At 41.0% G+C, this 144179-nt stretch overlaps 8 protein-coding genes across 18 annotated transcripts; 1 reads left to right on the forward strand and 7 right to left on the reverse strand.

Annotated features, from left to right (window-relative positions):
- Positions 1–394: 394 nt before the first annotated feature.
- Positions 395–7327, reverse strand: ifngr2 (interferon gamma receptor 2). Its single transcript, XM_034562143.1, has 7 exons — positions 7140–7327; positions 6440–6554; positions 5954–6123; positions 4368–4513; positions 2102–2243; positions 1317–1462; positions 395–1054 (listed from the first exon to the last, which is right to left on the reverse strand). The coding sequence occupies exons 1-7, from the start codon at positions 7183–7185 to the stop codon at positions 947–949; spliced, it is 873 nt and encodes a 290-aa protein (XP_034418034.1). The 5' UTR covers positions 7186–7327; the 3' UTR covers positions 395–946.
- Positions 7328–10423: 3096 nt separating this feature from the next.
- LOC117750122 (interferon alpha/beta receptor 1b-like) lies at positions 10424–24635 on the reverse strand. 5 transcript variants are annotated; one of them, XM_034561089.1, is made up of 8 exons: positions 24466–24635; positions 20841–20961; positions 19578–19768; positions 16685–16845; positions 14553–14706; positions 13807–13955; positions 13308–13483; positions 10424–13186 (listed from the first exon to the last, which is right to left on the reverse strand). In XM_034561089.1, exons 2-8 carry the CDS (start codon positions 20924–20926, stop codon positions 12958–12960), a joined length of 1146 nt encoding a protein of 381 aa, XP_034416980.1. In that variant the 5' UTR covers positions 20927–20961; positions 24466–24635; the 3' UTR covers positions 10424–12957. The 5 variants fall into 5 exon arrangements, with proteins under 5 accessions (XP_034416980.1, XP_034416978.1, XP_034416977.1 ...); XM_034561087.1 differs by lacking the exon at positions 24466–24635 and adding an exon at positions 24252–24454; XM_034561086.1 differs by lacking the exon at positions 24466–24635 and adding an exon at positions 24234–24454.
- Positions 24636–26265: 1630 nt separating this feature from the next.
- On the reverse strand, positions 26266–38098 carry LOC117750018 (interleukin-10 receptor subunit beta-like). Its single transcript, XM_034560854.1, is given in 8 exon segments — positions 26266–26688; positions 26690–26787; positions 27028–27173; positions 29491–29641; positions 33421–33575; positions 34147–34325; positions 37315–37438; positions 37899–38098. Coding segments are annotated over 8 exon segments (1056 nt in total). The 5' UTR covers positions 37954–38098; the 3' UTR covers positions 26266–26540.
- On the forward strand, positions 38080–53125 carry ubxn4 (UBX domain protein 4). Of its 4 annotated transcripts, none has more exons than XM_034560845.1 (13): positions 41054–41297; positions 42005–42107; positions 42980–43008; positions 44378–44496; positions 44887–45022; positions 46457–46574; positions 47047–47101; positions 47914–48078; positions 49297–49424; positions 50541–50643; positions 51120–51251; positions 51662–51876; positions 52407–53125. In XM_034560845.1, the coding sequence occupies exons 1-13, from the start codon at positions 41216–41218 to the stop codon at positions 52543–52545; spliced, it is 1524 nt and encodes a 507-aa protein (XP_034416736.1). In that variant the 5' UTR covers positions 41054–41215; the 3' UTR covers positions 52546–53125. The 4 variants fall into 4 exon arrangements, with proteins under 4 accessions (XP_034416739.1, XP_034416736.1, XP_034416737.1 ...); XM_034560846.1 differs by having other exon boundaries at positions 51665–51876; XM_034560848.1 differs by lacking the exons at positions 41054–41297; positions 42980–43008 and adding an exon at positions 38080–38196.
- Positions 53126–53889: 764 nt separating this feature from the next.
- LOC117750017 (interferon alpha/beta receptor 2-like) lies at positions 53890–63487 on the reverse strand. Its single transcript, XM_034560853.1, has 7 exons — positions 63330–63487; positions 62828–62963; positions 61713–61888; positions 61386–61537; positions 57328–57490; positions 55720–55841; positions 53890–54781 (listed from the first exon to the last, which is right to left on the reverse strand). Exons 1-7 carry the CDS (start codon positions 63376–63378, stop codon positions 54440–54442), a joined length of 1140 nt encoding a protein of 379 aa, XP_034416744.1. The 5' UTR covers positions 63379–63487; the 3' UTR covers positions 53890–54439.
- Positions 63488–63755: 268 nt separating this feature from the next.
- LOC117750015 lies at positions 63756–79718 on the reverse strand. 4 transcript variants are annotated; one of them, XM_034560852.1, is made up of 8 exons: positions 79547–79718; positions 78898–79021; positions 75844–75973; positions 75240–75415; positions 74306–74454; positions 73503–73662; positions 72686–72798; positions 63756–66475 (listed from the first exon to the last, which is right to left on the reverse strand). In XM_034560852.1, exons 2-8 carry the CDS (start codon positions 78944–78946, stop codon positions 65810–65812), a joined length of 1443 nt encoding a protein of 480 aa, XP_034416743.1. In that variant the 5' UTR covers positions 78947–79021; positions 79547–79718; the 3' UTR covers positions 63756–65809. The 4 variants fall into 4 exon arrangements, with proteins under 4 accessions (XP_034416743.1, XP_034416741.1, XP_034416742.1 ...); XM_034560850.1 differs by having other exon boundaries at positions 78898–79018; positions 79384–79718; XM_034560851.1 differs by having other exon boundaries at positions 79384–79718.
- Positions 79719–82618: 2900 nt separating this feature from the next.
- LOC117750013 (interferon alpha/beta receptor 1a-like) lies at positions 82619–95342 on the reverse strand. The gene is made up of 8 exons (XM_034560844.1): positions 94938–95342; positions 94259–94373; positions 93937–94069; positions 87830–87993; positions 86618–86781; positions 85160–85316; positions 84793–84929; positions 82619–83797 (listed from the first exon to the last, which is right to left on the reverse strand). Exons 2-8 carry the CDS (start codon positions 94308–94310, stop codon positions 83006–83008), a joined length of 1599 nt encoding a protein of 532 aa, XP_034416735.1. The 5' UTR covers positions 94311–94373; positions 94938–95342; the 3' UTR covers positions 82619–83005.
- An 8718-nt stretch (positions 95343–104060) lies between these two features.
- On the reverse strand, positions 104061–104825 carry LOC117750958 (uncharacterized protein C21orf62-like). The gene has a single exon (XM_034562433.1). It carries the CDS (start codon positions 104823–104825, stop codon positions 104061–104063), a length of 765 nt encoding a protein of 254 aa, XP_034418324.1.
- Between the last annotated feature and the right edge of the window lie 39354 nt (positions 104826–144179).

The following is a 144179-nucleotide window of genomic DNA, read 5'->3' on the forward strand; positions in this document are numbered from 1 at the left end:
TCGTCATAACTTATTCAGGACTGACTGAAAATGAATTCCCCGTTCCCAGTAGTGAGCTCCCAGGATGCTCCATAGATGACAGCGCGTGCCTCGGTCTTCCCTCTGAACCTCGTGCTGTTCTTGCAGGATGCTTCAGATCACAAGTTTGAAGACGTGTAAAGAAATATGCAGCCAACATTTTCCTCAATATCACAAAGCTTTGCTTTATTAAAAGGATGAGTTGGATTGTATATAATATAAATCCAAACTTGGTTAATGCTATGAGCAATATAATCTGAATCATTGTCTCTAATGCTAAAAGGTTACCGTATTTAAAAGTGCATAGAAATGTAAGTAATGTGCTTTAGCTAAAGTAGCACATCAAATCATGACGGATCTTTTTGGGACTCAACAGAACTCAAAGAAAGGGCCTGAGACAAAAACGATGGACAAGTAGACGGACATGTGGCACTGATCCTGATTGCTGTCTGCATGTGGGTTCAACTATTCAAAATAAGCCGATTGATGTCGACATCTAGTGCTCTTTCTTCTGCCGCTTTTCAAAGTTTCACACAAATTCTTCTCTTGCAATCTAGAAGTATTTCACAGATGGATGCGCATTTAAATGGGGCATGAATAAAAAAATCTAGGTATTTTGCTCAAATTGGCAATAATTTCTGTGAATCTGAAAATCCTTCTTGACTTTGGACCTCAGTGTAATTTTCTGTATTACACCCCATGAGAGTGGGGATCACAAACAGTGTGGAGCTTATGTTTATATGTGTGTATATTGAGTGGCTCTCCTTTTTCTCTCCCTCATCCCTGCAATTAAGTTTACGCCACCTAAATCCATCTCAGTGGAACATCTGGAGACGCAGACCAGATATAAATACATAGGGGTCAGGACAGGAGGTTGCAGAGCGGGTCTCCCAATCCTCACGTCTGGTCCGGTGGACGGCGGCTGCTTTCATTCTCGGAGCTCCTCTGGGGAAATGGAAGAAATAACATGGCAGTGCTCCTCTGTGTGGCTGCAGCTGGAGATGGGGAGGAGACTCTTAGGAAATGGCTCAAAGAACTAGAGGAGAGAAAAAAACAGGCAACACTATTCTTAGAAAACTGTTAGCTTGAGGATATTGTAGGTAGTATGCACACTGAATAACCAAATGGAAGATAGTTTTAGTTAGTTTTCCAGCATAAGTTGACATAATAGTCGAGCTGCTACTACGTTGAATTTGCTTTTTGGAAGTGAACAACTGTGATAAGCCTGCTTTATGTGGTAAACTGGCTGGATCGAAGGGGCCTGTGTGGTGAATGTGCTTATGGGCGGCGGTGCTCACGTCTTCTGGGATGTGGTATGAGGACAGCCACTGTTTGATTGTCCCACGCTGGAAGATGAGGAAGTATGCTAGCACAGGTATCAGAACAAGCAGGACGACGACAAGCACGACAGCTACTATAATCCCTGATTGTTTAGAGTCTTTACCTGGGAACACACACACACACACACACACACTTTAAAATGTGTAAACAGCTCTTTCAAAGTATAGTATACCTGCATTCTGTACACATGACATCTATTGCTTCTAAAAGGGGTTTTCCTGAGGACAGCGATGTCATATGTGTACAGATTGTAAAGCCCTCTGAGGATAATTTGTGATTTTAGGGTCCCCAATTAAATGTAATGAACACAATGTGGAGAAAGTGAGTGTTTGAAACATACCAAACGGAAGAAGGAGCTGCTGAAGTGGTTTCTATGGGTGTTTAGTTGTTTTTGATTAAAGGCTAAGCACATCCCAACAGCATCTGCAGAGATTGTTTAAACTCTTCCTTCCTTGTGTGTTCAAGGAAGCTTTTATATTAAATTATTAAAGAGTCCACTGCCAAACACCACCTACTACATTGTAAGAAATCCCCAAGTCAAATCATCCATATCATTATGTGCATGTATACTATCAAAACTATCAAAAAAAAGGTACAGCATCATGGCAGACTCTATTACAATGCAACCAGGTAAAGAATGTTTACTGTGTCTCAACCATGAAACTGAACAACTGAAACCATTAGCTGTTAGGAGGACAGCCAATCAGAGTAGCAAAACAAAACAACTACAAACATGTCTTACTGGACTTGGGGATGACCTCACACTGAGTGCAGGTGGCCAGTCCGACGGGCACATCAAAGTAGACGTACTGCACCTCTGTACAGTAGCGCTGTCCCTCCAGCAGCTCACGGATGGTCACTGAGGCCATAACGTCCTTATACTTCTGTTGAAGAGTGGCATAACAATAATAACACATATTACATATCTAAGGACAATATAACATATTCATTGAACAAATACTATTTGACACTCATGACCAGTAACATAGGGTGGATTGTGATGATTATCTCATGAAAACAGTCACGTTAAACCCTTAATCATTATATAATTGAAAAGTGGCAGCAGACAGTAAAATGTGGATTAGATTTGGTTTAGATTCATCTAAACTGTTACGGTGGTGTGCTTCTGGTACGAAGTGTGTTCCAAAGATGGTAAATGGACCTGAACTTGTAGAGATCTTTTCTAGTCTTCTGACCACTCAAAGCTCTTTAACACTACATGACATCATTCATACCCATTCATACACTGATGGGAGGGGCTAAGGTTCCACCTGCACATCAGGAGTAACTAGCTCCTCCCATCAGTGTGTGAATGTTAGTTACTCCTGATGTGCAGGTGTAACCTTAGCTCCTCCCATCAGTGTGTGAATGTTAGTTACTCCTGATGTGCAAGTGTAACCTTAGCCCCTCCCATCAGTGTGTGAATGTTAAGGTTCCACCTACACATCAGGATTAACTAACATTCACACACCGTAGGAACAATACAGGAGCAAAGCCACACTGAGCCACAGTCACCAAAAGAGATCTGATAAGAAATGTATAAATGGATTACAAGTGCATATTCCAGAGCTCGGAATTCTTGTAGAAACAACACGGTCTGGAACTAAAGATTTCTATAGATACCTTCAAGTTCAACACTACAGGAGGGACTGGAATGATGAAAATACTCTTATCAATATCCAAATACACAACATGTTTAGATTATCTAGATCATTTCCGAAATATACTATGAATGATACGGAAGAGGTGCAAATGTTTCACGCAACAAGCAAAACAGCGGTCACACGGAAGTGGCTGAAATCAGAGCAACCCAACATTGACGAAAAGACCGAAAAATATATCAAATGTATATTATGGAAAGGGAGTCATTTTCGCTCAAAGCCAAAATATATATTGTTTGAGGACCCTCAAACATATCAGGTCAGGCATTAGCTGAGAGAATAAATAAGTGAGAATAAAGTGTTTTTTGCAAAAGCTAAAAGGTGAAAGCTTCCCATGTTCAAACATTAATAATCACAGGTTATGTCAAGGAAAGCTCTGGAAGAGCCACACAGTAAAACACTTAGCAAACCATCTGCAATTAGTTGTTCTGCTTGATTGTGCACAATACTATGTGAATCGACTTGCAGTAATAATAATATTGTGTAAAATGATGAATGTCAAATGAATGTTATTCCAAAATGATAAATTAAAGAAGAACAGGAAATGTTGGCTATTAGAAAAGCCAGGAGGCATCCTGAATCTCTAACAGGGATCTTGCACACAACCGCCAGAGGGAAATGTTGAAAGCAGTGTTGGCAGCAATCAGTGCACGTTGGGACACGATGAAGTAAAAACAATCCCAACTTTAAGAAGTGTGCTAGCTCCGCCCAAAGATAGGTTCATTGGAAAATGTAGTTTTCAACCATATTTAGCCTTCTAGACACACAACGCTGGCATTGTTGACAGCTTCCTGCCAATCCTACCCATCAGTCGATACAGCTGTTGACATTAATGTGTATTATTTAGGTCGTCAGACAGCATCACAATGATTAAGTAGGGCTACCTAGTAAACAGGTAGCAACCATGAGTCATTCTCAAAACGACAGTAATAACTATCTCTTTGGTTGAGAACTACATGACTGCATGAGTTTAGAGAACACAGTACACGTGTAGCTGGTCATGGAGAACAGGAGGGCACTGAGACGGAGGTTTAACCCACTGAGATCAACAGTTGTGTTGTTTGCTGACCAACATGACAGGAAGAAGTGATTTAGCCATTTGTTTAGTGTGCAAGAGAGCAGCATTTCCACAGATGTAGGTAATTAACTAATTTAGGACTGGGCCATGTTCAAAGTGGTGCTCCTCCAAAAGGCTGACCACGGTGGTGTCACACGCAATCACTACATGATAGAAACTGTAGAGGACTGGGACCTGGCTTTGTTGTTACCCAGTCTTGAATCACCTACAGAACACATGCAACAGAAAGCAGCATGCGTATCTTGCTAAACTGACGTGGTTCCTCTCACCTGCCGGGGTTCTCCCTCCTTGCCATAATAAACCCTGTGTTTGGCGTGGTCTCCATGTTCCAGAGCCATACTGTGGTTCCTGCTCAAATGTACAGTCAGGGAACCCGGCCCTGCAGTCAGACTGAAGTCTGGGGTACAAGAGTCACCTGGACGAGCAGAACAGATATGAGTGTTGACAATCATGCACAGCACAGAGCTACACCATCTGTTCTCAGTTAATACTGTGGGTGTGAGATCTCCTATTTCAGACCTCATATAAACAACAAATCAATCTAGCACATCGATTTTAATAAAGTTATGAACGCTTACTATGGGTTTCTTAAGCTTTTGACACCTCACACCATGTGGTTCACACAAAGGTTAGGTTGGTTGACACCTTGACTGAGAACACTAATGTCTCCAACCAGGAAATGAGTGGTACAGTAAACAAGGAACATAATATAGACACAATTAAAACAGAGAACAACAGAGACAGCAGCTGCATTCCATATTCATGATCTATAACAAATAGGCATCATTTGTATTGCTCCAGACCCTATGTTTCACATCGCCCTTCGTTGGGTGTCTGCCAAAGCAATGAATGACATGGTTGGTTCTGATCCTAGGATATCTGTATATGCGACCAGAAGGGAGGGTCTGGGGGAAAAAGTTCTGTTTTCTAAGGAAATACTTTTAAAAAATGGCATCGGTATAAACTAATCCCAGGAAGGCTTATTGTTGTTGATAGATCCAAGGTACTCCTCTCCTCCATCCCATAGAGTGGGTTGTGGCTACTTATAAGCTGATCCTGACATTCTCTCCATGTCTCCGGATTACACTGTGGCTCAGCGACTGGCTCAGTGGTGAGCAGGGTCGTCCTTCAAATCAGAGGATCGGCGGTTCGCTCCACTAGTCCATGTTGATGTGTCCTTGGGCAAGACACCCCAACATTGCTCCCTTAGCTGGTGTACCACACCAGTATGCATCTGTCTGAACACGTGTAATGGATTTTAGACATGATTTCCCTCAACCCTAATCTGACCCACCACACGGTTTGTTACACAGAAGCATCTGTGAAGCTTCATTGGAAACTGTTTGGAAAAGGGATTGGATGAACCATCTGTCACATGTAATGGTAAAAGGACCTGTACTGGTATAGATCTTTTCTAGTCTTCCGACCACTCAAAGCACTTTAACACTACATGACATCATTCACATATTCATAAACTGATGGGAGGAGCTGAGGTTACACCTGCACATCAGCAGTAACTAACATTCACACACATTCACACACCGTAGGCACAGTTAATTAACTAATTTAGGACTGGGCCGTGTTCAAAGTGGTGCTCCTCCAAAAGGCTGACCACGGTGGTATCACACGCAATTGCTACATGACAGAAACTGTCTAATAGAGGACCATTCAGATCACTCACAACACACGGTGGTAATATGACAGTCCTAATGTGTGTTTTGGCTTTGTGCTACATTTAGGATATTATGAGAGGCAATACCACAGCATCAATCCCAGCATGCATTTAGAGCTTCTGGTACGAAGAATGCACCAGCTACACACTGCCCGGTTGCCATGGCGAGTCATGGGTTCTTACCATGCCTGCTACAGGCTTCGACTGGTGTTGAGGTCAGCCCACGTCGCTCCGCTTGCACACGTAGCATAACACAGCCGAGATCGCCCTCCGCTTTGGTAGAAATAACATTACAGCAATTCAAAGATATATGGACACAGGCTGGTACATCAGTCCACACAGCACTGTCAAAGCTGAGGACAAGGAACAGAAGAGGTACCATCAGTCCAGAATCATGTCAATACACTTTATTTACTACTTGTAACACATTTCAAACATGCAAATTGAACATAGTGTGATTTAAAAATACTGTTTGTGAAGCCAATATACATACACAGATATATATACATACATACATAAAATAAAATGAAACTACGACAGAAGAATCGGATAATTTAAGATTTGCCTGACGTGTCCAGACAAGACAGGAACTGAAGAACCTTTCAGATTCTTCTAATGCAAGTTGCAGACTGACGCACTGCAAGAGACACCACAACCATCAGACCTCACCTGCTGTACTGAACGGTGTAGGTGACCTCTTCCTGCTCGGTGGCAGCAGGCCATGTCAGCAGCCAGTTGTCAACATGGATGTTCTGTGGCGGTGCTGGTGGTATCTCAGACAGTACTGTGACAGATGGGACAGGACATGGACAGAGCAGTGGATGAGAAGATGATATTTGACAATACACAACTATATTTATGTTTCCTCCCATGGTTGATTGGGTCAATATGCTCGTCATAGAATAAATACTTGGATGCTGGGGAATTTTCATGAATCAATTTATGGTGGGAATGTCTTTTTTTCTCTAAATTCAGGCAATTCAGACAATTTGACATACATTGAATGTGTAAATCTGTTGCGTCAGCACACATGTGGTCATGACTTACTCCTCTGAAAGGACGCGTTCACAATAGTACAATACTGAGAGTTCACATGTTACTGAAAGCAAGTGAGCGTCACCACAATGCGGCTCTATGAATGGATTACAGCATTAATGCTAGCTCCAGTTATACATGAAGGAAGCTGTTCCTCTCTCTGCGCAGCTCCGTCCGGACTAACAGACAACTGCTCTGTTGAGGTCCAACAGTGGAACCCGAGAGGGCGTTAACTTGGGTTAGCACATGCGCACACAGAGGCCGCTGCCCCACATCTAGAACAAAGTTGTGTTTGTGTTGTTACCAACTGTTTACGTTAATTAATTCACGTTACCGTGACCGTGGACGGCGATTAGAGTACACAGGACAATGAACAGCATCGTGACGGCGTCATTTCACAGGGTGCGACGAGTCCCCGAACACACTTGTCTTCAAAGCCGCCACACTGCGTGTTCAACACGAGCCGGACACTTCCTCAAAGTCTGGGACGACACTCTGGGAAATGGTTTCTCCAGACGCGGAAGCACCGTTCCCGGAACGCCCCTTAAAGGAAACGTTACCAATATTACGTGTGAAATAAAATGATTTACATCCATTGGTGGTCACACCACTGAAGCCTAATTACTAATGCATTGTGATTTCATCACTTCAATGCTTCACCTGGTAAATGAGGGGCGTATGCTTTGTCTGTATTATCAAGTCCAGATATTCAAAGTGACTCATATTTTTAAATAAATGTAGAGCAGCAGTTAGTCCAACAGCGGAGCGGCAGATTCAAACACACAAGCAAAGCTTTTCTTGTTCAAAACCCCAGAAATGGTCTTATAGTAGGACATATTATTTGTATTTAGCTGGTAATATATAACTAATATCTAACTACTATAAGTAATATCAGTAGAGAGAAATAATTCTTATTTTTTTCCATTTACATGATTGTAAACATGATTACATGATTGTGATATTTAGCTATATTTATGATGATACTGACTATATCATTTATACCTTTGGGGAGGTTAGTTTTTTAATATACAAATTTGTTTTTTCAATGACATTTTCAATCTAATACCTAGTCAACCATTCATATATTGCCACAATTGTAGTATGGCCAAGTTTTATTGGCCATGAAAAAAAAGACATTCAATAGTTTCTGGTTCTTTAAAACAAAAACAAGTGTGAACTTTAAATCCATCTTATTTTACAGCATTTCTGATGCTGGATAATATATATTCACAATTTTCAACTATAAGTGTATGACTTATTGTAATATTGTAAATGTAGTATTTTATGTGTATACTGACAGTGAATTGTCTAAGTAAAACACTTAATACCAGCTGGTCTTTTCGGGCGCGATGCGTCCATCTTGATTGTTTTTTACGTACCCCTAATTTGCGCACCTTGGTGACGTCATCACAACAATACTGTTACCTCAACAGGAAGTAGTCAAGATACTACATCCCCCTTCTTTTGGAACAAAACATGGCTATAGCTGCCAAATGGAATAGTAAACATTATCCACATAAACATTTCAGAAGAAACTGTATAGAGGCAGTTCTGTATGCCAAATCTGCATGAACACTATTATACTGAAGGAGAAATGAAAACCATTATCAGTTATTAACAGCTTGTTGCTACAGAGCATTTCAACTATTTCAAACGTAACATTTTTATTTTCATGAACATATTCTTGAGTTATCACAAGTCCGATATGTCTCTAGGCTTCACTATGCGGCCTGATCTAGTGGTAGTACAGTCTGGTGTTTTTGGGACCTGTATGACCTGCAGGGTCCTGCTGGACTGTTTGAGACTCAGAGTCCTCAGGCTCCATCTGGTGGTTGTTTGGTGGAGGTACCTGGTCTGCACCACAACAATACTGTTACCTCAACAGGAAGTAGTCAAGATACTACAGTAAATATGTATTTGTAATTGTTACATTATCATCCCTTATTCTAATACATGTGTTTCTTGTATAATCATGTATCACCACTTATAACCACATATAACCACGTATCACCACCTATAGTGGCTTATAACCACGTATCACCACTTATAACCAATTATAACCATGTATCACCACTTATAACCACGTATTCAATTCAATTCAGTTTATTTTGTATAGCCCAATATCACAAATTACAAATTTGCCTCAGAGGGCTTTAAAATCTGTACACATACGACATCCCTGTCCCAGGACCTCACATCAAATCAGGAAAAACTCCCCAAAAATAACCTTTCACAGGGAAAAAAGGGAAGAAACCTTCAGGAGAGCAACAGAGGAGGATCCCTCTCCCCGGATGGACAGAAGCAATAGATGTCATGTGTACAGAATGAACAGTTACAGAGTTACATAAACACATTCAATGAATATGACAAGTATGAATGGAACTCCAATCCATGAAACAGAAGGAGGTAGAGAGGAGGGGGGGCGGGGCATCAGCAGGGCCAACGCGGGAGGCCGGCTCACCAGGCATCAGACACCTCCAGGTCCAATGGACCCTATGAGACGTGAAGTCACAACGACTCCAGGGAGGAAGCAGAGTTAATAAGGTGCAATGGAGAGATGTAAATTCATCCATAAGGAGAGAGAGAAGATGAGATAGGTGCTCAGTGTATCCTAAAACATCCCCCAGCAGCCTATAAGCCTATAGCAGCATATCAAGGGGTTGGACCAGGGAAAACCTGATTCAGCCCTAACTATAAGCTCTATTAAAGAGGAAAGTCTTAAGTCTGTTCCTCACAGGCCTTAGTCATATCTGTTATTAATATGAACGTTAAAATCTCCATTTAAAATGGTTTTATCATATCTGGGGATAAGAAGAGCACACAACTCAATTCAGGAAGAATTAAGGATATCTGTTTTTGTGGCCTATACATTGTTAAAATGAGTACTGCCTGAGAACAAGGGCAACATATTTAAAAGATGAGAACTTGCACAGGTCCACCATTATGCAGGTGAAATATTTGTAGTGTGGTGGAAAGGCCTCAATAAGAGTGGCATTGCTATTTGCATCTAGCCGTGTTATAGTTAAGAGCATAACATCTCTAGCGACTGAATGAAAGATATTTGCTTAATGTGACCTTGTTCTGTGGAAGTTGGGATGGATACCATCTCTGCTAAAAAAAAAAGTCTCTTCCCCAAAAAAAAACAGAATCTGCTGTATGACATTAACAATTGTAGCACCTGGTAGGCAATAGGCAACTGCAGATTCTGCATAATAGACATGCCTATTCTGGATGGATACGAAGCTGTCGTGTTTTTCAAATGCAAGTCATTAATGCGGTGAGCAGCAAAAAAATAAATCCATCCATTCATCTCCACGAGGACCTGGACACATTTGATATAGTATCTTCATGACTATCTGTATAACAAGATAGCACTTGAGGGAAGTAAAGATGTGTAAAATTGGCATTCATTGAGTTGCCACCTGAAATACTGTTGAAGTAGAGGATTAGCCTTCTTTTTTTTTTTTAAGATTGCTTGCTAGTGTAAATGAAAGTGCAGAGCAGTGGTGAGACCAAGATAACAGGAAATACATCTAAAGACCTGACTTCAATAACACAGCTCTGACTATGTGTGTGTGTGTGTTTGTGCGTTAGAGAACTCACAAGCAGGAAAGTCGCCCATTTTAACACCAACGTTTGGTATTGGGGATGATTTATTCACGATTGTGCATGAACATGGGTGCTGTAGATGCAATAGTTGGTGGATGAGAGACCAGACAAGTACACCGACACCACCACTCAAGTCACCAGTACATTGCTTAACAGCATACTTCTATTACATTTTAAGTTACAACAGACAGTGATAGGCAAGATGTTGAGGCAATGATTGGACACAGGCGTCAAAGTGAAACTGGATCAAGCTTCAAATCAAATAAAAGTTGAGCCGTTTTCTACAAGCTCAGATAGACCTGGAAGGTTTCCCATTTCATTGATGTTAGATAAGGTCATATAACACCATGTCTTGAATTCGTATTAGTTTTGACGACATTTTTCCCCACCACATTCTACCTTTTTCTTCCTTTGAACACTTGCCGCCTCAGAATGTCCCCCATACATCCTCCTTGCATTGCAGATTCAAGAAAAAGGCCATTTGTAGATAAAAGCAGATGAAAGTTTAACAAACTGTACAAGTACACAGAACAGACCCTATTCGTGCTGTATATGTATTCACTAAATATGTTTGGCTGGCTTCTGACTGGCTTAAAACCCTAAATACAATTTAGAGAATGGTGCTATACATAGAGGTATATATAGGACATGTGATGTATGCATTTAACCCATCCTAACTATCAGGAACAGTGACCAGGGAGCAACTTTGGGTTCAGTGAACACTTCAACATACAGACCGTAGGAGCCGGGAATCAAACCGCCAACATTGTGGTTAAAGGCCGACCCGCTCCATCTTGGTTGATGGATAAAATGTGACAACTTAGATGTGAACATGACGGGAAACCCTGAACTATCAATGTGTTTGCCCCTGCTTCATGGACCCGGCCTCCTGGGCCCTGCCTCCTGCGTCCTGGGCCCTGCCTCCTGCTGATGTCCCTCCTCTCTACCTCCTTTGTTTACATTGTGGTTATCTGGACTGTGGTCCATGCCTCCTGAAGGTTACTTTAGTTTTTTGGGCTATACAAAATAAACTGAATTGAATAGATGCAAGTTCCTTTGCAACTAAGTTGCTCCCTAAAAACAAAGAAACAAACATGGAAGCCGGACAGAGGTGGAAATATTATAACTAATATCAAATGTGAAGAAAATCTATTTGACACTATTTACATGTCATTGGAAAAAAACAAAAAATTATATGGTACCAAGATTCTATAAGAATCATAAATGGCACAATAATAATGTATTTGAATACAAGCTTCTATCAGAAAAACCCACAACATATGCACAGAAAAAACTAAACCGTATTATATTATACCGTATTCATATCAGTTGTACGTGGGTTTAAAAATCAGATTTGATTTCTTTGCTGATTAGATTACAAATTTACTCAATGAAACACAACACTTATTGTAAATATAAGTATTTAACAGGATGGGCAAAAAGTAGGACAAGCTGTTTCTTGACAACAGCGATACTTGTTTTGGTCAAATTAGCATATTTAATGCAAAGTTCCTGTTCTTCTGATCAATACAGAGACATTTCTAAAAATGTTTAACAGAACAACTTAATATCACAATGTCAGTAGGTCTAACCCTCAACTGGCATTCACCAGCACCGCCAGCAGTGCTGGTGAATTGTATCTCTGTATTCTACAAGTGTTTCTAATATTGTGTTGACCAGATATATTTCAACAAGGGTAGGCTAAATATCAAAAGGCAGCGATGTCACTGTGAGAATGTTTCCCCTCCAGTTAATAGACTCAAAATCAGTGTAACCAATTCCACTGGAACCGCTACAAGGACCTGTAGAGTGCTCACTGTGACCGTTAACATGGTCTGGCCTCTCCTGTGCTGCCAGTCTGCTGCACGGAGCAGACACGTCTCGCCTAGAATTAAAGTGCCGACTAAGTCCCCAGGGCTCAATATAAGGATTGCCCAGTGGCCGGGGTCAAGAGAAATGCCACATTGGGCTAGTAAATATAGTAACTTTAAAAGAATTTAACACAATGGGCCTCATTCACAATCGGGCATTTACTCTATTCGGCATTATCTGCTTACAGTATGTTTATTTAATGCTACCTATTTAGCACTTTTAAGCTCATTATACCAATAGAACAGTAAAAGAGATAAAATAACATGATTAATGCAGACTGCTACACAGATACACTCCCAGCATGAAGGTTAAGACAGTGGCTGCCGGAGACGAGGTGAAAGAAATGCACAACACATCAAAATCTGCACGGAACAGTACTTCCTGGTTGGTGCCAAAAAGAAGGGCACATCATCTGTAAAGACAAATATGTCAAAAGTGAAGACATTGGAAACATGGGTCGACATCCCAGCAGATCAGTGTTCTTCTTTGTGTGTGTCTGTCACACATTATATTATGTTGTTAAGTCCCTTTTCCACACTTTGCTTTTTTACGATGCTTTCCTCTCCTTGTTTCCCAGCGACGGCTTGAGAAAAGGCACACTGCACATTTGACCACAGACTCCTTAATATCACCTTTTCTTCATGCTCTTCTCAACAAAATGTCTTGTGCCTTCAGACACACATGTCTACAATGCCCTCGTCGGCATTCACAAGTTGAGTCTCGAGCCCTGGAGCCATGTCCTGCATCTTCACCTGCTCCAAGTCAAAGGGTCCCTGCCCAGAGACTTTGGCCCCCGTGGAGGAATGGCTGCTGTTGGGCTGCCGCAGGCTTGAGCTGCCCCCCGTGGAGTACACTCCTGAGTCTCCACTGCCACTGCTGTCCTGACGACTGTGTCTGCCACTGGAGAAGGTACATTTATTCATTCACTTATATCTTATTTTATATTTCTTAATTAATGCACTACTGCTTTGTGAACATGAATGTAAAACATGAGCTGTTGTAGCATTGGCCATTAACCGACCTGCTGTCAGGCTCCAGGCCTGATGGGGGTGCCGGCAGGGCCTCAGGGGGAGGGATGTGGATTTTCAGGACCGGGGACTCCGGACACACAGTGACCTTATCACACGACAGCTCGGAGTCGGAATCCGGAGTGAGGAGGCGAGGAAAGTCAGACCCAGTTAAGTCACAAAGATACTGCTGGGAGGAGCAAAGAGAGATTGACATGAGATCTCGCTCTGGTAAATGTAAATAAATATATCAATTCTAAAACGCTGAAATGCAAAACATTTGCTTTCAAATGTGGATAGTCAGCAGCTATATCTATAGACTAGATATGTTTTTTCACCATCATTGTTATTATTTTATATACATTAAAAACAAATATAATATATATATATATATATATATATATATATATAAATAAAAAATAAAACCCTCTTTTTAAATATCAAAAGGGTCAACAACCTAGAGTTGCCTGCTATCTGCATACAGCCAAAGCTGTAATGACTGAAGCTGCCTACCTGGAAGGGCAGCTGGACGGCCGGGAACAACGTTGCCTTAATAGTCTTATAGCACCAAAAGAAGCTGTAGATTGAGACCAGCATGACCAGGAAGCAGATCACCAGAGAGAGCACGAAGTACCCGAAGATTTGCCACCACGGAGTGGCACCTATCAAAGTGACACACGTACATAGATTATATCGTATTTGAGTATAGTTGCATCTGTTATCACGTACATACACTCAAGCTTGTAAATACAAACAAGGAGAAATAAATTCTCTCCCTCTCTGGAATTATTAATTGACCATTAATTCATCTACTTTACTATGATAAAGTTGTGGAATCTGACTATGTAATAAACGGTAGCCTCCATCACATCTTAAATAGATTTGTTCAGCTTTAATCTGAGAGGGACAAAACACAACTGAAGACGTGAATTTACACTGTGAAATACAGTAAACCATCAATATACACTTTGATACCGACTGAATGAATGAGGGAATAAAGCAACGTGTTTGTCTCTGTAAGAAAACTCAGGTTTGAAGAAAACCAGCCAGCGTAACGTAACCAAAGCAAAGGCTCTTGTGACATCCCTAATTTGGACAGCAGTAATTTGTGGGATGACACAATATGACCCACCCACAGTTGAGAAATTAGAATAATGAGTTAATACCCTGCCTTTGTAAGTGTGGACGTTACTACTCGGTACAGATCACGGTACTGCAGCCCACCAATGTATAGAATATTCCCAGCAACAGGCCGTTACCTTCGGTCTGCATGCAGTGGGGTGAGGTGAAGCTGCTCTTCTTGTTGTAGAAGTCATCGTGTGACTGGACGCTCACACAGTACCAAGTCCAGGCCTTCAGCTTTGGCAAAGTCACTATGTTGGCTCTGCTACGCAACGTCTGAGTTCCTATGGCCTGATGGACAGATGGGAGAGGTGAGAACTTCATTTCCTGTATTTGTGAATTAGCACACTAGTCAAACCCAACATTTGGATCCAAGATGGGATGTCTGTGGACAGATGTCATTCAACCCCATCATTATCATATATTACTGATTCATGTCTATTCAGATGTCCATTAGTCACTTTATAGCTGTGGTGCATTAGCGTGACCACAAATGTCTGGGGGGACAGACTTTTTAAATTGATGGAAGCTTGCTGAGATTAATGCCATGTACTTTGAGCCACATTATCTACGGAGCAAGGCTTATTTTAGAGACCATCAAAAGCCTGTGAGCAATGCAGACGAGGCAAGATGCACTGAGAGTATGTCAACAGGATGTTGGTTTGCTCCTTGATCCTCATTAAAATGTGGATGTCTGTAAAGCCCAGTGCTAGCAGGTCTGCATGTGTGCATGCGGATCAGGAATGCCTCTCCGCTCACTTGGTGCGCTCGGATCACGTGCATGCGCCTTTTATGAGTGGGAAATAAGTTTGCGGCAAACGTGTGTACATACTGATGCACAGTAACGCTGGAGTGACGTAAGCTGCCCCGCGCCACTTGCACATATCTCGAGCTGGGACATCGGCAAGCTTGCTACATTTCCTCCAAGCGGTCTTAGAAGACTAAATGAGGAACTCCGTTAAATTCCACAATCATATGAACACAGGCAAAATAGCCGTCACAAATCTGTTAACTACAATTCACTATTGACCCATTTGCTTGTGTTTTCTTAACTAGACTGTGTTTTGTGTGTACATCGGCTCATGTGTTTGACCAATCATCATACACATACAACTCATGGTTCCTCATGTGCTGGGAGAGTACAGAGTACAGAATAGGATCAAACCACTGATCCTCCAATTAGAGGACTGGTTTTGGGTACCCAACTCTACTTAGTGGTACAGCAGTAGTCCTCTGATTCACAGAGCAAGGCCCTCGGTAAACTGTCAATGGATGAATAAATACAAAGTCACAGAGGAAAATAGAGTTTAATTCTGCGTGGACCTATTCATTTGCTTTCACTGCCAACGATGCTGTCTGACCTGTATGCTTGATATGTGTAGAGAAATTAGCCAAGAACAAAAGATTTCATGTTGAAAGACTCTTCCAGAACAAGCACACAGCATTTGCTGAAAAGTTTGCTGCGAAGAAGAGCGATTTCTCATCTGCTGCAGCAAACTGAGCAAATAAATCTACTTTCACAAAGTCTCCAAACTCGACTGCTGCTGCTGCTCGTGAGACAATGAGGAGTCCGTTAGTGAAAACTCATCAGTCCTCATGAGCATTTCCTCTAAAGCTCCGGCCTCGTGTGGATGCTCAGTGTAAGCGTAGCAAATCGGAATCGTAGTGGTGTGGACATGGCCTATTTATTTCAGAGTTATTTTATTTAACTCTAGATTAATTTTAGATGTACTCTAGTAACATGTGTCTTCCTCGTCAAACACATATTTACTGGCTATATATATATATATATATATATATATATATATATATATATATATATATATATACACATACACATACACTGAGCATCCACACGATATATATTCACCTGTCTTGTAGCAGACAGGAAACACCTCTGCTAAATGTACACCACAAGTCAAAACCAACAAAACAACACTCTGCTGAACATGCAGAACTGAAACACAGAAACCAGGTGCTCTGCTAGGCCGATTGTGGGTGTACCACTTAATTAAATGGCTGTTGCAGTCTCAGACGTTTAACCAGGTGTGTTGAGGGACTGAAGAGAAAGGGAAAATTGTGGGTATTTTCTCCAGGTGTAACTATGAGAGTATCAATTGATATTAAAGAGCTCTGCTATTTAAAAGAAGAAAAAAAGGCTGCTCAAACACACAAGGAGAATTGTGATTCAAATTATTCATGTAGTATAATGGTTACAAAACAATATAGTATGCATGGGCCTAGTAAATTCCAGAGATGCATTTCCTACCTGTGTGTCTATGGAGCGTTCCCAGTAAAGGATGTGGTAATAAAGATCAGGATAATTTTCCCTCATGGAGTTGTTGGTGCTGGTCAGAGGATCAGAGATGACAACTTCCAGGTCACTTCCAGCAGGCAAAAGGGCCACTTTGCTTGGAGGACCCAAAGCAGCTAGCAGGAGCAGAGAGATGAATGGATAGATTAGGGGGCTTTCATTTGTAAACATTTTAATAGTAAAATAACAAGATTTACATTAAGTGTATTAATCAATAACAAAACATATGAAGACCTCAACTGGACAGTGAGAAGTTGTGCTGCACATTATTTTACTATTTTGGGACATTTTATAGACTAAATGATTTATCAAGAAAACAACTTACACACATTGATGAGCAAAACCATAATTAGTTGCGACTCTAGTCAAAAAGGCTCCTTAGTATTGTTTCAGCCAGTCAGATAAGGGTTGTTAAGGTCCACCAGTCCCATGTTTATACATGTTTTTAAAATGAATACATAACATATTCTGCTCAACACTGACAGCATTTCTGAGGTAGTCATCAGACCCGTATTGAGTGGGAGAGTGCTTAAAAGCAAAGGTTTGGACCCTATCGGGGGAAGAACCCTAACCATTGCCCTCTGAGGTAGTAGCAGCCTGGGCAACTCAAGGATATGCCATGTGTTCACAGGGGTCTGGGAACAAGGATGTCTTAGTAGAATAGAGTCGTTGTGCTTTCTCGCCTCACAGGGTCCATTGCACCTGGCTGTGTCTGAAGCCTCTCCTGGGCCCTGCCTCCTGCCGATGCCCCTCCTCTCTACCTCCTTCTGCTTACATGGATCGTGGTTATGTGGATCGTGGCCCATGCCTACTACTTATCATTCATTATTTGTCATATTCATTGAATGTGTTGTAACTCTGTTCATCTGTACACATATGACATATATTATTTCTGTCCATCTGGGGGGAGGGATCCTCCTCTGTAGCTCTCCTGAAGGTTTCTTCCCCTCCCCGATGTGAGGTCCTGGGACAGGGATGTCGTATGTGTACAGATTCTAAAGCCCTCTGAGGAGAATTTGTAATTTTGGGCAGTACAAAATAAACTACACACATGCACGCACACGCACGCGCACGTTGTTTTGCGTGGTGCCATGTGTACACGTTGTGCTGCTGTGCAAAATCCAGACAAGAAAAAGAGTTCCTGGTTTCACGTTTGTGATTGGCTCAGTTGTTTGACAGACATGACACCAGTGATGTATTTGTCATGCTTTTAGGTTGTAGAAAGTCCTCCTCACAAACATGTTATTTTGTATGAAAGGGTTTGTCAAAAAGTTGTGTTTTGTACATAAAGAACAAACTGCTGGACGACGGTTCGACCAGACTGACAATTAAAGGGCAGAAAGAGAAAAATATCCCTATTAGCAACGAGAATAGAAGGAATCACCAGTCAATGGTAAAATTAATTGGAAGCTTAGCATCAAACAGTGCGGATTTAAATAGGAATAAGTTCCCGTTTCAAGTGCACAAAAATGCCTGTAAACAGATGGATTATTAACAGGTGTGTTAATATGAACAGCGATTCTTAAAACATCACAATAGAAATAAATAAACTGAAGTGAAATAGAAAGTTAGTGTAGGGTAGTATTGAAACACTTAAGGAGCTCGGGTAATTTATGCAAATTCAAAAATTAAGGGTATTTGGGAGGAAGAAGTTGCAACAGTAATTCCCCCCTGGCATGTAAGACGGTGGGGACTTTAACTAAACAAGTTTTATTCAAGTAATTCTTCTACTTTTGGGGTCAAAACTATTACAAATGTAAATAATATATTCATTGTCTCTTTAAAATAGTCATCAACCAGGTGACCCCAAACTTTTGACCTGCGGTGTACATTTGGAATCAATTTTGGGAATCTTTAGCAGTGGGCTGTGAGCAGTGTGAGGTGAGATGCACCGCTTTGTGAGTCACATGTACACACGTATGCCGCATGACAGTTTTACGTTGCCACATAGAGACACACACAAAACATGTAGTTGGTGTCTTCAGCGTGAGTAAAAACATATGAAGCATGCAATTTGTCACAACTGTAATTTCCAAATAACAACCCTAAAACATTTGGAACAACTAACTGAATCAGACACCTATTATATTATATGATCTATAACTCACAGTAATCACAGTAACTGGCTCTTCTGCCAACAGCTCGAAGTTAAACAGTGTTAATGGACTTAATTATGATGTGCTAAAGTTATAGTCAGTAAAAGTGAGTATAGGGCAAAGTTTAAATAAATGCTGTGTTTAAATGTAGGTTTTAGTCAAACTTGAATAAATCCAGTTTGAGGAGATGTTTTAACAGCAACATGAATATATATTATAAAGACAATTTGAGCTGTTTAACTTCATAACACTAGCTCTAACCAGTTTATAATAATTGTGTGTTTTTATACAAAGAACCACTATGGATGTCAATAACCAATTAAAAAGGATAACATTTTGATTTTTTGACCGTTAATTTTATTAAATTTTCTTTCTCAAAAGGTGGTCAAATTAAATCTTGCTGTCAGAAAATTGAAATGACGGGTCAGACTTTAGTTTAACCTGCTCCTCATGTTGGAGATGTTATATGCTACTCACATGATTGTAACTGAACTCCAAGCTGTGGTTTTGATGGTTCAGAGCTGCATTTCTTTTCCTAACATTGCTCTCAGCTCTATCCATAACTCTTTGTGGTTGCACACTCTTTTGTGCAGCTGACTGTCAAATTGTTTTGGATGGTTTCGGGTGACCCAGCTGAGATCACATCGCTCGTCTTTCCTGCAGAGCTTAAGTACCTGCCTGAACATTCAGAGGAACTTATTCCCTCTGATCCCAGTCTCCTGCACTCGACTCCACTACTCCTTCTCTCTTACCATCTTTATCAGGGCAGAATTCCTTCTTCACCCAGCCGGAGACATGTCCGTTCACGTTGGCTTCTACACGAAGTACGTAGATGCCCAGGTAGTACAGATTGAACTGTGTAAGGTCACATGACCTACTCGACGTATTCTGACACGCAGTACTCCATATCGGACTCTTTTTTTTAGACCTCAGCTGGTACTTCCTGGGAGAAAGAGAAACAACAAGTGTAAGGCAATTATCATTGTAACTGAACATACTGATACAAAAACAGAATGAAATATAAGTTAGTTTAAGAAATCTGAAACTGTTGGTAAAAGACTGGTCTACATATTTGAAACTCTGCACAAGTAAAAAGACATCTCATCTGTCAATATCCACACACTGCAGTTTGTACATTATATTGTTATGCTCAATACCCTTAGCATGAGATGCTGCTGGCTATAATCTACATTTGGTCTCATTTTGTCAAGTTGTTTCCTGTCGTTGGTTTGAATTCCATTTAGACCTCATCGCACCTCTCACGAGGGACAGCTGAGACACTCAATACATTAACTCCAAAGAGGTCTCTGTGAGGCTCATTGCAAAGAAAACCAAACTGTAAGATGCATAAATGTAACATACATGGGTTTATTGTGCTGGGAGCATTACAGTGTTTAGAGATGAGACTAGGGCTGCAACTAACGATTATTTTAATAATCGATTAAATCGATGAATCGGATAAAACATTTTTTTTTTAAAGCATTCATTTCCAACCCTTTATTCAACAGACCTATGCCAGAAAATGCACAGGTAAACAGGTACCGTAAATTCCGGACTATAGGCCGCACCTGCTAATTTTTAAAAGAAAAAAGAAATTGTACATAAATAAGACGCACTTGTCTATAAACCGCAGGAAAAGGGGGCGTGGCTTGTCTCCGTAAAAACAGTTATAATTTCCTTGTGGCTCGTCTCTGTAGAACCATTAGTTCTTGCACAACGTTACGGGTCTCTCCGATGGTCTTTGCTCTACCGGCTTTTTTTTTTTCTCCGCTCCTCTCCTCTCCGCTCCCAACTCAACTTTTTTTTTTTATATACTCAAACATCTCCGCGTCTTATTGGGTGGCATAATAATCGCGCGACACAACGAATCAATAATGCAATTCGTTGCCAACTATTTTAATAATGGATTTTAATCGATTTTATCGATTCATGGTTGCAGCCCTAGATGAGACTGACATTTTTACACACTTTTATTTGCAGGCTGAAAGTTTTAAGTGTTGAATGGCCACACTTACGACACATATTGTGTGGTGAAGTTGACAGCCGATGAACTCTGGTCCCAATCCCAGCTCAGTTGGTAATTGGTGTTCAAGGTGATCATGGTCAAATTCTCTGGTGGTTTCAGCTCTGCTCCGACTGAAACAAACAAGTGGAGAACACACATGAGGACACAGTCTATATTATTACAACAAAATACAATAAATCTGATTTTAATAATTAACAACATTTATTATGGCTATAAATAACAATTCCTTATCAATGAATCTGCTGATTATTATGACTCAAATGTACTCAATCTATTATCATATATGAAAAAAGAAAAGCATAAGATTCTCAGTATTTCAAAGTATCAAATGTTGCTCAAACACTAGAAAATAGCCCAAAATAAGTGTTGGGCTTTGTTGTTTGTTGCGTTGGGGTAATACACATCAGGTGATCAAATGATCAAATGTGTTTTCTGCAGCAGGACATTGCTCATGGTAACGTTACAGAGCAGTGTGGCTCATTGGGGAGTTTTGGATTGTTTTTTTTGGACAACAATGGAGCTTTATGGCACGGAGGAAGATTCATCAGGCTTTGATACACACTGCACTTGTTATTAGGATCAATTTATTGACCCCAGCTGACAATAAAGAAACAGTAGAATATGGCAACAGCAATTATATTTATATACTGACAAAATACAGGAATAAAGAGAGAGAACTCAATAGCAATAAGAAACAGATAAAGTAATGTAAATTAGAAAACCAAAAGGTGAACAAAATACAGGGGAAGAGTGCTATTTTTGCCTGGGGCTTGAAAAAAAAAAGAACCATGCTGGAAATCTCAGTCACATAACACTTTGACCTCAAAGAGGAACAAATCAAAGACAGAATCACTATGAAGAAGTGTGGCTCTTCAAGGCACCTGTGTTCAAGTTTCACCGTCTGTTCTGAAGGCAAGTTGTAAACTCAAGCAATTCAATAACATATGCAGATTCAAAAGCGGAAACACTGTAAATAAAACAAGATAAAAATAAATAGATGAAAGATGTTTCCTTCCCCGCATGCTGACCCTGAATAACAAAAACAGGAAATATTTGAGGGAGGAATAAAGAGTTTCGAGATGAGGGTGGATCCTCTTTGTGCTGCTTGTGTGCTAACCCAAGTCAATCGGTCATTGGGTGCTAACAGCTTGGGCTTTTGAAAGAACCACTAGTTCTGCTTTATACTTGTTGTGGACATCCCATAAACGTCGGAACATCTAACGCCCTGGTGTTTGGGTTCATAACATCACCTGTAGGCTCACACAGCTCGGGGAGTTTCACCGACTCCGTCTCGATAACTTCCAGCGCTACGAGAGCAGCAGCAGCCAGGCAGGCGGAGCATCTCAACGCTGATTGGCTTCCGCAAGTTGCGAACGTTTCGCCACTCGCGTTGGAAGTTTAAATATTTCAACTCTGGCGAAATGTATATCCCAATGCCGGGCGAATCTCGCAACCAAACGCGTCTGTGCATTGACTTTGCATGGGATCTACTTGCGCGAAAACTTCGCAACGCGTTTGGTGTGAACGCCCCATAATAAGGTCATGGCTCCCACATCCGTGCAGCAAGATGGACACATTCTGCTTTACCTGCACCTGCTAGGAAATGGCAGTAATGTATTTACTGATTTTAAAAAAGAGAGACCAAACTCAAAAGCTTGGCAGAAACTAATGTGTTGACCTCAGTGGCTGGTGAAGATCATAGATAAGCTAGTAGAGCAGTGAGTTATTATCAGGAAACACTCCATGATCTTTCATTGTTATTGTTATGCAGATGATAATTATATACTCAATTATATCTATCGATCAAACCAGAGGAGACCAACCAGCTCGCTAAACTTCAAGCATGTCTTAAAGACATAAAAACATGGATGACCTGCAACTTCCTGATGTTACTCAGAAAAAACTGACGTTATTTTACTGGGCCCTGAACACCTCAGAAATCAATTATCTGGTGATGTGAGTTCTGTAAAAAAGTGTGTTGTTCGCAGACATTGTAGTCGGGTGTAGCTCATCTTAAATGTTAGCTAACCTAGCCACTTTTTGAGTTTGCAAATGTATTAACGTGTAGCAGTTTACTAGCTTGAAAGACAACAGGCGAATACGCCGCAACCTAGCGTTAACTCTATCAAGGGAGGCTTTCATTTTTAATGTAGCTAGCTAACACCAATTAACTATACTGTACATGGGTAACGTTAGCTAACGTTAAGCGTTACCTAGCTTAGCAAGGCGTAACTAGTTACGGTTCATTCCTTCTTAGGATAACATCAACCACTAGCTAAAGCTATCACAACTACAGTCGATGGACAAACACAATTAACGTTAACGTAACACGAGTTACTTACAGAATAACGTTACAAACCAACGAACGTTGGCATTAAGAACTTACCAGCGTTGGTTTGGAGGTACCAAAAGAGAAGGCATAAGTAAAAAGCAGCGGACATGGCTGCTTGGTTATATTCCTCGAGATCCTGGCAGTTTTTCCACATGCATTCATAACTCGGGTTGCGGCCAAATAGTCAACAAATTACCTCCTAACGTCTAACCATAACCATTTGTTCTTAACCTCTGTGTAAAACGTCAAGGGAAGGACAATCCATGAGTAGTTAGGAAAAGACATCCGCAATGTTTAGAGAACCTAACCCCACGTTCACTAAGCTCGTAGATATGATGCGACGGCAGGCGGATGTTATTGACGTTGGTCTGCAGCGGTGAAACTACAATGTTCAGGAGATGGACTACAAAAAAGCGCATCTTAGATATTTTGTCCGTGTTCTTAAAGTGTTGCGTCATGCAGACGACATGAAATGCACTACTGAAGATCACCTGATCAGACATAAATGAATGTAACAATTACAAACAGACAGACCCACGAGGTTAAACGTGTGTACCTATATGCATTATCAGTGGCGGATTTAGCAAATTGGGGGCCCAAGGCGAAGGTATGTATGGGGCCCCCCCATCCGATCTTTAAAAGAGAACGAAAAAAGATTTTACCGACTGAATGGTGGATAGGCAGGTAAAGCTAATCTACAGGGAAGTAAAGGTTGGAGAGGAAAAACAAAACTTCCCCTTTAAACCCTGCATACACTTCTTTACTCCAAAATGAAGATGGAAAGCAGAGAACACACAAAGTGTAGCACTACACAAACTAATAGTCACGATGGAACCGAACAGAGAATAAAGTTTCAGATAACACCTGTCTTTGCCAAAATGCCAGGAAAACCAGCACTGTTTATTGTGTGTGTGTGTGTGTGTGTGTGTGTGTGTGTGTGTGTGTGTGTGTGTGTGTGTGTGTGTGTGTGTGTGTGAGAGAGTGAGTGAGTGAGTGAGTGAGAGAGAGAGATTGTTCTCCACGTCACAGGCTTCTGACACAGAGTCCTACTTGTTGACATTTTCTTACAGGTCTTCACACCAACATGATGCGCAGATGTAGGAGCTGTACCTGTAAAATGATAATGATAGTAATAATAAAAAACATTGTCACCAACTAACAATATGGTCTATGAACAAAATTAGCTTCTTTCTTCTATCGTGAAGTGAGAGGATAACAAAAAACAACAGCAGTCCATCATTGGGATTAAGAAATATGATTTTTTTCATTGTTAAATGATTACCTTCTCTCTTTTGTGTCTGTCCCTTCCTTTCTCTCCCTCGTGTTTCTCTTCCTCCGTATGCCTGTTTTTACTCTCTTCCTCTCCTCCTTTTTCTGCTTTTCTCCTGTTCTTCTTTATGACTGTGTTAGTGCTGAGTGTTCCATCTGCTTTGGTCTCTGTCCCTTACTCTCGTCCTCGTCCTGGGCGTTCCTGCCTGTATCCCCAGTAGCCGTAAAAAGTGTGTCATCTTTGGCAGCGTTTCTAAATATTTATCGGCGTCTTTTCTTTTTTTTCTTCTTTTAATTAAGCCGCTTGGATAACTTTGTTTCATTTGTGCTTTTATTCTTGTCTTCTGAATCGTCTCTGTGTAACTTCCAGTGCTCCTGTCACTGTGTTTATCTTTCACGCCGCGCACCGTTACGGACTAGTCCATTTCATGGTGAAAGTAGGGGGTGTAGGGCCACGACAGATAACCATGAACTGGACATTTTAACTACTACTTCAACGTTTCAACGTATTTCTTAAGAATATTAATACAATTGACCCTGCTTTTGAAGCGTTCATGATGATAAGGGGCTTTTTCTTTTCCTTTTTGAGGTTGGTTGGGGGCCCCCCTACTACGACCACTGGTAGGGGCCCCCAAGCAGCCGCCTACCTATGCCTCTATGTTAAGACCGCCTATTTGCATTATAAATGAAGGATTAAACTCAACAGAGGGGTGAGAGGCAAAAGATAGGGAGGGAAGAACATTCCTGTCTGTGTTTATGTTGAGAGAAAAAAGTTGCAGGCAGAACAATCAGAATCCAGTTTATATGGCAGGAAACTAAAATAATTGTAAACTGAGTTGGCTATTAAACTTAACTATACACTTTATAATCTTAGGTGTTTGGATTTGGCAAACTTTGAGATTGTATACTTAATGTATATAATGTAGGATAATAGGCTTGTTCAAGATGAACTGCGCCTCTCCTGGAAAGCAGACAAGAGCAGTACAGTTTTCAGCTGCCTACAAAGAATATACAGGAAGTCACAGAAACGGTTACTTTCTGTTAGTTCCAATCTGTAGGCTCATTGTAGTTTACAGACCACATGTGTACCAATATGCATTATAAATAAATGGACAGGACTATAATGAGTCAGTAATGTAGGATGAGTTTTGTTTGACTACAGAACAAGTTTAGAACAAATACAACAGTTTCAATTTGTGAATGGTTTACAAATAAAGTAAATACACATTATATATATGCAAATATATATATAACCACATTTCCCCCTGTGGGTGTATGTATGTATGTATGTATGTATGTATATATATATATATATATATATATATATATATATATATATATATATATGCACACACACATACATATATATATATTGTGGCATCACAAGGGGACAGGTAGTGGAGGGGCGCTACAAATTGCACCTGGAGAGAGCACCTGGGAAGGAGAGGAAACACAAGCGGAAGGTGAACCCACAAGCACCTGGAAGAGGACGACAAAGAAGAGGACCTCGTAGCTTGGATTCACCAGTGTTGAGTTTTGTTTGGTTAATTAACCACTTTCTCCTCCGGGATGTTTTGTGTTGTCTAACTGGACCTTTTTTGATACTTTGTTGTTTTTGGACGTTACCTTGCTGGTGGGATGGGAAATAAACCTTTACTTTTTGTTAAATACCCTCGGACGTGCCTGTGTCCAGCTCTCTTTTTGCACCGCCCCAGGCTAGCCTGTCGTAGCGACAGCCCGTGACACTACAATATATATATATATATATATATATAAAAAGTCCACATCCATATTTTGATCATTTAGAATCATACAGGGTTAATAGCGGCTTTTATAGCACAATGGCATGTGTAAATACTTCAGTCGTTAGCTCCAATGTGTCACACCACGCTCCTTCTGTAAAGTACAGTATGTGGTAATACTGAGATCAATATTACGACATTAGGAATCCATCCTATATCTACACCTCTCTGTGGCTCTGATGTATAATCACTTCACAGTAACTCTGCTCCGGGGAATTATATAATCTCTGACGTAAAGCAAGAACCAATTATTCCCTGTTTCACAGTGTCTTTAAAGTCATCCCTGCTAATAGTCTCTTAACAGTCCCAGCGGACTGCAGCCTGTAGATTGGCTCTTCTTCATTGCGCCTGTGCTTTTCAGTCTTTCCCTCCATCTCTCGGTGGTGTCAGGCTGTTTGCTGCAGGTTCTCCTTGCTGCCTCCAGTGGTTGGCCTGCCGTCTGCGATGATGCTGACCTGATGGTAGATCTCGTCAGGCGGATGAGAGTTACGCATGACTAGGTACATGGACGAGTTGGGGGGTGCCAGCAGGTACTAAGGGGCAGAAAGGAAGCGACTCAGTTTTGTGTTAAATACCTGGCTAAGAAAGTCAAATGAAGGGAAAACACTTCAAGAAACATACGGCATGAATACCAGTGGAAATTAGTATGCCAATTTTGCAATTTAACATGTTTTGTTGCTTGCCACATCCACCAAGACTTGACAGAGTTTGAAGGTGAATACAAACAACCTTTTTACACACACAATGCCATGCAGACACATAAATATACATACCTCTTTCAAGTGCAGAGGCAGTGTATCTTTTGGACAGAGAAATTGTGACATATGTTTCCGATACACCACTGCAACCACTACCAGAGCCACTGCCATTGCCACGGTGCAAAACGTCCCAACGGCTGCCACCCACGGAACCTCTTCTTCTGCAACACAGAGCAAGAAAAGCAGAAGTAATTAGTATTAGTTTCCACTTTTAATGTACTTGTTGTGCCATGGAGCATTTCAACACGTGCGATTTGGTGAATGTCTTGTCCAGTTATATTCAGAATATTTACATTGCAGTTGCTTACTTTTTTATTTAGGCATATGATACTAGCACCTAGGTGTCCGAAGCCAACAATACTATTTAGCACACATTAGATACTGTATGTGTATATGTAGCCTACGGTGGGCTATGTCTGTGCTCAGCTGCAGGGGAGAGATCTGTGGGAGTGGTTCAGGGAAACAATGTCAGGTCATATGGCACAGCTGTAACCTGTTGCTATATCTCCTTCATCCTTTTAAGCAGTAGCAGGCTGGAGCTCTGGTAGCCGGAGGGCAGAGAGAAAGGAACACCAGCCCGTGAGAGTCGGACTGTATTGTGGACGCTCGCTGAACATTAAAAGTGTGTTGTGTTGAAGAGCGCAGAGTATATTTTTCCTAAACTTTAAGTTGTTTTTTTTTGCCTCAACCTAACCAAACTACAGGTGAAAACTTTAAATAATAGTAAAAATCCTAAAATAGTGAGTTGATAAAGTGCAAGACAGACTTCTCATGGGACTTGAACCCAATTCTCCTAATTAAGAGCCCAGAGCTTGAGCCATTCATCCGCCATAAACTCCTCCTCATACCTTCACAGGGTCTGGTTCTCCCGCGCCTCCCTTCCCTTCAGAGTTGGTGGGCTGGTCTGAGCTGAGGAGGTTCTGGTGAACCTGCATGATATCTGATTTCACCAGAATCCGACCCGGTGGCACGGAGGTCGGACAAGCATTGAGAATAACTCATGTTCATTCTCACTGAACACAGCCGGAACGCATCAAAATGTAACTGAACTTAACCTTCGTTCTCCTCCTGTCCATTTAAACACGGTTTGGTTGTTTACAATGTAACGTATCAGAGATCGGCGACTAGAAAAGCATAAATGTTGATGTCCAGATCAAATATTTGAGTAAATATCAGCGGATAAAGATCGTCAGTAAAACTTTATTTCACACTGTGATAGTTAACGTTAAATTGTGTAGTTGATCTGCGGTTCACATGTGTGCCGAACAGCCAGGGGAGATCTCTTAGTTCATTTATCTTCAGTTTGACAACTCTATATGACACTGCAGGAGATGAAGCTGAACCTTATTGGAACTTTAGAAATCTCCTTTTTAACACACAATATGTCAACAACAAAACTTTTTCTGACTTAAACTATTACTAAAGATTTTGAACTCTTTCTTCAATTCCTCAACTACGACTAGCCACTTAGGTGTTCACTACACTATTTTTGCATTTTCCTTTTCCGACGCGCGCATGGTAGCTCTCTGTTACTCTGGTCAGACAGCCACGGAGCCGGAGAGGACTTGCGAACCAGTCGTGTCTTAAGAGGACAGAGAGAATCAAGAGATGAAGACAGAGTAGAGAGGAGAGTGTCTGTGGCAGAGTTAGGATGCATGAGTGAGAAGGAGTCAGTTGAAGGAAGGGCAGATAGAACAGAGGAGGCCAGAGAGGAGGGTGAGAGGGTGCGGATGTTGTGATGGACAGTCAGTTCCAGAGAGTGAGAGAGAGTAAGAGATAAAGAATTGGTCAGAGACAAAGTGGAGTTACAGTGAGGTTAGATGTAGAGCAGTTTCTGGTGAAAATGTAGTCGAGGCGGTTGCCGGCTTTGTAAGTAGGAGGGGAGGGACTGAGTGAGAGAGCAAAGGAAGACAGGAAGTGACTTCTCTGTCTGGATGTTCAAGTCACCCAGAAGGATGAGTGGGGGGTGTTTTGTGAGAAGTTCGACAGGAGGACGTCTAGTTCTTCCAAGAAATCAACCAAAGAATGTAATATTTACTGTCTTAGAGTTATGTCAGCATGCTAACATGCTGATGTTCAGCAGGTATAATGTGGACCGTAGTCATCCTCTTAGTTTAGCATGCTAACATTAATTAAGTATTAATTAGCGCCAAAGACAAAGTGAGGCTAATGGGAATGTCATGAGCAGGTATTTGGTCATAACCAAATAAAAAAAATTGGACCTGATGATGTGGCAAGAGGCAAAGACAGGTGTTTGTCTAGGAACCATTTACATCTGTCTTAAGTGTGCTACCAATCTATCCAGTAGATATATTTTTCTGTTCTGCCTCTGCATGGCTTAAAACGTGCTTACGTCAGTTTTATTGTAATCAAGTCCTTTCAAGTGGTGGTGTAAGTCACAGGTGAATTCAAAGATTTATAGCAGGCTGTGCTTTTACAAAGAAATAAATTGATAACCATCTAGCAAAAGGAACTTACCGGTTGTGGTGCTCTCACAAACAGCTGCACTGGGCTTGCTGAGGTTAGGTGTCCTCTCTGTGATGATTTGGACTTGGACGCAGTACTTGGTCAAGGGGTCCAGGTCATTAAGAACCACTCTGTTTTGCTGTATGTTGCTGTTGCTTCTGGCCTACAGGAATAACAGAGAAGTGGTCAATGGTGTGGTCTGGTCTGGTCTGCAGCAGCTACATGACACCACAGAAAGAGAAACAGAACTGGTCACAGATAATCAGGGTGCAATATTATCTTACGCCACACAATGGATGATTAGCTTCTGACTGGCTTTTGGTTTTAAATCTAGGACAGAAAACTGAATTTAACAAAATTAAAATCACAGTACGGTGACATGCAGGACATGGCAAACATAAAAATGAACTGAAGGAAAGACATTATTGTTACAGTATCATATTATGGCAAAATAAAAAATGTTATCCTGCAGTGACTGTCGAGATTTCAGCAAAAACTTGAGCGAGAAAAAAAATACTTCAATTAATTAACCTTTTAAATGCTTATGTACACCACAAATAAAATGATCGTTAGGGCAATAGTATTCAAAGACGGACTTTCAATTATATCATGCTAAACTGGGATGGTAATCACCTGCTGTACACAAGTGCATTTTATCAAAATGGTTACTCCACTAACCCCCACTTTTAAAATGTATACATTTTTTAATTAAAAAAGGTAAAAACAACACAAGAAATGCCACATAAAAGATAAGATAAGATAAGATAAGATAATCCTTTATTAGTCCCTCAGTGGGGAAATTACAGGATTACAGCAGCATTGCTCACAGTAATAAGTAAAACAAGTAGTATAATAACAGAATTAAGATAAAAGAGTAAAAAACAAGAAGCATATTATATATACAGACGGAGTAGAAATAGAATAAAGTGGATAAAGTGTATAAAATAAATAAAAAAATTAAAAAGTACTTAAACGTATTAGTATTGCACAACTGGGCAACTGGGCTGTACATTGTATCAACTAATGAATGAATAGTGTTCAGGAACAGGAAAGAAACATTCAGTGGCCTAATGGTCCTTAATCTGGTTTTTAAGATCATGAATGCTTATAAAATGAAATCTAAAGAGACTCTGTAGTTCACACCAAGATGATGGTGGATGTAGACAGTGCAGAATAGAGGAATGATATATATTTTGTCAACCAAATTTCAACTAATGCTGCACAATATTAAACTGAGGGTGCAATGCATGCTTTTGCATGCATTATGGGAAATATGACAGCTCTATAAGATCAGACCCCCACCACTGGGCTTTTCACTGGCTGAATTGGGCAGCCGCTAACTGAAGATGAGGTCCTTCTCTGGTGGTCAATACCATCAAAAGCTGTCAAAACCCAATTATCAAAATCTTCAATCACGCAAAAATCATATTCAATTCAATTCTGTATATTTTGTACAGCCCAATATATAAATATAATATAATAGAAATAATAGAAAGAAACCTTTCACGGGGAAAAAAGGGAAGAAACCTTCAGGAGACTCCAAAGTCAAACATAGGGGAATATTTGAAGCTGTCTCCCAAAATGTGATGAAATCAAAGCACTATTGTTGGGATTTAAATCTAGACATTTATTTAGCAGTGAACGTTGGCTTCACAGCAAGGTTATATTGACAGATATAGATGTTTTAGAAAAGATAGAAATACTGGAAGAGGACGTGGAATGGTTGTTTATATAAGTGTAAAAAAATTGTGATACTGGATTTAATCTAGAAAAACTGCTTAAAATGATGAAATGAAATGTTGAAATTGTATTTCAGTCAGCTAATTAAAGGGCCCACCACTATCCCCAGATCAATCAAGTCCTAAATCGATTTGATATTTTCTAACCGGGAAGAACGTATTGTGAAGACGTGCAATCTCATAACTATTATTGTCGGTTCACAATATGACTTTAGCAGCCAGGAAACTAACAAAGAAATGCTTTGCCAACTTCAAAAACGAGTAACTAAAGAACTACGGACTGCAAAAGCTTTACATTATATCACTATGATATCTCATGCAAAAGTAAACAATTTGTCAATTGGGAGAAGGCAGGGTACACCCTGGACTAGTGGTGCAACGGATCATAAAACTCACAGTTTGGAATTGTATCACGGAAATATACATCTCCATGGTCAGACATTTGTAATGCATCCAAATGCATTCAATTAACCCCAATTGAGCTGACCAGGAAGTGCATTGAAGGTAACAGCTTGGGTGTGAAGGTATTCACATACTCTGCGACAGGAAATACATTGGAACACATTTGGAATGGTTAAGTTTAGTCTGGTAAAGTTAGCGGAACAGCACATGTCACTAGGTCCTGTTTTCACAATGGGGAGATACAAAAAATGGGTATATATAAAAAATGTCATTTTACAGCAACCCAAACATATATATCATATATCTATATTGTAATTACGCTTTGTGAACAAGGTATTTTACAGTCTTTTTATATTATATTTCTTTACATTTACCAGTCAGTATATGGATGCACTCCTAGTTTACCGTCAGCTGATTCGATCACGGAGGTGCGAGTAATGGCTTGACCGCAGTCATCTATGCATGCTGGTACTCCTGATCTCTGATAAACATGATAAGTAAAGAGAAAACTGGTTTTCTCAAGACAACGAGATAATCAACTCGTTATCTTGTGACAGGTCAAATGATTGCTGGCATGGTGATTCTACGATTCTGTGGAACAACATCACAGTGCAAGTTATCACAAAGCAGGATGGTTGATGCACTTTCCAGTTTATCAAGATTATTATTTTCCCTGAGAGGAATCCCAGCGTGAAAAGATTGTTTGGAGGGAATGAGCACATTGTTTGAACACTTTGACACTCTCATAACAAAATTCTACTGGAGACACGAGGAACCACGAATCAAATTATCCACTGTGGAAAAATCCAAAGACCATGGAGGCCTAGCTGTCCCCACGTTTCAGATTCTACCACAGAGAAAATCATCTTCAGTATATATGGATGCAAGAATATCAACATTTGCATGATAATTGCACTTAATTGCTGGTGCTCAAAAGGTAAAATCACTAATGTGCCAGATGATTTGAGTTCTTGGATGTCAGCATTTTCACCACTGAAAGGCATAACTTACACTGCACTAAAGCCCTCTGAGGCAAAGTTGTGATTTTGGGCTATACAAAATAATTAAACTGAATTAAACTATGACGTAGTTCCCTTTTCTGCTTTACATACAAAATAATGCCAAAATGTATAATGAGAAGATCTAATTAAGTTAATACTTGGATCGAGGAAGAGGAAAACGTAGAAGGGTCAGAAAATCAACATATTATCAGTTGTGAAAAGGAGCTGTAAGTGGTTGATCACACCGAGACACGTCGATACCAAGCAGCAACCTTCGAGACTGAAAAATGAAGCCAACGAGGGAGTGCCAAAGACTGTTCCTCCAATGGCAACTTGAGGCTGCTTCCAAAAGTGAATCCATCTCTATAGACCTCCTTATTAAAATGACCAACTTTACAGTTGGTTAGTCAGTGAATTGTATATAACTATATTAAGGCTTACGATTAATTAAGGGTGTAGCTGCTTTGAGTGACAGGTGTATGTCGTCTCCGGTCGCTTGGCGCTTTAATCTTAATATATTGTGTTTACTTGAGTGTTTACTTGAATACTGGCACTGGCTGTCAGATCAGTATCTACTCAATTCAAACTCCCTCTTTTTATTCTCCGTACATGACATTCTCATTTTAAAGCACCTCGAAGCTCAATGAGTAGATATTGTTGTTATGTATGACCAAGTAAGGAATCAGATCCCCAAACCTTATGGTTAATTACGGCTTGCTCTTCCCAGTATCCCACACAGGAACCATTATTGCATGAGAACCACTCTGATATGAACACTTAATTAAACTAATTAGTCCCACCTTCTCCCTCTGGCCATCCTTCCAGTAGGTGATGTTATAGTTGGCAGAGTGGTAAACTTTTCTGAGTGCAGAGATTGCGAACACCGGATCTTTAATGCTGACTTCGATAGCAGCCCCATTGGAGACGAGAGAGACGTTGGGGGAACCGATAATGGCTGAGGGAGAAAGAGAGCAGAGTTGACACAGCTTCTGGAAAAAGTAATGAAATAAAACACTTCTGTCATGTCTTCAGTTAAGACATGACCATTTTTGACTTTAGAGTGACAATAAAGTCATTGTTTAGTCATCCCTTGTAACAAATGTGACTGTAAGCTATTGTATTGAGTTTTCTTTTAACAAAGTGGGTGAATTTGAGTTTGCTCCTTACACAGTGCATTGTCTATGTCTAGTGTTTTTATTGTGAAAGGTAGAAACAGTTTGGAAAGAGTTATTATAGTAGTTTGCCTTCTTGGTTCGGAATATGGAGCCAAACAAAGTTTATTTTTATTTGTCTGTTACGCACAACATGATCAATGTTGGTTGATCAAGATGCAAAAGTTTGTTTTGAAAGAACTCATCATCCTTTTTCACGTGTAATTTAGGCATACTATGTCAAAGTGACAAAATGACCAAATGAACAGTTTAAGCATTTAATGTGTTTTTGGGAGCAGATTATCTGTAAATGCTGAAAACTGACACTATGCCGTGTTTAAGAATGACGAGTCATAAAACACAGATTTTACTCACTATCTTTGTCCAAAGTAATTTGGTTACTTTCCTCCCAGGCAGAGCTCTCTGTCCCCGACTGTGCCCGCACTCTGCCTGTATACTTTCCGTACTCAAATATAGAGTTGTTGAGGTGGCTCAAGTCACATTCAAGGTTGGAGATGTTCACACAGCCCACTTTGTAATCTGAGACTGAGGATCTGTGGATACAATACAGTGCTGGTATTATGGATTTGCCAGTGTGGATTTTAATTTGAGGTGCGTTTGTAAAGACAACATAGAAACAGACAGCAGTGACCACACAGGACATACTTGAACTGAAATTCTTCCCAGGACTTGAGTTTGAGAAGCAAATAATAAAATATGATACAACGTTGGGCCCTCGTATGAAGATATGAGGGCCCAAAGTTTTCTATTTCTACTATTGATGTACTCCTCCTAGCGAGTTTACCAGATCAAATTCAGAAGTTGTAAGGAAGGCCGTACCTTAGTTTTTGTTGAATGCTGCGTCTGTGGCAATGCATCATTCACAATGAAAAAGGACGCTTATTTTTCTGTGGCTTGGGATGCTTAAAAAGTGTTACTTTGGAAAATGGAACTTTGTACATGTGTCACATGAATATGGGTTTTTGGCTTGGCTGTCATAAATTGCCTAAATAGCGCCCCCTAGAAGTATTTAAAAAAGCAGCCCCAGCAGTACGTTTCACCTAGATGTATGAAAGAAATCACATAAAGACTTCAAAATAGTCTCTTGGGGTGTTTGGCACATGCTCTAAAGTCTAAACCCTACTGGAAGTGGGACATTTTTAACTTTGTGTGAATTCTCCCTTGCAACTACCTGCAATGTACTAATGTGGGCCTAGGCCACTGAAACATATTCATTTAAGACCACAAAACACAACTACATTTCAGGTAAATGGCCTTTCTAGTCTCAAAGTGCTTTAACACTACATGACATCATTCACACACATTCATACACTGAACACAGAGGCTACCATACGAGGTGCCTCCTGCCATCAGGACACACTAAGCATTCCCATTTACAGTGTCTTGCTCAAGGACACATAGACGTGGACTGGAGGACCCGCTCTACCTCTGAGCTACAGAAAACTCGACAACATTTCAGAAATACTACATTTTACAAAACACAACAATATTTCTGAAAACATTTGACAAAAAAACGCACATTTTATAAAATACGACAACATTGTTTTTGTGAAAAGGTGTTAAAATAGGGTTGACTTTTGTTAAAAGTAATTTTGTTTTGTGAAATGTGGTGTTCTATGAAATGTTGTTGTGTTTTGTAAAATATTCTGTTTTATGAAATGTTGTGTTTTGTGAAATGTGGTGTTCTATGATATGTTGTTGTGTTTTGTGAAATGTGGTGTTCTATGATATGTTGTTGTGTTTTGTGAAATGTCATTACGTTTTGTGTCTTTTTGTTTTAATAAAAGAGCTATGCTACTGAAAAACGATATGATACAGAAAACAGCAAAACTACTACAACGCTAATGAGTTATGTACTGTAAATACTTTTGACACAAAGCTAGCAGTTTCCCATACTGTCAAATAAATACCTAACCATTACAACAATACATATAATCACCTTAATTGTGGCTATGACTACTACCATGTGAGCAAACCCATCTAAACCAGCAGATGACGCAACATTAGCATCATTTGAGGTCATGTTTGTATCCATACTCCACGACAAACTGAAAATCACATGTTTAACATATGATCACATTATTTTAACTTAATATTGTGTAGAATATCCAGCTGTCAATTAGAAACTGTAGCATTCATTCGTATTTGTGTTTACCTGAAAAACATTTGAACTATTAGTGCAACTTTGACCTTCTAGGCCAGTGGTCGCCAGCCCGTCGATCTCGGAGACTTTCCCTGTTGCTCTCCAAAATATAATGAAAATAAATGCAGAAACACATTGTTCCTCATGAACACAGACAGTGTTCAGTCACAGACAGCTCACAGACTGCCTCAGACTGGCCGTCTGTGCTTATGAGCCTCAAATGTGAGGCAAATAAAAAGCCTCAAGTGGTAAGTCCAGTCTGGACAGTGTTTTTCTCTCAAGGTAGAGGTCAGGGAACTTGGGCTTAAAAAGGTTGGTGACAACTGGTCTAGGCCAATCACTGTCAATTAGAAAAAATGCTCGAACTCAGCGCCAAAATTAATATACAATTCGGAGACAAATAAAATCACATTCGACAGAAATGGAAGATATGTAATTCAACACCAACCATACATTAAAATTAACAAATACAATGCCAGTATCACTGACTCACTGACACAGGAAAATGAAGAATGAGCTCATAGTTCTCAGATTGTGTCTACAGTGTAACGTGTATTTTCTCATTGTGCATGACACAGTCCTCTTTCCCAGAAGGGAAGATACTTCTGTTCAACACCACTTACAGTATTGTTGATAAGAGGGAACGTTCTGTGTTCAGTGGTAGAGGGGGATGGGCTGCTTATTTGTCAGTTAGTAAAAGGGTAAGTGTTCTTGCATACCTATCTCTTTTCTAGTTCTCCAACCACTTAAAGTGGTTTAACACTACATGTCATCATTCACCCATTCACACACTGATGGCGGAGGCTACGATGCAAGCTGCCACCTGCCCATCAACTTTGAGTTAAGTGTCGAGCCCAAAAAACGATTTGAAATGGACTGGATGACACAGGGACTGAGCCACCAATCAAAAATACACAGCCAAACAATTACCAATCCAGCAACCTCTTAAACCACACTATCCACTTTACAAATACAACCACTCTTTATTAATTATGTTTACTAATTAAGATGAATTTGCTGACATCCAATGAATTGGCAATGACATGGCATGTCGATCACGGCACATCAGAGAAACAAAACGGCATGAATGATGGATCAGATATAATCTATTCATATGCAAAATAGCATTTCACTGGCTTATTGCTACTGTGTGTTTGTCAGAAGAGTGCAATTGTGTGGAATCGTGGGCGACCTCAAACTTGATATTGCCTATAAGTTGTGTGCCAGGCTCTGAGAAATTGTGATGGACATTTAGATTTGTTATTTTCTAGACATCTTATGATTCCACCTAAATAGGCTTTGATAGCTGTGCAGCAAGAACAGACTAATAAGGAGAACATGTTTGGGTTTTATTGTTGAGGAGATTATTGTTGACTCACTTGGACTGAGTTGTGTAGACTAGGCCGCTGGCTGGACGATCAGGTGGATCCCACGTCAGCATCAGATTCATGTTATAAGAGGTCAAGCGGACATTTGTAGGTGTACTGAGGACTCCTGATACCACTGCACATTCAAAATATAATAGGACACAAAGTTATTATAATCACTCAACTCAAGTAAATTACTGTTATTTTTGTTTGGGGGGGGGGGGGGGGGGGGGGGATCCCCAAAAATGTCATCAGAGCCACTGCACTTTTTTAACCGATTGAATCCATACACATATTGAATACAGGTTTTTTGGTCTATGGCCATCATTGGCATGGTGTCACTATGCACCTTCTCACTCGCATCTTCCCTTCAAACATAAAGAAGAAGTGAGTGGACACCGTGAATAGTCTCTTATGAGCTGCTCGTCTTCTCGAGCCACACAACGCATTAGTTCAGTCGGTGTTAATGCAATCAAAAGTCCAGCCTCCTACTGCAGGCTGGAACAGCTCCGTGACGTTAGTAAGTTAGTTCCAGTAATAAACCGCTCTATAGACTCAGTGTAATGATTCACCATCAGGCGACAACGCCATATTACCTGTGGGTCCGAGTGTTGTAAACGTCAGGATGAAGGCACACACTGCGGCTGCCATGTTCCTCCAAAGGCTCCTGTCAGTGAGGGAAGTGTGAGAGTCTCTGACCGTCCGACTTCCTGATAGCGCTCACTGACACCAGCGGGGGAATTCCGCGGAAACGAAACTCCTTCCTTCTCAGAAACGGCAGCTCTGGAGGATTCAGCCTATCGGTGCCCGCTGCACACAGTAACATCGACACTAGGTGGGACTCGTAGAATATGTCGTGATGGGCTCCTCTCACATACAGGAGGGGAGAGCGAGGTAATGTGAGACCATTTGTACATGTGCTCCCCTCTAGGCGAGCTAAAATGATATATCAGTCAAATATACACATTTTCTCATTAATTCAAGATGTGTCGTAGGAATGTCAATGATTAAAATGTCTTCAGGACAAAGGACAGTGAACATATGATTGTTTTTTAAAAAAGTGGTCTTGTGTCTCACTTTACCCCATCTTAGACAGACCAGAGAAATCAAGGGGGTAAAGTGAACCAGCTGGGGGTAAAGTGATCCACTTACTTTTTCCACTTTAAAACTACCATAACAACACATGTTGTAACAGTTAGAATCCTGACAGCTAGATGGACAACCACACATTCCAAAACTAATATCGGACTAGTAACAGAATCATGGGGATTGGTCAAGTAAGCACCTTTTTTTTTTAACTCCGAACAAAATCACATACAACATAATATAATTCAAAATTGTTGTATTAGCATTCAAATGACAGGTATAACCAGTTAGATTAGAACACAGTCATGGGACCATAATCAGAACCAGCTTGACCAGAACACAAGACCCACCTGGATTAGAACATCAGCCTCATACTCTATAACAAGGCCTACTCTACATTCCAGCCCCGAAGGTTACAGGGAAAGGTGAAGAGTTGCTCTCTCTGTGTGGTTCCTCCAGGCCTATTAGGTTGAGGCAGCTTCTTCACCATATCACATTTAAGAACATGTGCCACATCATTTTCCTTTTATAGCAAACATGGGTCTCTCCCACTCTTTCTTGTTTCCCTGGATTCTTCTGAGGAATTGTGTAAGAACTTCGTCATCCTCAACTTTCTCAACCATGCCAATGTAACGGAGACTCCTGTGTTTGGTTGCAAAGTTAACTAGGACAAAGTCACCCACGGACAGATCTGTGTTTCCAGGATCACTCTCATCCTCAGAGCTTTCTTTGTCTCATATACAGTATACTGTTTCTCTATTGTTGGGCTCCTCTCACATACAGTATACTGTTTATCTATTGTTGGGCTCCTCTCACATACAGTATACTGTTTCTCTATTGTTGGGCTCCTCTCACATACAGTATACTGTTTCTCTATTGTTGGGCTCCTCTCACATATACTGTTTCTCTATTGTTGGGCTCCTCTCACATACAGTATACTGTTTCTCTTATGTTGGGCTCCTCTCACATACAGTATATTGTTTCTCTTATGTTGGGCTCCTCTCACATATACTGTTTCTCTATTGTTGGGCTCCTCTCACATACAGTATACTGTTTCTCTATTGTTGGGCTCCTCTCACATACAGTATACTGTTTCTCTATTGTTGGGCTCCTCTCACATATACTGTTTCTCTATTGTTGGGCTCCTCTCACATATACTGTTTGTGTATTATTGGGCTCCTCTCACATATACTGTTTCTCTATTGTTGGGCTCCTCTCACATACAGTATACTGTTTCTCTATTGTTGGGCTCCTCTCACATACAGTATATTGTTTCTCTTATGTTGGGCTCCTCTCACATATACTGTTTCTCTATTGTTTGGCTCCTCTCACATATACTGTTTCTCTATTGTTGGGCTCCTCTCACGTATATTGTTTCTCTATTGTTTGGCTCCTCTCACATATACTGTTTCTCTATTGTTTGGCTCCTCTCACATATACTGTTTCTCTATTGTTGGGCTCCTCTCACATATACTGTTTGTCTATTATTGGGCTCCTCTCACATATACTGTTTCTCTATTGTTGGGCTCCTCTCACATACGGTATACTGTTTCTCTATTGTTGGGCTCCACTCACATATACTGTTTCTCTTATGTTAGGCTCCTCTCACATATACTGTTTTTCTATTGTTGGGCTCACTCTTTTGAAGCTCAAGCTAGTGGACATAACATGTACATAAATATCGAATCCCAACTTGGAAGCCTCTGCATGTAAGCGCTATTATCTTATAAAGAACCTCTTAAATCCACAGGAGTATGCTCTTGTTTTTGATGATACCATCCTTGAACTTCTATGAAACTCTGTTGCTAAAGTTCAACCTCTTTATTTTGAAGATTGTGTGGAAAATACTCATATTGGTGGAAGTGATTGTATTGTTAACAAAAAATGTTAGGAATACACTTAGTTATGTTACTGTCCCTTCATCTAGATGTTTTAGGTCTTTCTTATTTATAGAAAGACGATGGGATAAATCATGGACAATTTGTGATCAATGCACAGTGTATATATATATATATATATACATGAATGTCCTGGATTTGTGTTAGTAACTTTCTAAAACTGAAACTTTAGATGTATGTATATGTAAATATATATATATATATATATATATATATATATATATATATATATATCCATCCATCCATCCATTTTCAATACCGCTTATCCTCATTAGGGTCGCGGGGGTGCTGGAGCCTATCCCAGCTGACATAGGGCGAAGGCAGGGGACACCCTGGACAGGCCGCCAGTCCATCGAGGGCACATGTAGGGACATACAACCATTCACTCTCACATTCACACCTATGGGACATTTAGAGATCAATTAACCTGCAGCATGTCTTTGGACTGTGGGAGGAAGCCGGAGATCCCGGAGAGAACCCACGCTGCCACGGGGAGAACATGCAAACTCCACACAGAAGGACCGCTCCGACATATTTATATTTATATATATATATATATATATATATATATATATATATATATATATATATATATATAGTACATTGCTGATCACGCTGTCGTGTATTTAAATCTTACTTCCCGAAGACATACGTTTGCAGCAAAAGTGCTAAATTCCCCCCAAAAAATGTTTTTTTACTTTCATTGTATCATAGGCCTGTATTTAGTATGAGAGATGACGCCAACGGTCACATGACGTGGTGTTTGTTCCGGAACTGTCTTACTCACTCCTGCCGGCTGCTCAGCGCACTGCTTGATGTTCAGGCTCGGATATAGAAGCTGACAGACTGACCTCGCTTCATTGATGTAGTTTTAATTTAGGTGAATCATAGTGTCACCGAACCAGAGACAGAAAACACAGACAGTAAAGATGCTTTGGTTTGAGGGCTCAATTCCTGATGCCATTAACTTAGCTAAACTGCGGAGCTCAGTCTTTGTCGTTGTCATTACAGGTATGTGCGTCGATTAGCCAGCTAGCTAACGCTAGCCTCCATAGATAACGAGTGATAAAAAAGCTCTCGTGCTAGTGTGCTAGCCAGCTAGCTCTGTTGGTTGTTGTCGTACTAAACCATTAGCCAGCTAGCATAGCCAACTAGCTGCCAAAGAAATAATACGCGTCGTTATGCATGTTTGAGTAGGATGGCCCAAGAGGACAGAAACGTAACCTTAATATGGTGTACAATGAGATAGTAACGTTATAAGTTATAAGTTCGCTTGTAGTGTTGGTTACTGGCCTATTGAAAGCCAACGTTATGGTAAATAAATGTCTAACACCGTCCCTAATAGTTTTACCAGATTAACGTACAGTTAGACACAGGACGGGCCAGTTGATTTTCGTAGCCTAGCTAAATGATTGTACAAATCGGTTGTTGATGTGACTTTGGTCAGATTAGGATCGGAGAGTTCTGGCCACTGGGTGCCCCCGCTATTTAGACGGGTAACATTTGAGTAAAACACCTTATCCTATCCAGGTGAAGTAAAACGTCACCATGATGACTTGGTTCATTATTTAATCATAGGCATCATTATTAGCAGTGATGGAGTTAGTTGGTTAGCTCTTTCGCCATCGCAGCTTTCCATGAAGTATCAAGACTGCTAACCGACTGTAAATGAATTGGTAGGGAGCTGTAACTGAACCACTCCTGCTGTCTCTTCTCAGGGAAAGATGAACAGTCAGCACAGCTGATCTCCAGCTGGGAGGATGACAAAGTGTCCGAGGAAGCAAAGAACTGTTGTGTGGCTATCAACGTCGATGCCAAGAGGTACACAAGTACTGCATTTTAGTTTCAAGGGAAGTCACTGTCTTCAAAATATACCCATCACTGTCCCATATGCAAAATATCATGCCCCCAGCTTTAGGTTCCTGATACCTGAACAATCCAATGTTTCTGTGGAAACTTGTTTGAGTAGTTTGCAATTGGCATTGTTTTATGAGTTATAAGTGTACATAATTCAGGGGGCTTGCGTGTCCTGTTTTAAAAAGGATTAGTCTCGAAATCTTAAGTGGCATTTTACGCAATATAAATTGTCCTTGAAATGTTACTTAATACAAACTTCATTAGATTTCAACATTTTGGGAAAGCACCAATAGTCAACCCTACACTATCGCTGTAATGAAGATTTCAAGGTATTTAGTAAAATCTATTGTGATATTTTATTTTCTCCATATTGACCAGTCCTAGTTGCATAGTCTTTTAATCACTCTGACTGGTGCTAACAAAACAAAGCTACACAAGGTTGCGTCAATAGAGCAGCAACACACACAGAACAGCATGCATGTAAACAAAGCCCGCTTTGCTGCAGAGGGCAGGTCTTGCCAAGAATAGCAGTGGGATTCATAAATACAAAGCACAGTATGCTAATGTAACAGGCAAACAGTCTGCTAAATAAACAGAATAATAACAATTAGTGAGGAAAACGGCAAACGGTGATAGCTTCAGCAGCTACTCTATGGGCAGGGTCACCGAGGTGAAGGAGGTTCTACCAGGCGGCTTAATTTACACAGGTTTTCTGATAGATGGAGCCAGACAAAATGAGAGAGAGGGGGTCTGTGAACCCACCAGATAAACTTATGTATGAATGTTTTAATCTGTGTTGAGATCCAACATATGATGCTGCAACTTTTCTTCCACAGCGAGCCATGTGTGCAGTTCTCTCAGATCTGTATCTTTTTTGTTGTCCGAAGTATTTACAATTTCTTCATGGGATGAATTATTGTGGAGCTACTTTTACTGACTTATCTCAGAGGAAAGTTAATAGTTACACTACCCATTACATTCAGTAGATCAATAGATACTCTTGACCGACGCGACTACTGTCTTATAAGATTCAGGGCAGTGCTTTTGCATGTTTTAGGCCATGAACCTCCTCTGTCAGGCTGAATTAGGACATGTTTATCAGAGAATACTAATAGATGAAATGCCTCAACCATTAACAATAGCTTGTCTGTCAGAAGTTTACATAATGTAGATTTGATAGATGTTCCGAGTAGATTAGATATTGGAGATGTCCTACCTCCTTCTGTTTCATGGATTGGAGTTCCATTCATACATTGTCATATTCATGTAATGTGTTTATGTAACTTTGTAAATGCTGTTCATTCTGTACACATGACATCTATTGCTTCTGTCCATCCGGGGAGAGGGATCCTCCTCTGTTGCTCTCCTGGAGGTTTCTTCCCTTTTTTCCCTGTGAAAGGTTATTCTTGTGGAGTTGTTCCTGATCCGATGTGAGGTCCTGGGACAGGGATGTCGTATGTGTACAGACTGTAAAGCCCTCTGAGGCAAATTTGTAATTTGTGATATTGGGCTTTACAAAATAAACTGAATTGAATTGAATTGAATGTCGTGAGCGGACGTAATACCAGACGTGATAATAGAGATATCCTAAATAGACGTGATACCAGACATATCCTGAACGGACGTGATACTTTATCGGGGAGCATCTCTATCACAGTCGGGGCAAAGTCACAAATATCACCTGGCAAACAAACACATAACGCTAGCTGACGTTAGCATTAGCCAGCTGTCGTATTACTGACATATTGGGCTGATCATGCCGGTGTTCTTTTCTTGGGTCCAGTTGATCCTTTTGTTTAGACTTCTTTAGGGATCTTTACAAACTTTTGTGCCCAAGTTTGATTCTTTTACCACTAAGCTAGGCTACACAAGTACAATGTTTTGGCCACCTCACCATAGCTAAATAGCAGTCTGTCTAGCTTCTAGGACATTCCTTCTCACCCGAAGCGTGGTGTAAGAGTAAAATGGCCACCGTGTGAATATGGTGAATTGCCTCTCCTTTGCCACGACTGCATCATTTCCCGAGCGGACGTGGACTTTGAGTCCGACATTTGACAGGACATCTCATAAATTGGTCTACCAAGACTATTATCATTTGTATCATTCATTACCGTTTAGTTTTTTTAGGACTGCTGGAATGGTATATGATCAGTAAAGAGTGCAATTTATACTGATTATGTAAACGCAACTAAATGTCATCCAGCTTGTTCCTTAACGCCCCCCCCCATGTGAAGATCCAGTGGTGTGCGTACCCTCTAGCTTCTTTATCGGGGAGAATGGGATCCCCCTGGAGGTCATTGCTGGCAGTGTGTCTGCTGAAGAACTGATGAAAAGAATCAACAGAGTGAAGCAGGTAAGGCCACAAAGGTTGTAAACTGTGCGCTTTGCAGGTAGCTCACTGTTTTTTCTCTCTCTCTCACACCTTTTAACATGTTTTTAAATAGCACAGTACCCAAAGAAACACACATGTCATGCTGGCAGTTCTGCCGATGGCAATGTTGGTTGGAAATATCGCAGTATTTCTTTGTTATTTTTTTTATTGTTGATTGAAATTGTGTATAGACATTCATGGTGCCCAGATGATAACTTTGCTTTAGTTGAATTAAGGTGTATCCAACCCCTAGATATAAGACCGACCCTCCTACACCTGAGCTACTGCCACTGAAGCCACTGAAGCTACTGAAGCTACTGAATCTACGTGGATTTATTCTGGTAATGATCTTTCTCCTTGTTTTTCTGACAGATGCATGCTCAGCAGATTGGAGATGAGAAAGTTCTACCAGAGGCAAACGGTCCTGTGGAGAACACACCACTTGATAGCACAGCTCCAGCAATGCCTGTTGGGTCAGCCACAGAACCTGCAGCAGTAACAGAAAAAGGTGAGTAGCCTGGATCACGTTTTGTAAGTTTGAGAGTTTTGTGCACCTCATTTACTTTTGTTTGGTACTTTTCTTACTTTTACAATTGACTGCTTTAATCAGTTTTCATTTAAAAGGCACAGTTAATTGGACTATGCCTTCCTCAGTGTCCAGTAGTCATTAATCTTTATGCAAAAGAAAAAGTATTTATAGGTGTTTATGGCTAGCCATCATAGAAGTTCGAGACATGAGATTGTTTGAATATGGAGATATTTGCGCACATTTTAAAGAGTCTCATTATGGATTAGAGATGCTCCGATCAATAGGCCACCGATCCAAACCAGCTTGTTGTCAGCCGATCGCCCATGACTGGTGACCTGCCGATCAGTCTCATATGTTCACATTTTTGCCTTTCAAATGTACGCAGGTGCTACATAACGCTGTTACTTTTCAGATGTGACTGTCCTAAATATTCACTAATAAAAGCACTATTCACATGTGTGAAGAAGGCCTATTTGTTCACATATGCTTTAGATACTGGAGGTCTTAAAAATGTACAAGATATTCAACTTTTGTTTCATTATAATGCATTTAATACGTGGCTTTTTTCTCTCCAAAGGCAATAATGTAGGCCATAAATATGAGTTTACAGTTAATTATATTTCTTCTGGAGGTTGGTTAAAGGTTTCACATTTAATTGTTACGCCCTCTGGCAATTCAGAGACTATAAACATAGTACAAACGCCTTTGTGTCTGCTTTTAGCTCGCGCTACAGAGCCACGCCTAGAAACAAAGCTTTATCGGGGAGCATCTCTATCACAGTCGGGGCAAAGTCACAAATATCACCTGGCAAACAAACACATAATGCTAGCTGACGTTAGCATTAGCCAGCTGTCGTATTACTGACATATTGGGCTGATCATGCCGGTGTTCTTTTCTTGGGTCCAGTTGGTCCTTTTGTTTGGACTTCTTTAGGGATCTTTACAAACTTTTGTGCCCAAGTTTGATTCTTTTACCACTAAGCTAGGCTACACAAGTACAATGTTTTGGCCACCTCACCATAGCTAAATAGCAGTCTGTCTAGCTTCTAGGACATTCCTTCTCACCCGAAGCGTGGTGTAAGAGTAAAATGTCCACCCTGTGAATATGGTGAATTGCCTCTCCCTTGCCACGACTGCATCATTTCAATGAGCTGCCATTGTAAATTAAATTAAATTAAAAACATGTAATTAAGGCCTTGTTGCAACGCCAAATGCAACGGCACCAATGTGTGGCATACAATTAACAGAAAAATACAATTAAAATGTTTTAATTGTATGACAATGAATCGTCCCCTAAAACATCATGATTGTAACAGACCTTTGGATGTGTAAGTCAATGGAGGATGGATATACTTTGCTTGCTTTGTGCTAACAAGACATCAATAAGCGAATTAACCCAGTTATTTCCATGTAGATTCCCTTTCCAGTACAGTAGATGATGGCAGCCTTCGCTCCACAGTGACTCCTGCAGAGAATGCATCTTCAGATCCTGCCTCTCAGAGTGAAGATAAGCTGGATGCTAAGGTGGAAAGGTAGGAGCCTATATACATGTTACGCGCTCAACATTTCAGATAGAAAATGTGCTTTGTGTTGGGGTATTGGTGCAATATGCACAACACAATACACACAACATGGGTCTGATGACGGGCTCCGGTAAGCATGCGGTCTCATTTTCGGTTGTCTTAGTGGTAGCTAATTTGCCAGGATAGTGAATTTCATTAGAGCTAGTAAGGCTTACTGAATTCTAACTCTCATACTGACCGTACTCACATTAAAGTAAGTAAATCCATCTAATTAACATTCAACATCAATCAATGGCAGATAACCTGAAGTTCAAACATCCAATCAGCCTATAGTCCAGTCCAGAATATTTTAACTCCTAAAATGTTGATGAATTAAAACAGAAATGACTCCACGTGAGGAAGGCAGTAGTAGCATGCACGCCGCCTGTCATTGTTATATTTATCATTCTAAAGGTAGATGATGTTCTCTCATTATATTCAGGTTAACCAAGAAACTGGAGGAAAGACAAGAACAAAAGAAGAAAGGTGAAGAAGAGGTAAGAGGCTTGCCTGTTTTGAGCACTCAATAGTTTGTTATTGACCAGACACATGATTAGATTCCTCCCAAAACTGAAAGCGAACTAATTTGCTACCCTCTATCTTCAGTGTTAAACTGGATGTGTGGCGCGCCCTGAACTCCTCATGCTTAATGTTGGTGTCGACCAGCGACGGTGAACACAACAGCTATGAGAGCAGCTCAGTAATCTGTAATCGCCTCACTCCATGCTACACAAACGAAGCCCCTTAAGTACCACAGCCTGTGTCCATTACAGCATCACTGAGGCCCATGTTAAACATATATCCGAGCTTTACTGCTCCTGTTAATGAACCTGTGTAACAGTTACTTGTCTCTTAAGAACTGGGTCTGGAGTTGATGTTTCTCGTCGTTGTGAACCGACCAGTATATTTATCACTGTGTTGTTCATAACACACACATTTCTGAAACTCGTGTGGGCATCGAAGGATTGACACATGGTCCTTATCGTTCTTTTTGTACGGTGTTCTGTACTTAATACAAGTACATCCAACAACGTATAAAACACGTGACTGCCACCTCACCTGAAGATGTTTCCTATTCTGTGAGTCCCAGTCTTGTGTCAAAGTGTGTTCCCCTTTTAATATAGTAACAATGTGCTACCTTCACAGCTCTGTAATAACCACCGCTGAGCAAAAGTTACTTAAATACAAAGAAATACATAGTGTTTAATTGTTTTTACAAAGGCAGTTAGTTTACAGACTTTGTGCCAGTGTGTGCACGTTTGCAATCAAACAGGGCCCCTGACCTACCTGTGTGTTGCCTGTGATTCAGAAGGAGATCAAGGCGGAGGTAGAGCGGCGGAAGATGGGGAAGGATGTGCAAGACTTGAAGAAAAAACAGGAAGGGGATAGGACCAAGCGACTCCTGGACGAAAGGAACAGGGAGAAGGCTGAGGAGAAGGCTGCCAGGGACCGCGTCAAACAGCAGATTGCCTTGGTAAGCTGGTCTGTCTCCTCTCTGCCTCGCCTCAAGATCACATCACAGTTTGCAGGATTACATGTGGAAGTGAAAAGGGTTTTGCTTCTCTTGTGGCTCTCTCACTCCCAAACACACTCTCCTGGGTGATGTGTTTTGTGTGTTTGAGAGTGTTGAAACTCAACTTACGTTGCTGTAAATATTTACAGGGAACCAAGACTGTAACCGTATATCTGCCATAAAGTGCATAAGTCGGCAGTGTGGGAGCATTTGGGATATAAAATGACCAGAGAGTAATTACACCATCATAGTATGAAAAAAGTCAAATATAATCAAATTAAATTTGATAAACTTGAATAAGTTGTTGGAAGGAGATGGTTTCCCAGCAACATAATTAAATATTCAAGATGAATTATTAGCTGTTTAACTTCCAAACACTGGCTCTTGGCAGTTTACAAGATGTCAAAAATTGCAATCTTTTATTTTACTAATAATTTGAATTGTGTGTTTTATGCAAATCAAAGGAAATAAAAACATATTTTCTGTAATTGGCTAAACAGACCCTCCGGTGAGGGTTTAGTTTCTGTCCTTAAGTATGGTGATGATAGTAGTAAAGCCTTGTGTCTCATAATTAGGGATTGGTTTCGTTAGTATTCTATGGATACTAGTACTAGAGTGCTCAGCATCTCCATTTTAGATTTTTGTCTTCTCTCTGCCATGATGTTTTTCTCACGCTGTACTGAGCTGGAGTCGCTGTGTGTGTCAGAGTAAAACACGACTCCGCCCCTCATGCAAAGACACAGACGCTGCTTTCTTTGTTTCTGATTTCTTGTGGAGTTTTTCCTGATCCGATGTGAGGTCCTGGGACAGGGAAGTCGTATGTGTACAGATTGTAAAGCCCTCTGAGGATAATTTGGGATTTTGCGCTATACAAAATAAATTGAATTGAATTGATGATGGTGTTTGCCATCAGCCCTGTTGATATTACCATGTGATCTATAACAGTTCTAGAATGATCAGGGTTCAGTCTGTATTTGTTTGTGTGTGGAAACATCAACAAAAGGAGGAATCAAGGAGATCTTCTTTGGTGTCCGTTATAAAACTCTGGTATTATTAGATAAGATTTGAACGCCTAAATAAACTAACATGAGATTACCAGCCTTAATTTGAAGCGTTGCAACTGTTTGAAACAATGCAGACATATTGTATAGATTGGAGCTTTGTCCCTCTGTCCTGCAGGACCGAGCTGACAGAGCAGCTCGCTATGCCAACACCCAGGAGGAGGAGAAGACTGCCAAGCAGGCCCTGCTGCAGGCCAGACAGGAAGATTATGAGGAGAGGAGGGAGGCAGCGGTCCGGGAGAGGAGGTAAAGGAGACGAAGGAGTGATTCATACATAAAGTACATGTTCTAGGGTGTCTATTCATTTGTTTTGGAGCCAAAACCATTATCAATGCATATATCCAAATTAAAACCAATTATGTTATTCCTTTTCCACAAAAGACAGTTTGACATATGAACTTTCTGAAGAAATTGTATTCATTGCTGAAATTGAGCAGATGAAACAAAATAAATATTGAAACTGTTAAACAAAATTCAAAAAGTGAAAGAAGCTCAACGAGCAGCTGAAATAGAAGTTAAGTTTGAGTTGTGAAACTTTTGAAGAGCTGAAAGCTGTTGAACATGAACCAGACCAGAACTAAAACGCAACAATATTTAATTGCTTCCCTTGGTCTGGTCCAAATGAACCAAATTACATTTTGGTTCATATTCATGTGAATAAGATAAGATAATCCTTTATTAGTCCCGCAGTAGGGAATTTTACAGGATTACAGCAGCAAGGGGTAAAGTGATATAAATAATAAACAGTAATAAAAAAACAGTAAATAATCTACAGTAGCTGAATATTATATATACACAGGCAGAATACATATAGCTATTAATAACATATCTCAATAATTATGAAAGAGTTCTTAAAGAAGCTGCACATGTTGAAGTTTGAATGAAGTGTCCATGTGAAGGTATGTTACATAGTGGAAGGACAAACAAGCAGCCAGAATGATCATATCTACGAGTGCCCACGATAACAATGGGAATGGCTTCATTGCAACAGCATTCATTGTTTCACTAAATGTCTGCAGTGAAAAATGGGCAGATGGTCACTATGAATACTTTTTAGGAAACCTTTCTTCTGTTGTACATTTACTAAGTAATGGCTTGTTTACTAAGTGTGTGTGTGTGTGTGTGTGTGTGTGTGTGTGTGTGTGTGTGTGTGTGTGTGTGTGTGTGTGTGTGTGTGTGTGTGTGTGTGTGTGTGTGTGTGTGTGTGTGTGTGTGTGTGTGTGTGTGTGTGTGTGTGTGTGTGTGTGTGTGTGTGTGTGTGTGTGTGTGTGTGTGTGTGTGTGTGTGTGTGTGTGTGTGTGTGTGTGTGTGTGTGTGTGTGTGTGTGTGTGTGTGTGTGTGTGTGTGTGTGTGTGTTATCAGCACCATAGCGAGGATACAGTTCCGCCTCCCAGACGGCTCCTCCTTCTCCAACCAGTTCCCCTCACAGAGCCGGCTGCAGGAGGCTCGTCACTTTGCTGTTCAGGTCTGAACAAAATATTTTCATACTGTGTTTCTGCTCGTTGGTATGTTTGATTGTCACGTGATTTCCTCAAGGAAATGATTCAAACTTTTCTCTAGAAATCCAGATTTCACCGTGAATAGGTTTTAATTCAGAATTTAAACGTTTTTAGGGGACAAAAAGATTCCTCTTGAAAATACACCCTCTTTGAGTTTGAAGATGTTTTAGTAGCATATGTTACAGCTGTTTTGTGCGCTTCATTGTTGAGTTGTACCATTCTTACTTTTTGACATTTACACATTGCAATTTGCCATCCTCACACTTATTCTAAAATAAATACTTAGACCCACATCTGGAGTGGTAGCTGACCGTTTCAAAGTATCTGACATAAAAGTCTACAGCTGACAAGTTAATATTACTGTGCTGGTGATACTGGTGTTGTAGAATCTCTGTGAACCAGTGGTTCCACATCAGACGGTTTTGTGCTGGTTCTGTCACAGGAAGTGGGAAAGCGCTACGGGAACTTCACCCTGGCGACCATGTTCCCTCGGCGGGAGTTCACCAGTGAAGACTTGGACAAGACTCTGCTGGAGCTGGATCTGGCTCCAAGTGCTTCTATCGTGCTTCTGCCAGTGAGTAGACCAGAGTCCCTCTTCCAGAACCACAGGCTATGGGCACCTATTTAGCACTTGAGTACAGTCAACATCAAATGGGATTGTAGATTAGTGCAGTGTCCCTCCTAACTTAATCTATTGTATTTACATAACAGGAACATATGTGTCTTCCAGTTAATTGACTAAAAGACATTAAAGCAAATCATACCGATTAGACGTCTATGTAGCCGGCAGGAAATCAAGATGGTGAAGAACAGAGAGGCTGTAGGTCGCCATGCTATACTTGGACATTCTTCAACATGTTGGCAAATGATCTGATGTTCAGTCCCATATCTGTGCTTTAAGGGCAGTGCTGGAGTCTGGATGAGGGTAGCATAGCTTAGCATAACCATCCCTTATCGACAATATTTGGATGCTCTCCCTTTTAGCAGTCGAGCAGGCCCACTAACACAGTGATCCAGTCCTCTGATGGTGGTATCTGGGCCGTTCTGGGCACACTCCTCTACCCTCTGCTGGCTGTGTGGAGATTCCTCAGCTCCTTCCTGTTTGCTACCCCGCCCCCCCCTGGAGCAGCATCCAGAGGCTCCGGCCAGCCATCCGGCTCCTACACCAACTTGGCATCAGCCTCCGACAAAGCAAAGAGGTACATTTCAGATCCAAGTACACGTAGTCTGCAGTATGGGGACATTAGGGTGTTGAGGTTGATACACAGCCTCAGATCCAAACCAAATCGGTGTGAAAGTCCTCTGTAATATATTCATCTGTCAAATGTGATGTGAAATGTTGTCCACCACATGAGCGCCAGCAGCTGATATAAGTGGCAACAATATGAAAAATTCTGATGGAGACCAGACGTGACTGACAGACACACTGCCTGAAATCTGAGCCCTAGCAGCACATGGATGGAAGCTCTGTTCCTTTGGTTGACCAATTATTTTCATCATGTTCACATTTGTTCTTGACAAAATATTGACTGATTACTAATATATGATGATGATGACATTTTTTGGGAAGAGGTCCAATCAGAACTCATATCAGCCGCTCGGTGTGGGAGGATTCCCTCTTGGGACCTCCCCCATTTCCTCTGGTGGCTGTTGCTGCTGTTGTGACACTTTGATGTTATTGAGTCGGGTCTGTATTGTGGTGCTCACTCACTGTGTGTCCTACTATCAGAGACACTGTCAACAAGGACACTGTGGAGAAGCGGCCCAAGGACTTCAAGAAGGATGGAAAAGTCTGCCGGCTCCGGACTCAGGAGGACAGCGAAGATGACAACAACACCTGGAACGGGAATTCCACCCAGCAGATGTAGCCCATCCACTGCAGTGTGATTAGTTCAGTGTGACCAGTGCAGGGTTTCTGTTCTCTCCTCCTTAGCGTCTCCAGGCCTAGCCTCTGCACCTCGCCTGCATGGGTCCATCCATCCATCAACAGAACCTCTTTTGGGCTTAAGCTGAGTGTTTTTGTGTTGATTATGATATGATAGTATCTCCTAACCCGGGCTCAGGCTAGACACCCGGGCTCATAGTCAGTCGATCAGACGCCTTAAAATGAATGAGCAGTTGTCCTGACCTGAAGATGTTGTAATCTGAGCCTAGCCTCACATTATGTTTTGGAAATGTTTAACTTTTGAAAAGTGATTGGCCGTCTGATTGCCAGTGACTCATGCAGATTATTACCAAACAGTGGAATGAAGACATTTTGGTTTTCGATGTTTGAAAAACAGCTTGCAGCTGCTGGCTGAGGACTATGCATCTGTTGGTGTTGGAGTTCTACCAATGTGGTGGTGGCGGCGCACATTACGTGTCATGTGTGTTTGTAGACAATGGATGTAGTTCTCCTCATCCAACAATGAAAATTAAAGCAGTCTGTTTTTCAACAAACCCCTGAAATGTGTCTTGTTTGTTTGTTTGTTTGTTTGTTACTCAGGCGGACGCGGGTCCCGAGTGAGGTAACTTCAGGGTTAACTCCGGGTTTCAGCCCGATGCCAGTTGTTCACTTCTTACCTGGTAGATCACCATGGTTACTGCTGCGGAGCAGATGGTGATGAAGATCAACTCGTATAACGACAGCGCCCACTGACCAATCGGAGCTCTGATCGTGGATCATGCTCACAATTTCTGAGCATTGGTTCTGATGAGCTACATGATTTCTATTTACCCTGACACATTTAGCCTAATAAGTAATGTCCAGTGTTCAAGCAAAACCATAATAATATTATAGGTTATTAAATAATGACTTCACAATCAGAATTTTAATAAATCTAAATAAATAATATAAATGCATTCTGCTGGTAGAAATCTATCCACAGTGCAGGCTAGAGGGAGAACACACTGCTGCTCTGACTAGCACAGTGATAACTGCTTTATTAATATTAGCACAATGATGATAAGTCTTTATTAATGCGCAGACACAAATTCCATCAAAAGTCGCTCCAGCTGTTAACGCTGACTAAAGGCTGTGATCAGCTGATGGGAAATTGCAGCTCTAGATGGAGAATATATAAATGTTTTCTTTCATGTGAAGGTTTCAGGTAATTCTACACTAAAAACATGGTTAGACTTTTGCCGACAAGTCATTTTAACACTGTCGTGAGGTCATTTATTTTTAAATAGCACGTAAACATGTTCTGGTAGAAAATAAAAAACAAGTCCAATTTTATTTTACAATGCTTTATTCACCAGATGTTTTTTATATCTCATGCTGGTGCACCGTCGTATAGAATGGCATCACCGCCATCAGATTTTCAGTAAGTATAATAACTATATAAAAGGTCTTAGAGGAAAGAGGGCAACAGGATGGATGGCAGCATTTAAGTAAAGATAGAATAGATTGAGGGTAATAAAACCTACTCCAAGTGCATACAATGATATACTCAAACTAATGTGTTAATAACCATGCTGATGTTTTATGGTTGGCTATATGACTTGGTTGCTCAGTTCAAGTCTCATGCATGTTAAGGTATTCTTAGTTTACTGTGAATGTCAGTTCCTCCTCATTTGACACAGTTATTCTTTGGGTTATAAAAAAGATTAGAAACTTCATCCACCTCAAACACATTTAGAAAGTCAGGAGAAGAGTCAAATTCTAAATATTGGCATAGAAACAGAATTATGACCATTTATAAAACATCTCACTCTGATAGTGAACCATTAACTTTATCCTCAACTTCTGCCTTTTGTCACAACCAGTGAACTCCACCTAAACTAGCTCTTCTGGTCTTCAGCCCAGTGATGCTCAGAGCAGCTCTTCTGGTCTTCAGCCCAGTGTCGCTCAGAGCAGCTCTTCTGGTCTTCAGCCCAGTGTCGCTCAGAGCAGCTCTTCTGGTCTTCAGCCCAGTGTCGCTCAGAGCAGCTCTTCTGGTCTTCAGCCCAGTGTCGCTCAGAGCAGCTCTTCTGGTCTTCAGCCCAGTGTCGCTCAGAGCAGCTCTTCGTGGCGGTCAGAAGGCAGTCAGCAGAGCCCTCTTTATGTTGCTGTAAGGCTGAGATCTCATCTGAGACTACAACGGGTCCACTTCCATGATTCCGGCATTGGAGAAGGATGATCGACTGGAGATAAGAGAGACAGTCCTGTTTACATGGTGATGACAATACTCCACAACAACAACAAATAACAATTGCACACATGCACGTCCTTTAGTGTAAATTGTACCGACAAAATAATCTTCTTTGAAATCTGGATAGAAGTCCTAGCAAATAACCTGATACAGTCTACGTGTGTACATTTACAGTGTAAAGAGTGTTTTTATTACTGTCAACAACAAAATAAAAGACTTAAACCAACAAGTCTACTTTGTGACTTTCTGTCTTCCAAAGTCCACTGGTCCCTACTGAGGACATCTTTAAAATGGTACATGGACCTGTACTTGTAGAGATCTTTTCTAGTCTTCTGACCACTCAAAGCACTTTAACACTACATGACATCATTCACCCATTCACACACTGATGGGAGGAGCTACCATGCAAGATACCACCTGTCCATCAGCAGTAACTAACCTTTACACACCGTAGAACAGCTACAGGAGCAATGTGGGGTTAAGTGTCTTGTCCAAGGAGACATCGACATGGACTAGAGGAGCCGGGGATCAAACCGCCGATCCTCTGATTGAAGGACGACCCTGCTCACCACTGAGCCACAGACAGCTCACAAATGTATAGTTTTATTATACTGTGGCTCACTGTGGCTTAGTCCTGATTGGCAGGTGGCACCTTGCATGGTAGCCCCTGTCATCAGTGTGTGAATGGGTGAATGATGACATGTGGCATTAAATAATATTCTGTTGATTGACTGATTAATCTACAAATCACTTAAGTCAGTTGTTTAAGATGTATTTATCAATACTAAATAAACTAATTATCAAAGTATAATCTTAATTATCCCAGTTAAAGCAGAAACCGTATGAACAACAGAGGCACATTCACTCCATGTGCACAGCAAGTATTCTGAAGGCGAAGACGAACAGCAGCAACATATTTGGATCGGTTACCAGAGCTCTGTGAAGGGGTTGTGTTTGTAATGTGATGCCCAGCTGACCGGCGCAGACAACCAGGCCAATGAGGAGAAACCCCAGTAGACAGAACGCACCCAGCAGGCTGAAGACCACGTACACTGTGAAACAGGAGGACAGCAACATATCACATTCAAAAAACATTGGCTGTTTGGAATATACACTTCTAGTGTCAAAAATCTAATTACTTGTGGAAATACTGGAAATTAAATGAGGCTATTAAACAAATTAAGCCGATTCATTTGAGAATCTAGTACTAATTAGTACTGAACATTCTAAATACATGATTGTGAAATAAAGAGAAAGGAGGGACATGTCCTAGTTAAGGGGTAAATCGGCTTTATGGCAGTCAATTCCTCTGGGGTTTGATAGGAACATGGCAGAAATTTAAAAAATGAAACAGCGTGCTCTTTAATGATCCTTCAAGGTGAATACGATGCTTTTAAAAGCAGATATCTCATCAGAAGTTTTACAGACAACATCCTTCAAGAATCCATTGGCTCAATTGGAAGTTCCTGGAGAAACATAGCTTTCCAAAGGTTCTGCAGGCTTGCTGCTTCAGGCTCATTCAAGTCATCAAAGGCAATGTTTCATGCAAGTTTCAAGCATTTTTGACTTTTTATTAAATGCCATTTGGGACAATTCCTGCGATATGCATGTTTGAAAAAAGAAGGACATTTGGGACAATGTCTGACTTCTGGGATAAGACATTTGGCCTAAATGATCCCCCATATAAATGTAGTCGACATGGCCATTGTGAGTTACAAGGAAACGGCCATTTGAACTACATTTGTATGGGCCGGTCATGTAGGCCAAATGTCCTATCCCAGATGACAGTGACCCACTGATACTCGGGACAATTTCTGCCAAAGAGATCAGGACCCCTTGACCTCATTATATGCCCTGTCCACAGTGTCTGTGCAAACAAATGGGGTCTCTGGGACTAATATTTGAGATGTTATGGTCATTTCTACATTGGTCAAAAAAGACCAACATATAAAGGAATAAGGCCTCAATTTTACCCTTCGAGTCTGTTTTTTGGGCTATCCACACCAACTTTTAGGCATTTCATATTCAGAAGCCCCTCTTTGAATATGAAAAGGATCCATTTCTCTAAATTGATTTAAAGTATCCCTAATTTAAACTGCCATTACACTTTGGTATTAAAAGGTCTTGACTTGAAGAAAGTTTGTGAACAGATTATGAACAGAGAAGTGTGCCTCTCATCCCCCAAATAACAGTTGCACAAAAGAAGAGAGAAGATTGCACAAGCTCGTATTCATTGGGAGTATTACAGTAAAATTCTATTCAATTTAGTTTATTTTGTATAGCCCAAAATCACAAATTACATTGTACTAATATAGGCCTAGATTAGTACATAGCAGGATGTTATTAATTAAATTAAATGTATTTTGTCCATCCCTAAATTACAAATGATCCTCAGAGGGCTTTACAATCTGTACACATAGGACATCCCTGTCCCAGGACCTCGTCAAGAAGTGAAGAACCCTTCAGGAGAGCAACAGAGGAGGATCCCTCTCCCCGGATGGACAGAAGAATAGATGTCATGTGGACAACAACACGTACGTGAGCTTCTGGACCGAGGAGGGCTGGTGAAGACACAGCACGGTTTACTGGAGACACAGTTGGAGTTGAAGAGTGATTTCACAACGACGGTCACACAGTACTCCACACCTGGCTGCAGGTAAGAGATCATGTTCTCCTCTTTGTAGGGCAGACTCAGACTGAACTGCAACACAACAGACAACCAGGTGATGAAAGGCATAGACATTGAATTTATGGTATGGTTGTGAACTGTAATAATCTACTGTACTCCTCTTTTTAAAATGCACTAATTGTTAATATCTTAATCCTTTGCAGTTTTAAATCAACTTAATTGTGTTATCTTAAATCTTTTTGTACAACCAGCAAAACATTTGTGATGGTTTTATTTAGGTCAAAGAGTCAAAACATATTATGTTGAATAATCATAATTTAAGAATGACAATTCTCCAACGGTTAAATACTCACGAGTACTGGAAAGCGTTAATCCAGGATTGCCTTGGAACATTTTGACCCCAATTTGGTCTGTACTTGATAATGTACTGAATGTGTTAGTTGGTCGAGGTGGGGCCAACTAACCTACAGCACATTGTATGTAACATCTTAAAATGTTAACTAACTATAGCTGTGGTGCAGTAAAGAGTAAACAGTGAATAGAAGTATAAAGTAGCATAAAATGGGAATATGAAGTACCTCAAAAATCATGAAGGTTCTCAAAACATATTAAAGTACTGTACTATAGTAATGTAATGTATGTGCAATAAGTCACTCCTACTTTCCACTACTTTAATTAACAAATTAAATAAATAAACTGAATATCAAAACACATGACTTTTTGTGCCAACACATTTTGTTGTATTTTACTTTTGAACCACTTTATTAAGCTGTCTGGTGTTAGTCATGTGTTGTGTTATGATATTGACGATATGGGCAACTGCCAGCTGACGGGTGTGTCCATGACACCGGGTCACAGTAACATGGACTTCATGATGATGAGGTCTCAAAATGGACCTGAACTTGTAGAGATCTTTTCTAGTCTTCCGACCACTTAAAGCGCTTCAACACTACATGACATCATTCGCCCATTCACACACTGATGGGAGGAGCTAAGGTTCCACTGCTCATCAGCAGTAACTAACATTCACACACTGATGGGAGGAGCTAAGGTTCCACTGCTCATCAGCAGTAACTAACATTCACACACTGATGGGAGGAGCTAAGGTTCCACTGCTCATCAGGAGTAACTAACATTCACACACTGATGGGAGGAGTTAAGGTTCCACCTGCTCATCAGCAGTAACTAACATTCATATACTGATGGGAGGAGCTAAGGTTCCACTTCCTCATTAGCAGTAACTAACATTCACACACTGATGGGAGGAGCTAAGGTTACACCTGCTCATCAGCAGTAACTAACATTCACACACTGATGGGAGGAGCTACGGTTCCACTTCCTCATCAGGAGTAACTAACATTCACACACTGATGGGAGGAGCTAAGGTTACACCTGCTCATCAGCAGTAACTAACATTCACACACTGATGGGAGGAGCTAAGGTTCCACTTCCTCATCAGCAGTAACTAACATTTACACACTGATGGGAGGAGCTAAGGTTACACTGCTCATCAGCAGTAACTAACATTCACACACTGATGGGAGGAGCTAAGGTTCCACTTCCTCATCAGGAGTAACTAACATTCACACACTGATGGGAGGAGCTAAGGTTCCACTTCCTCATCAGCAGTAACTAACATTCACACACTGATGGGAGGAGCTAAGGTTACACTTCCTCATCAGCAGTAACTAACATTCACACACTGATGGGAGGAGCTAAGGTTACACCTGCTCATCAGCAGTAACTAAAAAGGAAATTTAATTGTAAATTGAACAAATTCATATTTCTTGCACTGTGTTAATTGTCTTATTGTCCAATGTTATGCTGCACCCGCCAAGACAAATTCCTTGTATGTCCAACATACTTGACAAACCCCCGATCCTCTGATTGAAGGACGATCCTGCTCACCACTGAGCCACAATTTAGTTTTTTTTAAGTTGTTTGCGTAACGTGCCGTGAAGGTGCAAGGGGGCCAGGGTATAGCTGAACGTCACTCTGTATGCTATCTCCAGAATACCCTGTGTTCAACGCCATCTCCATCTGAAAGTATACACCTCGAAGTCGATGGCTGGCTGAACCAGTTCCAGTAACCACTTGACGGTTTGGATGGAAGATCACAAATTGGTCTGATATCTCCCATCTTTGTGGGAACAAGAACGTTAGAAGAATAAAAGCATTTCTGTGGCGGGGCCGATGCCACACAGCCTGTACTCTGCTGGGTAGAGGAGGTAGAGTATCTACTTCTTCCTGGAGGATGGATTCACCTCTATAAGCGGAGAATTACCCATACAGTCCAGTAGAGGGCGAAGCCTGTGTGAGTCAGAACGTAAAGGGATGCACGCTACTTCCTGTTTCAAGTACTCATTTACCCAAGAAAGAGATGCCACACACCAGGTGTTGAGACAGGAAATGCAGAGCAGCTCACAGATGTGTAAAAAGTAGTCGAACACAACAACCACTAATTTGAGATTTTAGTAACATGCATTTGGGAGGTACGGCTGTGGGCCTGCTGAGACTACAGACGTAAGAAGGTCGAGCATGGTGTCGGCCAATGGAGCCAGGAAAACAAGACGGACTGCTGCAGTCAGGAGCACGTGGCGACCGGATTGTGGACTGGAATCCAGGAACAAGTGTTGGTGGGACAGCCGACATTTAATGCTGTTAGGGTGAGAACCCCGGACTCAGGAACTCGGCCCGGATTGACGATTTCGGGATCCGTACTTCCTTCTTTGGACTCCAACCCCCTAACTTCCCTTGTGAGATAGCCAGGCATGTTCCCCAGGAAAGGCACTGGTCAAAGTCTACCCTGTCAGGACCAGACAGGAGGCTAGCAGGCTTAGGGTCAAGGTCAGACAGCTAGCAGACTTAGGGTCAAGGTCAGACAGCTAGCAGACTTAGGGTCAAGGTCAGACAGCTAGCAGACTTAGGGTCAAGGTCAGGCATCTAGCAGGCTTCGGGTCAAGGTCACACAGCTAGCAGGCATATGGCCAAGGTCAGACAGGAGGCTAGCAGGCTTAGGGTCAAGGTCAGACAGGAAGCTAGCAGGCTTAGGGTCAAGGTCAGACACAAAGCTAGTATGCTTAGGGTCAAGGTCAGACATGAGGTTAGCATGCTTAGGGTCAAGGGCAGACAGATAGCAAGCTTAGGGTCAAGGTCAGACAGGAAGCTAGTATGCTTAGGGTCAAGGTCAGACATGAGGTTAGCAGGTTTAGGGCTAAGGTCAGACAGGAAGCTATCATGCGTAGGGTCAAGGTCAGACAGGAGGCTTGAGGGCTTAGGGTCAAGGTCAGGCATGCGGTTAGCATGCTTAGGGTCAAGGGCAGACAGATAGCATGCTTAGAGTCAAGGTCAGACAGGAAGCTAGCAGGCTTAGGGTCAAGGTCAGACAGGAGGCTAGCAGGCTTAGGGTCAAGGGCTGACAGATAGCAGGCTTAGGGTTAAGGTCAGACAGGAAGCTAGCAGGCTTAGGGTCAAGGTCAGACAGGAGGTTAGCATGCTTAGGGTCAAGGGCTGACAGATAGCAGGCTTAGGGTCAGACAGGAAGCTAGTATGCTTAGGGTCAAGGTCAGACATGAGGTTAGCAGGTTTAGGGCCAAGGTCAGACAGGAATCTATCATGCGTAGGGTCAAGGTCAGACATGAGGCTAGAAGGCTTAGGGTCAAGGTCAGACAGGAGGCTTGAGGGCTTAGGGTCAAGGTCAGGCATGAGGTTAGCAGGTTTAGGGCCAAGGTCAGACAGGAATCTATCATGCGTAGGGTCAAGGTCAGACAGGAGGCTTGAGGGCTTAGGGTCAAGGTCAGACAGGAGGCTAGCCAACTGGGGTGCCTACTGCCCAGTCGGAGCTATCAAACTGTTGACCTCTTGTACAATTGTTTATTTAATACTAATATTTGTATAAAATAACAATGTATACATTGTTTATGAATAAAAAAGGATTGATGAATGCAGCTTCAAGCCTGACACGTACCTGCACTCCGTCCCTGGACCTGCGCACATCGAGGACGACTCTTCTGTACCATTGCTTTAGCTGCTGGGGCCCGTTTGTTGTAGGAACTCGGAGCTGCAGGAGCAGACAGTTCCCACAGCCAGACACAGACACGTCAGGAGGTCCCAACACAGCTACGGAGAGAAATGATGAAATACAAATACAGGTATACGCCATGTTTATATGTACTGATTATATGTTTGCCATGGAAGACTGCCATGGACTACCTTGCACTCAGAACAACTGATGTTTGATCGAAGAAGTGTGTGTAACTTTTTGAAATCTTATATATAGAGGTGTGTGCCTCACTGTCTGACAGCGGCTGGAACTGGCCAGACATAGTCCAGTTAGATGTCTGGGTGGGCGTGAAGGCTTGGACGCGGGCTTGGTAGTGATTCAACGGGTCCTTGAATGCTCTGGTTAGGTTACACGTCTGTCCGGCTGTCAGTTTCAAACAAGCAGCCACCGGTCTCCACGTTTTCTTCCTCCAAAGATAAAGCAAATACAGAGGGAGGGAGAAAAAGAGTGACAATCCTTAAAAAAGGAGGGTGAATGGTCAATGCAGAGAGGGACTAGACAACATGTCTAACATACCGTGAGAGATGCAACCAACTGGGACTCACTTGTGATATTGCTTCAAGTACTCAGAAACGGTTTACAGAGTTTGAAAAGGAAACTAACATGAAAACTAGGACTTACTGTGCAGAACGGGCATGAGGTGAGCATCATAATCATTAAATAATATCAGACTATGATAAATATGAAAGGCTATTGCCACCCAGGGATGTCACTGTTGTTCAGTCCACCTATTTGATGCAGGCTGAAGTAACAGCTGCAGGTTGGCCTGGGATTACATTTTGTCCAGACGTGTGGCCCTCAAAACTGGACCAATTTGGTAATCCCTGACTTCTCATGCAGCGCCACCAACAGGTCAAAATCTTCCCTAACCCTGTGAAGTATCCCCAACAGGGGTTGGATGGACTGCCATTAAATGGTTCATACATTCTTAAAAATTAATTTTGTTTATGTAAGGAACATTATTTGTTATATAATGTGTTATAAGAGTTTTTAAACTCTTATGGATATCTGTGTCAGTCAAAATGACAAGAACTATACAGGAAATGCAGGTTAGTCTGCATTTCCTGTAAGAGCTGCAGTTGTTTTTGTGAACTCTTTTATGTTGCAGTACCAACCAAATCATTGCACGTAATATTGTTTCAAGCACTGATCTCTAGCTCAGCAGGTGGTGGGTTTGTCGTTCATGTTAATAACAATCATCTATTACGAAGCTTTTATAAAATGACAAACCACAATAAGTACAGCTGTGTGAGGCAGACTGTTGCCATTGTGATTATGAAGATATGTTTGTCTCCGTAGATCGAAAGGAAAACAGGGAGTCATGACTACGCCTGTGGAGTGAGTACCTGAGGCGGAGGACCGTCTGGACAGTGAAACGGCTGTCGGAGGGGGTCCCGAGGCCGGGCAGGAAGCTCAGTGTGTGCTCCATGTTGAAGGAGGAGATGGAGACGCTGGAGGGTGCGGGGAGGGAAACACACACCACTGACCAGGAGGACAGGATAACAAGTGTTTAGATGTTTCAAAAATATCGTTTGTATTCTTACAAATAATAATAATTTAAAAAAACAGTCTGCACACATTACAGAAACATTTCCTGGACACGACTCTGCATCTCAGTGTGAGCTGCTACAAAGTTTAACAGAATAACAAAGCACTTGCTGCTCCTGACCATTCATATACACCACTACACGAAGCCTGTCACACACCTCAGTCCAAAGGTACAACACAATGACCCACACACAGCACAACTAAACTCTGGAGAACACAAACAGTCCAACGACATGCATTCATGTCACAGTCACCATGTCAACCCCCTACTTCCTCCGCAGTCAATCAAGAAGCCATTACCGAGGTGTAAATGCAGAAGCAGCAGCATCCACGGGCCCATCGTCTCCATGGAGTTTGTTATGGCTCGAAGGAAACCTGTCGCACAAGGCACCGCTCGGCTTTGGGTTTGAGCTCAAAACACACAGACGGATGGGAGGGAGCATGTGTGTGGGGGTTGGTAGATGAACAGTTAGCATATGCACAGCTGAGTTTCTATTTCCCAAGAAGTCCCTCCCTGTGCATTTCGTCCTACAAATCCTGCATTGAACTGTGTGAACTTTACAGTTACAAGACAGAAACTGGTGATACCAGAATTCAACTTGTTTCTGATCTGTGTGACTTTTATTGTTGTTCTCTTTGTGTTGTTATATTGTGCCTATACTTTGGTAACTGCATACAAAGTCAGCTTGAAGAATGTTACTGCTATAATACAAACAAAACATGGGCTTTCTATTTAGAATGTATCTTTATTAAATGCAAGATGTACTCAGTCTTTAGGAAAGCCTGACAGAGTTATATAAATGGAAACATTTTACAGTGAGCATACAAATACAATGATTAAAGTGTTAGTTAGTTGCATCTGTAACTTGGAAAAACACATGTATTATATATGAATATCCTGATACAATGTGTAACTTCAAATAATTGCAATGCTGAACATGACAAATTAAGAAAATATGGCAAATATAAAAATAGACAAGCATGTATGTAACCTGGATAGACAGTATGTATACAGTATGTATACTGGAGAGACAGTGTAATTGCTTGGTAAAAACAGGATATAAAAAAATGTAATGGAAGATAATAATTCTTACTATCATCCTGCTGAAAACCATGTTGAATATCTGGAGCTTCACAGACAATCAGTCAAGACATAATGTCAGTCACAATTTAAGAGTACATGAATCTACAAAACACTACTTACTATGTATTGTAGAGCCGCATTTTACAAATCCTTTAATTACTCATCAACTGCTATTTTTTCCATTATTTACAAAAACACAAGATAATTATTGAAAATTATTAAATAAAGACGTTAAAAAAAAGCAATACAGTACTCATCAAGTGGACCTTTTTTTGAAAAAGTTTTCAGTGCACATTGAAGGAGAAACAGCCTTAAGACACTCAAGCTGTTAGTGAGTAGAATACAAAGTTGACCTGCGACTAACTTCTACTGTTCCCCAAAGCATCCGTCCAATTGGAGGAGGTGCTTCTATCCTTAGCCTCTTACGTCCTTTGAGGTTTTTTCAAACACTCTTAACAGCATTGACTAGTCACCAGTTGTTTGAACTCTGGTGTGTGTCCACAGGGTTTGTGACATGAGGATCAGAGCTGAAGTTACCGTGAGCTTCTAGTCTCAAACAAACACATGTAGCAGTGACTCTGAACGTTAGAAAACATTAACATTGCTGTCAAAAGGCTGCCATCAGAGCAGCACATTACTGTGAACACAATTCAAATTGATGAATGAATGGTTTGACATGAAGTTAGATGCCACAAAACATCTTTCTAAATCTACGCGGTTGATGGCGTCCGAGGGGACGGACCAGTTGCAGAGGCCGCTGCTAGAACAGGAAGAGGAGGAGGGTTAGGGTTCTGGACCGGTCCTGAGGCAGCTGGCAGAGTGAGATCTGTTCCTGACAAACACCAATCTGGAGCCCACAAGTTACAAAATGCCCCAACAATTTAAAATGTTCTGAGTAAATTAGCAAGCCATATTGATAGTAATGTGGGGAACAAAATATTAATTTTTCCTGAATGTTGATATTGTCAAAACTCCAGTCCGAGAAACTCCTGGTTGTACTTTGCGTGTTCTGCACAACCTAACCCGGAAGTAAAGGATCAAATAGTACAGAGATCCGTTTGTGTGCCTTGAATCTGGTGAGTCAACATTAAAATGGAACATTCTGAAAGTAATAATTACATGGACTATGAACTTAATAAAAGATGAACTTAAGTTAGTAATTTCCATGTGATGGCCATTGTGTTCCCCAATTTGCTGAAAGGATGTGATTTGTTTTCCTTAGATTAGAATTAACAATGCTATTTGTGTAAATATTTATGGATGTATTATGGTTAATGTGATGATGATTGCCTGTGGTAATAGAAAGCGGTGCAGAGCAGGGCATCCATACGGTCTTTGACCTCAGAAATGTGTTTTTAGGCAAGAGTATCTGCAACCGCTATAAGAGTCTAAAAGGGGCCACTACAGATACACTATCTGATCATGACTTTGTGTGCCAAAGAATATGAGAACAACATGATTCATTTGAAAAGTTCTCCTAAAGTGGTTTTGTTTGAGGCTGCTTATAATACAACTGATCAAACATCTTTTGTTGGAAAAACAACAGTTCTCAGTGTGTAGACTGATGAGAATGAATCTAGACCAGTACGGAGACATGAGTTTCACACTCTGTCGTTTAACACTGCTTTTTAACACATTATAAACATGTAAAGAAAATAAAAGAACTTACAGCTGGAAAACCTCAAGATTTCTACAATTAGTTTGCACATGGACGCCCCATATATCCAAAGTCGACGTCCTCCTCCTCCTCCTCCTCCTCCTCTACAGAGCAGGAAACAGTTCCTATAACAACTTCCTTGGAGTCTCTAGTTCGTGAGGCCTCTGAAGCAAAGGAAGACTCTGGCTCAATCTCCAAGTCAAAATGTGATTTCCCTACCTCTTCCCCCTCCTCTTCAAGCCTGCCGAAGGTTAATGTGTGCAGGTCCACATCCTGGTTGCCCCCTTCTTTCACCACCTTCCTGCCCTCCTCCTCCTTTGGTGGGATTGGTCCTTCAGTCCCACATACTGTGTCTGATATAGTTAATGAATCAGAGAGGGAGGCTGTGTGTGTGCTCTGTGCTTCGTCCAGTCCAGCATTAGAATGTGTGTCTCTTGAAATCAAGGGTTCAGGCTCCGGAGATAAAAGAGCTGACAAAGATGATGAAGAGGAGGAAAAGAGGAGATTATTGCCCAATGGCATTTCATAACCTACTCCTCTTCTCCCACCAGTGCTGTCAGTTACACTCTCCCCATCGCTCTCGTCAGATGTTTGGTTGCTTTTCTTTTCACCTGAAGAGGGCGGAGTTGGTTCAACATTCAAGAGAGAAGATGACAAGCTGCAGAATGGAATGACTCGAATGTCCTCCAGGTGATGGATGGATCTCTAAGACAAAGAGAGAGAGAGAGAGAGAGAGAGAGAGAGAGAGAGAGAGAGAGAGAGAGAGAGAGAGAGAGAAAACACAAAGAAAGAGAGCATGTTAATACCAACGAGTTAAATCAACAGCAGTCCAACCAGCTTGTTTTTAAAAAGTAGATATCCCACAGATCGGGACCCTCTCTCTGGTCTTTCCATACAATAGAAATCTACTGACAATTAGTCACAAGAAGACTCAGTGACATGTGATGAAAGTCATGTGATAATGATCATTTGCATTAGCTGTGATACATCTTCCTTTTTTTTTGCCTTAATAATGGGATTTATGGAAACTAAAAGACTAACGGTTAAAAGGCTACACACAACTTGATTAATGGATTAGTAATCTGTTCTACAAACTGTCAATCAATAATCCATCTGTAACGCTTATCCTGTTCTGGGTCCCAGCGGACATTGGGCAAAGGCAGGGTTCCCCTGGACTGGCCGCCAGACTATCGCTGGTAGACAACCATTCTAGCTCACAATTACACCTACGGGCAATTTAGAGTCATCCATAACCTGAGCTGCATGTCTTTGGACTGTAGGAGGAGGCCGGAGAACCGTCCAGCAACTGGGAGAACATGCAAACTAGTCACAGAAGGGCCGTCCAGCTTGAGAAGGCCAACTATGTTAAAAATGTTGGTAACATAAAAACAAACAAAATGTTAGCCCCAAATCCAAAATGGCTAATATGGGCCTGTTGGAAAGGATTCTTCTACTGGTTTGGCCTACAAAGCTGAACAGTAGCAAATGATTTCTGGGACTCCTGTAATAGAAGCTCTGCTCAAGCTGAACTGATTTATGGACAGTAAAGTACACAGAGGTCACCTCAGAGGTGAATGACAGTAGCAGTCATCTCCACGGACAGGAAGTGCTTTGAACAGGTAATCAGGATCTCCATAACCTAATTCACATACAGGCCATCAGATCTACAGACGAGTCCTCCACACTGGCCTCGCCCACGTGGACCAGAGGAACACAGTACACTGATTCAGCATTCAACACCATTGTCCCCTCTGAGCTCCTCATCAAGCTCTAGGAACTGGGACTATCAATACATTTAGTAAAGGAGTGTTCTACCAATTATTCCATATACTAATAAAAAAAGAAAAATATATATATATTTATATATATAAAAAAATCAATTTGTGTTTGCTTATTCAGATGATGTAATGTAATGATACAAAATAGCACCAGTATGTTAAGTGTAATTATGTTGTTGTACCCTATGTATGCATAGGTGACTGTATATGTATTTGTATCAGCGTTAACTTGTATATGATGATAGTTAGACTAACATATACCAACTTCAAAGAATAAGAATGTAAACATTCAAACTGTCAATAATATCACTCAGAGCAACATACTTTGAACAGTTGTAAAACTGTTTCTCTATCTTTCCATAGTAATATGTTTCAACAGGCTTACTTATAATGAACCATTTATGGTCTGTTCATTTCATCATGGACTCATCCCTCAATTCACTTGTGTTTAATCTAATATTATGAAAAAGAAAATAAGGATAAATGTTTAGCACAAGTTCCCTGAGGCAAATGATGTCTTCCAGCTGCTTGTTTGGTCTCAATTCAGTTAGTAATGATACAATACAGAACAAACAGCTGGAAACAGAATATTTTCCATCTTATTCAATAAATGACTTCCTCAACAATGACCATTAGTTAAAATGTTGATTAATTGACTGATCAAGCACTCTTTTCACCACCAATTGTTACATTTTCACTCAATGTTGGTATAGCTATATGACACTCCATCAGTTCACAGCAAACTCAGGAACAGCTGCCGACCCTCACGAGGACAGAAGAATGATGCTTAGCCGTTATCCAAGCCAGACCTCAACTTATTAGACTGTTACAGTTGTTCACATATGTATGCGTTTGTTCTGACATCTGACAAAAAAAAGCTGTATTTCTTCTGTGGACATGTAGCTGAATCAAGGACGTTCTGGCTGCTAGTGTTCTGGAAAAAACAGTTGGTGAGCAACCAATAGTTTCACATCCCCTCTCCTGAGTTCACATTTCATTTACTGCTTGCACAAACAAGTCCTGTGTGAGGGGAAAGCACCCTGTATCTCGCTGTCACTCTGGTGGACTTTAAGTAATTAATAGTGAAACATGAAACGGCATCTCAATTTACCAAGAAAGCATGTTCAAATACCCCTTGCATGAGAAAAATACCACAAATAAAAAGGTTAACCGTAACCAACGCCCACATCGCTTCTACATCCCAGCATGATGTGATAAAACAATATGAATTGAAGGCTTCAAAATATATTGTTGACTATCAATTGAATAATGATCTCCGGGACAGTAATTTTCACAGAATTTGCAGTCAAAATGTTAGTTTGGTTTTTCAATATATTTCTAAAATCATAACATAATCAGATTTCGTCAGGGATAGCATGATTAACAGTTTTGGGCAAGTATTTCCATCATGACAGAAAGGTTACATAACTTTAAATATTTACATGAAAACTGGACCCATTTTTAAGAAGACAATCGTGAAGGTGTTAGACACCTAAAGTCATCTCTCATACAATACGTGTGTATAATGAACAGTAGTTCAAGATGAAAATATCAATCAATGCAAAAGTAAAACCGAAAAAGAACACTATTTTGAATTACAATCCAGCAGCAATAGTTTATTTGTTGCCTTAAAAGGCAGAAGGATTTGATGTCTCTCATTATTCTTTTCCATAGAATGGCATCGGCATCACCAGGTCAGGTCAGGTCAGGTCAGGTATGGGGGCATGCGCCAAGGCAGCGCGTTGCTGCGTCCACCTTCCGACGGTACTCCCGGGGTCTCCGTATGGCCATCCTCCAGACGGACACTCGTCCCAGCCCCGTCCCACCGAAGTAACGATCAACCTGACGAAGCCACGAGGCACATGGGCGACCCCTAGGTCTCCTCCACCCAACAGGGTCTCTCAAAGAGAGAATCCTGTGGGCCGGTCAGCCTCAGGGAATCGTGCCACATGCCCGTAGTGCCACAGCTGGCACTACGGACGTATAATGCAGGTAACATACCTCATCCGAGTCTCCCCAAGTAACCGCTCATTAGGTACAAAATCCGACCAGCGATACCCGTGGATCCTTCGGAGAGACATGGTACCAAAAGAGTTCAGCCTTCGCCTCAGGTCACCGGTTAGCGTCCAAGAGTCTCACACCCATAGAGTAAGACAGGCAGAACCAGCGACCTAAAGACTCGGACCTTTGTCCTCTTGCACAAATGCCGAGAACGCCACACACCCTCATCCAGTGAGTCCATCACTCCCCAGACGTTGATTGACTTCCTGACCGCATCACCTAAATGACTGTATATTTTGTATTGATTAAAGCACAGGATGGTTCAGGCTAAAGTATTAAAATCATTCTCCAACTAAATGTGTGCTTATTATTTACCAGCAGCAGCAAATATATCAAATTGGTATGACCCATGGCTAGGGTATTGGCACTGATGACTACTTGATGCGTGATTATTTTGCCCATCTTTGATCAGTTTATCTGATGCAGCCCTCATTCTTTCATTTGACTTAAGTCACAGATGCTGAAACACAAACTTTGATACAAGCAGGTTCCTTGAACTTTAAGAGGCACCCAAATAATAACTTAAGATGCAAGCAGCGATGGATACAGAGGGTTTTTTCTATTTATATTCAAGAGAGTGGTCTTTCAATTTAAGTGCATGACTCATTGATTTCATATTTAGGTTTTGCAAAGCTGGTCTCAAACCCCTATCGTCACACTCAAATAGCCCGTTACACTTGGATTTGGTGTGCTCCAACTGGATGTTCCACTCAGACAGATCTCTGCACTAGCATCAGCCCTCCTCCTCACATCCGGGCTGCTTCGGTGTGCTCGTGGAAAGTCTGCTCTCAGATGTCTCCTCTGCTCTTGGATTTTTTGAAGCAGAAATTCCCCAAACAATAAAATGCGACCAGAGTGTGACTATGTAAATGATCTCCGCTTCATTGCTGGTGCGTTCGCTTCACTTCTTAGAGCATGTATTAGTTAAAGAACAAATATAGGCAGCATGCCAGTGATATCTGTCACAGTGTGAACTGTGCTTATACTAGTGACAATCTGGACATGCCCTTCAGGACGGGCACCAGTCAGTGAAACAAGGGCCGCTGCATGTTGTTTATGGCAGCAGCAGCACGCTACTACAATAGGAATACCACTGACAAACAATAACGTTATATACCATGGCACCCAGACCTGCACTCACAAAAACATAACTAATCAATTTGGGGCAGATTAGACAATGTAAATGGTAAATGGTCCTGTACTTGTATACAGTGCCGTAACGGAAACACATGAGGCCCCCCTGCAGAATAACCCTGAGAGGGCCCCCCCCTCCCCCCCCATATGTAAGGGATAATGTATTGTCCGGCGGTCATTATCCAAAGATAAACGAACAGGACCCAAGCTTTTCTTTTGAGGGAAATGTATTCAATCAGAAAAAACAGCTCAAACAGAGAACAAATGTATTCCAACAGAAACAAAACATATGCTAGGGCCTATCAAACAGCTCAAACAGAACATCTGTTACAACAACATAACAAATATGCCTACATATAGTCGATACACCGGTAGGCTACTTTCTACAGGTTTGCATTTGAATACACATGTGCGCGTCTTTTAGCAAATCTGTGTGCAGTCTTTAACCACGCTCTTTACATCTAAACTGATGTTTATTCTCTATGCTAAGGATGGCCAGACCGGACAGCCTCTCTTGTGACATGGAGCTTCTGAGATATGTTTTGATCAGTTTTAGCTTGGAAAATGACCTTTCTGACTTAACGGTTACTTGTATTATTTTGTACAGAGCCGTTGTCTTCTCAAAAGGGTTGCAGTGTTGGACAACGTGAAATGAAGTTAAACAACGATGTGGTTGTGGAGATAATTAAGGAGGGGGTCCGATAATGGGCGCAGGGGGTATAGTGAGAGCATAGGTTTAATAAGGTTAATGTATTTTCAAGCACAACACATAGACAGAGCAGTACAGCTGTCAAAGTATAACGTTAGCTACGTGGTAATGTTAGCTATAGCAAACAGTACAATACCCGTCTCTTCTGGCAGATGAGTGCATCCTTCACCAGCTGGTCGAAAAAGACTTGTAATTTTGGGAAGTTTGGCATTTAATTCAGAAAGTTTCTGTTTTGAATGCCGCTTTTGGGCACCACTTTTAAATGTGCGTTTCATTTTTCCTTTTCTCCCAGAATGCACCGCGGCCCAACAATAACACCAGTCCGCGTAGCAGGAGGCCCTAGTGGTTGCCTGTTACGAATGCCTTTACAACTATTATTTAAAACTTATAAAGCCAGTTTAAAATACTTTTTTTTATTGTGTAGCTTTATATGAGAGAGACAACTTTGAGGGATATCTTAATGTTATTATGTAATGTAATATTATTTATTTATTACATTATTCGGCCCAGATTCGGCAGCCGATAAACCGGTTGCCATGTCTCAGACAGAATCTGCCCATGTCCGTAACAGCTACACCTGGGCCAGACATGGCAACAGTGAAATGTGCCAAATGTGGCTCACATTTGGCCACATCGAGCCGGAACACAGCCGAGTCAGCCGACACTTAGCCGCAATACGGCCGAGTCCGCTGGCTAGTGTTGGATTAAAAAAATAAAATAAAATTGCCACGCGAGGCCCCCTGTCCCTGCGAGGCCCCCCTGCAGTGCGGGGGCTGCGGGGGTGATCTCTACGGGCCTGCTTGTATAGATCTTTTCTAGCCTTCCGACCACTCAAAGCGCTCTACTCACTGTCGGGCAATTATTACTATCACCCAAAAAGATGGGGGGAAATAGGGTTCATAAAGTAGATTACTTCTAGACTTCCTGTCAATACAGGTGCGTTCAGGAGTTCAAGTTTCTCCAGTATCCTTATTTAACTTCATGACGAATGCAGAGACCAAAAAGGACATCTTTAAAGCGACTGCTTTTTGAATATCATTTATTTATTATTATTATTATTATTTTCCTGTTTGCTCATTTTCCAAACATTTTAAATGAAAGATTAATAAAACACATTTAAACCACAAATTAATTTACTTATCAAGTTAAAGGGGGCGCTCTGGTCACCTTCCAAGAATGGCAACCATTAGTGCTGCACAACCAACTACTGATTTTAACACACACTTTACTTACCAGGATCAATGGCAGTGGTCTCCTCGGATAGATGAAACCAGTATAGCCCAGCAGGGCCACAACGACCAGACCACACAACACCAACAAACACAACGTGGCTGATATCCATGGGTCTGCAGAGAGAAGGAGAGAGGTTCATATTAAACCCAGAGGGACTTGAAACAGAGCAGGTTCAGGTTCCTTTACGAGCATGAAGTACTACGCGCATGAAGTACTACGCGCATGAAGTACTACGAGCATGAAGTACTACGAGCATGAAGTACTACGAGCATGAAGTACTACGAGCATGAAGTACTACGAGCATGAAGTACTACGCGCATGAAGTACTACGCGCATGAAGTACTACGAGCATGAAGTACTACGAGCATGAAGTACTACGAGCATGAAGTACTACGAGCATGAAGTACTACGAGCATGAAGTACTACGAGCATGAAGTACTATGATCATGAAGTACTATGATCATGAAGTACTATGATCATGAAGTACGCCTTAAAAGCGTTACGCAGCATTGAAACAACCAGTGGAGAGAAACTTCGTCAGACTACTGCGTGCGGGAGAACTGTGATAAACCAACGCAGGAACAATGATCACAAGCCTCGGCCAACATATATATTTACACTACCGTTCAAAAGTTTGGGGTCACTTAGAAATGTCCTTATTTTTCAAAGAAATGAATGAAGATAACATTAAATGAATCAGAAATACACTCTATACATTGTTAATGTGGTAAATGACTAGCCTTTAAAGCCTTTAAAATTGAAGAGTTACTTTGGAAACGAGAGGGAGGAACAATTACACAGACACAGTGACCTGTACCTGCAGTATAGTGACCAAGGATGGAAGCACACACAGGTTGGCTGTAGTTGGACTCCCTAGAAACCAGCCCTTGAGAGAAGCAGACTGACACACAGTACCGTCTGCCAGAGGCCATGTCTTTTACAACCTGTCTTCTCAAAGACTGGGTGTTTGTAAACCACTGCAAACAGAGAGACCAGACAGGTGTTAGATTAGACAAATGCACAGGATTAAAACACAGGAAGCGGTGGTAAGTTATGCAATAGAGTGCTGCATTCAATACGTCATTTTACCACAGGATGCTGTGGTAAGTTATGCGATAGAGTGCTGCATCCAATACATCATTTTACACCAATTTTCAAGCAAACATAAACTGATCTTTTCATGTCAGACTTCTATTGAATACAGTCATTTCATCGGACAATGAGTGACATGTGGATAAAGGAAAGCATCCAGCTTTCATATCTAATTAGTTGAAATTAAAAAGGACATTGTTAAAGCACCCACAAATATCACAATATTGCCATAGACCTCACCTCAGTTCACAGTTATGTTTCAAAGCATGCAATTTAGACGATTTGCGGCTCTTTACTTAAAAAAAAAATATATATATATATATATATATTTTCTTTGTATTAGGTCAGCCTTTGGTGTTTGATAAGCCTTTTAAAAGCCATACACATGTTCCTCAAACTGGACTTTCTGGGTGGCATCTTTCCATGTGTACCAGTAACATCAACTATCTTGAATATCCACTTAAACGTGTTAGATAATATACTGTATGTATACATATCTCACACTGTGTGTTGGTCCATGTACAGTACCTGTAGTTTTTCTGCATTGTTGGTCTTAATCCTCAGTTTGTAATTCAGAGAATCGTAGATCTCCCTAAGGTGCTCCATGGGAGGCTGTAGGTCCACACACAGATCTGCTCCACATGGGGTCACAGTCAGTAGCGGCAGGTCCAGTTGAGCTGTTGGACACAGACACAGGGACAAAAAGGACACTTTTGTTAAATTAACTCAAATTGCCATTGCATGATGAATAAATAGGTCACTGAAAACGAGAAACGAAAACCACTTTAAACATTTTAAAAGAAACACAGCATTTTATTGAAGTGCAACTTCCCTGCCCATGAATGCAGGTACCATAAACAGTAAACAAAGTCCTCAATCTCACTAATTCTTGGTTTAATGGCAATCTCACAGAACTTGAAGTGAAACACTTCAACAGAGAACCAGTCAGTAAAGCAAGTCATATCTTGGTTGGCAGTTAAACCATGTGTGCAATAAATCAAAAATAACAGTTTAATCATCAAATTGTTGCCCCGTCATCATTCAGAGAGAGACTCCAAGGGAAGATGAAACCCTGTCAGAAGTCCGGAGTATAACCTCAGGGAGAATTCTGAAATGAAAAAATCGTAGTAGTAGAGGACCCTCGATGGACTGGCGGCCTGTCCAGGGTGTCCCCTGCCTTCGCCCTATGTCAGCTGGGATAGGCTCCAGCGCCCCCGCGACCCTAATGAGGATAAGCGTATTGAAAATGGATGGATGGATAGTAGTAGAGGAATGTATTCAAGGACAGGGACAATCCACAGAACTCTACAAGGTATTGTTCAGGAAAGCCCAAACCGTGTATAAAAATAAAGAGACACAACTGATGAATGGAAAAGAAAGAGAATATTGTATCTATAGGCATCATCTCCATTATCTGTCCCTTTCATTCTACATATTCTAGTTTCAACACTGTGCCACTTACTGTCTTCGATGGGTTTAAATCCTGGGAGTATGACTGTCTGTGAGACCTGTGCTTTCAGCAGTTCTTTAATCTCGGTAAAGTAGAGCTGTTTTGGGTCAGAGAAGGCTTCTGTGAGGTTGCAGACCAGTGGGTGCTGGACATGCTCGCAGCCAACGACTGGCACCCAGGCAGTTCCCCTACAGGACCGGAGAGAAAGGAAAGAAGCACACTATAGTGGGTCAAAAGAGCTAAAAGTCTTGTGTTTAATTTAAGTTTGATTGTAGTAGGCCTTTGTTAATGCTATCAGACTGCATTAGAAATCAGTCAGCACTTTTATTTTCACTTTGAAGGCAAACCACTGCCCTCATATTAAAATGATTTATTATGAAACGCATGGTGAAGAATCACTCTGGGATCCGTAACATCTGTCCAATATTGGATCCGCTTCATATTGTTTGTATGACAATGATAGTTTGTGCAATAAACATTTGTTCCGAGTTGCTTGGAGCACTAGATGGATAGAAAGACTTATACTACATCTTAGTACCCTTTCCCAAACATCTTTGGGAAAGGGTACACACAATAATACACACAATATATTAACACAAACAAAGATGAAACCCACCTTTCTGTGGTAACTGTGACATGGTAGTAGACTCCTGTGGGCGTCCCTGGTCGAGGCTCCCATTTAAGCATGTGAATGAAATGGCTTGAGTTCAGTGTCGGATTGAACAGCTTTGGGAGTTCACTCATAGCTGAAATACAAACAAACAGGACATTAAGTAGAATTTTTTGGTATTTGATATGCACCTCAGTTGCACTTGTTTTTCAAGTGTTTGCCTCAAGGCCACACACTCATTCTGAGATCGGTTACTATTAAAGGAGAACCCAATCAAAGTCTGTCTGCAGGTTCTGAGGAGCCCTACTGCACATCTGAAAACGATGTAGAAAACCTTTTGTGGCTCCACAGGGAGCTGCAGAAAATCTAACACACCGATATGCGCCTACAATGCATTATGGGTAATGTAGATTAAAAAATGATGATATCTCTGGTGCTGTTCAGTGCATGTTTTTGTGTTATTGGAGTGCAATGCTGAAGTAGTATTCTGTTAAAGAATAGGGCTTGTGGTCGGCTGTAGCTCATGGGGGAGAGTGGTCGTCCCGTTACTACACGGTACCCGGTTCGATCCCCGCTCTCCCTATTAGTTGCATGTCAAAGTGTCTTTGAGCAAGACACTGAACCCCCAGTTGCTCCCGAGGTGCTTCACTGCAGCCCACTGCTCCTTAATAACCAAGGATGGGTCAAATGCAGAGAAGAATTTACCCACTGTCGGATCAATAAAAGTTTACATTTCTTTCTTTCTTGACACGCATGTTTTGATGTGAACAAAAAACATCTTTGATTCTCCAAATTCATCTTTATCCCAAATGTTTTACTTTGTTTAAATGAAAAGCCCCATGCTTTATAAATGCTTCTCGAAAAAACACATTAAAAAAAAGAGACAACTAATGTAGGTTTTATGGATTTTAAATCACTAAAATATCAACAGATTTAGCTTACCCTTGCTTTAAATCTTCTTTTTAGAGAGCTGGTTAACTTTAATTTCTGAAACAAAAGTGTAATCTCGACAAAGGCTAAATGTTTTGTTTTCAGAGGATGTGCAGCCATCGTGTAAGCTTTATTCCAGACTGTAAAGCCTTAATTGGTGATGCACCATCAAATCTTAAGAAACTTATATACCATATTACCCCACTAGAGAGATTGTAGTACAAATTACTCTACTCGAGAGCTGCGCTCACTAAATATTTGTGGTTCCAAGGAGTCCTAAAAAGTAGGATGGGAGCCAGAGCATCCAGTTATCAACCTCTTTTTGATAACCTGCAACAGAACTTTCACAAACTCAGCTGCAATAAATCTGAAATACTCATCATCGGCCCTAACTCCCTCACCCGCTCAGCCCAGACCTTCTCTCTCAACATTGAGGGCTCCATCGTCATGGATCCTCCTCTGTTGCTCTCCTGAAGGTTTCTTCCCTTTTTTCCCCCTGAAAGGTTTTTGTATGATTAATGAGTGGTAGGTATGGACCACGATCCATGAAACAGAAGGAGGAAGAGAGAGCGGGGGCATCACCAGGGCCATGGCAGGAGGCATCGCGAAAGAGGCCGGACCAATGAGGCCAGGGCCCTATTTCTCGTACGTGGCTAACGTGTTTAGCGGGATATTTCCCGGATGAGATTAACAAACGAGGCTTTTCGGTTCCTCAAAGCAAGTTTGGAAAAATCACCAGCGCAGGCTCATTCAATCTAGCTGGATTATCTGGCCACGCCCCCTGAAGAAAATGGCAGCTCCATTCCTCATTGATGAAGGAGTGATATTAGTTATATTAACGTTTTATAGGGAGAGAGTTCTTATGACGTGATGACGACTTCCTATACGAGCACTATCCATTCTGCCCTCAAGGAATCATTTATTTACAGACCTTCTGGAGCCGTACATTGAACACCACACATTGACTGTCTCACAGACTGTATGCAGAGCCTTACAGACTGTATGCAGAGCCTTACATTGTTGTACATTGTGGTACAGTGTGGTACATTGTTGTACATTGTGGTAGTGTGGTACATTGTTGTACATTGTGGTACATTGTTGTACAGTGTTGTACATTGTTGTACATTGTGGTACATTGTTGTACAGTGTTGTACAGTGTTGTACATTGTTGTATAGTTAAAGATTAAAGATACAGAACATCGGGAAAGCCGCTGTATGCCGTGGTTTTGGTGGAACTCATGGATGTGTTCATTACGTTCCCTGGCCATGTCTGTGTAAATGCAATAAAAGTTATATATGGTCATCTCCACATACAGGAATATACACATATATATGATCTACTTGTTCCGAAAGAGTTGAGATAGTTATTTTAGATCTCATTGGATGATGCATGCCATTACGCCGACTGCCAGCAGGCACATTTAAAGAATGAAGCACTTAAAATGAGCCGTTACATTTTCCCAACACTGATGCTGCGTTAAGAGTAGATATAGAGTAGAAATAGTGGTTATTTGTTCCATGGTGAACGGCGGAAGTTATAAATGTTTCCATGGAGATAAGCCACACCCCCTCTCAAGCGCGAGTGAAGTGAATGAATTGATTCGATTTTGCCATGATTATGGTCTGTAATTCCTCATATACGTTCATGATCATCTCCTGTTCCTCAGCGGAGAAAAAAAAGAGTCTCTTCCTTTGAGTTTATTTGCCTTTGTGCTGTTAGTAAATCATGTTTTCTGTGATCGACGCTTCTCCCTTTTGAAGTCGGACGGGCACGCACAACTATCCTGTGAACTGACGTCTGGCTCAAATTAACGAGATGGTTTGAGCACGGATCAGCCTTTGAGAAACCGGGTTAGCCTGATGTCAATCATCTTGTTAATTTTAGCTCGCTAATAGGACATTTGATCGACTTTGTTAAGCCACGTACGAGAAATAGGGCCCAGGCCCTTATGGAAGGAGGCACAAAGACGGAGGCAGGGACATTGAGAAGGATGCCAGACAAAGGGTTGTTTCTGATTATTGGAGTTTTTCCTCATCCGATGTGAGGTCCTGGGACAGGGATGTCGTATGTGTACAGATTGTAAATACCTGATTCTGGGCTATACACAATAAACTGAATTGAATGCTCACCTGACAGGACATGAGGCAGCCATGCAAGCATCCAAACGAGAGCAGTCATGACAGTCACACCATCTCTGCTTCACCTCCATCCGATCCTCAAGCCGCCTCCCCACCTCTCAGGACTCTGCTTCTGCTTTTCATATTACCACCACAAGAACAAATATTTAGTCATTTCTGCTACCTATGTATGTCATACAAAGTGGGAAAACAACTATTACAACTCGCTTTAGATAAAAGCAATGTTTAATGTAATATGTTAAATGTAACCGAACATTACGGAGGTAACTGTTACTTGACACTGACACCGTGTCTGACGGTTATTCTCACTGTGAATAAACCAAATATCGATGTTTACGTGTTTCTGTCATTCCCGTTACCTTTCACAATGTAACCACTGACTAGTGAGGGGGTTTCAAAACACTTTCACTTTGCATGCGTGGCTATTAGATAGCTCAGTTTAACGTTACTTTCATTAGAAAACACTTTCACACTGACCTCAAACCTCTACAGACAGATACCGATACCCGACGTCGCTCTTCTGTCTCGCCCTCTTGCCCTAAACGCATCTATCGCTAGCTAGCTAACGGACTAGCATGTCCACTAACTAGCAAGGCAACGCTTTTAGAATAGGTCAACAAAGATACAAACTGTTACTGACACTCAATGTTTACAATTACAGCAACCAGTCCTGAGATTCGCGACCAGGTGTATCGACCAATTACTCATATGGAAGCCAACCCATGGATGTCACACAGACTGTGTACGGGACCTCATGGGGTAGATCGGCATAACAGACTGCAGCTGCATTTGGTGCCTTCAATGACCTTCCGATAAATTGTGTTGGTTTGTCGGCGCGATGTATGCATTTGGCAGACTGACTGGATACTCCAGAGACCACACATTCTCGTGTTTTTCTGATTTGAGGTAACACAAAGAACACTAGTAAAATTGTTTTTTTGCACTTTAAAGCCTTTCACGTTGCCTGCATAGACTGATCAAAATATATCCGACTGACATGAATGCAACATTTGACGGAGTTGATGAGAAGAAATCATGTGATTTAGTAGAAATAGAAGGTGGTAAGCGAGTGTAATTGTTTTGTTTCTATAAACCTTAAAGCGCAGTTATTTTGTTTTTACTCCTTACTTGCTACACAAGTAACTTACTAGATGAGTAAGTAAAGAGAGTCTGGCCCTCTCCCCAATCTGATCAATGATGACATGTATAGCCGCATGTCGTCATTCAACCGCTGGTTGTCCACGTGGTGCCCAGCAAACAATGTGGGCTACATAGATAACTGGCAGACTTTCTGGGGAAAGCCTGATCTGATGAGTCCAGACGGCATTCATCCCACTTGGGATGGAGCGCGTCTCATTTCTGCAAACATGGCCAAGTTGATTAACGGACTTAATCCATGACCCAGAGTTCAGATCAGGAAGCAGAAGCAGAGTTGTAGTCTTCCACCCAGAGTTCAGATCAGGAAGCAGAAGCAGAGTTGTAGTCTTCCACCCTTCCAGAGTTGTAGTCTTCCTGCACTTCCATTCGAGCAGTTACCCACCCTTAACCTTAACTCTATAGAGACTGTGTCTGTCCCACGGCCACTTAAATTAATTAAATCAAAAGTAACCAGAAGAGGAGTCATACAAAATAACCTCATACAGGTTAACATCACTACTGCAACAGTACAACAAAAGAAGAGAATTAAATGTGGACTCCTAAATATTAGATCTCTGTCATCTAAAGCTGTATTAGTAAATGATTTAATATCAGACAATCATATTGATTTATTGTGTCTTACTGAAACCTGGCTGAGGCATGAAGAATATGTCAACCTAAATGAATCAACTCCTCCAAGTCATATTAATACTCACATTCCTCGAGGCACCGGCCGAGGAGGTGGAGTAGCAGCCATCTTTGACTCAAGCCTATTAATAAATCCTAAACCTAAACTAAACTACAACTCATTTGAAAGCCTCTCTAAGATCCTTGAGAAAGTAGTCACAAATCAGTTGTGTGACTTTCTACATCAGAATAGTTTATTTGAGGAGTTTCAGTCAGGATTTAGAAAACACCACAGCACAGAGACAGCACTGGTGAAAATTACAAATGACCTCCTAATTGCATCAGATAAAGGACTCATCTTTGTACTGGTATTATTAGACCTTAGTGCTGCGTTCGACACCATTGATCATGACATCCTATTACAGAGACTGGATCAGTCGATTGGCATTTCAGGTACCGCACTAAATTGGTTTAAATCCTATTTATCAAATCAATCTCAATTTGTATTTGTAAACGATGAAGCCTCAATGACCACCAACATTAATCACGGAGTTCCACAAGGTTCTGTGCTTGGACCAATTTTATTTACCTTATATATGCTACCTTTGGGCAATATTATCAGGAAACACTCCATAAACTTTCATTGCTATGCAGATGATACTCAATTATATCTATCGATCAAACCAGAGGAGACCAACCAGCTTGCTAAACTTCAATAAAAACATGGATGACCTCCAACTTCCTGATGTTACACTCAGACAAAACTGAAGTTATTTTACTGGCCCAGAACACCTCAGAGATCAATTATCTGGTGATGTGGTTTCTGTAGATGGCATTGCCCTGGCATCCAACACCATTGTGAGACTTGTCCTTTAACTCCCACGTTAAGCAAATCTCAAGGACTGCATTTTTTTTAATCTACGTAACATTTCAAAAATCAGGCACATCTTGTCCCAAAAAGATGCAGAAAAGCTGGTTCACGCGTTTGTTACTTCCAGACTAGATTACTGCAACTCCTTATTATCAGGCTGCTCTAATAAGTCTCTTAAATCCCTCCAGTTGATCCAGAATGCTGCAGCTCGTGTACTCACAAAAACTAAGAAAAGAGATCACATTACTCCTGTATTAGCTGCTCTGCACTGGCTCCCTGTAAAATCAAGAATAACATTTAAAAATACAAAGCCTTAATTGGTGATGTGCCATTATATCTTAAGGAGCTTGTAGTACCTTATTGCCCCACTAGAGAGCTGCGCTCACTAAATGCGTCTCATAGGGGGGACCATTGGACCTGGCTGTGTCTGAAGCTGGTCCCTGCTTCCTGCATCCAGACCCTGGCCTGGACCTGGCCTCCTTCCCAATGGACCTGCCTCTTCTGTGCTTCCTGCCTCATTGGTCCGGCCTCCTTAGCGATGCCTCCTGCCTCCGTGGCCCTGCCTCCTGCCATTGCCTTCCTGTGTACAGATTGTAAAGCCCTCTGAGGCAAATTTGTAATGTGTGATGTTGGGCTGTACAAAATAAACTGAATCGAAACTGAACTTACCAAATGGTCTTATCCAATTCCCAGTAAGAGTGCTGGGAATTGCAATTTCCGGTTATCACCTGTGCCATGGGGCCCAACTATATTGATTTAGGGCCAATCCCAATGTCCCCAACAGCCAATATCCGGTTTTAGGGCTGTTCTACTGTCAAATTCCTTTAGGAACACTTTCCGTGAGTCGGCATTTCTTGCCAAAGGGAAATACCCACAATTGATGAGTTGATGTCGGGACTAGTACCAATGGCTTCAAGTTAGCAAGTGCAGTAGCATGAAGTGTTAACGTAATGTTAGATAGTTAATATTAACTTTCAGGTTTGACTTACAGGTTGCATATTCATTCATTTCAAACAAGATGAAATTAAAAAGGGACTTGGCATTTTGTGCACTTAACAATAAATGCAAAAATAAAAATAAATTATTTGCATTTTATTTCAAAATCCAATCATCTTTTCTTCCAGTAATATACAATATGAAAGTGTGTTTACATAGACCAGTTTCAATCGATAACATGACATCCATCCATCAAGCCATCAATCTGCAACATTTAACGACAAGGGAGGTGTGTGGAACGCTGCATTCTAAGACAGCAAAAGATATCATTTAAATCCCTCTGGTCACCGGCCAAAATGTACAGAAGCTAAAGACGAAACCCATCGCAGTCACTGTTTTGTTTACTGGTTTAGGTACAACAACTGAAGGCAGTGCTACATTTAAATATATTTTTTTCTCAATTAAGAAGGAATGTACTTGCATGGAAGTTATATATTAATGATACTCATACACACAAAGAGAAACATATCATGTGTGTCCCATATATCCGGAAAATTCCTCCTTCTCCTCCTGCGTTTCTCCATCACAGGAACTGAGACAGCCAGACGAAGTGGCGATATGTCTGGTTTCATACCCACACTCAGTAAAGTCTTCTTGTGTAGGTGACATTAATGCCACCGCTGTCCGATCACCTGACTCCGTTAGTGAGTCTGTGTCGTTCAGAGTCCGCTTTGACTTTGTGGGCAGTAGAGGCTCCAGAAAGTCTGTGAGAGATTCTCTTCTATTCTGCTCTCCTCCCTCTTCCTCACATACAGCCAGTGCAGCGAGGGTAACGGAGAACAGATTTATATTGCCCAAGTTCTCACACACCACCACCACCTCCTCCTCCTCCTCCTCCTCCACCACCTCCACCACCTCCACCTTCTCCACCTCCTCCTCCTCCTCCTCCTCCTCCTTCACCTTATCTGTGACTGGACCCTCGGGCATGAAAGAAACCTCAGTTCCTTCAGCTTTGGCCTCATTTTGATCGAGCCCCCCATGTCTCCCGGAGACCCTTGACACAGCCACCTTGCTGTTCCCTGACACATCAACAGAGTCCTGGCAGGAACTTTCCCCAGAGGAAAGCTCTGCGTCTCTTTCCATGTAGACGTTTTCCCCTTCCTCATCTTCTTCCTCGTCATATAAGTCAGTGCACATGGTGGCAGTTTGAGGAGCTGGGTGATTGTGGTGCCTCTTCTGCTCCTCCATCTCTGCATCAATGGAGATCGTGTAAGGGATTGTCCTCTCTGGTGTTAGGGTGGAGCCATGGCCCAGAACCTTCTAGAGTGGCAAAGAGGGAATAAAGAAATAGAGACAGAGGAGGGAGGAGAAGTTGGGGAACATGACAGTGAGACAGTGTAATGGATCAACTTTGAAGGCTAAATTGAAGCTACAATATCTCCTAAACAGCAGTGAGTGAGTGCTCCACCAACAGGAAGCTGGACTTACTCATTGGTATTAGGTGTGCATGCAATGCATGAAAGATCATTGTTTCAGAAAATTACAGAAATTCTGTAATTTTTTTATTATAATCCATTTCTGCCAATCCATAGCAGAAATGGATTATAATATTCATAGTTATGTTTTTATCTGTGTGTAATAACCTGAAACTAAGAAAAAAAGAAGGTTGTTTTGTTAGCTTAGAAGGAGACCTTCATATCTAGATAGGGAGCGGGTCTTCTTCCTCGGAGTTTGCTATGTTGCATCTTTATGCTTCTACAGAAGCCGGACAAACCAAACACTGGCTTAAGGGAGAACTTTTTACATCAACTGAAGGCCACCATAGGCTGGAAGGGGATTATGACCAGAGGGGTATTGAGTTGGTTGCAATCTGCACTGCCAGATGCCACTAGATGAGACACACTGCACATCTAGAAAAGGTGGTTTATTTAACATTGTGAATATTAACTTAGCAGCAAACAACTATTTGCTATATACAGATATAGTGCCTACCCGAGCAGAGAAAGAGGTCACTGTCCCTGTGTGTGTCATTACCCAAGCCTGACAACATAGCCAGCCAAGCATGCTTTTAGTGCATGAGATCCTTTCCTAGTGGCTAGCTCACGGGTGCAGCTCTGCACTGCTCTCATGCAGCGGTTATTATGATAATGCTGAAAATGTTAGCCGCGTTAGCTATGAGCCTCTGGCTCCCCGTGAACATGTTTAGAGGCGTTGAGAGAATCTCAGATCTTGAAATGTTTCAGGGAATAGTTTGACATTTTGAATTGTAAATCTGTTCAGAATGTAAATGAGGACAGACCAACACCAATACTCACGTGTCTTACATCGAGTACTCTGGGCAGAGTTTCCTTCAGTTTACAAATGAATCCAGTGTAGCTGAGGCAAAACATGAAGCTCATCAGGACAACAATAGCTATCAGAAGAGCAGCAACTGCACCTAAAAAAACAGGTTCTGAAGACATACACACAGTTAGTGCCTTGCTCTGGCTATGTACTTTGCTGGACCATGATAAAAGCAACAGCCCCAAACATGCTTACGTGTAATGTATGCAAATAAATATTTGTTTGCATCAGGAACCCCTGGCCATAAAATGACCAAAACAGCACTGGCTTGGGGTATTTAACTGCACTTCCCGCTGCACCTCTCCATTTGAAAATACAGATATAAAAGGTTCAGCTCACCTCTGCTTGGTTCCACAATGCTAGTGAAGGTGCAATTCCAAGCGGATGGCTTAGTGTTTCTGTTGACATTAATCTTTGTGTGCACCTGTACACAGTACTCCGTGCCTATCTGTAGGTTTTTCACAGTATACGTCTTGTTTGGTGTTATGGCTGACTCCTGCAGGTAAAGAATGGAGCAATAAGTTAAATGATTTCCATTTGAGCCTCCTTCGTGACCCCAGCACATTCACCTACCACGTGATTCGCTCACTGTATTGGGTTTAAAGCTTCAATGGGCAACCATTGTATCTTTCCTAGCAGTCTTTATGAGCCGCTGCTGGATAACAGGTAAAGTAAGGTTCTTACTTTTCCCTTAATGTTTGCACAGGGAATTCTACATGACCGGATCACCGAGTAACGTACAGAGTGCTGATGGCACCATTTCCACGCCAAAGAGGAGATTGGAGTTTTAGTTGTTTTTGTCTGAGGCAGAGGTACTCAGAAAAGATCGTAGTTAAACCTGAAAGGCCAGACGAATAAGTGATTTGGATATACATTAGGTAATACAACCGTTCCTTTTCAGGGCAAACAGACTTGTCAAAGCAGGAAGAACACATGTGCAATTAATAGGCTAACATTAGGGATGGCTGCATTCCATTTAGGTGAGCTGTACCAGGACTCTGGCATTTTCACTGTGTGTATATGTATAGATCTGGTCTCCCACAGTCTCTTTATCAGGTTTTGGTCCTGTCTGTAGCGGAGCAAATATAAGTGCACTTTGGAGAAAGAAAGGACATTGTCCTGGGCTCCGCTTGTCCATGTTGAAGTGTCCTTGTTTGGGCAAGACACCTGATTTGCCCGTACAGGCTGTTCCTGTGTTGTATGAATGGGTATGAATGTTGGTTAGTCCTGATGTACCGGTGGCACCTTGCATGGTAGATCCTTCCATCAGTGCATGAAAGGGTGTGAATAAGTGAATGATGTCATCTAGTGTTAAAGCGCTTTGAGTGGTTGGAAGACTAGAAAAGAGATATATCAGTACAGGTTCATTTACCATCTGTTTATGCTCTGACATGGTTTACTGGGACACTAAATGTGGAAGTTTTTAATTATATCTGTGCTTTTCCTGCTTTGACAAGTCGAAAGGTGAGCTATGAAAAAGATCTGCAGATGTGCAGTATTCAGGGAAGCAAATAAAACTGAGAAGAAAAAACAATAAACAAAATATGATGCAATAATGAAGTGAATAAAATATAGAAGTTCATCCAGTAGTGTATAATATCCAATTTGCTGTAATTCCCTGCTACTGTCTGCTAAGGTTTAACTCAACCATCCGTAGGAGGTGAACTGGTTGCGTCTATATTACATGTATAGAGGAATTAAAGTCAATGTTAGACATCATGACAACATAGTCATCATACACAGTACAGTTCATTAGAAGAAATTATTTTGACAAAAGGTGCGAAATGTTTGTCTTACCACTGCTCCTTTATTTGTCTTCCAATGGACACTGAACTGAGAACCGTGGTAGAATTTTTTGATATCTTTGATTCTCGAGCTCCGGTCAGCTTCAGGGAGGGAAATGTTGACATGGATGCAGTTGCCACATCCAGTCAGAGTGACTTTTGGAGGACCTATTATGGCTGGTTAGAAAAAAGAAAGCACATTCTTTTTAAATTTATGTATAAAAGGGTGGCAGAAAGGGGTGTGATGTGAAATTAAATCTGAACTTGTACATCCCAAGTGTATGGCATGTTTTTGGTTCACTCTGCTGCGTTATCATTTTCATTGTTTTTCAATATCACTTTCAGACAATATTTTGACCAACGCTCTAGAAAATGTGAACACATCTGTATTACATTTGATTCAGCCGCTCATGTGGTGCATTTTTTTAGTCTTGACCTTCATGGCAAATTTCAGCCTCATTGTGCAATAACTGTTGCCTCCAATGGATGGGACCGACCGACCAACAGACTGACCTATAGAGTTGCTATACAACCATGAGAGTAACTCTGTGAGCGTGTATTTCCTTTTCAGATGTTCGTGTTTATTGTCGGCATGCGTTTCAGCATGCTAACATACTCACAATGTCAATGTAATATTTAGCAGGTATAATGTTTATCATGTTCATCATCGTAGTTTAGCGTGTTAGCATGCCAACATTTGCTAATTAGAAAGAAACACTAAGTACACTTGAGGTGAATAGAAATATTAGGTTTTTAGTGATAAACCAAAGTATTAGACATTTTATGACCAACTGGGAGCATTAAATGACAACACAGGGGATCACCTACCACAACAACCCATCTCATAGTATATATTTCAACCACTACCACCATTGCAGAAGATGGTGCAGCGAGAAAATCATTTGGAAAACATGACGAATGTTTTTCGTCATTTGGTATGTCGGTTTCCCTCAGCCAAGACTAAAAGCCTTTTTACAAATGTTCAGTACTTTTTTTAACATGGATGGAAATCCAGTTCTTAACAGATCATTTCAGCCTTAATTAACAGCTTAGCTCAAGCTGCTGATAAAAGGTCAAATTAGGAAAATAGCGAAATTCCTCTAATCTACCTCCCTAATAAAATCAATAAGACTGGGTCTTATCTTTCAGCGACAAATCATAATAGAATATGTTATTTGTCCAAGGCAACAAGCCTGCAACTCAAAAGACGGTTGTGTTGACGTACTCTGTGCCATAGGGTAGAATTTGACTCTGTTGGATTCTTGAGACAGGGTCTGGTTGTAGGACGCCCGGACAGTCAGGATATACCGCATTGTGTTGTCTGGAATGTTCAGCTTAAATGATGTTGTATTGGAGTACGATGGATGTTTCTTTTCTTTCCCGATCACCCTGCACAAAGAAAAACAGAGCTCAAACATTTTATTTAATGCTTTCAGTGCTCTCATTATGGCAGGATAATTATTTTTGTTTAGCTCCCTATGGGGAAGAAAAAAAACAAATCACAATATCACATACTTGGTAAAGTTTGATTATTGGCCGATTATTGGCCATCATTATACCATCTGGCATCTCACATTCCTCGAGGCACCGGCCGAGGAGATCTTTGACATTGCCTATTAATAAATGCCTATTAATAAATCCTAAACCTAAATTAAACTACAACTCATTTGAAAGTCTTGTTCTTAGTCTTTCACATCCAACCTGGAAAACATTACAGCCAATTCTATTTGTTATACTGTACCGGCCACCAGGTCCATATTCAGAATTTAAATCTGAATTTTCAGAGTTTCTATCAAGTTTTAATTTTAAGTGTTAGAAATTAATGAACAGTTGGTAGTTATGATCAGGACTTATTTTGGTTAAAAATAGTGGAACATAAAATTAAAAAAAAAAAAAAAAAAAAAAATATATATATATATATATATATATATATATGCTGCTTTAGTAGGGGATATGTTTGTCCTTTTAAAAAGGTACTAAAAGGGATTTTATTTCTATTTTTTTTTTTAATCGGTCAAAAAATAGCATCAAAATCTATGGTGTTGCTAAACATTGAAAAAACCCAAACTGTGTCTCAGCTTATACATGGTTAGACAAAAAAATATTTGCACTGCAATTTTTCAAGAATAAAACATGAGACGCTACTTTTTCTAAAAAAGGAGAGTTGTCCAAGAAGCTCTGTTGCAACCTGATAACTGGACCTCTCACTGCAGAATATAAGAGTATACGCTGAAACAGCCTCTTGTTTTCAGGCAATTTAATGAAGTTAAACACAGTGAACAGACATGTTGCACCTCTCACAGATTTATCAAAATATGTATGCCTTTAAAAGCAGCTGTGGAAAGCTGCATTCACACCAAAAGTGAAGTGGCTTATCTCCGTGGAATAAGTTATCATTTCCTCCATTGAAGAAATAACCACTAGTTCTGCTTTGTACATGTTGTGGAAGTCCCACAAACTTTGGAACATAAAATGCCCTTGTGTTTGGGTTCATAACATTAATATCATATATTTCTATTTATATATAACATCACCCGTAGGCTCACACACCGTTTCTGGGTTCATAATATTATCCGTCAAATTCTCCTCCATAGTTTGATTCAACAACATGACGTCAGTGATGACAGGCAGAGCATCTCAACGCCGATAGGCTTTCGTGGCACAGCGTCACGTCATTTCTTTTGAATGAAAATGTCAACTCCTGTAAGTATTTGGTAGCACTGATTTCATGTCTTTTTATTGTGAGAACAATCTCAAAATAACATGCTATGAATCTCACCCATTGCTGTGTTTATGCTGTGGACACAGAGGGTTTTTTACTCAAAACTATTGCCGGTTCTCATGTACACAATTTTCTTTGCAAATGCAAAACAGTTGTTGTAGCTAATCATTGGCATATTCCAGTGATAATGCCCCTAAAAAAAAAAAGCTTCAATACACTTCAAAAGGGAGGGGTGAGTACAGCGTTATTAAGTGTGAACCAATCTACAACCCCGCCACTAAATCCTACACACTGCCACTGCTATTCAGTTCCGTCACTTGAAATGTCAACCTTCACAGTGTCCATATGAAATTGAAATACACACACAAAGTAACACTCAAATCCCGTCACAATATCTTTTTATAAGAGCGGTTGAATGATCAGTTCCCTAAAAACTCTCAGCCTCTGTGGTCACAGCTGCACACAAGATGTCTTTGGGATGGAAACAAACCCCATTGTGACACAGTGCCTCGGCTACCGTCAAAGAAAGCAGCTGTTAAAGAGAGAAAAAGCAGTTCCATGCAGTCAGATAATCAATCTGAGACGACACTAGTGGAAGTCATAGATTGTCAGACAGACCGTGTGCTGACTGAACACATGATCTAATTAAAAAAGGTCACCCTTGTTCAGAGAGGCTCATAAAAACTGATAAGGCTGCTTTATCAGGACTTATTCACACTGGTCAATTATTATTATTATAGGATTATTCAGATTTGTTTTTAAAAATATATTTTCATCAATACTGGCTATTTTCAAAACAACATTTCCAAACATTTATGTAATATCAGTTGCACAGCTCTAATGTCTATCAGACTACATAATAAACACAAATAAGTATGACGTTAACATCAAACATGATCCATTGTCTTGTGTACTGCGAGATTGCTTTTTTTTGGGCCGAATAAGAAACCCAGCATACACACAACATAACCAAATGAAATGGTAAGCTTTGAATATGCAGAAAGTAGCAACCTGTAAATCTCCACTGTATTTCAACAAAGGCCTGGGGGCGTCCCGCTAGCCGAGGGGTTTAACGTTCTAACCATTAACCACAACGCCCTCGAGTTTACTAAGAACCTTTAATGCATGGTGGCACCCAGCTCTCTTTCCTTTCATTTCCTGCTGTCTCTCTACGGTCTCTATAGCAAAGGCACATCCTGCAAGAGTACAGAAGCTGCCCCATGAGGAGGACTGAAGACATGTATAAATCTATGGATATTTTCTTTAAAAAGGACAAATAGAGTCTGGGAGCTGCCCCGTAGAAGGCTATGGACCTGATGATGCGAACATTTGACCTGTGGGGGGAGAGAAGGCTGGCTGAGGTGGATCTGAGGGACCAAGAGGTTTGGTAGGGGATGAGGAAGATGTTGTAGTTGATCTGGTGGGAGAAAGAAAGCCGCATGAGGTTTTGTTTTTTTTAGGACTGGTGTGAGTTAGGAATCTGGCTGATACGTTCTGGACCGATTGGAGTCTGTTGATGGAGCTAGCTGACTCCGTGGAGGAGTGTGTTCAAAATAATAAAAGACATGAGGAAATAAAGGGGTGGATCAATTTAGCAGAAGAACGTGCAACAGAGGGTCAGATCTTAGTTCATAATGCAAAGATGGTAGAAGGAGGTTTTGACAATCTGGCAGGTAGGGAGGTCGACAGTGGTAAGGAATGGTGTCACACAAGTGTTGCAGGCGATCAAAACGTTGACAATTGAGTTTTACATGTCCAATTATTGAGTTATCTGCATTGAGTCATGATCGGTCAAGATAGAATCGCGATGCATCTAAGAATACATTTTTCCCCACCCCTAGTGATCATTAGTGGTGAAGAGGACATAGACAAATCAGAAGGGCAGTTTATGTGCTATAGACTGGGCGAAAACTGAACTGGAGGGGTTCAAACAGGCTTTTGGAGTGCAGGTGGGTTGGAAGTTGTGATGAGGCATTTGAGGGGTTTTGAGAGGAAGGGAAGGTTGGAGATTGGCAGAATTTAAAGGATTGGAATGACAGCAGCCGTTATGGAGGTGGAGCTGAAACTTCTAGCAGGTCCGTCTTTCAATCAGGGGATTGGCGGTTCAATGCCCACCCTAGTCGATGTTTCAGTTGATTTAATGATGTTAAACTACTACTTATAAGGAGACTTATCATCACTGTCAGAGTGGAGATGGTTACTCTCTGTATTCTGTTAAATTGCATTGAGTATTTGTACACAGTGTGTAATATTTATACTGTGTTCTGCTTATACGCACAGGATTGACCGGCGTAATGCGTTTGTCTTATTTATCAATTGTTTTCAATCTGAATTAATTATTCTGATTGAAATTCTGATTGCAACCTCATTATAAAATAACCCACAATATGATTATGCTTTCCTCTTCAACACTGGAATTAATTGTTTAGGCTCAATGTTTCAGGTTAAACTTAAATTATTTAACTCATCAAACCTGACACTCAGGAACGATCAGACTCACATGACTGAATGGAATGATGATAAATGATGTAACATGTGTCTCCTCTCTCCAGCTCTCTCAGACTTTAATTGCATCCATAACTAAAGTTTTTGACGGAAATAACAGATCAAGAAAAGACTAATCTTTTTATATATGAAGAAAGTTGTTTGTTGTCCAACAATGAACATATATTCTAACCAGATGGTGAATCAGAAAACAAATCTCATATGTAACTTGAGTTTTATCTGTGATCTGTCTGATCAGCTGCAGCGTCCAATCAAATAACTGATGAACAACGAGGGGGCGGGTCAAGCGTTAAAACAAGAAGCGCGCTCTCGTGCCTCCTTGATCACGGCTCCTCCGAGATCCATCCTCGCTCCTCAGAGCAGAATAAGAGCTTTGGGACGGCCGTCAATATGGCGGCGCAGAACAACTTCTGGTTTAAGCGAGGAGGCGACTATTAAGAGACTTGGGATGTACCCGATGAGGAATTGAAGAGATTTTTCTAACCAAAGAGATGGAATTTGTAGGCCTCTTGTTGTGGATATGGAATAGTGATAAGGTTATGATCAGACAGAGGAAATTAGGACGGGTGGATGTTGAGTACTGGTAGATTGACAGAGCAGACTAGGTTAAGGATATGGCCTCTGACATTGGTGGGTAAAGTGAAGTGCTGTGTGAGGTATGATTCAACTTTCCATTATTATGAACACTTTTGAAGTTAGTGGGCCTTCGTTGTCAACTGCTCTTTGCAAGGTAAAGAAACAACTACACACTCAACGTGGGTTCTATTTTCATAGCTCCCCATTTCATCTAGTAAGATAACAGTGTACTGACCAAAAGGAATTACCGGAAGATACCACCACATTTCCAGATCTTAGCAATCATCTTAGTGAGCACACTATTATCATAACTAATAGCACTGATGGCTGGAGTTACAAAAATAAAAAACAAGTTGTAATTTATTGTTTTGCTTTAATCACAACTCCTATATTGGGACTACAGGGAGCTATCACCTAAACAAAATTATTGATGTTATGTTATTAGTGTGGACATGTACATGTTCCCAAATATGACTTCATGAAGCCAATTCAAAAGAATACTAAAAACACATTTTATCTGGCAGGTGAAGGTAGGATGGGATTTGAAGAAGAATGAACAATCTGTTTAGACGCCACACTCAATACTGAATGATTTGAAAACCTCATTGGTGGAATTAATCCAATGGGCGTCCAAATATTTAGCCTGAAAAGATGCAAAAGACACATAAAGATCAGATGTAATAACACACACAACAAAACTGTATCTCCCTTTCTCAGTTGGACCACACTATAGTTTTGATTAAACAGATAAGAGAATAATACTGGGAAGCTATTGGAAATTTGGGGAAAAAATATCCGCTTTTTGGAAATTCTAAAAAATAAATCTAAAACCCTAGGTTTATTTATGATTGTGTAATACTACAACAATAATAATAATAACATGCTACTACGACACTTTAACTGATACCTCAACAAGGTTTTAAGTAAATAATCCAATTAATTCACGTTTGCCTCTTAAAAGTAACAAATGTACTGGTATGTAAATGTTAATGGATTAAAGAAGCATGCAGTGGGATTTCCCAGTGGCTGAAAATGAGGACTATTTTACAAAAATTAAATAGATTATGGCACAGATTTGCCAATTGTCTGGAGAACTATGATGTACTGAATATACACAGGTAATCTGACAATGTAGAGTGAGCTTGATGATACGTTGCCATTTTCCCCATCTTTCAACTGTATGTTATGTTTATTCATTGTGTGTGTGTATATATATATATATATATATATATATATATATATATAAAATATTATTATTTTGTATTAGTTAATTAGAATCTTTATTTATTTATTTTTTACCTTAATAATTATTTCTGAAAATGACAATAAATATATGATAGGTTTCAATAAAAAAAGAAGCCAAACTTTATACACAAGCAACTGTACAAACACGTGGCCTGAATAACAGAAAAAGCAGAACAATCATTTGCCTGCAGACTGATAGGATTGTTCTCCTTCCCAAAGAGAGAAATGGCATCAGGCCATGTTTGGTAGGAAATGAGAGCAAGACGGTGGACGGGGGACATTACCTCCAGCTGATCTTGTACTGGGTTCCTACTGGGGTGCCAAGTCCAGGTTCCCAACGCAGGACATGGTGGAAGTTGACCGAGTGGACATTAGCATTGACCGGCGCAGGTAGGGAACTGAGCACTGAACTGAGCACTGTGTGAGCAAGTTAACACGTGGGTCAGACTTAAACGTGTTGCCACGATGGAAGAGCAAAGTACAAAGACACACCTGGCAGCAGGGCACTAAGGAGTCGCTACCTGGAATAGGGTGTGTCGGGGACAATGCCATCTCAGGTATTCAATAAGGGTTGCTATAAACATTTTATTCACTTGGTTTACTCACCGGAATCCAGAAGTAATGTGAGATAAAGCACAAGAGGCAACCCATTCATCATGTCATAGTCATGAAGCAGCGGGTAGTGTCTGCTTCCGCCTCCAGAGGCTGCATACTTATCATACTGTTGAAATACAGACAACAGTATTAAGAAGCACTCACACATACTGTTCTACGTTTATTTGATTGACAGAATACCGACACTCCTCTCTCTGTTGAAATGATATATTAACATTTAACAGACTTTACCCTCGTTTTGAGCCAAAACATGATCAAAGCTCAAGCCTTGGAGTCAATTACAACAGGTTCATATGAATGATAGTATGTCCATGTCCTTATCGACGTAACGTCACGTCCATATTCTAATAGACCTGCTATAACTGATAAAGGAGTGTTAACGCTGACAAAAAGCCCAATACCAAGGAGAATTAAACTGATATAAAGTACCGTACACAGACTAGCACTTCGCTGACCCACTACACAGCTTGTTGCTCATATTGACAGTTGCTTTTCTATAAATAATAATTAATGTAACAGGTCAACCACATTAGTTACAGGAACGTTAGCCTTCAGTTCTGGATGTGTAACTCGTAAAGTGGCAGTGCTGTTAGTTGACAGTTGTCTAGTTAAAGTAAAAACAAACAGAAAAAGAAGCCTTTGTCATGATATTGACTGTTCAGTGACTTACCAACCGACACCGCTTGTGAGAGTCGTTTCAATGTCCAAGAAGCAAAAGCGACACATTCTTGTACAGCCCGTATTCGGAAGTCGGTGTTTCCCCTCCGCTGTCAACACTGTAGCAAGGATACTGTCAAGTAGAGATGTCGCATTAGAAGCTCCAGCAAAGGGTTAAGTTGGTACACTAGTCCTGTTTCCGGAATGGGCGTGGCCATGATGTCCCCCTCGTTTGAGGTCCAGGCTGCGGAAAAGTCCAACAAATTACCTCCTAACATGACCTAACGTCTAACCCCTTTTCCTTGACCTCTGTGGAAAACGTCACGGGGTCAAGGAAAAGATGGTAAGGGTACTTCATGAGGAGTTAGGAAAAGACAACCGCGACAGCCTCCGACTCCATTTTCACTAAGCTACGTAGTACAGGCGCATGTTAATGACGTCAGTCTGCAGCGGTTAAACTACAATGTTCAGGAGATGGACTACAAAAAAGAGCATCTTAAATACCTCGTCCGCGTGTTGTCTCATGCAGACGACATGAACAACCCAGTTCAAAGTATTACTTTATTAACAACATAAACAACCTGGTACAATTACTTTATTAACGAGGTTGGAATATAAATGAAAGGAGAATATAAATGAAAGGAGAATATAAATGAAAGGAGAATATAAAAGTGAAACCAAGAACAAAGCTACTAAACTGTCTCATTGTTCAGTTTCAAAGATGCTAAATCCGATCACCCATCTACGTCTGTAGTGTTGTAATGGTTTTTATATATACTTGCACATGTAAATAAGAAAGTCTATGTTTTAAATGAATACATACAAAATATATGATAATTTATAAGGGATATTCTGAAGAATATTTTGAAGAATGTATTAGGAAAACATAAGAGAAAGTGTGATCACTGTATGAGTATTATTATTGTAACTGTAATGCTGATTGTAATATGTGTTATGGGTATTATAACTATAGGATGACTCAGGTATGAATGATGGTATGGTATTATGGGACGTAGTCAAAGTGGAGGTTTCCTTAGAGATCATAAAAAACGCTGTTTCCAGCCGGAAGAATAATTTTATTCTGAAACCATCTTACTTTGAAAAAGCCGGAAGTTGTTTTCTGAAGACCGGAAGTGGAAAAGCTAGTGAACTGTTAGGGAAGCCTCTCCTCCATTTAGGGATTAGCGAATAGCATGCTGTGTCATTTAAAAGCAATGTAGGCTCCTGAGGAGACGGCACACTAACGTATACTACGGAACTCTAGGACGACGCAGACAGATGCAGTCACTAGCAGGAGCAGTTCAGGCAGGAGAGCGGAGAAGAGGACAATGAAGAGGGAGAAGAGTGCCAGATCCAGGCCCCAATCATGACCTTGAGCAACGGCTTGAAAACAATACAAGTCATATAACCCCAGGGATGTGCAGTATATCATCGACAAGCTGCCACCCCTCACAAGTGGAGGATCCCCCTGGATCAAAGCACTGAATACGGCCACCACTGGCACCCCCTTAGTAGTGGGTAATCTGACAGCCATCTTGGCAAAGTGTTCCAGCCTCACTGATCTACAGGAGCTGGAGAGAAAGGCTGGCTGTGCAGCCATCCCTGACTGGCGAGAAATGAGTAGACTTGGAACCTTCAACCCCATCAGACTCCAGTGGCCCTATACGCAAAACATGGACAATCTGGCCAGCATTAAGCTCAAGCAAGAATAAGCAATGGTGTACCTCAAACAGGCACCAGACATGACAGGGACATGGCCTCCTTGAACATGTGGAAGAATGCTGTGGTAGTAGGCCTCCCAGCCCAATTGGAACAGAAAATGCGACAGACAGTGGGCTTAAAGAAGGTTGTCTGTGAGGTTTGGGAAGAGCATATCATCCACCACATAACTCAGCACCATGACGGTGAGAAGGCACAGAAAGAAGGCGAATCCAAGTTGGCATTGAGACTGCTAAAGATGCAGCTAGCAGAGAAAGACGTGGACGCTCAAAATAGCCCAAAATCACAAATTACAAACTCCCCTCAGAGGGCTTTACAAACTGTACACATACAACATCCCTGTCCCAGGACCTCACATCGGATCAGGAAAAACTCCCCAAAAATAACCTTTCACAGGGAAAAAAGGGAAGAAACCTTCAAGAGAGCAACAGAGGAGGATCCCTCTCCCCAGATGGACAGAAGCAATAGATGTCATGTGTACAGATGAACAGAGTTACATAGTTACATAAACACATTACATGAATATGACAATGTATGAATAATGAGAAGTAGGCATGGACCACGATCCAGATTTCCACAATCCATGAAACAGAAGGAGGAAGAGAGGAGAGGGGGTTAATCTGTGATTGCGAAAAAAAAAGTCTGTGTTAGACAGACGCTAGTGATGTGAGTCACTAGTAGGTGAAGTTAACCGCAATCTTCAAATAAATCAAATAAAAATCCATCTTTTCCTTAACTTAACTAAGTAGTTTTGTTGATCTCCGATGCCAAGAGCAATTTCCGGCCCATCTCAAATCTTCCCTTCCTGTCAAAAATACTGGAACGTGTCGTCGCTGCACAACTCAAAACCCACCTCATTTCCAACGATCTGTTCGAGCCATTTCAATCTGGTTTCCGCTCACAGCACAGCACCGAAACAGCCCTTCTCAAAGTCACCAATGACCTCCTCCTCTCCTCAGACTCTGGCCACCTCAATATTCTCCTTCTCCTGAATCTCACTGCAGCCTTCGACACCATCAACCACAACATCCTTCTCTCCCGCCTCGAATCGTCCCTCAACATCACCAGAACTGCTCTCTCCTGGCTCAAATCATATCTAACAAACAGACAACAATTTATCAGCATCAACAACTGCACCTCCTCCACTGCTCCTCTGTCTCAGGGCATCCCCCAGGGTTCGGTGCTTGGTCCTCTTCTGTTCATCCTCTACCTGCTCCCTCTTGGAAACAATATATGTCATCACGGTCTCCTCTTCCACTGCTACGCTGATGATGTCCAGCTCTACATCTCCACAAAAGCCATTACCACTGCTACTCACTCCACTCTGACCAACTGCCTCACTGACATTAAATCATGGATGCAAACCAACTTTCTCAAACTCAACTGTGATGAATCGGATATGATCATCATCGGCCCCAAATCTCTCACCAAAACCAGTCACAACTTCTGCCTCACCATTGACAACTCCACTCTGTCTCCCTCCCCTCACATCCGCAACCTCAGAGTCATGTTTGACAGCAACCTCTCATTTGAACATCACATCAAACAAATCACCAGAACCTCCTTCTTCCACCTAAAAAACATTGCCCGTCTCCGCCCATCACTTTCCTCATCTGCTGCTGAAACTTTAATCCACGCCTTCATCACCTCCAGAATTGACTATTGCAATAGTATTCTTTATGGCACATCTTCCAAAATCCTAAACAAACTCCAATACATCCAGAACTCTGCTGCTCGCCTGCTCACCCACTCCCGTTCCCGTGATCACATCACCCCTGTTCTCCAGATCCTTGGCTCCCTGTCCCACAACGGATCCAATACAAAATCCTTCTCCTCACTCACAAAGCCCTTCATAATCAGGCCCCCTCCTACCTCACCGACCTGCTCCACCACCACACTCCATCAGGCACCCCCCTACCTCACAGACCTGCTCCACCACCACACTCCATCAGGCACCCCCCTACCTCACAGACCTGCTCCACCACCACACTCCATCAGGCCCCCTCCTACCTCACCGACCTGCTCCACCACCACACTCCATCAGGCCCCCTCCTACCTCACAGACCTGCTCCACCACCACACTCCATCAGGCCCCCTCCTACCTCACCGACCTGCTCCACCACCACACTCCATCAGGCCCCCTCCTACCTCACAGACCTGCTCCACCACCACACTCCATCAGGCCCCCTCCTACCTCACCGACCTGCTCCACCACCACACTCCATCCCATCGGCTCCGCTCCTCTGATGCCGATCTCCTGTCCATCCCACATAGGACCAAGCACCGGACGTGGGGGGACAGAGCCTTCTCCATATCTGCCCCCTCCCTCTGGAACTCTCTCCCCAAACTCATCCGAGACTGCACTGATCTTTCCTCATTCAAATCGCAAATCAAAACCCACCTGTTCAGAACTGTGTGATTGTTTGTTTTTGTTTTTGTTCTCTTATCAGGGTCCGAGTGACTCAAAGTCCCTATTTATTTGTTTTATTTGTTTTACCTGTATTTTAGCTATTCTTATGTATTTATTTTTTAGCTTTTAGGATGTTTTAATTATGTGAAGTGTCTTTGAGTATTATGAAAAGCGCTATATAAATTAAATGCATTATTATTATTTATTATTAAGAGGCACTGACCAAGCTTTATTTGAAGAGTTTAGAATGAGAATGTGTTGAAGAATGACTTTGCAGCACTGTGGGATTCTCAGCAATGTGAGCTTTGGCAACGAAGATGGCGACAAGCTAAATAAAGGAATGAAAATCTCAGGTCTACCATAACGGAAAGACATTGAGGAATAAGATTTCAACACAAAACAACCAGAAAACCAGTTTTTAAAAACCTTTTTATTATCTCAGACTATACACAATGTAAAAGTTAGTGGACAAAAGAGACGATCCACATTGTCTTTTCATGATAAATGAAGAAACTCCAGGATTTGCTTAAATAAATCAAATTATATACAAATCAAACCTTCTTAGCAGTACAAGTACAACATTACATGATTCAATTAGCCACCAACAATTTAAAAGGCTGTAAAAATTCAAATCAGCTGCAATGTGCACATTTACTTCTGAATAATTGCATTCCCTAATGCAAGTACTTAAGGTGCTGTTATGAAAATAAGCCTGTGTGATGTGTGCCAACAGGAGCATTAGCACAAAGTCTCACAGACTGTTCTTACCATCTTGTCTGAAAAGCATTAAAAAACAGTCTGTGTATTACCTAGATGGAGATAGGTCTGCTGTGGAAGGGGGCAGTCTAAAAGAAAGACCCACCTCAAAAAAATCTATATGAGTTTAAGTGTATATTATAGATAGGATATTTTAACTTCAATTACAAATCTCACTGTAGAGTCCAATCGCCCAAAGACTCTGTCATGACTTTATCATCACATATCATCTATCAATAATAAACAATGATCTTTTCTTTATCTGACTGGTCTCTCCTGATTAAACTACACTAGGCAATACACTGACTAAGGATAAGTATCTCATACAACCCTATTTCAAAGCACCTAAACTATCCCTTGGATGGAGGTAACAAAAAGGGTTAGGGTTAGGGTAAGGTGTATTCTGAGTTTGGATGTTGGCTTAAAGGCAACATAAAGGTGTGCGGAAGGCAATTTGGTAAATATACAGAGCCAGGCCCGTAGAGATCACCCCCGCAGCCTCCGCACTGCGGGGGGGCCTCGCAGTGACAGGGGGCCTCGCATGGCGGCTAAGTGTCGGCTGACTCGGCTGTGTTCCGGCTCGATGCGGCCAAATGTGAGCCACCTTTGGCACATTTCACTGTTACCATGTCTGGCCCAGGTGTAGCTGTTACGGACATGGGCAGATTCTGTCTGAGACATGGCAACCGGTTTATCGGCTGCCGAATCTGGGCCGAATAATGTAATAAATAAATAATATTACATTACGTAATAACATTAAGATATCCCTCAAAGTTGTCACTCATATAAAGCTACACAATAAAAACAAATATTTTAAACTGGCTTTATAAGTTTTAAATAATAGTTGTAAAGGCAATCGTAACAGGCAACCACTAGGGCCTCCTGCTACGCGGACTGGTGTTATTGTTGGGCCGCGGTGCATTCTGGGAGAACTACGAGGAAATTTCTCTTGAGGAAAAATGAAACGCACATTTAAAAGTGGTGCCCAAAAGCGGCATTTAAAACAGAAACTTTCTGAATTAAATGCCAAACTTCCCAAAATAACAAGTCTTTTTCGACCAGCTGGTGAAGGATGCACTCATCTGCCAGAAGAGACGGGTATTGTACTGTTTGCTATAGCTAACATTACCACGTAGCTAACGTTATACTTTGACAGCTGTACTGCTCTGTCTATGTGTTGTGCTTGAAAATACATTAACCTTATTAAACCTATGCTCTCACTATACCCCCTGCGCCCATTATCGGACCCCCTCCTTAATTATCTCCACAACCACATCGTTGTTTAACTTCATTTCACGTTGTCCAACACTGCAACCCTTTTGAGAAGACAACGGCTCTGTACAAAATAATACAAGTAACCGTTAAGTCAGAAAGGTCATTTTCCAAGCTAAAACTGATCAAAACATATCTCAGAAGCTCCATGTCACAAGAGAGGCTGTCCGGTCTGGCCATCCTTAGCATAGAGAATAAACATCAGTTTAGATGTAAAGAGCGTGGTTAAAGACTTTGCACACAGATTTGCTAAAAGACGCGCACATGTGTATTCAAATGCAAACCTGTAGAAAGTAGCCTACCGGTGTATCGACTATATGTAGGCATATTTGTTATGTTGTTGTAACATATGTTCTGTTTGAGCTGTTTGATAGGCCCTAGCATATGTTTTGTTTCTGTTGGAATACATTTGTTCTCTGTTTGAGCTGTTTTTTCTGATTGAATACATTTCCCTCAAAAGAAAAGCTTGGGTCCTGTTCGTTTATCTTTGGATAATGACCGCCGGACAATACATTATCCCTTACATATGGGGGGGGAGGGGGGGGGCCCTCTCAGGGTTATTCTGCAGGGGGGCCTCATGTGTTTCCGTTACGGCACTGTACAGAGCAATATCTTTACAGATACACAGACCATTAAATATGCCCTTCAGTGTGAGGATGCACACCTCAGTCAGCAGGCTGACATGCTGGCATTGCACGTTTCTGCAAACAACGCATACGTTGAATGTCAACGTTTTTACATTCGGTCAGAACAACGAGCAACCTGCAGAGCACGTCAAATTGTATATTGAGCAACCATTACTGAAAGTGTCATGGTATAATGATCTTATTGAAAGTTAAGTGATATAAGACATAGTTAATAATGAGTATAACAAGCGTGAAAGTCCACTAACAGCACATGGAAGGGGTGGTGGATGTGTCAAACATACAGAGTACTTTCAGTTTTGATTTACTCTCACCGCTCTTATCATGTACCAGTATCAGTACCCCCCCCCAGCAGCAAACAGCAGCCAGTTAAAGACTAACTGGTGGACATAGTGGAGCATCTGGAAAGCTAAAGACATATTTTTCTCAAGAGTAGTTTGAGCCCAAACAGAAGCTAAAACGATATTAAATATAGGACAGAAAATTGCCATGTTGACAGACAAAACTGAATATATGAATATATGTAACTGGAAATATGACTGATATGATAAGGTTTCGCAGATTCATCTTTGATAGAAATCTAATTTTAATATCAAGTGCTGCAGTAGATAGCAATGAAAGACTCAAGATAATCCATTGATTCACAGGAGCAAGCGGAGCAGAGGGCCAGAGAAGACGAATAAGGACTTTTAGATATGATAAGGACCTTTAGATACTTATGGGTGATGTCCAATATTAAAAAAATATTTTCAACGATGTAAAGTGGCATTTTTCTGATTCATTAGGCAAACCACATTTTGATAATGAATTGTACTTCATACATTTTGGGTTGGGAGTAATGAGCAAGTTACAGAGTATCGCTTCTGCTTTCTTTCTCTTTCATAAGTAGGATTATCTTTCCATCCTTTTGGGATTCATAAAGCAGTTTTAAAACAAGATCTAGATTAATAAAAAAATTCATACTCGAAAACAACTATGGCGTTTTACAGTAATACGACCCAAGTTTCCTTTGCAATTTTCTTGCAACACAATGCATCTGCTATGGTGCAACTGTGATGAACTATGAGGGACAAAGTTACTTTGATGTTGGCTAAAGTGAAATAAATCAAAACACTTGCATATATATATATAGCCATAAAGACACACCCATCATTGGATGATCTGTGGAACAGAAATGTTGGCCCCGGATTTTGTTTGTTAGAGTAGTCTGACAAACTAAAGAAGAACTGAATCAGGTCCATTATGATTCGGAGTAACAGTCTCACTTCCCCCTGTTCCCTCACAGAGCTCTGCCAACTTGGCTCTAAGTAAGTGTTTTTCAACAGAGAGACAAAGTCATTGTTCTGATCCCCACTCGTGAGATGTGTTGGCTGGTGAGAGGATTCTAACCCTGGGATTTGTGTTCATCAGGCGTCCATTTTAACCTATTTCAAAACACTTTGTTTTATTAGGACATCTGCACTCAATAAGAGCAGCTGGAAAAACGCAGCAGCATACTGCAGCCTTCATAATAGTGAGCATACTGTGCCTCTCCATTAGCTCATACCACAGCAGACTAACACTGTCCTTTTCTTACACATTCTTCTATGTCTCAGCCAGGGGCAGCTGTCCTTATCTTGACAACAGACAACTTTAACCGTAATTAACTTTTTTGCCAAATGTGCCCTGTTTTTAACCTAAGAGGGTAGACATCTTTTCACCCATTAATCCAGGGCTGAAATAACCATCTATTGACTCCCTGTGAATTTGTAAGTCTTTGAGTCCCACTGGAATGCCTCTGGTTCTCCACTCATTTAATGAAGGTTGTTTTGGCTTGTCCACATAGCTAAATCCTTTTGGGTTGTTAGTAGTACCTTTATAAGGTTGATGCCTTTTCAGAGGGTTCCACCCAGAATCCTTCTCTGGTGTAATTGTTCAAACCAGAACCCTCCCTGGAGGTTACGTATATAACAAGAACCCACCCAGTGGGCTCTACACAAGATAACATTCCCAGCATTATTAGTGTAGACATTTCAAGGCAATGCCTTTCAGGGACGGAAAAACAGCAGCAGTAGTGTCGCACACATATGACAGTTCTGAAGTCAAAAAAATGCATTAAGGCGAGAAAGACGTGAGCCTCTCTTGAGACAATGTTCAAAGCCATCTTTGGGCCTAACTGACAGTCATACAAAAAGTTATTATATTACACGTGTGCTACTTTTCCTGTGCGAAAAGAGAGCAAACCTCATTCAGCAAGTGACAAATGCTGCACATAATTTCTCTACAACACATAATTCCTGCACATCATTAACTACTACAAACCTAACCATGCCTGTAAAATGACAACTTGTTGTTGTTAGTAAACAAATGTAACAAGCAGGTTCTGCAGAGGCTCTGCAGCCTGCTCACTGGGGTCCGTAGGGTCACCATGCGTCGTGGAGGATGGCAGAGAAAGGGGCAGAGCCAGGTGTGGGAAATGTTGAGAGAGAGTTTGAGCAGGTGGTCCCACCACACTGTATGCCTTTAGGACAGAGAGCCCGTTGAGAACTGCTAAATCCAGAAAGGTCACATGGTAGGAAGAGGACAAGTCAAGGTAGAGGGTCTCTAGCTCCACTGCCAGCCCTGCTGCTGGGGAGATTGTGATTTCCTGGTCGGGGTAAGGAGCTTCTGGTGCTGCACTATGGATCCTGAGGGTCCGTAGACCTAGCAGTGCCAGGTACTGACTGTCCATTGGTTTTATTCCACAAAAAGACAACAGCAAATGGCCAACCATGCTCCGGTTGAGCAGCTCCTCCAGAACCCAGAGCTCCTTCACCCACACGGTGAGTCGTCCAGGCTCTCTGAGCCCAGCAGAGGGCAGAGCAGAGCGCAAAACGGTGTGGCATCTGCACAGCGAGTTGGCCAGAGCTTCGTCGCATTCCCGGATGGGTGTGGAGCAGCTGCAGTTCCGCAGGTTGTAGCCCGGGGTGCCACTGTTGAACAACAGCGTGGTATTGACTGACAGAGAAGTTTCAGACAGGGGGGCTGAGTTTGTTGTCTGGGTGACTTGGGTTAGTGAGAACAGCAACCACAATGACCATGGCAACAAGATAGAGGAGACAGTGTTTGGAGACATCTCCATAGAGATCAAAGAGACTACATCTTCACCACGTGGAGAGACCTGATTGTAGAAAGATGGCCAAAGCTGTAAACAGATAGACAAAGTAAAGTTAGCATGTATACAAGTAGAGACAGCAATACAGTTTGCAGTACTTCAAATGTAGTTATTGTGGCTCTCTCATCCAAGACCAGAGCTCAGCAGTATCCCAGATTGAATCACCCCTCAAATGACACACAAAGGAACTCTTTCTCGCTCTGTGCTCTATAGTAACCTGCTTCAGCTCCGTACTTTTACAACATGTGGAGGCCAGCTTGAGACCAAACTGAATTCATTTATATCCAGTTCAGTCATCTCATTTTCTCTCTCTCTCCCTCCTTCACACACACACACACACAAACACACACGCACACATATAATTGAGACACTTTTTTCTTGTGCTCCAATTTTACTGGGGAGAGGTCCTTCCAGGCCCCAGTCCACTGCGAATGGCGTACAGCTGCTAATAAAAGTCCCTACGTCATGCTGTGGTGAAATAGGCAGTGGCCAGTCAGGAATAATGAAACACTGGCCTCTTTATTTACCCATTCAGTAAGGATAGAAAAGTGGACTCAAGTAGTAGTCTTGACTTCCGGAGTAAAAGTTTCCCCACTCTTCTCTTTCTTTGAAAAAGGAGAAGACTTTCCAGTGTTAAGGTTTGTCAAAGTCGACTTTTTTGTGTGCAGCAGTAGTCAGTAGTCAGTGAATATTTTAGGATGGTGGTATGGTGTGATATGCTGGAGATGAATGAATGAAATACAAATAACTGTTGGAGTAAAAGTGAAACGTGTATTGTCCGGGTTTACTTTGTGATAAATATTACTTCTAAATGTTGGTGTTTTTGTAATATTTCATGCTGGGTTCACACCCAGTGTTCTCACTGAGTTCTCACTGGCACAAGTTCATGTTTATTCTTATCACACCTGCTAGACGCACTGGAGAGGAGAGGGTTTTTCCTCCACGTAGATACCAACAATGTTTCATCAACCAATGCTGAAATAATCGCTGTTGCTACTTTGTACATGTTGTGGAAGTCCAGATACATCGAAAAACCATCATTATGTCTGGGATCATAACATAATTTGCAGGCATGCGGTGAATTTCACTGTATCTAGCTAGCCACACGTGCTGGTTTACTCCAGCCATATGATCCCAAAATAATCCGTCCCTGCTGGCACTTGAGTTGTCCGCAAGATATATTCAAAAAAAGTCACCATGGACCTCCGTCAAAGACAAAAAACGCTTGCATTAATGTCGATTTTAAAATGACAATATTTAATATAACATTTTAAAAACCAAAATGTTTCTGTAAATATGAACTCTGACCTTTTCTGAAGTCACAATATTGTGCGCATGTCAAACCGGCATCTTAGTCTGAGACAAGGAAGCGGGCACAGCTATGATGGGGAGCTAGATGTGGTTTTTACTCTCAAAACAAAAGAAAATATGGCAGAAAAGCGAAAGAAAACATATTATTTTCACGATGATTGGGAGGAAGAGTTCTTTTTTACAACAGTGAAAGAAAAATGTGTAAGTCTCATTTGAATGTGGAGAGACACTTCGGCACGTGTCACAAAGCTTCCACGCTAGCTACCCACCTGGCAGCGCACTACGGACAGAAAGAGCCGTGACCTAAAGGCAGCTTTGGATAACAAAAGCCTTTTTTCACGAGGCCGGTGGTAAAATCACAAAAAGCAACTGAAGCTTCGTTTAGAGATGCACATCTTTTGATAAAGAGCAAGAAAGCCTTTTCGGACGGGGAGGTCTTGAAAGAAGCAATGATGATCGTTGAAACACTGTTCAAAGACGAGAAGAACGGTCCCGATGCCGTCGCCACTCTCTCCGATGTCCAACTGGGGGCAAGTACGACGGCTAGAAGAGTGTCGGCTATATCCGAAAACTTGACAGAGCAACTGGACCGGGATCTGGCTGAGTGCAGGTGGTTTAGGATCCAGTTTGTGGACAGCACCAGTACAGCTCAGCTGATGATGTTTATCTGGATGCTGTTTGATGATTTCTCCACAAAAGAAGAAGTCCTGACACTTTTGGCCCTGAAGACAACAACGAGGGGAATTAACATCTACATTGCGGTGAAGAGGTTCTTCGTGGAGAAAAAGGTACCATTAGAAAAGCTGGTGTCGGTGACAACACACGGGGCTCCCGCCACGACGGGCAGGCATGCAGGCTTCACCGCGCAATGCAAAGGTGACCCCGAGCTTGGCTGTTAAAGCAGCAGCTAACATAAGGTCTCTGTGTTTAATCCCTCTCATCAACCGTATCGATGAGGAGTAGACCAGTGATTCTTAACCATGGAGCACCACCTAGAGGGCCGCAAACAACTTTCAGTTTTGCACCCGTGGGCCGTGAGACCGCATAGGTTATCAATTGAAGACACCAGAGGTAGTACTTTTATAGCTATGAGACGCTCAGTTACAATAGCTTCCCACCACTTGGTGGCAGTAATGCGTCACTCAGTTCTTTTACAAGCTCCAATAAGCAGAAGAAGACACTCAGCCAGCCGCTAGCCTGGAGCGAAAGTTATGGAGAAGTATTTAAAATGAACAAATGAAGAAGAAAGTGGAGATTAAAAATACCTAAAGTCTTAATGTTTGCGCAAGTACAATCCCGACTTCACTATGTTGGGCTTTGTTAAGGGAGGTGACGAGGCAGAGCCCAGTATGTGTAGTGTGTGTGTTTGTGGAGTGAGCTAACGCTACCAACGCAGCACTGAAGCCTTGAAGCTAAAGCGTTATCTCAAGACCAAACATCAGCGCTCGAGGGAAAGCCGGTGGGATTTTTCAAGAAAAAGTTAAATGGGCTCCAGATGGGTCCATATTTGTTCGTTTGTTTTATGGTTCAGTCGAAAATACGGAAATACCGTGGTTTCTTTGTTTTCTGTTTGAAACCAAAAACAAACGATATGAAGAGCAACTTCCGGTTCTGCCATGCAAACACGAAGACTGCTGAAGCATATCATTTGCAGAATAAGTAAACCGTACATTTTATTTACGGTTTATTTAATTTGAAACGTATTATTGTACTTGAAAAGTTGGGCCCCGAGGTCAAAAAGGTTAAGAACCCCTGGAGTAGACCGTTTCCATTGCACTTCTTGCTTTAATCAATACACCAACTTGTCCACCGTAGCCAACCTTATTGCAATGGTTCTGTTAAAGAAATTTGCTAAAACACATGTTGATTGAAATGCTATTAAAGCATATTATTGTATGTGACTATTTTGGCATTTCAAATCTTGCATAAAATACACAGAATGCTAATACATTAATAATTACATTTTTACTAAAAGGGTTTAAAGAAAAGCTGCAGAACAAAGTGGATGTTAAAGGGTTACACTGCAATTTGACATTAAAGTTTAATTTCTGGTATCATGACAGTGCTGCTATAAATACACTTGACTTCACTGTGGTTGGTTTATAGAAACAGCTGCCCTCCATACACACAGCCTGTCCTCTCCATCCTCCACTCTTACCTCACTGCTAATATTTGTCATCGTCTTTCCAGCTGTTCCTAGCGTCTGGCTGTCCAACATATTATATAAGTCACTCTCTATTTTTCCATTTTACTTGCTATCTTCACCATTCCCTTTCTTTCCCCCTGCCTCTCCCTTCCCTCTAGATTTTTTCTCTCTTTTGCTTTCCTGTCTCCATCTCTGTAATTCCTTCTTCAAGCTCTTACTGCAGGACTGGATGCTGGGAGGGAGGGCTGAACAAAGATCGACTACTGAAAACACATTCCACTTAAATGACAATGTGAATCTGATATTACATTTTGATTTCAATCTAAATCAGTTAGTATACATCAGAGAAATGTTCCACATAAACTTGAATACAAATAGTTAGTGTCATGCTGTCAAAGCCTTTCTGATTCTGCATCCTGTGTGTTTGTGTATGCATGCCTCAGACAGAAAGAGAGTCTGTGTCTGTGTGTGAGAAAAAGCGCGAAGTGGCCGGCGCTCCACGCGGCTCCAGCTTGTTAAAGGAGAGGCTCAACGCATTCCTCTGACATCATGCTCCACCGCAGGCACCCACCCTAATCCTCCCTTCCTCTCTACACCGCTCACTTACAGTCCCTCTCCCTCCGCTGTAGCTAAACCTGATCAAATTAGCTTAGCTTAGCTTAGCGACTGAAAGTTGGAATTAGCCTGGCTCATTCCAAAGTCCAATGATACTGTATATCCAGCATCTCTAAAGTTCACGGCTTACAGTTAGTTAGTTAGTTAGTTACACCATGAGTTAGTCATGTTGTAACTCATTTGTTTAACAGAAATGTGAAGATAACAATGTGGGGTTTAGGACTGCGTTATTTACAGGAACTATTTATTATCAAGCAGTGACTTCCTGGAGTTTTGTTCTCACTGTGAAATTGCCAGACCAACAAATAGCCGGTGACGCTTCACAGAATTCTTGGGCTTTCTATAATAATATTTAACAGAAAGGTTTGGATGGGGAACGCAGCACTTTCTCATACTTCACTGACAACATGTTCCCACGGCTATGTGAAGAATGTTAACTGCCCCTAAAACCACAAATTGTAATTTGTACGTATAGCGTACGTATAGCGACCTTTAGAGGTTGCTACTGTTTGGAACCTCGGACACAAACGGGCTGCGGTTTCGGCTTCCAGTCGAGGAGAGCTGCAGGTCAGGCCATAATTCTCTCCTAGGTTCATACAAGCAACCCCTCTAACATTGTCACTTTGTTTTCACGTTGTCATTTGATAGTTACTATAAAAACATTGATTATTGCTGCTTGAAATATACTATTGCTTCAGAACCCCTAAATAATATATATGATTATATATATATATTTAAAAAACCCTTTCAATCAGCTGGTCACACAGTTTACTCAAGTTACTCAAATAGGAGTAAGTGGTGCCCCTGTGCATGCAGATCAATATACATTTGGTGCTCTTGTGAGTATTTACAGCCCTTTTGCAGCATGTGAAGCTTCATGGCACAGAGGAATACGATACCCACAACACTTACACTTACAGTACAGTGGTTCTCAAACTGTGGGGCGCACCCCTCTAGTGGGGCGCAGTGGTATTACAGGTGGGGCGCAGGGGGAAATGCAGACCTTTTATTGAGAACTTCACATATTACAAAATTAAAAAGCACACGGACATAAAAAAAGTCATTCATAAATCGAAAAATGCCTGTACCTTCGCGTAAATGTTTACGTTACGCCGTTAACAGGTTACGCTGCGTATGAGCGACGGCCAAGATTCTTGGCGACTCGCCATGTCCTACCTCCGTGAGATCGGCTTTTCTGCCCTTCAAAACAAAAGCTCAACATTGAGCATGAATTGAGATCGGCTTTTCTGCTGTTGTCCTTCAAAATAAAAGCTCAACATTGAGCATGAATTGAGATCGTCTTTTCTGCTGTTGCCCTTCAAAACAAAAGCTCAACGTTGAGCATGAATTGAGATCGTCTTTTCTGCTGTTGCCCTTCAAAACAGAAGCTCAACATTGAGCATGAATTGAGATCGGCTTTTCTGCTGTTGCCCTTCAAAACAAAAGCTCAACATTGAGCATGAATTGAGAGTGGCCGTATCAAGATTTGTAGTGGAAAGCAGACTCATTGCAGCCACTAATGCTGATAAAACTTAACACACTGCACTAATTTTGTTTTGCACAGGTTGCACGTTATTGTTTTGAAAATGTATGCATTGTAAAACTCTTTATTGCCAAATATTTGAACTTGTTTCGTTTCTTTTTTTCACAGGACTATGCATAATGTAGTATGCAGTATGTAGTATACATAATGTAGTATGCATAAGGTAGTATGCAGAATGTAGTAAGTAGTATGCAGAATGTAGTATGTAGTATGCAGTATGTAGTCTGCATAAGGTAGTATGCAGAATGTAGTATGCCGAATGTAGTATGTAGTATGCAGTATGTAGTATGCATAAGGTAGTATGCAGAATGTAATATGCAGTATGCAGCATGTAGTATGTAGTATGCAGTATGTAGTCTGCATAAGGTAGTATGCAAAATGTAGTATGCAGTATGTAGTATGCAGAATGTAGTATGCAGAATGTAGTAAGTAGTATGCAGAATGTAGTATGCAGTATGCACTTATTGTTATTATCTTGAAAAGATATCCAGTGCAAAACAGGCTATCCAGTGCAAAACAGGCTAATTGTAGTAAGCTATTTCTTTGCCAGTGTGCATTAACATTTTTCTTCCTCCAAAGTGGGGCGTGGTGGGAACCACTGACCTAGCTCCTCTGATGCCAATCTCCTGTCCATCCCACATAGGACCAGGCACCGGACGTGGGGTGACAGTGCCTTCTCCATATCTGCCCCCTCCCTCTGGAACTCTCTCCCCAAACTCATCCGAGACTGCACTGATCTTTCCTTATTCAAATCGCAAATCAAAACCCACCTGTTCAGAACTGCTTTTAATGTGTGATTGTTTGTTTTTTGTTTTTGTTTTCTTATCAGGGTCCGAGCGACTCAAAGTCCCTATTTATTTGTTTTATTTGTTTTACCTGTATTTTAGCTATTCTTATTTATTTATTTTTAGCTTTTAGGATGTTTTAATTTTGTGAAGTGTCTTTGAGTATTATAAAAAGCGCTATATAAATTAAATGCATTATTATTATTGTTATTATGACAAATTTATTGTTGGTTTTGGTCTTTATAAGGGATTTGATTTGCGTAAATACAAAATCATACAGTAAGTTTGATTGTTATCTCTATAAGCTGTTGTTATTGTTTAATAGTGCATCTAGTGTTTACTCCAATGTATATGCCCACATCGTCTGCGTACATGTCGATAACCTTTACTCTCTAAACTCATAGTAATCTTTTTCTACAGTTGTAGCTGCTGAACCATTAGTCTGTTTTTTTTATTGAATAAGTAGAATAACAGTAGAATCAAGTTAACAGACTCTAAAACAAAGCTCCAGAGTGTCTTAATCAGCTCATCTCCACACCACGCTTGTTAGTTTGGGTGGATACAATGAGAGCAAAACGTGATTTTCCCAACATATTTATCTGATGTATGAGACATAGTGCAGCAGCAGAACCTATGAATAACAGGACTTTGATAGTTAAAAAACATATATATGAATAGGATATTCAACCATGCCATCATTCTGAGCACCTTTAGGACTAGAGGTGCCCATGGCAACTCACTAAATTGATCATTAATTAAATTGAGTTTTAGGCTGCCATGGTGACAATACTTCAAGGTGAAGGTTATGGCTGAACCAAAATATTCAGCCATTGTAGTTTGGCTTTCTTGAAGAAGCATCAGCTAAATGATATGTAAAAAAATGTTGATTGAGTAGGAAACAGGACGTAAACAACCGTTTCATGTATACAATACTTTATCCCAACCAACCACATGTACCTCAACCCTTAACAGACTATGTAGCTCAATAACATACCTGATGCTCTCATACAAGGAAACTGCATTGTCAATTATGTTTAAAGGGAAAACGTTTTCTCCCGGATTACATTTCTTTGACATATGGAAATACATTGAAACAGAGGACTTTCACCAGGAGAATACTGTGCGTGTCATGTGTAACACTATTACTCAATGATGACTTATTTTACTTTAGATCCGGACCTTAAATAACGTAATAAGCATACTTATTTTAAGCCATACAATGTTTGGCTGCCTATACATAACCACGTTTTTGTTTTGTTTTAATTTACGTAATTGAGAATGCAGTTGTATTGGAATTGAATATCTTCTGCATACTACATTCTGCATACTACATTCTGCATACTGCATACTACATTCTGCATACTACATACTGCATACTACATTCTGCATATTACATTCTGCATACTGCTTACTACATTCTGCATATTACATTCTGCATACTGCTTACTACATTCTGGATACTACCTTATGCATACTACATACTACATTCTGCATACTACCTTATGCATACTACATACTACATTCTGCATACTACCTTATGCATACTACATACTACATTCGGCATACTACATTCTGCATACTACATTCTGCATACTACCCTATGCATACTACATTCTGCATACTACATACTGCATTCTGCATACTACATTCTGCATACTACCCTATGCATACTACATTCTGCATACTGCATACTACATACTGCATTCTGCATACTACATTCTGCATATTACCTCATGCATACTACTTACTACATTCTGTATACTACATACTGCATACTACATTCTGCATAGTACATTCTGGATACTACCTTATGCAGACTACATACTACATTCTGCATACTACCCTATGCATACTATATATTACATTCTGCATACTACCTTATGCATACTACATACAGCATACTACATTCTACATACTACTTTATGCATACTACATACTGCGTACTACATACTACATTCTGCATACTACATTCTACATTCTGCATACTACATTCTGAATACTACCTCATGCATACTACTTACTACATTCTGCATACTACATACTGCATACTATTTGTGCATACTACATACTGCATACTATTTGTGCATACTACATTCTGCATACTATTTCTGCATACTACATTCTGCATACTATTTTTCCATACTACATTCTGCATACTACCTCATGCATACAACTTACTACTACATTCTGCATACTACCTTCTGCATACTACTTACTACATTCTGCATACTACCTTCTGCATATCTAAATGGTTACTTTCTTGCCTAAAAACATATTTGAACCAACTTTCTGCCATACTAATTCTGAAAGGTTTACCTAAGCAGACCTATGCAATATTTTTTACAAATTCCTAAGCATATTGTAACAGTCTCATCTCTCATCATAATCATTATCATCCTCACCATCAGCAAGCTCTTGCCTAAGAGATTTTATTTTGTAATATACGCATCAATTGGACTGTTTTTCATATATCCATTTGATCTTTTTCCCTTTTTTAATTCATAGAGATATACAACACTATTTTTTTCTTTGAACAACAGTGCTTTCATTTAGCGGAGTTCATCAGATTTTAAATATCAACATGAATTACTTTACTGGGGGAAACAGCACAAACCGGTAAGAAGTAAATGGTCAAATATGTTTTTTTGGATTAATTTGGTGAACTAACCCTTAAAGAAATACCTACATAAAAAAATCTAAAGTAAAATAGACAGTGGATTAACAGCACTGTTCATTTTCCTATCAAGCAATGGAAGCAGAATGTAATCCAAAAATATATTCTGAATGAGAGAAACAAAAGTCCTTTAGAATTTTATGAAGGGACATTTTTGAAAATCTCCCACAAATCTCCTACTAAAAGCGCCTTTTTGGCCACGGTCTGATCCTATTCTAGATTCCTAGATATGGTCTGGTTGTACCCAGACCTGGTCCTATTCTACCTAGTGGTTCTATTCCTCACAACCACAACCCACATTTCTCTTGCAGTTCAGATCTGTTTTCTACCTTGATGGGAAGTCCATTACACTGGTTTAGGAAGGAAGCATGGGCCGACTTGCCTGTCCATCTCTGATTGTAACCCTTTCAAATATGGAGTAATTATTGTCACTTGGGCTGGTGGTGGCCATTTTGAATTTCCTGGATATCAGGATTTTCCCTTCAGATTATTCACTTTTCGAGTGTCAAAGAGGATACCTTTAAGGTTACAAAACAAGTAAAAATAGCTTGTTGCAAATTGTGTGAGGTCAAGTTCCATTCATTTCCAACACCAATGTATAGCTGCCCTTGAAGGTCAGTTCGGAGTCACTAATTATAATAGATTGACCTTCAAAGCACAAACATCTTTTACAGCATGCAACTGAGCCATCAGCAGCACATGTGGTCTGTGTAAGCAAAATGACACATGTGAGTGTCGCGTACTTACGTGGACAGCTGGTTAAGGTGGCATGCTGTTGCCGTCTGGCTTCAGGCTGACCTATCCAGCTTCGTTCTGCGGTGAGAGCAGCTGCAACTTACACATCTGTCTGCAGGTTTGACCGGAAAACCTCATCTAGCTTTCCGACAACAAAAGAGAAAGGGAGAGATTGTCAGGATGGAGGGAGGGAGAGAGAGAAGAGAGGAGGGAGAGAAACAGAGATAGTTTCTACTTTCTGAACACTTGATAGATACATTTTGCTTCGGATGTGACAGCATGACCGACTCAAAACACTCTGTTTTCTCTACTTTCTTGTCATCTTTCTTCCCATTCCCTCACTTCTCCACCCCACTCTCCTCCTATTTTGGGACCCGCCTATCATTATCTAGCCGTTTCTCCCTGTAGAATGGCTGTGCCTGATGCCATCTTGTGGCCCAAAATATTATCACTAACGATTGCTGTTATTATCACAGCAACATGAAGCAGATTTCAGTAGCTGTATTATTGTTGCGGAGTTGCGTGTATTACAGACTGAATGACAATTGTCACAATGACAGTGAGTTTGGGTTTTATTTAATACCAGCTGAGACAGACTACTGAGTATGTGTGTGTGTGTGTGTGTGTGTGTGTGTTATCATGGCACACTGTGGTCCTGGAGAATTACCACAGAAGAGGTTTTGGGTACTGAGTTTTAGGATGGATGTGGTTTGAGCAAGGGTGCTATAAGCAGGGGTGTAGGTGCCATTGGCTCTAGTTTTGTGTATCTATTATCTACATATCTAACCATAAAGTTTTGTTAAAAGAGAGATGCCAAGGCTTGAAGGTTTGGTCCCTTATAAACCTCATTTGCAGTACATTGTCAACTATCAATGAAAAAGCATTAAATTAGTCAAAGAATGGATGCAAGTTTAAGACGTGTGTGCATGTGTATGTACCTACATAACCTCACAGAAACAAATTTACAGCAACAAATATTTTTTTAGGCAAACGAAATGCCGACCATGTTACATTTCGAGAAACATAAAGAGGTGACATACTTTCAGTGAATGTATATGGCAAGTGTTGATACTGAAGGTAGTTTATCAACATAACACATATTGTTAAAGGAGCCCAGTCTACTACTGAGGCTCCTGAGGTGTTGTTTTCTCCGGATTGATCTGACTGACGCGCTCTTGTTCAGCCTCCACCTTTGCGTTCATTTTGCTTCGCTGACATCCCCCATGGACACATTTGATGTTGTATAAATATATTGGGTTTATTCTCTTTTGCCCTAGTATGCGTAGATATCGGTGGAAACAGCTAACACTCGTAACCCCATAGCGGTCAAAACCATTTGCCCTTTCCAGGGTCCAACACCGCCGTCAATCATGATCTGATTGACTATACGCAAGGACCACAGAACACCGTCACCCAGTGTACATATATAGTAACATGTTTTCATGACCACATTTGGCTCTAACACACCGGCCCCTAATTGTTAATGCAGGCAGACATAACAATTCATACAAAATACAACAAAGGAGCCAACATTCAAATCAATTCAGTTTATTTTGTATAGCACAAAATCACAAATTACAAATTTTCCTCAGAGGGCTTTACAATCTGTACACATATGACATCCCTGACCTTTGACCTCACATCGGATCAGGAAAAACTCCCAAAAAAACAGAAAAACCCTTTCACAGGGAAAAAAGGGAAGAAACCTTCAGGAGAGCAACAGAGGAGGATCCCTCTCCCCGGATGGACAGAAGCAATAGATGTCATGTGTACAGAATGAACAGCATTACAGAGTTACATTAATATTCAATGAATATGAAAGACATTATGAATAATGAGTGGTAGGCATGGACTACGATTCAGATTTCTACAATCCATGTAAACAGAAGGAGATAGAGAGGAGGGGCAACAGCATGGCCATGGCCATGGCAGGAGGCAGGGCTACAGGCAGGAGTCGGACCATTATGCAGGAGACATTGCGAAAGAGTTGAGCCAATGAGGCATGAGGCCAGGCCAGGATGCAGGAAGCAGGGGCAAGCAGTCAGGAGTTTAGTAGGTATAATGTTCACCATGTTCACCATCTCAGTTTACTTAACTCAAAGTAGATGAGATAAGATATACTGGGAGATGAGCTTGCCATTAGTTTTGGAATGGGTTAGGTTTGGTCAAACAAATGATTAGACAGATTGAAACATTGCCTGATTATGGCACTAGAGAAAAGGTTAACTAATCACCAAAGTTATTAACATGTATCCTGAGAGGAACATAAATGTATCGACCAAATTGGCAGTCCATCCAATAATTGTAGTGACATTGTAATTCAAGCACATGTTCCTTAATTTAGTCATTTAACAGCCTTTCAAGCACTTTAACTAAAATGTGTCTATAGTTAGTCCGCACCGTGAGAACACCGCTTTTCAATAAGGGGAGGACATTCCAGGAATTACATGGAGATACAAAATGGTGCCACTGGTTCAAGGTCTTGTTAGAGAGAATTTCCTCATGCAAAGGTCCGGAACATCACAGCCGTTATCTTTGATCAGGACTTGTCCTTTAACTCCCACGTTAAGCAAATCTCAAGGACTGCATTTTTTCATCTACGTAACATTTCAGAAATCCGACACATCTTGTTTCAAATCCATCCTGTTCGTTACTTCTAGACTAGATTACTGCAACTCCTTATCGTCAGGCTGCTCTAATAAGTCACTCCAGTTGATCCAGAATGCTGCAGCTTGTGTACTCACAAAAACTGGCAGACACAGTCACCTCATTTAAGAGTAGACTTAAGACTTTCCTCTTTAATAGTGCTGGTACCGTAATTGTACCGTGTGTTTCCTGGACCGCATTTAATTAAATAATTCTTAATCATCTATCGGTTGTAGGTCAAAGCCGCCTGGGTCCGGACCCAGACCGCCTATTAGTAACCCCTGGTCTAGTTCCTTTAAGGCCTTGCAAACACCTAAAGGAGAAATTGGTGATGGACAAAGATTGGCTATTGGAGGCATGGCTGGCAGCAGAGGAGGAGGTTGGGGCAAGCAGATAATGTGCCAAACAAAAATGTTTATTAAAGAAATCATAAATCTCAGATTTTTTGACATATGGAGTCAACAACAATATTAGGATGCAGCTCTGAAGAGCAACAGTTGTCACAGAGATATTTTATGGTTTGATAAAATCTCCTAGGGTCATTTAGGAGATTTTTTTTTATTCAGGGTATTTTATCACCACTGTGGTGATAAAATATACATGCTTTTTTTTTTTTTTAATGGAAGCAGTGCAGCAATTACGCAGTTGACAGACATGTAGCCAGTAAGCCTCAGAGACAGACTTCCCTGTGTTGGCACAAAGCTGGTTCCTTTGGCGTAAGAGGCTTGCCTGCTTAAAAGTGAACCAGGGGGCCATCCTGGCACTTCATCCTGAACTGGCGAATAGAAGCATGTTTGTTCATAAAATAACTGAAACTATCATACAAATATTTAGAAGCAAGGTCAACATCACCAAAATATCCCATTTAAAATGAAATAAATTATAAAAGCAGGCTTGCTCAATCAAGTGCTTTAGATTTATTTTCTGAACTTCATTTTGATGTGTCTAATGGCACCAACCCAACAGTGATTGACTAGGTCATTAGCAAAGACCCCAAAGCCATGATTGTCTGGTCATCTAGAGTTGATGTTTGGGGCTTTTAATGACTTGTGTCAAGCTAAAAATCAGTCATTGAGTTTTAAAATCATTAAACACTGGTGAAAGCCAAGAAAAAACATGTCTTTGTTAACACATGGGGGCCTTTAACAAGCAGCAACAGTTAAATGCTGACCACCAGACCAATCAGTACTAGCTAAGATTTAAAACTGCTTACTAGCAAATTTGGAGAGCATGACTTCAACAAGACTGGAATTAACATACATAGCCATCACCTTTACTGGGGCGGTCGGAACGATACATATCGAAGCCATCAATTGCTACATCCTCATTCAGTACAGACTGACAGAAAGCCAAGTCTCACAAACAGCAATAGACAACAAGCCCAAATCCACTTGATATCCATTCGACACATTGGGAAGATCATTTATTGTCCACTCATACACATATGCTGAATACCTTTAAGCATACAGGCAAGCAATCTAAAGACAAATACATGGAATGTCCTAAAACTGTGATACTGGCATTGTGATGGTAGCATGAAATACTTCTGTCCACATGGAGTCACAAGATCTGAGGGGTCACGGATGTTTAAGAAGTTAGAGATCTAGAACAAGAAGATTTTACCTCCTCAAGCCTGTAAAGAAGAAGAAAAAAACTCTCTTTGCTTCAATTACTCATAGCTCATAAAAGCATGTACAATTAAAAATAAACACATTACAATAGTGGCTGTCATGTTTTAGTATTGTTTTGATTATATATTTTAAAAAAAAGAAGCAAAAATAGAAGAACAAATAAAGTAACCTTTAACATGGCAAGTTAACCTTTCTATATTTTAAAGGGTCAGAGGAACGAATCGGTAAGAACCTTTAGTCCAACAGTTACACTTCCTTTTCAAGCTCTCAACTGTAGGTACAATTCATCAAAATTCAACATTTGACATTATAAAGATGCCAAATGATGTACATTGTCCAGAATAATTAAAGTTAAGAAGGTAACGTACATTATGTTTGGATAGCAATTTCATCTGGAGATTTTGCCAGAAACATGTTTATTTGTCCACTGGAGGGCAGCCTTTACTAGATAATTGCCAAACACACACACACACCACCTTATTCTCATCATGTATAATGTCTGCTGTGTGTGTGTGGTAGTGGGGGGTAGTGGCAATGTGATTAACTGATGAGAAGTCCTGTGCTCGTACTTTCCCACTCTGCATGAAACAGCTCTAAAGTCCTGTTATGAACGGCTAAATTCTTAGATGTGCCAGTGAACGTTGTTTTTATGAGACTGCTGCTTAGATAAGGCTGCTATACAGAAAATGCCCTGTGGTGACCAAGCTTAGTTTTAGGAGTCTGGCCCAGAGAGACTTCACACACTGAATGTATGATACAAGTTTTGATAAGAAGTATTTATTAGTTACATAGCTGGTTTGTGGCTATTTAGAAAAAGAGAGATACAAAACACTTGTTTTCAACGTTAGCCAGTGTTTATCATGGTTTCATCTGACTTTGGACAACAGGTGAGTGATAATGAGTCTCATACACATCCAACTTCAATATATATTTAAATAAATATATAGCTTGACATGAGAAACGTGAACTATTGATAACACATATAATAAGATAATATTGTGTAAATAACCCGGCACATCTAAAATCATTGTATGTATACACACAATAAACTAAGTTAAAGATGAATTTCACTGATAACATATCAGAAATTGTGATATTATTGTTATTTAGAATTATGTTGGCCATGGTAAACTGATAGTGACAGCCCTAAACTAAATATTTCACAAAAACGGACTAAATTCCATTTCTTCATTCACGCCTGTCAAAAGTCTCTCTGGAGGAGTTTTGGACGTCACCAAGATGCATTTCCTTATAGTTCCTTTTTTATTACACTGCGGGCCTTATTTTTAGCATTAGCTCTGCTTACACTTCTTCCCTGTTTGACTTCTGTTCAGTCAACAGCCTCTTAGATCCGAGTATAGTGTCAATACAACCAAAGGTAATGAAGTTCAGAAGTACAAAAATGTAACTTTACCCCCAGGTCGGAGCCTTAGTCCACCCACTGCATCATTTAGAAACATGTGGGACTGAGAGATAAAAACATGCCCACTTCCGTTTGACGTACAGCCGGTGACATTGACTTTCATGACAGCTTATAGAAGCTTTGAAAAATAGCAAAATAATAGGGGCCACCAAGCCGAGCACCTCTGTCTCTGGAGCGTCCGTCTTCTCTCCTCCTGGCTGTCGCCTCCGAGCAGCAGGGACCTAAGCTCTCTTTTAAATGATTAAAAAGGACTTTACCACTTATATGCAATATATCCCAGGACAATGGGGTTACCACATAAACAAACCCCAGCAACACTCCCAGTAGACAGTACCAGCCAGCCTCTCTGCCCTGTGATCTGGCCAGTGACCTTTTTATGAATAGGGGAAGATATTGACTGACACTGTTGGTTGAATAGGAAGCCTGGTTAGCTCCCAGTAGAGCAGTCAAGTAAGCTGATACCCCTGTGTCTCCTCACTGCTCGAGTAAACACCACCAAAATCTCAGTATGAAACTGCAACAGTGACTAAGAGGTCATTCTCCACTAAAGGCCAAACCTCCCTCCCCCTTTCTAGCCCCCGTCTCCCCAGTCCTATGTCACAAGGCCAAATCGATGCATCTGACCTTCCTTTCTGTTGTGGATGAACTTTCACCCCCAGCCTAACAAGGCGAGAAAGAATGAAAAAAAAACGTCTTCACGTTTTTAGTCTCAGTGCCGTACAAACAAAGCTGTCTTCCAATTCCAACACCCACTTGAGAATGTATGTGCGGAGCAGTGTGCTGAGGTAGTGAGATGGATGTCCTCGTGGAGCAGGACGTCCCATCATAAAAGAGCCACGGTGGAGAGGACGGGAAGTGTTTGTTTCTACGTGGAACTGTGAGAACTGAAAGTGTGTCAGCTCTCTCACCGTCATGCTGGCCACTGATTGGAAGCTTTGAGAGAAAGCACTGCAGATGAATTAGAAATGTTTGAGTAGAAAAAAAAGAAGACATTTCCAAAAATGGGACTGATAATTCTGTTTGTGATCGAGTATCAAGATCAAGAGAAGACTTGGTCGTCAAAAGAAAGAATCACAAGCAAATGCCCCTTTTTGTCATTATATTTTCTCGACAGTTGCATGTGAAGAGTAAGAGTAAGAGAAATGGTGGTTTACTGACTTCTGATGGTGGTTTACTGACTTCTGATTCTGCACACCACTGCTCTGTAAAGAATCATAACCCAAAATGGAAACATTTACATCATAGTTGATTTTAAATGTATTTGAATAATGCTTCCAGAGTGAGGCTAATGTCTTTTCTACTAAGTAAAAGTATCAATATCCCTAAAATACTCCATAACAAGTCAAAGTACAGCATTTAAACTGATGTATTTTCTGACATTATTAGATTGTTAATATGGATGCCTCAACTGACACAGTTTTAATAACTTTATACACACATATCTATGCAATTTTAAAATAATTTTCTGTTTTGAATAAAAATACAATTACAGCTAAATGAACCGCTAACAGTTTACAGGCACTTTGTTTCGGAAGTAAGGGTGTGCATGCACACCGTTATGCCAGTCGAGTAAAATAAGATGTATTGTTTGACCTGCTGTCCGTGTTGCTGGAATAAAATACCATGAGACATTACGTCATTAAAATTGGGAGATTTTTGAAAGAAACATCTAACTGCCAAAATCCCACAAGCATCAGTTGATGTCAGACAGTTGTAACCCCAACGCCCTGAGCCTAGAAGGTGACCTTTGGGGTCAGCACGGTTTGAAAAGCTGCAGGTCTGTGATGGGCACCACACACTGACGCTGGACATTTAAAGAGTAACTGCACACTTAAACATGTTTTTAGAATGTCAACTTAACAATATGACTGTACTTTAATGAAACACATCTATAATGGAGTTGATATTGACATTTCCTAACAAAGACAATTAGCATTTCATATATTGAAAAATTGCTTTTTCGGACTAATCTACATCATTAAATAAATGAATAAAAACTCCCTTTACTTAGACACCCTTCCCACAGCATCCGTTTGAACTTTTTCCATAACCACCGTGTAAATTATAATCACAGAACAGCACAAGCCTTGCTTTCTTTACTGTGTACTAATCATCACTTAACAAAATCTGGTGAATCAGCATTAATAAGAGGCTATAGCAATGCGTGTGTAGATGAAACATAACGTTTTGAAAGTAACTTTTTAATGCGGGGCTACGTTGCTAGAGCATTCAGTTATCAAGCTATCAAATCACAAGTTAAAAAAATTGGATTGATGAAATTCAGACACCTTGCTGAGAGCGATTATTTATATATATATATATATATATATATATATATATATATATATATATATATGCCACTGAGGTGAATCAGCTTGGCAACAGTAACATGTGTAGTAATAGTACCAGTCTTCTCTTTCTCTGGCTGCTGTCATTGATCACAATAGCAGTTCAACCTCAGACTCTGTCTACAATGCTCTGTTAGCTCCAGACACACACAAGGCAGTGACTGCATTATAAAGGTCTGCCTGTGATCATTGATCAGTCAAATATTTATTTAGCCTTTCAGTAAATGAGTGAGTGAGATGCGATATCTACCGTTTTCTTTGAAGAGAAATTAGAAAACCCACTCAGAAAAGGCCAAAGGCTTTTGAAACAGATTTTTAATATATGGAGTTTGCCTTTTATTAGGAATAACTTCCATCCATCCATCCATCCATCCATCCATCCATTTTCAATACCGCTTATCCTCATTAGGGTCGCGGGGGCGCTGGAGCCTATCCCAGCTGACATAGGGCGAAGGCAGGGGACACCCTGGACAGGCCGCCAGTCCATCGAGGGCACATGTAGGGACATACAACCATTCACTCTCACATTCACACCTATGGGACATTTAGAGATCAATTAACCTGCAGCATGTCTTTGGACTGTGGGAGGAAGCCGGAGAGCCCGGAGAGAACCCACGCTGCCACGGGGAGAACATGCAAACTCCACACAGAAGGACCGCTCCGACCGGGAATTGAACCCACGGCCCTCTTGCTGTGAGGCGACAGTGCTAGCCGCTACACCACCGTGCAGCCCCTATTAATAACTTTATACACTTTATTTAATGTCATTCTAAATTAATATTTAAAATTGATAAGATTTAAGGTGTGGGTAAAGTTGAAAACATGCTTCGTTCTTTCGATTAAATGTTGGTAGTTTCCAGATTAGAGATTTTCAGACAATATATATATTCCTTATTTTGTATTTTGAAGTTATCTACTTTTCCCCCCCATTTCTAGGTTTAGCTGCCATTGTCTTTTTTGCAATTGAAGCCAAACTGACGTTATGTCATGGCTTTGGTAACCTAATTTCTCTTTGTGATTCGTTACCAGGCATAACAAAAGTAATCCATCCTGAAGTAATCTCCAGAAACACTAAAGCCAAATTCATCGTACATATTTTTAAAGAGCCCTACTTAATGTTGTTGGACTTTTGAAATTGGGCTTTTATCTAAAAATAGATTCAGCACACAGTTACAATCTCCTCCAATTAGGCATGTGCCTTGTGCCTTCTCCAATACTAAAAGTACAATATGGTTTATTAATTGTGGGCTATTGTCAATTGGGGTATGCGTGTTTAAGGCTGACATCCTAAATCAATATAAAACTGGAGTGATCTTTGTATCAGAAAAGAAAAGAAAACACTTTAGTCTCTTATGTTCAGCATCAGACAAATGTGTTTCTTGGAGGTATGCAATAATACAATTAATCTGTCGAGCTGCTCCAATATGTTCCATCTTTTTGGGGGTTCTGTGTAAACCTTTCACATTATATTAAACTGCTAGGCAGCTTTACACTAGGCAGTTGGTGTTAATGCCAACTGAAAGGGCTTCAATGTCATCCATAGGCCCGACTTTGTCAATGCAATTTTGCATCACAGCTACAGTTCGTGGACACCTAACGCCATGGTGTGTATGTATAACAGTATTAACAGGAAAAAGAACATAACTATAAACAGAACTGTAAATGAAAAATACTGCAACTTTCAAAACACCTGTTAAAGGGTCTGATGTTAAGACAGTAACACAGGTTTAGCCCTAAAGGTTCCCTTCCCAACTTCCCACTTTTTCATTTTTCACTCTAAGAGGTTTCAGTAAAAGCCATGTTATAAAAATCATCCGACCTGTACTATTAGAGCTGGACAATATCAAATATATGGTGTATATACGAGTACCGGGACATTTAGCGGTAAATGGAATAGCCACGCACACACTTTGTTTTACTTTATTATATGATACAAGTCCTTTATGAATATAGTATTCATTCAGTATTCAAGTATTTCAGTATAGTTTGCCCTTTTACCCAAAAGTATTAGATTTATTATAACCAATTTAGAGTAAATAGGCTACATTAGTAAGTTAGAATAACTAACAATAACATACATCAGTCTGTTGAAATCCTTAGACAGAGGACAGGTGGTACTAATACCATTCATGCCTGGCAAGTCAGTGGTCACCATTCTGCTGTGGCTCTTGTATTCATGAGATCCAGGATCAATGTCAATAAGTAATTTCCTTTTAACTTAATTCTCCAAACACCTATAAGGCAGAGTGGTTATGTAGGCCACCCAGACTTAAAAGACAATCCTGAAATCCTGTGTATGACGGCCATCATATCTCTGTGGATGATCAATTAGAAAGCGCTTCAGTATCACTCACCGATGCCGGTGCGAGCTGCCTCCCTCCAGGGCGAAGTTGGCTCTCCTCCATAGGCTCTGCTTTCAATAATCTTACGATGATTACCAGATGATTCAGTTGTTCCTTGGCCTCCTGATCATCTCGCAGTGGGGTAGAGGAGTCATGGTTGTGTGATACAGTTTCCTCCAAACTGCACTTGGTTTGTGTACCAACCTTTGTACATGATCTGTGCTCGTGCTCCTCTATGTCTCTCACTCTTTGCTCAGCCTCCTCCAGTCTTATTTCACATCTCCTATTTTGCTCGTTTACATCTTTCAGACATTCTTCAATTTCATTCAACCTTTCAGTCAAGTCCGTTCTCATTCCTTTCATGGAAGCCAAATCCTGCACAGTCGGGTTACCAGCTAGTTAGTTGCAATCAACCTAGAGTCCAGGTTGGTTGTAGCGTTACTTGCCAGTTTGTTTCTGTTGCGCTTACTTTGGTTCATTATTATGACTGTATCAAGATAAGAGTGTGCTTATATTTTAGACGTAAAATATTATAAATATGTTAAATGTAGGTTTACCATTCATGGGGCAGCTCAGTTGTTAAACTGACATCATGTTGCAAGGTGGAACCAGAAGCTGGAGATTATTAGTATGATATTGTACCATAATGATCATATTCTTTCTGTAAACACGGCTTTAATGTTCTTTTATGAAATTATATTTTCATTGTATATTTATTAAAGGAAAACAATATCTCATTAAAATGACAAATACTGTTTAGCAGAACATAGTGTGTTCAGGTAGAACCCCATCAGTCCCCACTGCAGCTGCTGGTTGTCCGTATGTTGTCTCCGCTCCACCGGTCGACGTGTCCTAGAGCAAGACACTGCTCCGGTTGGTCAGGCCAGCACCTTGCACCGCTAGCATTGGTGTATGAATGTTTGTGTGAATGGGTGAATGGTATGCTAATTGTGAAGTGCTAAGTCTGTAGAAAGGCACTGTACAAACATATTACATTTACAACTGGAAGCTCAGAAGAACACTTTATAAACAGCATGTGAGACATAGATTTTAGTGTCAGCCACAACCTAACATCTTGTGATTTGTCAGTCTACTTGGGTTCTGCAGAATTGTGTAAAATAGGCAGAAATTCTATATTTTATTTAATAAATGATAACATTGATTAGAAATGTAATTGTGATAAAGCATTCTAAGCAAAGGCCATTTAGAAAAGCCTACACTGCATACAATTATAGTGATAATCAAGAAAGTAGGCATCCATGACACTTACCAAAACAATGTCAACTCTCACTCCTCACGTCTTCATTAGCAGACTGAACAAAACTACTTGGTCAGTGTTAGAAAAAGAGAGAGATTTGTTTTAAAATAATGACGTAACAACGTACTTGCTACCTTACTTAGCAGATGTTCTTGCATTATGTAACAAGCATAACAATGTTACATACAACAGCGCATGGTTTCATACGGGACACAGTGGATCCTGATAGTCCAGTGTGTTGTTCACCCAACCATTACAAGCAGACTTTTTCACGTGTGACAGTCGTTATTGTACTACATAACTTTCAATAACAGTCGCTTGTACTTTGTCACATGCTCTCACTGAATACACAAGTAAACCTTCAACATATCTGAGGTTTTGCAGAACGTTTTAATTTAAAATGGTCTATGTGTGTGAACCAAATCAGATGGCTTATTCACGTACTAACAACACATCCGACAGTGGAAATGTGGAACCAGTGTGTGTTTATCTGCAGGTTTGCTGACTAGGCTACCTCTCAGATATGTGTGTCTATATGTCTAAGGAATGTTAATGTATGGCAGACGGACAGCAATCAATGCAGACAGCTGAACAATGGAAAATGGATGATGTAGGAGGATAAAGGAAATAGCAGCCCATAATAGTGAAGCTGAACACGTGGAGTCTATGAAGTCTGTGTGACTGATATACTCAGAGAGAGTTTAATTGTTCCTAATCAAAAGAACTAATTGTGCATTGAATTTTGCTTCATTTTGAAAGACTTTTCAAAGGCTGTGGTTCATTCTCTTAATCTGAATGCTGGATAAAGGGAAACTAATTTACAAGCCTAACTTTTGCCTTTTAACTACCGCAATACAGTGTGTAAATATTTTGTAAAAAGAAAAAAGCTTTGTATAGAGATACAAATAAATGTGAGAGTGTGACTACATATTAAAACTTAAAAGCTACATGAATTCTTTGGCCACAAATCAGACATATTTACCTCTAAATTAAAGTTTGTTTGGAGTAATGGATCTGTCCATCAGATACATTTTTATTGGTGGGCGACTCTGGAAGAGGAGGGTCGTCCTTCAATCAGAGGGTCGTCCTTCAATCCCCGGCTCTGCTAGTCCATGTCGATGATGAGTCCTTGGGCTTTGTGGTGTATTACAGCACAGGTAGAGTTAGTTACTATATTCAGCCATGACATAACCCTTAAGTCTGCATGCGCGCTACAGTTATTCATGAGATCCAGGATCAATGTCAATAAGTAATTTCCTTTTAACTTAATTCTCCAAACACCTATAAGGCAGAGTGGTTATGTAGGCCACCCAGACTTAAAAGACAATCCTGAAATCCTGTACATTCAACCATATAACTAAATGTGGAGTGTATACCACATCATTCCCCCTTTTAACTGAGAACAACCTAAACATTGTTAACTGAACAACAGTTTCCTGATACTTTTAACAAAAACCAAAACATATGGCCTAAGTTAAACACAATATTTGACATCTTCCGACATTCCCTTATGTACAAGGTATGTGTGTACAGGTTGTCTGTCCAAGTAAAAGCTAAAGGATACGGTCCGCTGTCGGATATATAGTCTTATGGCATATACCGCTTTGGCGGTTTAGTCACTCGCCTGATGATTGTCTCTTGAGAGGTGACATACGAAACACTTCCAACCTATTTGTATGTGCATCGACCACAACCATGAACATATGGTTCAGGAACGGTCCAGCAAAGTCTATGTGGAGTCTCTTCCAGAACTCAACCAGGAACTCCTAGGGGTGTAGTGGAACCTGGCGTGCCATCTTTTGATCTAACTGGCATGTCTCACATTCCTTTGCAAATCTGTTCCACTTCCAAGTCAAGGTTCGGCCAACACACACATTTGTGAGCTAAGGCCTTTGTTTTCACTATGCCTTGGTGCCCAGAGCGAATCTCTTCTCATCTTGGAGGGTACAATGACTCTGGTCCCCCATAGGACACAATCTTGCTCTGTGGACAACTCATTTCTTTTTGTGAAAAATATCTTTAGGTTTTCCTCTCACCAGACTATATATCTCACTGTGGCCCCATGGTTAAGAATCACTGTGCTAGAGCATTTCAAGCTCCTCTTTTATGGAACCAGCTTCCACTTTCAGTCCGGGAGGCAGACACAGTCACCTCATTTAAGAATAGACTTAAGACTTTCCTGTTTGATAGTGCTTATAGTTAGGGCTGAATCAGGTTTGCCCTGGTCCAGCCCCTTGATATGCTGCTATAGGCCTGATGGGGGACATCTTAGGATACACTGAGCTCTTTTCTTCATCTGGATCCTGGTCCCGCATGACTCGTACTGCTATTATGATTATTATTATTATTAGTTGCATTGCTATTACTATTGCCGATACCAGTACTGCTTTTATTATCATTATTATTTTACTATATCCACTGTTGCTGTTATTTCTGATAGTTGTAACTTTTTCACCATACTCTCATTATATGAATCATTTCTGTCATATGCATTGAATGTGTTGTAACTCTGTTATGTTTTTCATTCTGTACACATAACATCTATTGTACTTCTGCCCATCCTGATAGAGGGATCTTCTTTTGTTACTGACTTAGTAGATCCACAGAATGTTTGTTTTCTTTATTAATACCCAAATGAGCCTTATTCTATTTGTCTTTTGAATCCACTCACTCCACCAAGTTCAAATTGACTGTTTCATCTGGCATTATGACACAAAACAGCGTTTTCTTAGTTAAAAAGTAATTGACTAGAGTGTGGCGGTTGGAAAAACTATTAGCCAATCAGGGGGCAGGACTAATGTTGTGAACGTTGTCAAGCTGTGGGCTGTAGATGGCATGTCTTCTCATAATCCCGACATCATAGTTTGTGATTACTTATTTCCACTTCATTCTTAAATCCCAAGCAAAATCAGAGGCTACGCATCAGTGTTGACTTAAACTGCTATCAAATCTTGGTGGATACGTTGGTCTCTGATTGGTTTGGATAATCACATTTGCCTTAGTGAAGTCGGTAAGAGTGCTGCTGGAATGAGGCCCAAAAGCTAAAAATAACTCAGTCAATTTTTTTTTTGTATAGGTTGTTGGTTAAATGCCTGAAATAGGGTCTGTTGACACAAGGTTAAGAGATCTTAACGTTTTAACAATAACAATAATGATATTGAATACATAAAAGATAAGAAAATTATCTTGCTGAACAAAACATGTATTTCAAATGCTCCCGTAGCTGTGCCTACGGTGTATGAATGTTAGTTAGTCCTGATGGGCAGGTGGTAGCTCCTCCCATCAGTGAATGAAAGGGTGTGAATGGGTAAATGATGACATTAAAGCGCTTTGTGTGGTCGGAAAGCGAGAAAAGAGATATTTAGTCCATTTAGCATTGTATTCGTGTAATTCTTGAATCTATCCTTTCTCGTACTTTGTGGTTGTCTAGAGACACAGGGGACACAAAAAGTGCATTTCCTAAATATGTGACTACATGGACCAGAGAGGGCCTTTCATGTTTTATTGTTACCTCAAGGCCAGGCTTGTGAAACTCCGGTAACATAATAATAATAATAATAATACTTCAGTTATATATAGCGCTTTTCTAGGTACTCAAAAAAGCTTTACATAGGGCAGAGACGAACAAAGCAAAACAAAAAAATATAAAGACAAGGAGCAAACAAAACAAACAAACAGAACTTTTTCGGTAAAAATACATTTTAAAATTTAAAAAAAACATGAGCCGCAGAGTGCAAAAACAAGGTACTGCCAGCCATTGTCTGAGTTCTGTTGCCCATAACGTAGTGTTATTATGGTAAGGATGGCCTCTGAACCAGGTAAATGACATGTTTTGCACTCTGTGGCTCACGTTACTGTAGTCTTGGAAATGGAGGTGTGAGCGAAGGTGTATTCAGGTGATTACAATCTGCAACCCCAACGGTGGATTCCACAAAATCATACTCACTGTCCCTTTAATATTTGATGAAAAATTGGATCTTAATGCCACGGCTAGTTAGTAGTACACAGCATATTGAGGAGAGAAGTGTGCCTGCCCTGGAGAGTTCCAATACATTATATATTGAATAGCATGAAGTATTGCTATTATTTGAAGAGTTTACTTTTTCTCATAAAACTGGCATTGTGAAAATATAGGCCTTGGTCCTAAAACATATACACAGTTTGCCTGAACTGCACCTCCTTGACACCAAATCCACTTTAATTGAGCAGTGGAGGCCATTATTACCCCTTAACTTCCAACCAAGCCCAGCTTCGTAATGAAGGGAAAACGTTCGTAAGGGGTAAAACACGTCCTATCATTATCACTCCCTTCATTTTTGGCCACAGGAGCATACTGAGCCCAACAAAGAGTCCCAGGAATGTCTCGTCACATGCCTTGGCCTCAGGAATGCGGTGGAGGGAGTATTCAATGAAAAAGAAAAAGAGAAGAACAACAAGAAGTCCTGCGTGTTTGTCCCCCTCCTCGGTGAGACGATCATCTCCAGTTGTCCTGTGAAAAAGAACAAAGCGGCAGAGGTGGAGAGCATGTCGTTTGTTCAAGGCCCCATGCATCGTGTCTCTAATTGCAAGAATGAGAGGAATGGAATAATGGAGTCTTGATGGTCAGTCTCATTTGTCTGTGCTATGGTGGCAAACACATAAGAGCTGCATACTTAGTCTTCATTGGCCCAGCTGTGTGTTCTCAACAATTTGGTTTGCATAACCATACTAAAACCAGATTATCTCCTCAAACAACAATATACAGAAAAACACATGTAGTTTTAGTTCAGATGTGTATATATCAGTATATGTGTTACTGTTTTATTGGTTCATGATAGAACACATACAAAAAGAAACATGTATATGTATATATATATATATATATATATATATATATATATATATATATATATATATACATATACATATACACACACACACATTTTTCTTTTTCATTTTTTTAAAAACCTTCCAGGATGAATATCCTTTTTAAATAACAATATTGAAAGTTGTACTCTATCTGTGCCATATCATAGCAAAATATGTAAAATGTGCAAAGTTTGACTTTGATTAAGTGAAGTAAAACATTTTTTCTTATTTTTTCCACTCCGCTCCTCCGCGACCTTCACTGGTTACCGGTGGCCGCCCGCATCCGCTTCAAAACATTGGTACTTGCGTACCGTGCTGCGAACAGATCGGGTCCGGTCTACATCCAGGACATGGTCTAACCTCACACCCCAGCCCGTTCACTTCGCTCGGCTTCTGAGCGAAGAACTTTATTGAATAGAATAGAATAGAGAACTTTATTGACCACAGTGCAGGGTTGCAGGCATGTACCTGACTCCTGTGAGACCTGACTTGAATAATTTAGAAGCCTGGTGTTTGGATTTAGACCATTGCCATCTTGAGAATATTTGGATGAGAGGGTGGTACCATTACCTCACTAGTGCTGGCTAGCTTTAGCAAGGTGTATCCGTAATTCACATTAAGTGCAATTCTAATTGGGATGCTAATTTTGGCTAGCGAAAACACGGCTTAAAACTAAATGTGCCTACGGAAAAAATGTACGCTGGACTCCTTAGTGTTATTTAGTACAACCGAATGCTCAACAATATCGTGGTAACAAAGCTGTAGTGGCATGCTGTCTCTCAAACCTTATGCATAACTTGGTGATTGACCCACTTATTCGAGGAGCTGCAATTTTTTGCACTTTTCAGAGTTGAAGGTTGCCGCTTGTTGGATAGCTTACACCCAACACCTGTGCAGTTGCTGCCCTGGGCCCTATTCCTCGTACCTGGCTAACGTAGTTAGCTGGAAGATTTTCAGGATAAGATTACATAAATCAGGCTTTTCGGTTTCACGAAGAAAGTTTGGCAAAATCTCCATAGCAACACATCCAGCGCAGGCTAACTTAAATTAGCTGGATAAGCTGGCCACTCCCCCGGAAAAAAGAGAGATCCCATTGATGGAGTGATATTAGTTAGATTACTGTTTTTTTATATATATATATATATATATATATATATATATATATATAAATATGTATGTTCAATTCAATTCAATTCAGTTTATTTTGTATAGCCCAATATCACAAATTACAAATTTGCCTCAGAGGGCTTTACAATCTGTACACATACGACATCCCTGACCTTTGACCTCACATCGGATCAGGAAAAACTCCCCAAAAATAACCTTTGACAGGGAAAAAAGGGAAGAAACCTTCAGGAGAGCAACAGAGGAGGATCCCTCTCCCCGGATGGACAGAAGCAATAGATGTCATGTGTACAGAATGAACAGAGTTACATAGTTACATAAACACATTACATGAATATGACAATGTATGAATCGAACTCCAATCCATGAAACAGAAGGAGGTAGAGGAGGGGGGGCGGGGCATCAGCAGGGCCAACGCGGGAGGCCGGCTCACCAGGCATCAGACACCTCCAGGTCCAATGGACCCTATGAGACGTGAAGTCACAACGACTCCGGGGAGGAAGCAGAGTTAATAAGGTGCAATGGAGAGATGTAAATTCATCCATAAGGAGAGAGAGAAGAGGAGATAGGTGCTCAGTGTATCCTAAAACATCCCCCAGCAGCCTATAAGCCTATAGCAGCATATCAAGGGGCTCGACCAGGGCAAACCTGATTCAGCCCTAACTATAAGCACTATAAAAGAGGAAAGTCTTAAGTCTATTCTTAAATGAGGTGACTGTGTCTGCCTCCAGGACTGAAAGTGGAAGCTGGTTCCATAAAAGAGGAGCTTGATAACTGAAGGCTCTTGCTCCCATCCTACTTTTTAGGACTCTAGGATATATATATATATATATATATATATATATATATATATATATATATATATATATATATATATATGGTCTGGGCACATTAACACGTTATAAATACGTTAACGTAGCAATCCATTAATGTCGACTGATTTTTTCATGCATTAACAGCATTTCTTTTTTGCATTGATATGGGCTTAACACTGCTGCACACATTGACCGAGAACATGGAGAAAGGTACTTTTAAATGGACCTTTTCATTTTAAATAATACTAAAGCAAAGTTATTTGTAACCACTGCAAACTGGAGTTATCTCATCACCGGAGTACTACGAGCATGAAGTACCACGAGCATGAAGTACCACTTTAAATGGATTTGGAGGTGTCGGTCGTCAACCCCCTCTCTCTAGCCAATTATGGGGAGGCGTGTGGATGCTGGTCGATGGGTGTGGATGCTGGTCGATATGCTGGTAAATAAAAACATCAATCCGTCTCCGCGCCGTGAGTGAAACGTACCGAAACGTTACCATAGTGATGAACTATGGGACATGACAACAGACATTTAGCAGAAACGTGCGCAGTCAGCACACTTAGTGCACGAATAGTGCATGAAATATGATGCTGCTGCGAGACTGTGAGACTCTCCAGCGCCCTGTCACAGTGTCTCAGAACAGAGCGTTTGGCTAAATGCAGAAACTTTGTGGGCCACTTCAAATACAGTCCAGCAAGTGCTGCTGAATTAGAACAGCAGCACATTGAACATGGACAAAGGAATGGATACAAAAAGTGGACTTTAAAATTTAATTTAGTCATTGGGTAACTGCTCAACCTGCATCACTGAAAGGGTTTCTTTCTTTCTTTGACTGAGATTCTCCAAAGGAAATCCAGAGGAAATTTACAGACTAAAAAGTCCCCTGCACAGTAAATTAAAGCGGTGTACTTTCTTTTGTGCTAGACCACTTTAGCTCACTAACAGGGACCCTTACGAAAAGACAAATGTTTCTTCTGGTATATATATATATTTAGTTTAGGATGCTTTCATCAAATAAATACTGCTCTTCTATCAGAGTGAACAATTTTCACACAGAAAAACAAGAAGCGGACCTCTAGTCATCTGACCACTCAAAGAGCTTTAACACTAGATTACACTGATCCACAGTCACCCCCAAAATGACACTCCAGTACCCATCTGCACACTCAGAACTAGGATCATAAAACTTTTGGATAAAGAAAACATGATGTTTGGGGTACAGTAACAATAAATTCTTTCTCCAATAACATAATGTGGGATGCAGTCAGATCCTCTCTCCCTGCACACATCTGTTCTGATCACTCATCTTCTTTTCACTATCATCCTCCTCCATCTTTGTAACTCTTCCCCCCACATCCTTCCATTTCTTGTAATCACTCCACCGCTTCTCCCTCTCATCTTCACCCACAACTCCTACTGATTTCTTCACTTGTTCCAACATGCCGCTATTCCAGGTCTCTCTTCCTCTAATCTGTAATATTTCTCTCCAGCAGCCTTTTGTTCAAAGACGTAAAGCCCCCTCGCACACTTCCGTCATATTCCGACTCTCTCCAGATGAAGATGAACATTTTTTGGATCAACAGGATGTTCGCGTCAGAGATTTCAACACACTGCCTTCAACGTTCGATGGAAAGGGGCGTGGATTAGGAAGGTACTTGTTTACAACCCCAAGGGAACAAAGGCAGACAGACAGAGTGAGTGTAGATATCTTATTTTATTTAGAAGCCTAATGACTAATGGGATCCATTAGGGGAGTTGGCTGTATAGAGAAGTGACAGGTAGAATCTGGATTGATCAGGTGTACAAGAGATCCATTTTACCTTCTAATGGTGCAAATTCTCCCGGGTACAGAGAAGATGATACTCAACTGTTTACAGATACTTTACCGTCACTGCTTCCAGGGAGCACTTTGCATAACAACAGCTAGAAGGCAGTGCTGCTTTTAACATGTTGTGTGTGCTTGTAGATTTCTTAGGCCAAAGAGAACACCTTTCATCTAACCACCACTCCCTTCCTGCCACTGCTCGCCTTCAGGGACAGATTAACCCTCCCCCCCCCCCACACACACACAGGAAAGTAACTGATTCTGGTGAAGATGTGTTTTTTTGACGTGTGAGGCTGTGTGAGTGTGACAGTGTTGACTGAGCCGACAGGAACCAAACAGAGGTGAACTGCGTGAGTGTGTTGCCAAGTTATCTGTGTGTGTGTATACATGTGTAGGAGGGCAGAGGTCATGACAGCAGGCCCCAGGTTCAGAGGTACAGCGGAGGTCCTGAGAGAATCCGCCAAGCTGCTCGTATATCTGCCCGATAAGACAGCACAGATACACCGGATGTGTGTGTGTGTGACTGCTAAGCTTTTCAAGTCAATGAATTAGCATATACCAATATCACAAAACACAATTTTTTGTCATAACAGCTTTACAGCATGCATCCTCTGTCCTTTGAAAAAGTCCTGTGAAATAACTTGTGACTGGTGTTGACTGTTTGCTCTCTCACCGTTTCTCACATGTGTGTTTATCTCACTCGAGTTGAGGGAGATACTAATCAGAATACACATGTGTAACACTCCTCCGTTATCCCCGTGAGTCTCGGGCAGGCGCAAAGGGCAACACACTTGATTTAGTTCTTAGTGCTCTTTATTATTAGTGCTCTTAATTATTAGTGCTAGCAAATGCTATTATATTATTATGCCTGCGTAGAGGTAGGGGAGAAACACAGAGTCACACACTGACTGCCTTCCTTGCCTGTCTGCCTTCCTTCCTTCCTTCCTTCCTTCCCTGCCTGCCTTCCTTCTTTCCTTCCTTCTCTGCCTGCCTGTCTTCCTTCCTTCCCTGCCTTCCTTCTTTCCTTCCTTCCCTGCCTGCCTTTCTGCCTGCTATGAATTACGCAAACAAAAGACCTTTTGAGAGCAAATTAGTCATTTGTAAGTAAATTAATTGTTAGTTTTGCTTATGAAACTAGAATTGGTTTTGCTCTCAAAATAAAAACCTTTGCTCTCTAAAAACCTACGCTCTGAAATGTAAAGAATTTGCTCTAAAAAAAAAGAAGTTACGAAATTGAGTTTGGAGGTAGTGGGCGGGGCATACGCTGCTGAATGAGCGAGGAGTTTCTATTGGTGGACTAGTTAGACTAGAGGGTTAGCTACGCTAAAGCCCCACTTTCTGCATGCATGTAACCACAGCGTATGCCCCGCCCACTACATCCAAACTTAAATCGTAGCTTTTTGTTTTGAGAGCAAATATTTTTGATTTGCAGCAACACATTCTAGTTTCATAAGCAAAACTAACAATGAATTTACATACAAACGAGACATTTTTTGCTTGCGTAATAAAGACACATATCTACCTTCATAGCCATGTGTATCTCTGGACACAGAGGCACATCCTCACTTCTCTATCTCTCCTCCGCAGCGCTGACCCCAGTACGTATTAGAAATGAGAATCTGTGTGTGTGTGTGTGTGAGAAAATGCCTTTATTAATTACCGTGGCACAGCTGTGTCCCTGAGGGGCAGACTAAGCTGGGTATTTCACAAAATTTCTTTTGAATTCATAAAACCATGACTGATCACAAAAGTGTCGGCATTAGGAGAGGCACAAGGCTTTTGAGCCTGGCTGCTTCGCATAGCCACACCAAACTACATATACATTTACACATGAGTAAAAACAGTGCATTCATGTTGTCCAGACAGGGAGGAGGAAGAGGGAAAAGTTAATTGGTCGACACCTTTACAGAGAACTGTCACAGGAGAGCAAAACCAGCTTGTAATGTGAATGTATTTGGGAGAAACTAAAAACTGGAAAATGTATACACATTAGGGTTGCACGGTGTACCGATACTAAAAAGGTACCGAGGTACCAGTACGTTCGAAACGATACGGTTTTGCATATTTTTAGTATCGATACTTAATTAAAAATAGCGCGCAATCAGAGCGCACACACTGCTCCGCTCCTGTCATGGTGCCCAGCGTGTTGACTGCAAGGGGGCGGGGCTGCTCAGCGCTCACACACTAACAGGCAGCGCTCCGTAAGTACTTTGGCTAAATTGCGGACAGGACAGTGTTTCAAAGCCACTCAGACCAGGGAGCAACACGTCAAACATCGCAAAGCAACTTTCAGACAGACACCCCGAACTTTTCAAAGAACGACAAGTAAGCACATGTGATTATAAACATGATGCACACCTTAAGCTCACCCACATACAGCCTAACACTGTAGCCTTAGCCTAGTTTAACGACCAGTCTATGTGATCATGAGGTCACAATGCACACGCGTGCACTAAATGAAACACAATTGATGCAAAATGGCTACATGCTGGTGGAGCCTGAGGGTGGATCTCTTTTTTTTTTAGTGAAGGAAAAATAATTATTCCATAAGATAAAATGTGAACTTTACAATTGCTCATACTTATGGAAGGAACTATGTAGTCATCTGGTGAGATACGGACAATAGGCCTACAGAGTTGTGTATAATCAATGCTGTGATGCCACCATGTAGTTTTCATTAATATCTTGCTGTAGGCTAATACTAATATTAATGCCATTTGTTAAGTGTTGAACAAGCTGGGAAGGAACAAGCTGGTAAAAAGGGAACCATACAGATGTTTTATTTATTACTATTATAGATAAATATACCAGTATCGTATCGTATTTGTGATATTGTATCGAATTCTGGTATCGTATCGTAAGTATTGGGTATCGGGATATTTATGGCAGGTATTGAAGTTATAATTTTGGTATCGTGACAACCCTAATACACATCATAATCTGTAAATAGTCTTTTACTTATGCCGTCAGAAAAATGTAGAGGAGTACAACAATAAATATTAAATGGACCACTCAAAGCATCAGAACTAACTCATTCATATTCACACCCGGATTAAGACATTCCGATTCGAAGACCTCTGAGGCATAGTTAAGTCAAGTGCCTCCAAGTTGTACTTAAGGAGCTGTCTTTAACATTCTGAACATTAATATAGCAGCAAACAACGATCATCTATGTAAAGATATCTTGAAGTAATGTCTACCTGAACAGAGAATTAGGTCTCTCCCTCTGTGTGTGTCTTTATCTGCGCTTCTCTTTGCTTTCTTTGCATAGATAAATGACAATTCGATTCATAAAAGGGTCAGTGGATCCCTTTCGGCCTGACCCATCCCCTGGGACCACTTTGCCTTTGGAGAACCTACCAAGAGCTATTGCCCAACACAGCTCCCAGGGTCACACAAATCCCTTCATCGCATTAGGCGACAATTCATTAGAGGGGTTGAGGTGCGGAGTCATTAGAATGGTACATTAGATGATAAATAAATGTGATTCATTGATCAATGCGTGACACTCCCACACGGCCTCACAACTCTACGCTAATTGCAGTAACACCCGATTGGTGTGAATGCAGACCTACCGCTGACCAGATGGTGGCTCTGGTACACAGGTTTCAGGTTTAAGGTTAGGTGAAGAAGAAGAGGATGATATTTGGCCAGTTAATACTATTTATGTGTATGGAGAAGCTTTTAATCACTGTTTTCAGGTTCACACAGCTTAGTGTGGTGGTAAGCTACGCATGCACAATGCTAGTGTCATGTCTGCTCAGAGTGACAGGATGAGTGTGTTTGTAAGCCTCAGATAGTGGAAGCCTTACTGAGCCCTCTTTATTTAAAGCTGACTGGGCAGAAGTGATGAACAGGAACTTTGACTGACAGCTTTGAATCACAAGGGACAAGAGGGGGAGAGGGGCGAGTGGGTCGATAGAGAAAAAAAGTGGGGGAAAGGGGAACAATCAGAAATAAATATGTAATAGATAGATAGATAAATAGATGGATGGATAAGTACGCAATACAGACAGACAGGATACCATCAGTGGCTCCAAGAGGCCTGGGAAAAAGCAGTCCAGCTAGTGTGTGTGTGTGTGTGTCCGGAGCCTTTTGTCCCTTTGTTGATCCCACACTGATAATGTCTGCCGGGACAGGAAGCAGCACAATGCCAGGCAGGCCCTCAGGAAAGGCTGGATTTGACCCACACACACATATACATTCCCTCTCTCAGATATGGGTTAGGGTTACATTGCAACACACATGCCTCACTGATTCTTTCTTGAGATGACACATGCAGGTGAACTCTCACTATAAAAAAAAACAACCTACTTTCTTGCATGCTCTCGTTTGCACACACATGCTAAAATATGTCTTTTATCTCTCACATACATCTTTACTTGCAAAAGACTGCAGCAGAGTTAGAGGATGTGATGTGAATAAAGCACAGATTGTAATAGAACAACTGTTGAAAAAAATGAGTCAGTTGTGCTCAAATCAGGTGGCAACCTCCGGTTCTGAAAAGTAAAGCCAATGCGGTAATGCCGTCAACTTCCTAATAGCTGCGCTGGGCGACTCCTTTGTTTGTAAAGAGAGGTCCAATTGTATAGAAGTCTGAGAAAATGACTCTACTTCCCTCAGTAAACATTGTAAACATGAGTTTATAGTCTCAATCTCTAGTTTATATAGGAGGTGGATGTAATGGATTCAGCCGCAATGCCAAATTGGGCTAGAGGCGTGAAGTGGGGGGGCCAATATATTATATATACTATATATATATTATTTAAGTTCTGTAACTGCATCTTGCACAATTATGATGCTGTAGGAGTGACACAATCTGTCCAACATATGAACATTTGGCAAAGTACTCAAAAGCTCCTCTGGGGTTATTCCCAATATAGTAGCTATCTCAACAACCACATTTGGCCATGACACATACAGAATCCCAAAGTGAAAATAGTACCATAAAAGGTATTTATCAAAGTTGAACTTGTGAGAAGCATGATAGATCCATGCTGAAAGGCCATTCAAATAAAGTGGAGTGATTTTCAAAATGTCCCTTTTGTAAATGCTGTTGACAGGCGTATTTCTCAAATGTTTTATTGATCTATATATATATATACATTTTTTGGGGTTGGACTTGCTGGACCATGAAGCAATCCTGAAGCAATATCAAATTAACCACAACAAGTTAGTCCAGTAGAATGCTGCACCATTCCTCTTGAGCTCATCCTGCAGGAATCAGCAGCTATTTATCCTACAGGAATTTGCTTTGATATCCTCCATGGTTGCATTAAATGAAGGAATACTGCATGGCCACAATTTATTTCATCAGATCACCCCTATGTGCAGAAAATATAAGACTTTGTAGAAAGGATTTTCCTTGAAAGTTATGCAACTAAAACATGTTCAATATATAAGCTTTTCAGCAGAGAACAATTTGCTGTGTTAGATGTGTCTGTTGAGGGAACTTCATCTTCATCCCAAACAAGAGGCAATATTAGGGAATGGACTGCCCACTTTCCTTTGAAAAAGGTTGAAGAGAGGACAGAGTGGGGCTAGAAAAGAAAATACAAATGGCTTTAAAAAGAGGAGGAAGAGGCGGTGTGCACAGCGCTGATTCCAGATGATCTCATGTCATCCAAAAACACAAATAAATCAGAGCTGAGGATCAGCCCCCAGAGAGAATAGAGGAAAAAAGGGTTAATCCATCCGTTAAAGCCTACAGACATCCTGGAGAGAGGGAAAGAGTGAGAGAGAGAGAGAGTGTATAAGTGAAAGGCTTGGTCACTGCATCTCTATTGTCACAAAGAAAGCTAGCTGTTTTCTGCATGGGAATGGTGGTTGCAATGCAAAAAGGCTGTAATGATGTGTTGCACTGGACATCAGACTAAACAAAAGCTATGAATATGCCACACATGTGCATTGCCAACTTCTTGACAGCATTACTAACAACAACACTAACAAGTGACTATCACTGTGGCTGTGTGATAGGCCAAGAAGCACATAAACCAAGGGTCACTAAGTAACTTTGGCCCCAGACCGATTGTTTTCTAATTCATGAGATGGTTGGCCAGGACATGATATAGTTACTCCTGATGGCATTACCCTGGCCCCCAGCACCACCACGGATCATCTTAAAGTCATCTGTGATCAAGATATTTCCTTTATCGTTATGTAACATTGCAAAAATCAGGCACATTCTGTCTCAAAGCGATGCCGAAAAAATAGTTCACGCGTTTGTTACTTCCAGACTAGATTACTGCAACTCCTTATTATCAGGCTGCTCTAATAAGTCTCTTAAATCCCTCCAGTTGATCCAGAATGCTGCAGCTCGTGTACTCACAAAAACTAAGAAAAGAGATCACATTACTCCTGTATTATATACACTTGGCACTGGCCCTGTACTGGCCCTGGCTCTGCATGGACAATCCTCCTCCTCACCTACAAAACCCTATATGGAGTTTTTCTTTTTACACAGATAATGACTTATTTTTGTATTCTAATACATTTAAAAGTAGCTAGTGGCCTTTAGAGAGGAAAGGCTTCTCAGGACAATGGAAACCATTTTGGAAAAGCTCAGTTTTTGGAGCGAGAAAAACAGTGAGTGTTGAAGCCAAAGTGAAACTCTTGGTGTGAAGTTGGCTTGGCGTTTCAGTGTGACAGGGTAAACGGACATTGACATAATGATGACATAAGCTAGCACAGCGAGGGTCCAGGCTGTGTGGCAGTAAATAAAAAATAACTTACTGCTAGCTAAAACCGTATCTATGATTTAGTATGGATCTTAAAATAAGGGTTTTCCCAGCACTGTATATGTAACATTTAACTGCACAGGCTTCTTTTCTACATTTTTTTCTGTTTTCAATCTGCCTTGAATGAGTGGTGAAACATAAATTGAATACAATTCTGCTTCTACAGGACACAACTAAGATGTGTTCTGTTCTGTTAGCCTACTGTTAACCCCAAATGAGTATTAGTGCAGGGAAAGAAGATTACTTGAGCCAACAGTCTTGCGTTATCCCTCTCTCTCCCTCCATGTTCATTCTTTGGCCTTTAGGACCAAGAGCCATTGACAAGCACGGAGAGTTAATGGTACATTAGAAACAAACAAAGACACCCTGTGGATACAGAGAAGAGGATAGTGCAGGATGAATCCCAGCTGTATTGAAACAAGTTTGAAATAGAGAGATACAACATGTTGTAGGAAAAGAAGAGGAGACAGATGATGAACAAAAAAGCAGGCCTTTGTTCCAGACACCAGTGTCCTTTCTCTTGAACAATAAAAGAGAAAATCTGAAACACACTGCATCCCATGAATGTTGCAATCCAATAAGAGCTAATGAGATATCATTTGAATCCCAAAAGGGCCGGGAGATAGTGGTGCGTTGAGGTGAAGAGCGGGGGACAGCCTGAATGAGTTTGAGTGGATTCCCAGGAAGAGAGTTGGTGAAAGGGGGCCGACCCCCCATGGGTCAGTGCCATTTACTCTAGCCCTTCACTCGGTTTGCTCCCTTGTTCACCCCTCTGCTGGTTTCCTCTCTCAATCAGATCCATTCTACTGCTCTGAGCACTAATTTACCAAACTGGGGCTGAGAAACCCTCTCATTAGCCCGTGTGTGTGTCCAAAGGTAAGCGGTGCAATTTTAGATGTCAGCCACAAACTGAAAAAAGCAATAAACTAAAGATTCCTTCCACCTCATTGTCATTCTAATAATTATTTATGTAGATTTGCACTCACATTTTACTGAATACTGTATTTTAATTATTACACTTTATCTTCAGCGGTCTGTAGAATCATTCAACCTGGCATGTATATAAAGTAAACTTAAATTTATGTTCATACCCTTGTCAAACGAACGGAGGATCAGCACCATTGTAAGTAAATGGAAATATAATTTACTAAGTCAGGGAAGGGGGTAACATTCAGTGAAAAAAGTGTTAGAAAAAGTCATAAATGTATGAGAAAACAATTACCCCACTTTGTCTTTACGTCTATATACCCGTTCCTGTAACAGAGGTTGTTAGGACTCAGACGCAGTACGACAGAAACAGCATCGTTGTGCACGGTTGTATTCTATGCAGAGATCTCAAGGTCTCAGATCCGCTCCCGTAGAGAGACCCGCTTGGGGAAAACGCCAAGCCATCAGGAACAAGGCAGACAGAGACCGGAGGGAGCTAAGGCTAATCTCTGGGACAGAAGATTATGGTGGTTACCGGGGCAGAGGCAAGGCACAGAAGTCCAGACAGGCAGGGTTGGCAACGGGAAACCAGTCCAAGGGTGCGCACGGGAAAGTCTGGCATCCCGTCACTCTGACAGTGAATATGTGTGTAGCTGGGGGCTTATATACAAAAAAGTTGCAGCAGAGTGGGCAGGTGAGAGGGATGGAGCTGATGAGGTGGGTGAGAGGAAGTTGAACTGTGACAGTTTCTGTTTATTCTATTCTATATAAGGACAAAGCATGTTTATACAGACACACCTGGGCATACAGTTCATTTACTGTATACATATCTAGTGGATACATACTTTACAAATGAACTAATGCATGGGGACAAATGGATGGAGGGGCGTGTCTACAGTACAATGGCTACCGGCAGCCCACAGCTTTTTGCACCGCAACACCATTTGGATGACTTTCCTCACTTAAGGAAAGTGCTTTTGGGCTGATTAGTAAAGTGCTAACGGTCGTGGCTAGGCATTAATCACCTGCAGGTGCTATCAGAGAGCGAGAGCGAGAGACAGCCTAATAACAATGTCCATTGAATGGGTGTTTCTGTTTCCCTTGGGAAAGCGTAACAGTCCTTTCCTGTTATAGAGAGAGAGAGCGAGAGCGCCTGTGCATGCCAAGCTATGTGCACAACCTGTGTGTGAGTGAATGTGGTTCTTCCATGTATTTTAATTCTGTACTTCTTTCTCTGATTTTGTGTAAGTCAGACACAAACACAAATATTCACATAGTAGACAGTGAAAGACATCTAATCGAATATACTTGTATTTATGTTTGCAAATGACAGGGTCTTTGTCCACCTAAGTGTGTGTGTGTGTGTGTGTGTGTTTGTGTGCGCCACCTGCAAAGGGCCACGAACAGCATTCTGCTGAACTGATCAGATCAGATTTTAGCTGTGGTGACAAGTCACCATCACTCACTTAGAAAAAGCTCTCACACACACGATTAAATACATGCAAGGAACACACACACACACACACACACACACACACACACACACACACACACACACACACACACACACACACACACACACAC

This window comes from Cyclopterus lumpus, chromosome 21 (assembly GCF_009769545.1).
Source record: "Cyclopterus lumpus isolate fCycLum1 chromosome 21, fCycLum1.pri, whole genome shotgun sequence".
NCBI classification, from domain to species: Eukaryota; Metazoa; Chordata; class Actinopteri; order Perciformes; family Cyclopteridae; genus Cyclopterus; species Cyclopterus lumpus.

Excerpts from the sequence above, each read along its gene's own strand:
- ubxn4 (XM_034560845.1), top strand. The coding sequence starts at position 41,216 with ATGCTTTGGTTTGAGGGCTCAATTCCTGATGCCATTAACTTAGCTAAA. Across the intron at positions 48,079-49,296 it reads TCAAACAGCAGATTGCCTTG|GACCGAGCTGACAGAGCAGC; the intron begins GTAAGCTGGTCT and ends TCTGTCCTGCAG. Across the intron at positions 49,425-50,540 it reads GCAGCGGTCCGGGAGAGGAG|CACCATAGCGAGGATACAGT; the intron begins GTAAAGGAGACG and ends GTGTGTTATCAG.
- LOC117750017 (XM_034560853.1), bottom strand. The coding sequence starts at position 63,378 with ATGGAGACGATGGGCCCGTGGATGCTGCTGCTTCTGCATTTACACCTC. Across the intron at positions 61,889-62,827 it reads CAGACGGTCCTCCGCCTCAG|GAAGAAAACGTGGAGACCGG; the intron begins GTACTCACTCCA and ends TTATCTTTGGAG. Across the intron at positions 61,538-61,712 it reads GTTCCAGCCGCTGTCAGACA|CTGTGTTGGGACCTCCTGAC; the intron begins GTGAGGCACACA and ends TTCTCTCCGTAG.
- LOC117750013 (XM_034560844.1), bottom strand. The coding sequence starts at position 94,310 with ATGATGAATGGGTTGCCTCTTGTGCTTTATCTCACATTACTTCTGGAT. Across the intron at positions 87,994-93,936 it reads CAGTACAAGATCAGCTGGAG|GGTGATCGGGAAAGAAAAGA; the intron begins GTAATGTCCCCC and ends TTCTTTGTGCAG. Across the intron at positions 85,317-86,617 it reads AGACAAATAAAGGAGCAGTG|GAGTCAGCCATAACACCAAA; the intron begins GTAAGACAAACA and ends CTTTACCTGCAG.
- LOC117750958 (XM_034562433.1), bottom strand. The coding sequence starts at position 104,825 with ATGGAGATGTCTCCAAACACTGTCTCCTCTATCTTGTTGCCATGGTCA.
- ifngr2 (XM_034562143.1), bottom strand. The coding sequence starts at position 7,185 with ATGCTGTTCATTGTCCTGTGTACTCTAATCGCCGTCCACGGTCACG. Across the intron at positions 6,555-7,139 it reads AATCGCCGTCCACGGTCACG|TACTGTCTGAGATACCACCA; the intron begins GTAACGTGAATT and ends CATCTGTCACAG. Across the intron at positions 6,124-6,439 it reads TACACCGTTCAGTACAGCAG|CTTTGACAGTGCTGTGTGGA; the intron begins GTGAGGTCTGAT and ends CCTTGTCCTCAG.
- LOC117750015 (XM_034560852.1), bottom strand. The coding sequence starts at position 78,946 with ATGACTGCTCTCGTTTGGATGCTTGCATGGCTGCCTCATGTCCTGTCA. Across the intron at positions 73,663-74,305 it reads ACAATGCAGAAAAACTACAG|TGGTTTACAAACACCCAGTC; the intron begins GTACTGTACATG and ends CTCTGTTTGCAG. Across the intron at positions 66,476-72,685 it reads GACCACTGCCATTGATCCTG|AGATCCATCCATCACCTGGA; the intron begins GTAAGTAAAGTG and ends TCTTTGTCTTAG.
- LOC117750122 (XM_034561084.1), bottom strand. The coding sequence starts at position 23,337 with ATGTGGAAAAACTGCCAGGATCTCGAGGAATATAACCAAGCAGCCATG. Across the intron at positions 20,962-23,237 it reads GTACCTCCAAACCAACGCTG|TCGGAGCAGAGCTGAAACCA; the intron begins GTAAGTTCTTAA and ends TGTTTGTTTCAG. Across the intron at positions 13,187-13,307 it reads GGCCTGGAGCCTGACAGCAG|TGGCAGACACAGTCGTCAGG; the intron begins GTCGGTTAATGG and ends TACCTTCTCCAG.